The 123071-nt window shown below is 45.1% G+C and overlaps 2 protein-coding genes across 2 annotated transcripts; one reads left to right on the forward strand and one right to left on the reverse strand.

The window, feature by feature from the left end:
- Positions 1-4108: 4108 nt before the first annotated feature.
- On the reverse strand, positions 4109-5221 carry LOC144605202 (chymotrypsinogen A-like). The gene has a single exon (XM_078420297.1). The coding sequence runs from the start codon at positions 5219-5221 to the stop codon at positions 4109-4111; it is 1113 nt and encodes a 370-aa protein (XP_078276423.1).
- Positions 5222-21963: 16742 nt separating this feature from the next.
- LOC144605203 (tyrosine-protein phosphatase non-receptor type 22-like) lies at positions 21964-120298 on the forward strand. Its single transcript, XM_078420298.1, has 21 exons — positions 21964-22094; positions 31481-31589; positions 38721-38797; positions 43385-43480; positions 45778-45816; positions 47081-47152; positions 49671-49730; positions 54410-54552; positions 60689-60755; positions 63291-63368; positions 67661-67753; positions 74639-74718; positions 90169-91013; positions 97530-97601; positions 98997-99109; positions 100709-100736; positions 103773-103811; positions 104517-104605; positions 113928-113958; positions 115141-115221; positions 119838-120298. The coding sequence occupies exons 1-21, from the start codon at positions 22005-22007 to the stop codon at positions 119897-119899; spliced, it is 2364 nt and encodes a 787-aa protein (XP_078276424.1). The 5' UTR covers positions 21964-22004; the 3' UTR covers positions 119900-120298.
- Positions 120299-123071: the final 2773 nt, after the last annotated feature.

Consider the following 123071-nt stretch of genomic DNA (forward strand, 5'->3'; position numbering starts at 1 on the left):
AAATACCCTCTGCCACATATCTGCCAATTTTAACACCCCATGCATTTGTGGTTGCAATCAACTTGTTAAATGGTAGATAATCACAAAATGCTGGAGTAACTCAACGGGACAGGCAGCATCTCCCTGGAGAGAAGGAATGGGTGACGTTTCGGGTCGAGACCTTTTTTCAGACTGGTTAGGGATAAGGAAAACGAGAGATATAGATGGTGTTGTGGAGAGATAAAGAACAATGAATGAAAGATATGCAAAAAAGTAATGATGATAAAGGTAACGGGCCATTGTTAGCTGTTTGTAGGGTGAAAATGAGAAGCCGACACATCGCAAAGTATCGTCGTCGCTCCGGGGCCGAGGGGAACATTCTGCCCTGGCGGAGGCCCAACTAACGGACGGGGAGATGCCCGCCTACCGGACTGCCATCTCTGGCCTCCGCCTTGAGGATGTTCCCCTCGGCCCCGGAGCGACGACGATACTTTGCGATGTGTCGGCAGGTCAGCCGCGCCCCATCGTCCCGGCCGCGTGGCGCAGGAGGGTTTTCGACGTGGTCCACGGGCTGGCTCACCCATCCATCCGGACAACGATCTCGTTGGTAGCTGCGCGGTTCATGTGGCATGGTCTGCGCAAGCAGGTTGGCCAATGGGCCCGCACCTGCATTCCGTGCCAGACGTCAAAAATTCAACGCCACGTCCGGGCGCCACTCCAAGGGATCGGTCTACCCTGCCGCCGTTTCGACCACCTGCACGTGGACATTGTGGGCCCGCTCCCGCCGTCCCGGGGCATCACCCACCTCTTCACGGTGGTGGACCGCTTCACGCGGTGGCCGGAGGCCATACCACTGGCTGATACGTCGACAGCCACATGCGCTCGTGCGTTGGCCGCGCACTGGATTGCTCGCTTTGGTGTGCCGGTGGTCATCTCATCGGACCGGGGGCCACAGTTCACCTCCGAGCTGTGGTCGGCCATGGCCCACCTGTTGGGCGTGCGGCTGCACCACACCACGGCCTATCACCCGCAGGCAAACGGCTTGGTGGAGAGGTTCCACCGGCAGCTGAAGGCAGCGCTGAAGGTGCGACTCGCCGGCCCCGACTGGATGGACGAGCTACCATGGGTTTTGCTGGGCATCCGGACTGCCCCCAAGGAAGACCTGGCTTCATCCTCAGCGGAGCTCGTCTACGGGTCTCCGCTCACGGTGCCCGGGGAGTTCGTGCCCTCGTTGCCGGGGCGAGAGGAACCACCCTCATCCACCCTACATCGCCTCCGAGAGCGAGTTGGAAAGCTCGCACCCGTGCCGACGTCCCGCCATGGGACATTCCGCCCTTACGTGCCATCGGCCCTCCAGGACTGCGCCTTTGTGTTCCTGCGCCGTGACGCCCACCAGGCGCCACTCCAGAGGCCGTATGAAGGCCCGTACCGGGTGCTGGAGCACGGGCAGACCACCTTTGTTTTGGACATGGGGGGCCGGCCGGAGGCCGTGTCAATTGACCGCCTGAAGCCGGCCCACTTAGACATCGACCAACCGGTGCGGGTGGCCCAGCCTCGCCCACGAGGTCGCCCCCCTTTGCGGGTCCCACCGCCTGTCTCTCCAACTGTGCCTCCGCCGGCCCCTCTGTCGACCGATTACCGTACGCGGTCCGGTCGGGTTGTGCGACCACCAGTGCGTTTCGTGCCTCCGGATCTGGGGGGGGGGTACTGTGGCGGCTCCCAAGGGTCGGGCCATACTACTACCGACCCCTCGGCACGGGAATGGACCAGTCCCGGGAGGCGGTCCTGGACTCAGGTATATAAGGGCAAGGTTTGGGCGCCAAGCCATTCCGGCAGACTAGACCCGTCTGAGACCCACGAACCAATAAATATACCTTCCCAAAATACCTGGCTCCTTGCCTTTATCAACACGCTACAAGCTAGTGCAACTTGGGTGGGGGAGGGATAGAGAGAGGGGGAATGCCAGGGCTACCTGAAGTAAGAGAAAACAATATTCATACCACTGGGCTGCAATAGTAGAGCAGGCTTGAAAGGTAAAGTGACCTACTCCTGTGTCAATGGACTCAATGAATGAGGTGGCAGGGTGAGTGACTTGGACAGGTTGGGTGAGTGGGCAGATGCATGGCAGATGCAGTATAAATGGAGAAATGTGAGGTTATTTTATCCACTTTGGTGCCAAAAACAAGAAGGCAGATTATAATCTGAATGGTGTCAGATTAGGAAAAGGGGAGGTGCAACGAGACCTGGGTGTCCTTGTACATCAGTCACTGAAAGTAAGCATGCAGGTACAGCAGGCAGCGAAGAAAGCAGGGTTTAAGTATAGGAGCAAGGAGGTCCTACTGCAGTTGTACAGGGCCCTGGTGAGACACCTGGAGTACTGTGTGCAGTTTTTGTCTCCTAATTTGAGGAAGGACATTCCTGCTATTGAGGGAGTGCAGCGTAGGTTCACCAGGTTAATTCCTGGGATGGCGGGACTGACATATGATGAAAGAATGGATCGACTGGGCTTATTTTCATTGGAAATTAAAAGGATGAGGGAATCTTATAGAAACATATAATATTCTTAAGGGATTGGACAGGCTAGATGCAGGAAAAAATGTTCCCGATGTTGGGGGAGTCCAGAACTAGGGGTCACAGTGTAAGAATAAGGGGTAGGCCATTTAGGACTGAGATGAGGAAATACCTTTTCACCCAGAGAGTTGTGGATCTGTGGAATTCTCTGCCACAGAGGGCAGTGGAGGCCAATTCACTGGATGCATTCAAGAGAGAGCTAGATTTAGCTCTTAGGGCTAACGGAATCAAGAGAAATGGGGAGAAGGCAGGAACGGGGTACTGATTTTGGATGATCAGCCATAATCACATTGAATGGTGGTGCTGGCTCGAAGGGACAAATGGCCTACTCCTACATTTTCTATGTTTCTAAATGTGTATGTATATCTATCTCACTTATCCTGACTGTTAATTCCAATTTCAATTTGTATCATACGTACATTTTTAAACCGTTCCCTGTACATCAAGTACAGTTCATTAATATTCATCAAGGAGTGGTGATGATCTTAAATCTATGAGAATCCTGCATTTCTTTCATCAGTTCAAAAGAAACACTACCTGTTTCATATGCTGGGTCTATTTTGCACCTTGGTCTCCACTGTCATTTAAATATCACTAACAGGCTCAACAACTCTCATAGTAAGTTATACCTTTAAATCTTACTGCAGTACAAGATTGGATAAATGCCTCGAATCTTCATTACAGACCAATGTGCCCCACCCCCCTCCCCATTGGTATGCCCCATGTTGCCATTATAGACCATAGACAATAGGAGCAGGAGGAGGCCATTCGGCCCTTCGAGTCAGCACCGCCATTCAATGTGATCATGGCTGATCATTCTCAATCAGTACTCTGTTCCTGCCTTCTCCCCATACCCCCTGACTCCTCTATCCTTAAGAGCTCTATCCAGCTCTCTCTTGAATGCATTCAGAGAATTGGCCTCCACTGCCTTCTGAGGCAGAGAATTCCACAGATTCACAACTCTCTGACTGATTGAGCAAAGGAACGAAGTGCTGGAGGAACTCAGCGGGTCAGGCAGCATATGTGAAGGGAAATGGACAATGTTTCGAGTTGGTACCCTTCTTCAGACTGATCCTACAGTCCATTCCCCCCTGACGGATGCTGCTTGACCCAGAGAGCTCAACCAGCAGTTTGCTTTTTGCTCAAGATCCCAGTAGCTGCTGACCTCTCGTCTCTCCATATCCTTGCTTTTCCCATGTGGTTGTGCAATCCAAACGACACGTTGCGATTCAGTGAGATATAATTGACGGTCATTCACATGGACTTATTCTCCCTAAATGGATGCCAACTGTCAGGCTTCCTCTTGAATCTAGTTGATATTTAGCTTCAATCTATTGGTTCATTTCCAAAGACCAAAAAAGTCCAAGGACATTTGCAAATATGCTTTTCCATTCCAATAAATATTTAATATTCAAATCTAATCAGGAAAAAAACCCTACTATTATTGATAGAGATACATCTGAGTCAGGTTTGGACATAATGGCAGAGGCCTGTAAAGGTTGTGATGCCGCCCGGAGTCTCTGGGCCTCTCTTCCTTCTCCCGCTGCTAGTTTCTGCCTCATGTTGCGAGCACAAGGACCAAGAGGAGGCGGAGATGGGCCATTGCTATCCCGGTGAGCGGGGAACAGCAGACGTGCCCTGAATCTGTCAGTGTGTAGCTGGCCGTGGTCACCGTTTCTTTGGTCGTCGTGGTGGCCTGGGCGCAGGTGAGGTTGGTGGGGTTGGTGAAGGTGTAGTTGCCTGCGGGTTGGGTCTGGTTGGTCCTGGTGGCCACCGATGCGTTGGGCTGTTGCAGGGCGCTCGCCGCGCCGTACTCGGTGAAGTTGAACTTCTTGCCGTAGCGGGCGGTGACCTCCTCGATCCAGGTGAGGTAGGACTTGGTCATGGTGAAGACGCCGGGCCAGCGGTCGGAGCAGTCGCTCACCCAGCTCACCACCCCGATCAGGAAGAACTGGCTGCCCCCCTTGACCTTGCAGGTCACCGGGCCGCCGGAGTCCAGGTGGCAGGCCACGGCCTGGCTCTTGCCCGACTCCATGCACATCATGGTGGGCTGCAGCTTGCCGCTGAAGATGGTCTCGTTGCAGTCCTTGAAGGAGATGAAGGAGACGGGCGCTTCCTGGAGGAGGTCGGTGGTCTCCTCGCCGGACTTCATCCAGCCGGTGATGCAGCAGGGGGACCAGGTGTTGCCGAAGAAGATCTCTCCGTTGGGGAAGCAGACGGGCAAGACGTGCTCGCCGAAGTTGAAGCGCTCCACCATGCGGACCAGGGCGATGTCGTTCTCGCCCGTCTGCTCGTCGAACTCCTCGTGTTTGACGATGTCGTGCGGGGTGGTGTAGCGGACCCACTGCTCAGGCCTCATCTGGCGGCTCAGGCCGCTCACCACCACGATCTCCTGCAGGTTCTGCGGTACCGGTGGGATGAAGCAATGGGCCGCAGTCACCACCCAGTACTCACTGATGATCGCCCCGCCACAGAAGTGCTTGTTCTCGGTCGCCAGCTCCAGGCTCACCTGCCACGGCCACCCGGCCGGCTGGCTGGCTGCTAGCACCGGGGCTCCTCCTCCTCCTCCCCCTCCTCCCGCCTTCCTCACCCCGCACTTGGGGCTGTCGGCCAACGCGACCACCGCCACCACCACCGCGACCACCAGCCAAGTGAGAGGGACTGTTGGCATCGCGCCGTCAGGGGCTGCCCTTCAGCACATTCTTGTCGGGCCAGGCGCCGGGGCCGGGGCCGGGGCGAGGGTGGGGCCTGGCCGGCTGGAGGGTGGAGGGGGAGGGAGACGGAGACGGACAAAGCCTTGGACGAGCCTCCCATGACCTGGACCATGGTGTTTGTGAAGTCACAGCTCTCCAATGCACTGCCTGGGTCACGTATATCCCCGGGCGTCACCGGCCACTGTGCCGTCACCCCCCCCCCCCCCCCACCACCTCACCTTCACCCCCCCTTCACCTCCCCACCTCACCTTCACCCCCCCTTCACCTCCCCCCCTCACCTTCACCCCCTTCACCTCCTCACCTCCCCTTCATCCCCCCCACCCCTTCAACCCAACCTCCCCTTCAACCCAACTTCACCCTCACCTTCACCCCATCTCCCCTTCACCTCCCCACCTCACCTTCACCCCCTCACCTCCCCTTCAACCCCCCTCACCTCCCCTTAACCCCCCCCCACCCCTTCAACCCAACCTCCCTTTCAACCCAACCTCCCCTTCACTCCCATCTCCCCGCCTCCACTTCACCCCTCCCACCTCACCTTCACCCCCTCACCTCCCCTTAACCCACCCCCCCACCCCTTCAACCCAACCTCCCCTTCACCCCCACCTCCCCTTCACCCCATCTCCCCGCCTCCACTTCACCCCTCCCACCTCACTTTCACCCCCCACCTCACCTTCACCACCACCTCACCTTCACCCCCCTCTTCACCCCCCCACCTCCCCTTCACTCCCCACCTCCCTTTCACCGCCCTCACCTTCCCTTCACTTGCCAAACCTTGTCCCGCCCCCACCTTTCTCCCAGCTTTCTTCCCCCATCCCACTACAATCAGTCTGAAAAAGGGTCCCGACCCAAAACGTCACCTATCCATGTTCTCCAGAGATACTGTCTGACCTGCTGAGTTACTACAGCACTTTGTGCCTTTTTTTGTAAACCAGCATCTGCAGTTCCGTATGTCTGCACTGCATTCCATATGTGGCCTCACCAACATGTTGTACAACTGAAACAACGTCCCCACTTCTACACTCAGTAGCTTCTATACTCATACCTTAATAATAATGTTTGGATTGTGTCTTCAGAGGGGATGAGATTGGAGTTGGTAAGCGGAATGGAGAAGTCAAGATGGTTGATATTGTACTGCAATAACAATGTTGGAGTGTTTTCCAGATCTGCTGCTTGATCTGCTGAGTTACACCAGCACATTGTGTCATTTTCTATACTCAGTACCCTGACTGATGAAGGCCAATGTACCGGAAGATGTATTGACCACATTATCTACCTGTTACACCATTTTCAGGGAATTATGCCTGGATTCTTCTGCTCTACTACACTCCCCCAGGGCCTTACCACTCCCTGGTTTGACTTCCCAATATGCAACACCGCATACGTGTCTGCATTAAATTGCATTAGCCATTCCTTACCCCACCTGCCCAACAGATACTTGTCCTCCAATGTTTGACAACCATCTTCTCTGCCTATGATACCACCTACTCCAGTGTCATCAGCAAACTTACTAATCATGCCATATACATTCTTATCAAAATCATTGATATAAATCACAAACAGTATTGGGCCCAGCACCAATCAACTTGTCACAGGCCTCCAGTCCAAAAATCTCCCTTCCACCACCACCCATTGGTTCCTTTGATGAAGTCAATTCTGTATCCAGTTTGCTAGCTCTCCCTGAATCCCATTCAATTTATGGATAAAGACAGGGCAAGTTAAAATTATGAATTGGTGTAAAGCCAACTTTGATTGCACGAGACAGGAACTTGCTCAAGCAGGCAAAGGAATATCCAGAAAATGTGATGTATTTAAAACTGTGATAAGAGTTCAGGGCATGCATGTTCCTGTGAAAGTGAAGGGCAAGGCAGATGGGCGTAAGGGAGCTTAGATGACAAGAGATATTGAGGTGCTGACTTTGACATACCAGTAAAAAGGAGGCAATGGGACAGGTTACTGTAGTCTTGTAAGGGATAAAATATATGTGCATTGGATCATTGATTAGGGATAGACAGCATAGTTTTGTACATGGGAGATGATGTCACAAATCTGATTGAGTCTTTTGAAGATGTAACAAAAAAGGTTGTTGAGGGCAGAGCCCTGAACGTTGTCTATATGGACTTCTTCAGCAAGGCATTTAATAAAGTTCCCCATGGTGACCTGTTCTGGACGTTAGACCACATGAGATCCATGGAGAGCTAGCCGACTAGAGAGAAGATTGACTTAATGGAAGGAAGCAGAGGGTGATGGCGGAAGGTTGATTTTCAGACTGAAGGTCTCTAACTAATGGTGTGCCTGAGGGATCAGTGTTGGGCCCATTGTTGTTTGTGGTTTATATCAACGATTTGGATGAGAATGGAAAAGGCATGATTAGTAAGTTTGCAGATTACACTAAAGTGGGTGTGGTATTGTAGATAGGGCACTCTTTTAGAAAGCAGGTGAGGAGGAACTTCTTTAGTCAAAGGGTAGTTCATCTATGGAACTTATTGCCACAGAGGGCTGTGGTGGCCAAGTCAGTGGATATTTTTAAGGCAGAGATAGACAGATTCTTGATTAGAACAGGTGTCAAGGGTTATGGGGAGAAGGCAGGAGAATGGGATTAGGAAGCAGCCATGATTGAATGGCGGAGTAGACTCAATGGGCCGAATGGCCTAATTCTACTCCAATAATTTGTGAACTTGTGGTAAGGATGGCAATGTAATGGAACCATGGATGACCAAGGAGGTTGTAAACTTGGTCAGGTAGAAAAGGAAACGTTTGTCAGGTTTAAGAAGGTGGCATTATAAGGAATATAAAGCGAGTAGGAAAGAACTGAAGTGGGTGATTAGAAGGGCCAAAAGGGGCCATGAAATGATGAAATATCATTGGCGAGACAGATTAAGGAAAATCTCAAGGCATATAAGAGAGTGACCAGAGAGAAGGTAAAGGAGCAAATCTATGCTTGGAGTCGGAATTTGTTGGTGCAGTACTAAACAAGTACTTTACATCTGTATTCAACGAGGAGAAGGACTTGGAGGACAGTGTGGAGAATACAAATACGAAAGGGCTGTTTGAGAGGGAGAATAAGGTGGTGCTGAAGCTCTTGAAGAACATTAAGGTGGATGGGTCACAGGGCCTGATGGGATCTATCCCAGGTTATTGAGGGAGGTAAGGGACCAGATAGTGGGGGCTATGACGAGGATCTTTGTTTCTTGTCTAGGCACAGGAGGCATGGTTCCAGAGGATTGGAGAGTGACCAATGTTATACCTTTGTTCAAGAAAGGAAGTGTAGAAATTCCAGAGAACTATAAGTCAGTGAGATTCACGTCAGTAGTAAGGAAACTATTTGAGATAGGATTTACTCACATTTGGATCGCAATGGGTTAATTATGGCTTTGTATGTGGCGGGCTGCGTTTCCCTAGCGTGATTGAGTTTTTTGAGAAGGTGACAAAGGAGATGATGAAGGTGGGGTGGTGGAATGTGAATACATAGGTTTTACTAAGGCTCTTGATAAGGTCCCTCATGGTAGGCTGATCAGGAAGATGAAGAGGTACGGGATTCATAATGTCTAGGTCCTATGGATTCACAACTGGCTTATTCATGGAAGTCAGAGGGTTGTGGTAGAAGGTTGATATTCTGGCTGGAGGTTTGTGACCAGTGAAGTTTCACAGGGATCTGTGCTGGGACCTCTGCTGTTTTGTGATATATAAAAATGATCTGGACATAAATGTAAATGGGTTGGTGAGTAAGTTTGCTGATGACACCAAAATTGAAGGAGTCACAGACTGTGAGAAATGCTGTCAGAAGGTACAGCGGGTTTATAGATCAGGTGCATTAATGGGCAGGAAAATGGCAGATGGAGTTTAACCTGAGCAAGTGTAAAGTGTTGCACTTTGGGTGGTTGAATGTAAGGGGAGAGTATACAGTTAATGGCATGACCCTGAACAGCATTGATGTGCACAGGGATCTTGAAGTCTAAGTTCATAGCTCACTAAAGGCGGCACAATTAGATAGTGTGGTAAAGAAGGCATATGGTATGCTTGCCTTCGGGGCAATGATGCGGCTCTGTAGGACTTTGTTTAGGCCGCATTTGGAGCATTGCGTGTAGTTCTGGTCATCCCATTACAGGAAATATGTGGAGGCTTTTGAGAGGTTGCAGAGGAGGTTTACCAGAATACTGCTTGGATGAGAAGGTTTCAGCTACAGGGAGAGGTTGGATAGACTTGGATTATGTTATCTGGAACGTTGGAGGTTGAGGAGAGACTTGATAGAAGTGGACAAAATTATGAGAGGCCTAGATAGGGTAGACAGATCCCTTTTCCCAAGTTAGAAATGTCCAACACTAGAGGCCACAGCTATAAGGTGAGAGGGGGAAGAGTAATGGTGATGTGCAGGGCAAAGTTTTTACACTGAGAGTGGTGGAGGCCTGGAACGCATTGCCAGGTGTGCTAGTAGAAGCAGATATGATAGTGGTGTTTAAGAGGTTTTTAGATAGGCACAAGGAATAGAGGGATATGGATCATGGGCAGACAGTTGAGATCAGTTAAACTAGGCCTCATGTTCAGCACAAATATCGTGGATCAAAGAGCCCGTTACTGTGCTGCGATGTTCTATGTCTAGGTTCAAGTTTAGTTTAGTTTAGAGAGACAGCGTGGAAACAGGACTTTCGGCCCACCGGGTCCGCGCCGACCAGCGATCCCTGCACATTAACACTATCCTACACACACTAGGGACAATTTTTACATTTTACATTTACCAAGCCAATTAACCTACGTCTTTGGAGTGTGAGAGGAAACCGAAGATTTCGGAGAAAACCCACGCTGGTCACGGGGAGAACGTACAAACTCCGTACAGACGGCGCCCATAGTCAGGATCGAACCCGGGTCTCATAGCGCTGCATTCACTGTAAGACAGCAACTCTACCGCTGCGCCACTGTGCTGCCCCTAAGTTGTACTGGACTTTGGTGAGGCCACTGTTGGAGTATTGCATTCAATTTTGGTCACCCTGCTGCAGGATTATTGTTGTTAAAAGCTGGAAAGAGCGCAGATAAGATTTACTCAGCTGTTACCTGGGCTTGAGGGCCTGAGGTAGAGGGAGAGGTTGGGGAGGCTAGAACTTCATTCCTTGGAGCGCAAGAAGATGTGGGGTGATCTTATAGAGGTGTATAAGATAATGAGGGAAATAGATAGGTAGATGCACAGAGTAGAAGAATCAAGAACCAGAGGGCATCGGTTTAAGGTGAGAGGGGAAAGATTTAATTGGAACCTGAAGGGCAACTTTTTCACACAGAGGGTGTATGGAACGAGTTCCGAGAGGGTATAGTTGAGGCAGGTTCTACAACAAAATTTAAAAGACATTTGGGCAGATACATGATAGGTAAAGTTCAGAGGGAAGACACAAAATGCTGGAGTAACTCAGCAGGCCAGGCAGCCTCTCTGGAGAGAAGGAATGAGTGACGTTTCGGGTTGAGACGCAAATCTGTCTAAAGAAGGGTCTCGACCCGAAACATCACCCATTCCTTCTCTCCAGAGATGCTGCCTGTCCCGCTAAGTTACTCCAGCATTTTGTGTCTACCTTCAATTTAAACCAGCATCTGCAGTTCTTTCCTGCAAAGTTTAGAGGGATATGGGCCTAATGTGGGAAAATGGGTCGAGATTGGAAAATGGGACAAGGATGCCATTTTAATTGGCATGAACAAGTTGGGCCAAAGTGAGCATTTCTGTGCTGTATAACTATGATTCTAACTATATGCTCTTCCAATTATTGGTAAATTTCTCAGTTACAGAATATTAAAGAATTTCTAGAAGAGCAGGCAAGGTGGCACAGCGGTAGAGTTGCTGCCTTACAACGAATGCAGCACCGGAGACCTGAGTTTGATCCCGACTACGGGTGCTGTCTGTACGGAGTTTGTACATTCTCCCCGTGACCGCGTGGGTTTTCTCCGAGATCTTCGGTTTCCTGCCACACCCCAAAGACGTACAGATTAATTGGCTTGGTAAATACAAAAATTGTCCCTAGTGGGCGGGGATCACTGGTCGGCGCGGGCTCGATGGGCCGAAGGACCTGTATCCGCACTGTATCTCTAAACTAAACTAAATTAAGCAGACATGTTGGAGGATAACTTGCTAATTCCTGCATTTAACCATATGTGTGCAGTCACTGGAAGTTGCAATTCAATACCCAGGCTAGTAATAATGAACAAGGACCATTATGCTATGATTTTTGTACTGCAGAATTGATGCGATTTTTCAGCCAGAAGATGGTGCCATTGTTCAACACCACCCTGTTAAATTTTGTTGGCGAACCTCTCCAGCCTCCAGTGTTGTGATGGATGAGGTGAACGGATGGAGGGTTAAATTAATTTTAGTTTAGTTTTTTTTGTTTTAGAGATACGGCGCGGAACGAGGCCCTTCCGCACCAACCAGCGATCCCCGCAAACTAGCACTATCCGACACACACTAGGGACAATTTACACTGAGACCAAGCCAATTAACCTACAAACCTGTACGTCTTTGGAGTGTGGGAGAAAACCGAAGATCTCGGAGAAAACCCACGTGGTCACGGGGAGAACGTACAAACTCCGTACAGACAGCACCCATAATTGGGATCGAACCCGGGTCTCCAACCCTACAAACGCTGTAAGGCAGCAACTCCACTGCTGCACCACCGTGCCGCCTCATTATAATAATAAATATACAACTTGAAATATTAATAGTAATACAGACGTTGGCTATCTGGTCTGTGCTAGCCTTTATGCTTCACAAGAGGCTCTTCCCACCCTTCCATTATCTCCTTTCACACCTTTCTCCATAAAGTGTTCATTTAGTTTCCCGTCAAATACATCTACAATAATTAACTCAAATACTGTATGAAGTATGCATAAACATTCTCACTAATTCACGAATGGAGCTATAACCACCTTATAATATTGGCCCTTAGTTTATTTGACTCAGAACTTGGAGAAAAGAACTTGGAACAGGACATCACCATAGGTCCTTCAACCCACAATGTCCCTGCCAGACAGGAAACCAAGTTAAGCTAATCTGCTCTGCCTGCACATGATCCACATCTTCCATTCTGTATATAACCATGCGCCTGTCCACTAAAAGCCACTGTTCTATCTGCCTCCACCACCACCCTTGGCACCACCACCCCTTCACCACTCCACAGGCATTCACCACTCTCTGTGTAATAAACTTGTTCCTCACACCCACTCCAAACTTTGTCCCTCTCCCCCGAAAGCTTTGCCCTCCAGTCAATGGTATCTCCACCCTGGCCAAAAAGTCCCTGAATGTCTACCCTGTTTATACCTCCCATAATGGTATATACTTCAATCAGCTCCCTTGAATCTCCAATGTTCCAGAGAAAACAATCGGTTTGCCCGACTTCTCCTTATAGCTAATGCTCACTAATCAGGCAGCATTCTGGTCAACCTCTTCTTCACTCTCTCCAAAGCCTCCACATCCTTCTTGTAAAGGGGTGACCAGAACTGCTTCATATCTTGCAGTACACTTTGACAGCCTCCCTCAATGCCTTGGTGTCATCTGCAAACTTACTAACCAACCCATCTACATTTGTGTGTAAGAAAGAACTGCAGATGCTGGTTTAAACTGAAGATGGACACAAAAAGCTAGAGTAACTCAGCTGGACAAGCAGCAAGTCTGGAGAGAAAGAATGTGTGACGTTTCGGGTCGAGACCCTTCTTCAGAAGTCCATAGAAGTTCTTCAGAGATAATGGACATACATTTATGTCCATTATCTCATATTCCACTTTGTTAGCTTACAATCCCACAGTACTGAGTTCTCCATTAAACATTGAGTTCTCCAATTTTGGGTGATTAACCAACAAACAAAACCCCCTCCCCTCCCCCCTTTTCCCCCATCTCTTTCCTGGGCCATTTTTGGATGCACACCCATTCTCCTACATCCCTCTCCTTCCACCTACATTCCTTCATTTGGCTTCACATTTCACACCTCTTCTATCCTTATGTCATATCTCACACTTCTTGACTTTTCATCTCTCGCCTTTGTTCAACCATCTGCCAACCAACCTCCCCTCCCCCTCACCTGCGGACATAGCACGGAAACAGGCCCTTTGTCTCAACTTGCCCCATGCCAACCAAGATGCTTCATCTGTGCAAGTCCCAACTGCTCACATTTGGCCCATATCCCTCCAAACCATTTGCATCCATGTATCAGTCCAAATTAAACCTGACCCGTATCCACCTACCACTCGCCAGCTTTTGTCCTGCCTCCACATCGCTTCCAGCTTTCTCACCCCCCCCCCCCCCACTACAATCAGTCTGAAGAAGGGTCCAAAGCTGAAACGCCTCTCTGGAGATGCTGCCTAACCCACTGTTTTATATGTATGTACATATATATATATATATATATATATATATATATACACACACAACACAAACAGCAGAGGTCCCAGCATAAATCCTGGCAGAACACCACTAGTCAGTGGCATCCAGCCACAATAACACCTTAACGCCCATACACCACAACCCTGGTTCCTACACTCCATTTAAGCTTATTGGGATTACTGGGAATTTTATTATAATTCTATAGAACATCTAAGAAAGTAAACTAAAATAGTGTTGAGTACTAATAGAGAATAATATCCAATTGTCCAGAAAGACTGCTTGCCCAACATCACCAAGGTTCCCACTATACTGCATTGTCAGTTATTTTCGCATATTGCAGATAGGTCTGTCCTAATTAAGAAAATATATATTCACGATAAAGGTAGTGCAATGAAGGCTTGTTTCCAGAGTCGATAGATTATGGTATCTCTAAGCTAAACAAGACCCTTTCCTTTTATGGGTAAGCCAATTCTGAACCCAAATGACAAAGTCACCGTGACTCCCATGCACCTAAAACGTTTGGATCATGAGGGACCTAATTAAAAGCCTTACGAAAATCCAATAGACAACATCCACTGCGCTATCGTCATTGTTCACCACCATCACCTCTTCAAAAGACTCAATCACATTTGTAAGATCTGACCTGCCATGGACAAAGCCATGCTGACTGTCTCTAATCAGCCCATTCTCTTCCAAATGTGAGTAAAATCCTTATCCAAGAATCCCCTCCAATAGCGTCCCTGCTACTGAAATGTGAGGCTCACTGGCCTCTAGTTTCCTGCATTGTCTCTACTTCCCTTTTTAAATAAAGAAAGATCATTGGCTGCTTTCCAGTCCTCTGGAACGTCACCTCTGGCTAGACAAGATACAAGGCCCCTGCTATGTCCTCTCTTGCCTCCCTCAATAACCTGGGATAGATCCCATCAGGCCATGATGATTTATCCACCCCTAATGTTCTTCAAGAGAACCAACACCACCTCCTTTTTGATTGTAAACTGTCCTAGCATATTAGTATTCCCCATACTGATCTTACTGTCCTCAATGTCCTTCTCCTTCGTGAATACAGGTGCAAAGTACTAATTTGCTACTTTGCCTAAATACTTTGACTCCAAGCATAAATTCCATTCTTTGCTCTTTTCCCTGATTACCCGTTTGTTTTTAATATACATCCAAAAAGCCGGGATATTCTTTAATCCAATTAGTTTATGGCATTTCATGGCCCCTTTTGGCCCTTCTTGAGTTTGGTTTAGTTTAATTTAGTTTAGAGATACAGCGTGGAAACAGGCCCTTTGGCCCACCGAGTCCGCATCGACCAGCGACCCCCGCACACCTACACTATGGTGCACGCACTAGGGACAATTTTACATTTATATCAAGCCAATTAACCTACAAACCTGTACAGCTTTGGAGTGTGGGAGGAAACCAATGATCTGAGATGTGGGTCACGGGGAGAACGAACAAACTTCGTACAGGCAGCGCCCGTAGTCGGGATCAAACCTGGGACTCTGGCACTGTAAGGCAATAGCTCTACCGCCTAAATTAATTCCTGCCTGCTCTATATTGCTCAAAGGCTGTATCAGAAATATAAATATTTGCCTCATATTTAATCCTTTAAACTCAACATCATTTCTCAGGTCATCAAGCATTCAATTTTACAGAGAAAATTATGTTCATTTCTTCATGAAATAATCTCATGCTTCTGTTTCATTTGGTTCCATCGTTCCGCAAGGTCAGATCGTTCAGCAAGATCGTTCAAATTACTGTCATGATTGAGGGTGTTTAATTCGGTTTAGTGTGGAAACAGGCCCTTCTGCCCACCAAGTCCACGCCAACCAGGGACAATTTACATTTTTATATAAAAACAATTAACCTACAAACCTGTAGGTCTTTGGTGTGTGGGAGGAAACCGAAGAACTCAGAGAAAACCCAAGAGGTCATGGGGAGAACGTACAAACTCTGTACAGACAGCACCCTTAGTCGGGATCGAACCTGGGTCCCTGGCGCTGAAAGCACTGTAAGGTACCGCTACGCCATTATGCCGCCGTGTTAGCACTGAATTTGGCTGACAATAATGGCAGAAATATCCATTTCATCCTACCATAGAATGGAGCAATGGGATTAAAAAGCTGCTTTGCCTTTCTCTTTATAAGAAGAACAATGCACCTCTGACTTGAATAGCCCGTTCTCATTTTACAGGATTGTTGGCAGTGCATCTTGAGATAGCTCCGGCAGTGACTAGCTCTCACTGCACAATAACTATGTCATCTGGTTACAATTCACTTACAGGAAAAAAAACAGAAAGGAGAAAGAGAAAGAAGGGAAAAAAAACCAATTGGTAGATTGCATCAGATGTTTTAATCTCACCCTTTGTTGCTCTAAACCCATCAATCAGCAAAGGGCCCGTGAGAAAAACCTCTGAAGAAAATGACAGTAGAGTTATGTGCAATTTTTGATCGCCCACTAACTCTGGTGCAGTTTTAAGTCCACAGGGTCTAGGTTGCATTCTCTGGGATAAGGTTTTACTCACATTTGGAAGAGAATAGACTAAAGGGTGTATGCTGATATCAGAACGATTTCCTTCAGTAATGTAATTCGAAGGGTAAAGAAATGGCCATTTCCTGTTAGCAAGACTCATGAAGCTAATGCATAGTGAAAGTGCATGTCTTGACCCGAAACGTCACCCATTCCTTCTCTCCCGAGATGCTGCCTGACCCGCTGAGTTACTCCAGCATTTTGTGTGTATCTTAAATTTGAACCAGCATCTGCAGTTATTTTCCTACACATAATGAATGGTCTTAACCACAATGTCAATGTCTGCCGGCAAACATGATGATGGTATGGAGCGGTGTTACATTACATACACTCTTTTGCCCTAGTGCATTCGTTAGTGGTAGATTGATCTAATCTTCAAACCATCATTCAAATCCAGGATGGAACCCTGATTTCTGAAACTGTGAACCAGCAACCCTTCTATCTGCCCCCCCACCCCCCACACACCCCCACACCCCCCACACCCCACACACCCCCCCACCCCACACCCCACACACCCCACACACCCCCCACACACCACACCCCACACACCCCACACACCCCCCACCCCACACACCCCACACAGCCCCCCCACCCCACACACCCCCCACCCCCCACACCCCACACCCCACACCCCACACACCCCACCCCCACACACCTTTTACCCACGCACATATACCCTTAGAAACAAGTATTAATTGCCCATTCCTATTGCTGTGAGGCCATTATATCACATGTGACAGGAGTCATAAGTAGGTTAGACAAGGGAAGGGAAGCAGATTGTGTAGGATAAAGCCGATTAAACAGTAGACAGACACAAAACGCCAGAGAAAGGGAATAGGTGACGTTTCGGGTCGAGTCTGAAGAAGGGTCTCAACCCGAAAAGTCTCCTATTCCTTTTCTCCAGAGATGCTGCCTGAGTTACTCCAGCGTATTGTATGTATCTGAGGAAAGCAGATTGTCTGTTCTGGAGGACCTCAGTGAACTGGTAGAAGTCTATCATAATCCACATAGTAATTCTGACCCAGAACAGGAGACGAGTTCAGGAGTTGCAAAGCAAGTTTAGATCGTAACCCTAATTTATTCACTTCTATCCTATGCAAAATGCAGTTCTGACCATACCATGAGATATATCATTTGTGCAGGCAACGTGTGTAAACACTTTGACACAACAAATTGCTGTGATGTTAAAATCATTGCCTGACCAGTTGAAGGCAACAATTTAAACATTCACTTTCAGTAGAGAATTGAATAAATATTTGGAAGGTAAAGTAATTGCATGGATATGTGGGGCACGCACAGGAAGTGAGACAAAATGGTTTCGTTTTTCAGAGACTTCCCTGACTTCAGAATATTCCAAAGCACTCTACAGCCAATGAAATGTTTTTGACACTTAGAAATATGACATCTAATTTGAACACACTGAGATCATATCAACTTCCATTTTCTGTAGTTGTATGAAAAATAAACTACAGTTGATTACATTTTACATGCAGATACAAAGCATAATCCTCTTCATTGATTCTTGTCATCCTTTGCTGTGATGTTATGCCATCCCAAATCTTATACTTCCGCAAATCACATCTACAAGGATGTGGAGATTCCAATAGTGGGATGATTTAGTTTAGTTTAGAGATACAGCGTGGAACAGGCCCTTCGGCCCACCGGGTTCTCGCCGACCAGCAATCCCCGCACATTTACACTATCCTACACACACTAGGGACAATTTTACATTTACCAAGCCAATTAATCTACATACCTGTACGTCTTTGGAGTGCGGGAGGAAACCGAAGATCTCGGAGAAAACCCATGCAGGTCACGCGGAGAACGTACAAACTCCGTACAGACAACGCCCACAGTCGGAATCGAACCCGGGTCTCCGGCGCTGCATTCGAGGTAAGGCAGCAACTCTACCGCATGGATGTGGAGACGATGTTCCCAGTAGTGGGAGAGTCTAGCACCACGAGGGTGGTGAATCTGTGGAATTCATTGCCACAGACAGTGGTGGAAGCCAAGTCATTGGTTATTTCTAAAATGGAATTGATAGGTTCCTGAATAGTAAGGGATTAAAAGAATCCCGGAAGAAGTGGATAAGACAGGTGTGGAGGGATTATGGGCCAAACGTGTGCAGGTGGGACTAGTGTAACTGTGGCATGTTAGCGAGTGTGAGCAAGTTGGGCCAAAGGGCCTGTTTCTACGCTGTATCGCTCTATGAGTAAATCAGGAGAATGACGTTGAGATGGAAAAATAAATTAGCCATGATCGAATGGCAGAGCAGACTCAATGGGCCGAATGGTCTATGTTTTATGGAAAGATCTGAATAATAGTACATACATAAAGGACAATGATATCAATGTAGAGCCACAGTAACAGCAATTGTGAGATGACAAATCCATTGTGCAATTGTTGAAGACAAATCCAACTTGGCAGGGTGAGGGGGCAAAGCACCATCCTTCACATGAGACATGGTGTATGAGATATTTTGTGTATCTTTCCACGTGGACAAAAACAAATGCTTGTGGTTGCCTATGCCGAAATTGTGGAACAGTCATGCTGCAGGGAGTGCATATATTACACAGTGACCCGGATTCACTTCTAATGGAAGATAGACACAAAAAGCTGGAGTAACTCAATGGGTCAAACAGCATCTCTGGAGAAAAGGAATAGGTGACATTTCGGGTCACAAGTTCACAAATTATAGAAGTAGAATTAGGCCATTTGGCCCATCGAGTCCACTCCGCCATTCAATCATGGCTGATCTCTGCCTCTTAATCCCATTTTCCTGCCTTCTCCCCATAACCCTTGACACCCGTTCTAATCAAGAATTTGTTTCTTTCTGCCTTAAAAATATCCACTGACTTGGCCTCCACTGCCCTCTGTGGCAATGAGTTCCACACATTAACTACCCTCTGAACAAAGAAGTTCCTCCTCATCTCCTTTCTAAAAGAGCACCTTTTAATTCTGAGGCGATGACCTCTGGTCCTAGACTCTCCCACCAGTGGAAACATCCTTCTACTCGGCCAAGCAGAGCTGGTCCTCACCCTCAACAACTTCTCCTTTGACTCCTCCCACTTCCTCCAAGTCCAGGGCGTAGCTATGGGCACCCGCATGGGCCCCCAGCTATGCCTGCCTCTTTGTAGGGTACGTTGAACAATCCCTGTTACAGGCGTACACTGGCCCTATCCCCAAACTCCATCTCCGTTACATTGATGACTGCATCGGTGCTACCTCCTGCACCCATGCAGAACTCATGGACTTCATCAACTTCACCACCAATTTTCATCCTGCACTCAAATTTACTTGGACCATCTCCGACACCTCCCTCCCCTTTCTTGATCTCACCGTCTCCATCTCAAGAAATAGACTATTGACTGACGTCCATTACAAACCCACTGACTCCCACAACTATCTTGACTACACTTCTTCCCACCCTGCTTCCTGCAAAGATTCTATCCCCTACTCCCAATTCCCCCGTCTACGCCGCATCTGCGCCCAAGATGAGGTGTTCCATACTAGAACATCCGAGATGTCCTCATTCTTTGGGGAACGGGGGTTCCCCTCTCCCTTCATAGATGAGGCCCTCACTCGTGCCTCCTCATTACCCTGCAGATGCGCCCTTGCTCCCCCTCCTCCTAGTCGCAACAGAGACAGAGTCCCCCTAGTCCTTACCTTCCACCCCATCAGCCATTACATACAATACATAATCCTCCGAAATTTCTGCCACCTCCAACGGGATCCCAATGCTAGTCACATCTTTCCATTTCCACCCCTTTCCGCCTTCCACAGAGACCGTCCCTCCACAACTCCCTGGTTAACTCACCCCTTCCCACCCAAACCACCCCCTCCCCAGGTACCTTCCCATGCAACCATTGAAGATGCAACACCTGTCGCTATACCTCCTCCCTCGACTCTGTCTAGGGACCCCGACAGTCCTTTCAAGTTTGGCAGAGGTTCACTTGCACCTCGTCCAACCTCATCTACTGTATCCATTGTTCAAGATGTGGACTCTTCTACATCAGTGAGACCAAACGCCGACTGGGCGATCGTTTCGCGAAACCCCTTCACTCAGCCCACGTGAACCAACCTGATCTCCCGGTTGCTGGACACTTATTCTCCTTCCCATTGCTACACAGACCTTTCTGTCCATGATCTCCTCCATTGTCAGAGTGAGGCTAAACGCAAATTGGAGGAACAGCATCTCATATTTCGCTTGGGCAGCTTTCAGCCCAGTGGTATGAATCTTGTTTTCTCTCACTTCAGGTGGTCCCAGCATTCCCTCTCTCTCTATCCCTCCCCCACCCAAGTCGCACTAGCTTCACATTTTCACCCTACATACAGCTTACAAAGGCCTGTTTCTTTTATCATCGTTACTTTTTTGCATACCTTTCATTCATTATTCTTTATCTCTCCACATCACCGTCTATATCTCTCGTTTCCCTTATCCCTAACCAGTCTGAAGAAGGGTCTCGACCCGAAATGTCACCCATTCCTTCTCTCCAGAGATGCTGCCTGTCCCGCTGAGTTACTCCAGCTTTTTGTGTCTATCCACTCTATCTCTGCCTTTCATTATTCCGTAAGTTTCAATGCGGTCCTCCCTCAACCTTCTAAATGCCAGTAGGAAGTCCAAAGCTCATCATATGCTAATGCACTCATTCCTGGAATCATTGTTTTAAACCTCCTCTGGACCCTCTCTAGACCCAGCACATCTTCCTCAGATGTGCTGGGTCTGGAGCCAGGTGCTGGGGGCCCAATGTTTCTCACAGTACTCCAAATGTGGCCAGACCAGTGCCTTATGGAGCCTCAGCATTCCATCTCTGGCTTTGTATTCCAGTCCTCCTGATCTAAATGCTTGCATTAAATTTGCCTTCTTCAGACTGAGAGTCAGGGGAAAGGGAATCGAGAGGTATAGACGGTGATATAGAGATACATAGAACAAATGAATGTGAGGGACATGCAGAAAAGTAACGATGATAAAGGGAGCAGGCCATTGTTAGCTGTGGGCTAGGTGAAAATGAGTTACAGACAATGAGACTCAACAAGACGGCTTTGAAGTTGGTACGACTTGGGTGGGGAAGGACGGAGGGAGAGGGGATGCAAGGGTTACTTGAAGTTAGAGAAATCAATATTCATACCACTGGGTTGTAAACTGCCCAAGTCCTTCTAATCTCCGGCACTGGGCAATGTCATAAACCACATGTTCATGGAAAACATCTGGGCATTCAATCCCAGCAACTTACACAACCCCTCAAGCACAAATACACAACGGGAGAATTGAACTGGCATGTCAAGCATTCAAATAGAAACAAAAATGTGGTCCAAACTTATATTATTAAAGTTATCTTAAAAGTCAACTCAAAAATTCCCCAGAAATATCCTGGTCTTGGCTGGATTTCTTTTCCTGAACCTGTTTGAGGAAGCACAAAGTGAAACCCAGGGAATAAAATGTCCGAAGAAGGGTTTCGACCCTCAACATCACCTATCCCCCTTTCCCCAGAGATGCTGCCTGACCCGCTGAGTTACTCCAGCATTTTGTGTCTATCTTCAGTTTAAACCAGCTTCTGCGGTTCCTTCCCACACGAATAAAAAGTTTAATTAGGTGTGGAATTTGCCTCTTTAACTCGGCGGAGCATGGTGCACCGCCCGGGGCGCTAGGATCCGGAGAGTGTGTGTATTATTTCCCCCCTCCTCCCTTCCCCCTCTGACCGCAGCGACCTCTGATTTCCCTGAAGACGTTGCATGTCTTCCATTAAAACCGCAGGCATGCAGCGTCGAGTCCTGCCCCGGCCAGCTGCGATCACAACACTCTGCTCTGTCATGTCCTGCGACGACCGGCAAGACCTGCCGGCAGCTGCCCAATTCTCAGCATGGACCAACGAACTGTCTTGCTGAAATTCCTCAGACAAGTTCAGGGCAAGAAACCCAGCAAGGAGCAGAATATCTCTGGGGAGTTCCTGGTAAGTTCATTGTTGAAACTACTTTGAAACCTACTTTTGGCCGCTGAACGAGGCAAGCGACTGACTGGGTCAAAGTCTCAGGATTGAACCCAAGGACAGGTTGATAGTTGGGGAACTTTGAATCTCTCTCTGGGGGGGGGGGTCTGGACCTGGGACTCTTGTGCTTAGCGGGTCTTCATCAACATGAGCACATCGGCGGGGTGTCAACGCGTAAAATTGGATGGCCAACTGCGTCCGGGGTTATTAGGGCGAATGAGCAAAGGTTTGCCCATTGGGATGAAGGAGAGGCAGAAAGGTAGATCGATCATTCCGGGGGTTGGGACCATGGCTGCTGAAGGTAACGCTGCCAGTTCTGGAGCCATTAAACACAGGGCTAATAGGGAGGCCGGGGTAGTCGCCCTGAAATTCTTGCCGATATTTATCCCACTGTCACACAATGCTCAGCGGGACAGTCAGCATCTCTGGAGAGAAGGAATGGGTGACGTTTCGGGTCGACACCCTTCTTCGGCTTTCGGGGTGATTGTGGTTTTGTTGTTTGTGGGATCCTGCTGTGTATAGTTTGGCTGCCACCTTTCCCACATTGCAGTTGTGAGTAGTGTCCACTTTCCAACATTACTTCATTGTAAGACACTTTACACACTCGAGTCTACTCCTTTTTTTCTGAATTTGTCTCCTGGATTTTGTGTGTGGGGGGTTCTTTCAGGACGATCTCACAGGGCATAAGGACACAAAGTTTAAATGGAATAAAAGTGCATTGCTCCTTCTGATTGTTCAGTAGAGTTTAGTTTATTGTCACGCGTACCGAGGTACAGTGAAAAGCTTTTGTTGCGTGCTAACCAATCAACAGGTAGACAGTGCATGATTACAATTGATCCATTTACAGTGTGTAGATACATGATAAGGGAATAACATTGAGTGCATAGTCAAAGTAAGAAATGCTGCTGTAGGAATAGAGATTTAAGAGTGTGGACCGATTATAATATGTGATTGTAGATCTGCTTCAGTGGCTAGCATGCAAATTGTCTAGCCCTAGATAGAGCTCTTGGGACTAACGGAATCAAGGGATATGGGGACAAAGCAGGAACGGGGTAGTGATTTTGGATGATCAGCCATGATCATATTGGATGGTAGTGCTGGCTTAAAGGGCCGAATGGCCTACTCCTGCACCTATTCTCCATGTTTCTAATCGCCTGGGTTGGGTACCATCTTGGAAGCCATCATCCATTATCTGCCTGGCAGATGACCTGGCAGGTTTGGGCAGGAGGGATGTGCCACCCATGTGGATGAACTGAGGGTGCAGAGACTGGCACCTCAGCAGCTGGGGTTGTTACCTGGAAGTGTGCAATTTCCCGGGAATGGCTGGGACACGGTTAGGAGTATGTCAGCATTTGTAAGGAAGCCCAGAGCATGTAATTATTTGTAGCGGATCATGGCCAGTAAGTTTCTGTTTGCAGGACCTTACCTGCAAAAGAACCTGCTATTCTTTTCATGGAGTCATAGAAACATAGAAAAATAGGTGCAGGAGGAGGCCATTCGGCCCCACGTGCCAGCACCGTCATTCAATATGATCATGGCTGATCATCCAAAATCAGTACCCCGTTCCTGCTTATTCCCCATATCCCTTGGTATCATTAGCCCTAAGAGCTAAATCTAACCCTCTCTTGAAAACATCCAGTGAATTGGCCTCCACTGCGTTCTGTGGCAGAGAATTCCATAGATTCACAACTGTCTGGGTGAAAAGGTTTTTCCTCATCTCAGTCCTAAATGGCCTCCCCCTTATTCTTAAACTGTGGCCCCTGATTCTTACTATCAGATTGTTTGTTATCAGGCTTCTGAATGGTCATCCCACAAATTCGTTCTGAGAATGTTTGGCCTTGTGTGCTTCTGAAGTAGTCCATTGTTTAAAAGTGGTAGTTGTGCAAAATGGCCGAAAAGAACCACATCCGTATTGAAAATGAAAATTAATCCTTTTCTCTGAGGTGAACAGATCTTTAATTTGGGTCAAGGTTATTCTAACCTGTTAAACAAGACATTTGGCAGGCAGTAATTTAGTTTGACAACATACCGATATATTACATGACATTCTAAAATAACCATCCTTAAGGGAATTGTAGATATTTTTGAAAGGTGCTGTTGTATTTTCTCCTGTGGATTCCTGCCCTGCATCAGGGGATTGTTGGATCCATTGTGGTATCAGGAGGAAAGGGAGGGTAGGTACACAAGATGCCTAAAGTTTAACATTTTGCTAATCACTTCATTGTATTTTGTAAAAATTCAGCAGCTCCCAACATTCAGTCAGTCTCCTTTTAAGCTTCACTGTGCAAATTCAATTCTGTTATTTGGGGGAAAAAGCAGGACCGGGATACTGATTTTAGATGATCAGCCATGATCACATTGAATGGCAGTGCTGGCTCGAAGGGCCGAATGGCCTACTCCTGCACCTATTTTTCTATGTTTGCTATGTTTCTATTCATCATCTTGTTCAGACTGAGAGTCAGGGGAAAGGGAAAGCAGGGATATAGACGGTGATACAGAGAGATATAGAACAAATGAATGAAAGATATGCAAAAGTTAATGATAGTTAAAGGAACAGGCCATTGTTAGGTGTGGCCTAGTTGAAAACTAGTTACCGACAATGAGACTCAATAAGACAGCTTTGAAGTTGGTACAACGACGTGGGTGGGTGGGGGAGGGACAGAGAGAGAGGGGATGCAAGGTATATCTGAAGTTGGAGAAATCAATATTCCTACAGCTGGGGTGTAAACTGCCCAAACGAAATATGAGGTGCTGTTCCTCCACTTTGCATTTGGCCTCAGTCTGACAATGGAGGAGACCCAGGACAGAAAGGTCAGGGTGGGAGTGGGAAAGGGAAATAAAGTGTTTGGCAACCGGGAGATCAGGTAAGTTCAGGCCGAAGGTGTTCAGCGAAATGATCGCCCAATTTACAATTGGTCTCGGCAATGTATAAGAGTCCACACCTTGAACAATGAATTTAGTAGATGAGGTTGGAGGAGGTGCAAGTGAACCTCTGACTAGTCTGAAAGGACTGTTAGGATCCCTGGACAGTCGAGGGAGGAGGTATAGGGACAGGTGTTGCATCTCCTGCGGTTGCAGGGGAATGTCCCTTTAATCTTAAGCAAAACAAAATACTAGAGGAACTCAGCAGGTCAGCATCTGTGGAGGGTAATGGACAGGCAACGTTTCGGGTCGGCAGCCTTCAGTCTGAAGAAAGCTCCCAACCCAAAATGTTGCCTGTCCATTCCCTGCATAGATGTTGCCTGGCCCACTGAATTACAAAAGCACCTTGTGTTTTTAATTAAAAAGATTAGTTCTATGATTTAGGATTACTTCATTGGTGATAAAATAATACTTTGCAAACCTCCAACCTCACCACCAGTATGATCCAGTAAACCCTCACATGCGGTGGAGAGTTAGACTAGCTCGAGTCTGCTTGGAGGGATGGCAAGTGCATTTTGGCCTCAGTCCTCCAAGTCTCTGTTCCCAATGAGCTTTCATCTTCTCTAAGTAACCTGGAGTTCCCACTTTAGAAATTGCCAAACAAAAAACCAGATAGTGAGGAATAAACCTGACTCTGCCTCAGAATATTCCTAGAAAGTTCACCACGGTACCTCCTGTCTCCCAGCACCACCCATGCCATGCGATACAGCTACTGGTGCCTCATGGTCAGACGGTAAGTGACCAGACTATCTGATAGTTAGTCAAGAATGATCCAGTGGTAGGACCTTTCATGTAATCCATGTCCAGGATGTTTAAATGAGTAAACAAAAATTCTTAAAAGAAAAGGAAACAAACATTTGTGGGGGTTTTTTAAACTTGGTATTTGCTTTCCGCATTGACCTGGAGTAGTCGTCTGTGCCAGAGATCACAGACCTGTGATTGAGTTTTGTTTTATTTAGTTTAGAGATACAGAGTGGAAACTGGCCTTTCCACTCATCGAGTCCACACCGACCATCAATCACCCGCTCACACTAGTTCTATGTTAACCCACTTTTGCATCCACTCCCGACATCTTAGGGGCGATTTACAGAGTCCAATTAACCTACAAACCCGCACATCTTTGGGAAGTCGGAGAAAACCCGAGCACTTACGTGTTCACAGAGAGAAGTCAAGTCAAGTCAAGTTTATTTGTCACATACACATACACGATGTGCAGTGAAATGAAAGTGGCAATGCCTGCGGATTGTGCAAAAAAAAAGTTACAATTACAGCATATAAATTAAAATTAATACAGAAAAGAAAATTTAGTCCCTGGAGTTATAATAGTTAACAGTCCTGATGGCCTGTGGGAAGAAACTCCGTCTCATCCTCTCCGTTTTCACAGCGTGACAGCGGAGGCGTTTGCCTGACCGTAGCAGCTGGAACAGTCCGTTGCTGGAGTGGTAGGGGTCCCTCATAATCTTGCTTGCTCTTGATCTGCACCTCCTGATGCAACTCCACATAGACTGCACCCGAGGTCAGGATCAAACCCGGGTCTCTGGCGCTGTGAGGCTCAACACTGTGCTGCCTTTGAATACTACTCTGCAGTATTAATTGAAAAAAATGTCCTGATATTTCGTATAAAATGATAAACCAGTGCTCTTCATGTAACTAAAAGATCCAATCTGGAAACATGGCCTTTCACTAGTTGTTTAAACAGCGTTTATCCTCGTGGCATTGTGAACAATGCCAACTGCTTCAGTGACTGCACCAACACTCACAGCAGGGTGAACTCAGTAATATGTCTTATTTACAGCAACAAGGAAGTCCAGGACCACATGGGGCACTGCTCCTCATTCTCAGGGTGCATGTGCCGTGAGGCTTGTCCTGGCTATTCTCTCCTGGTCTTGAAGGTGGACATGCACTGGTTTCTGCCTGCAGTTCACCCTTGTCTCGAGAGGCGCTGGCGGTCTCAGACTTATCCTGACAGCTCAGCTTTGGGCTTCATGAGGCGGTGCTGGTGGTCTCTGGATTAGCCTGGCGGCTCAGTCTGTGTGTGGGAACAGTCCCCCATTGCCCATGGGCAGGAAGAGGCACTGGCATCTCAGGCTTGCCCCAGCCACTCTGTCAGCCTCAGTCGAGGGACTCGCTGTCGGAGACCTCTTCCCAGAAGCCCAATCTTGACCACGTGGTGGTGCTGGTGGTCTCTGGGTTTTCCCAGTGGCTCGGCCTTCCTCAAACCTGTGACAGGGGAACACAGCTAGTAGGGAGGCACCACGTTTACCACCCACCCAGTCCTCAAGAAAAACATTGAATGATTACCACCCCAGTAACTTTAACATTGACCATAATGAGGTGCTTTGAAAGATTGATAATGGCCAGTCTTCCAGATCATCTAGATTTATTGCACCTCGCATAAAGGAAAAATAAGGCTGTGGAAGATGCCATCTCTCTTGCAGCGGTCCAACGCTGGATCACTTTGACAATGAGAATGACAATGAGCCAGGTCAGGATGTTCTTCATTAACTCCAACTCAAACTTCAACATTATAATACTGAATAAGCTAATCGGCAAACGTCTGGACCCAGGACTTAGACCTCGTTCTGCAAGTGGCTTCTGGACTTCTTGGTCATAACATTTTCTCTACCATAACCCTCAAAACTGCTGCCTCTCACAGTTGGTGTGCGGTCTTCTGCTCTACATCCTGTATACCCATGACTGTTTGGCTAAGTACAATGCCAACTCAATCTTTAAGTTCGCCGATGATACCATTTTTGTTGGCAGTTACTGATGAGACCAAGTACTGGATAGAGAAGGGCCAAATGGCATCCTCCTGCACCTATTTTTTATGGTTCTATGAGATCGAAAACCTAGTGTCATGGTGTTAAGAACCTAACTCTGTCTTTAACATCAGCAAAACTAAAGAGTTGTTTGTTGATCTAAGGAAGCGAGGGATGAAGACAACCAATCCTCATCAATAGAGCTGCTGTACAGAAAGTCAACAGTTCAAAATCTGAGGCAGCCATATCACCAACAACCTAAGATAGACACAAAAAGCTGGAGTAGCTCAGCGGGTCATGCAGCATCTCTGGAGAATGGAATAGATGACCTTTCGGGTCGAGACCCTTCTTCAGACTAACAACCTAATCTGGTACATTCACACTGAAGTGGCTGAGACGATTCGACATGTCCATGAGGATTCTCTTGAACTTCTACAGATGCGCTTTAGAAAATATTCTGACCAGATGCGTCTCAGCCTGATTTGGCAGCTGCTCTGCTCGAGACCACCTGAATGTGAAGAGGGTGGTGAACACAGCCCAGTCCATCAGGGGGTCATCATTTCCTTCCTTCCAGTCCATCTTCAAGGTGCATTGCATCAGGGAAGGCTAGAAAGTTTCGTCCAGCGTGCCTGATCTCCCTGGCCAGCCCTTTTTCTTTCTTCCTCCCCATCTGGAAGAAGATACAGCAGCTTGAAAGCATGAAATATACAGACTTTTCTTTCTGACTCCTGAACCAAATGTCTTTTTTGCACCCCGTTCTCTGATATGCTGCCACTATTGACACTACCTTATTTGCATTGATTGCGTTATTGTACTTTAATATTCATTTACACTACTCACATTTTGCACTACAACCTGCTGCTTTGCAGTCATCATTATATTTTATTATATCCTTGCACCCTGGTGTATATACAATATAATATCCTTTATTGTCATTGTACAAGTACAACGAGATTTTGAAGTACAACGAGATTTTGAAGTACAACGAGATTTTGAAGTACAACGAGATTTTGAAGTACAACGAGATTTTGAAGTACAACGAGATTTTGAAGTACAACGAGATTTTGAAGAGTGCAAAGCCGCTATGTCTGGACACGCTGCCATCTTATCAATAAACCAATGTAATAAACCAAATATGACAATAAACCAATCTAATCTAATCTTCCCTAACTGTTGAATTGGAATCAACTGGTTTGTTATGCTCCTCCTCTTTAGTGTCAGACTGAGTTAACATAAAGTCTAGACCAGGTTTCTAGCTGATCTGTCTGTAACTAAAGAAAGATGAATGAGGGCCGTTAGAAAAAGATACATTGCTGGAAACATGAGATGCAGAACACACAGCTGCTAGGAAACCAAAATGAAGGAAAATCTACAGGAAAAAGAGTTTGAGTTTAGTTTATTGTCACGTAAGCTTTTGTTGCGTGCTAACCAGTCAGCGGAAAGACAATACATGATTACAATCGAGCCATTCAGTGTATAAGAAAATAACTGCAGATGCTGGTACAAATCGAAGGTATTTATTCACAAAATGCTGGAGTAACTCAGCCGGTCAGGCAGCATCGCAGGAGAGAAGGAATGGGTGATGTTTCGGGTCGAGACCCTTCTTCAGTGTATAGATACATAAGGGAATAACATGATTAATGTAAAAGAAGATGTGGAATCATGGGTTAATGTAGAGCTCAAAGCAATACACTTACTACAGAAGGCTATCATCACAGATAACAATTAATATATCTAATAAGGCCAAAAGCGACTGCTGATGCTGGAATCTGGAACAACAAATGGAATGCTGCTTCAGTTGGTTGGTCCAGGGTTCTGTTACTATTTGTAAATCCAAAATGGATTTTGGGAGAAGCAGTTGACCGAGTGCATGCTGTGTACCTGGAACCTGGTATCGCAAAGAATGCTACAGGTGCAAGGGAAAGGAAGTGAGTTAGATATGAGAAAGATAAGTATCAAAGGCTGTGCAGATTGGGTGAGATAAAGTACAATGGGGAGCATGGGTTTGGCCACCTATCACAGATCTCTGGGGTCTTTTCACCCGTTGCTATTCTGTGGAATCTACACAATAACTGTTGCTTCACAGCGAGGATGGGTGAAGGGACGACAGGGCCAGTTGCAAATGGCTACAATGTCCTCCGTTTAGTTAGGTTTTTCTTTTTATTATTCAGCATTTCAGAGTGACCACTGTGAGAAATGAAGATTGTCCTTTGGTGGTGAAAAATGTAACTCAAACCTCAATGGAAAAAAATCACCAGGGGTTTGTTTGACAGGTCACAATTGAAGAAGAATGGCTGAGACAGATAAATATAAGTCTATAGGCCAGTTAGATGTACTTTGCTTGCTGGTGAAGGCTGAATTATTAGGCATTAATAATTGAACACTAGACCAAGTGGACTCGTTGGGCCCAAATCTCTCCTGCATTGGTGCAGCACCTCCCCTCCCTCCCTCCCTCCCTCCCTCCCTCCCCCTCCCCTCCCCTCCCCTCCCCTCCCTTCCCTTCCCTTCCCTTCCCTTCCCTTCCCTTCCCTCCCTCCCTCCCCTTCCCTCCCTCCCTCCCTCCCTCCCTCCCTCCCTCCCTCCCTCCCTCCCCCACCCCACCCCCCCAATCCATCCCCCTCAACCCCCTCTTATCCTTCCTCCTCCCCCCTCCCTCCCCTCTGCCTCCCTAGGAGATAGATTTAAACTTTAAAATGTGAATAACTTAAAAAATATAACACCGATTTCAATTAAACTTCTTCCATTAGCACCAAAGGGACAACGGTGAGTAAGGTGGGCCTAAAATTGTTGCGCTATCGGGTACCATTTTGGCTGTAGTTCAGGAACAAACAAACAAACAAATGAGAGTTTTAGAAAGATTCATCAATTGAAGAGGTAAGATGTAGATTCAATAAAATGTTACCAGGGAGGAGTGAAGGCAAGATATGAAGAAGAAGAATATGATAAATTGTTTCCACTGGTAAATGGGAAAGAAGATTAATTTAAGACGACCATCTTAGGAATAAAAAAACAACATTCAAAATAGGTTTCCCTCCTCGAATAATGTACAAATCATTGTTGATTTTGCAGAGTGTTGTGGACAGCCCAGTCCATCACTCAAACCAGCCACAACTCTCCCACCCTAGCTCTCTCTCATCCCCTCCCACTTCCCAGATCTCCCTCTATCTTCCTGTCTCCACCTCTATCCTTCCGTTGTCCCGCCCCCTTGACATCAGTCTGAAGAAGGGTCTCGACCCAAAACGTCACCAATTGGAAATTAATAGATAGAATAGGTTGAGAAAGATATGAAAGATAGGCACAAAATACGCATTAGGACAGGCAGCATCTTTGGAGAGAAGGAATGGGTGATGTTTCGGGTCGAAACCCTTCTTTAGATATGAGCCAAACGCAGGCAGGTGAGACTAGAATAGGTGGGACATGTTGGTCGACATGGGCAGGTTGGGTTGAATGGCTGCTTCCACACTATGACTATAACTCTATTAATTTATTTTTTAATTGGCATGCTAGATATTTTGAATGAGAAATCTTGAGAGGAGGGGAAGGGGGTTTGCAAATTAAGGAGACTAGAATGTAAGATTAGCATTCCAAAAAAGAAAGACTTTGTTCTTGCGTATTTATGCTGCAAAATTCTTAAATATGATTGTGATTTTTTTTCTCGTACTCTCGCAGAGACTGAAAAGACAGTCAGTGAAAAACAAACATGACAAAACCTACCCATCAGGCCATGCAGAGAAGCAAGAGAATGTCACGAGGAATCGCTATAAAGACATTCTACCCTGTAAGTCCATGTTTTCAGTTTCAAATTTCCTAATTCCTATTTTAGACCCTCTAAATTCTTGCAGGATTCTAGTGTGATTCCTTATCTCGGCAATCATTAGCAAGGTGTTTGCGTGGAAATACAGATCACTAATTGATAGGATTTAAAAGTTGTTATTGGATGACTAATACCACAAGGAGAACTAAATTGGAATTATTTTTCTATGATGTGAAATGTTGCATGTATTTTCTCTGGGGACTTAATTCCTGATTTAATTATTTTCCTTAGTTTGTAGAGATTATATTGTTCAACCAAAATAAATTTGTGGGCAGTCTAGTGTCACAGCTGACCGAGCATATGCCAGAGATCCGGCTTCAATCCTGACTTAGGTGCTGTTTGTGTGAACTTTGTATGTTCTCTCTGTGACCTCCCACATCCCAAACATATGCAAGTTTGTAGGTTAATTGTAGGTTCCCTTCACTGGCAAGACCTGATTCATTGTCCATGAAGAAGAGTCTCGACCCGAAACATCGCCCATTCCTTCTCTCCTGAGATGCTGCCAGACCTGTTGAGTTACTCCAGCATTTTGTGAATAAATACCTTCGATTTGTACCAGCATCTGCAGTTATTTTCTTATACAATGTCTATTCCTAATCATCCTTGAAGATGTGCTAACGAGTTACCTGCTTGAACAATTACAATTGGTCTGGTGAATTTAAGTGGATCACTAGAGGTTTCAGAGGACACCTTATAGTGAATCACTAGGCACTTTATTAATCAGTTTTGCTTCTTTGAAATTGCTTTAACGCAGTGTGCTTGCAATGTGTCAGTATCACAGTCCATTGCATGGAGTTAAGTTAAATCTACTTAAATTAGTGATCTTTAAATAGATCCACAGGGAGTCAAGGTCAAATGCAACAATCATTCATTGGTGACACTTGCAAGTGATGTTGGACTTCCAGGGAATTCTAGCAATTTTGAAAATATATATTTTGCTGCATTGGACGTGAAAGGAACCAACAGCTTCACTCCAGGTCGGGACTACATTGGTTGGCACCCTGCACCATCGAGGGCCTCACAGTTAATAGAGCTTCACTCCAGGTCGGGACTACATTGGCTGGCACCCTACATCATCGAGGGCCTCACGGTTAATAGAGCTTCACTCTAGGTCGGGACTTCCCTTGGCTGGCACTCTGCATCATTGATAGCCTCACAGTTCTGCCAGAACACTGGGCCTTAACATTCTTTAAAAGTGAGAAAATAAGAAATACATATCTCACGAGGCCAAGATCAGACATGATATTTGAGGAAACTTGAGACCTGGCAGATGAAAGATAGTGTCTCTTCGCGTGTTAGTCCCAGAAGAAGGTCGACTATCATCCATTATAACTAAAACATTGAAACATAGAAAATAGGTGCAGGAGGAGGCCATTTAGCCTTTTGAGCCAGCACCGCCATTCATTGTGATCATGGCTGATCATCTACAATCAGTAACCCGTGCCTGCCTTCTCCCCATATCCCTTGATTCCACTAACCCCTAGAGCTCTATCTAACTCTCTTTTAAATTCATCCAGTGAATTGGCCTCCACTGCCTTCTGTGGCAGAGAATTCCACAAGTTCACAACTCTGGGAGAAAAAGTTTCTTCTCACCTCAGTTTTAAATGGCCTCCCCTTTATTCTTAGACTGTGTCCCACACTTACTTGTATATGCCTTGATCTGATTGGATAGCACACAAAACAACATTTTTCACTGTTTATTAGTACACATGACAATAATAATAAACTAATAAACGATACTAGGACCACTGATAGACACAAAATGCTGGAGTAACTCAGCGGGACAGGCAGCATGTTTGGGTGGAAGGAATGGGTGACGTTTTGGGTCGAGACCCTTCTTCAGACGAGGACCACTCCTCCCTTCCATTGAAACTACTGAAGCCTGTCTATCGGACCACAGCGCTATCATTTTTGACGCATCTCTGCCTTTATCTCCCGCAAAATCTCATCTTCCTGTTCGCTACTCCCGCGACATAAATTCATTGACTGCCAGTAAATTCTCCGAGGCTCTCACAGCTGCCCCCAACATCTGCACTATTGAGGCCTCTCCCCCCCATCTCAGCACTGAGGATCTCGCCTCTTTATTTAATATCACTTGCTCTTCCATCCTGGATTCTATCGCTCCCCTTAAAATGAAAAAGCCTAAGCCCAAAGGTCGGCCGTGGCTCAATGACACCACCAAAGCCCTAAGAAGGGAGTGCAGAAAATCAGAAAGGAGATGGAAATGTGACAAGCTTCAAATTTCCTTCGAAATTCTGAGAAACAATCTTCTCAAATACCAGGAAGCAGTAAAGTCTGCTAGGGCACAATACTTCTCCGACCTTATTTCCAAAAACTCTCATAACTCCAAGGTCCTATTTAGAACAATTACCTCTGTCATATGTCCCGCCCCCAGTACCAGCTTAGTTGGGTCCCCTGCTAAGTGCGAAGAATTCGCTAAATTTTTCACCAACAAAGTTGAGAATATTAGAATGAACATTTCCCCTCCCACCCGTGACCTAGCTGTCTCACTAGTCTGTTCATCTAAATTGGACTGCTTCCAACCCGTCACTCTATCCTCCCTTGCAAAGCTTATCTCCGCTATGAAACCTGCAACCTGCCCCCTTGATCCTGCCCCCACTGCCCTTCTGAAGGATGTCATTGCAATAGCTGGTCCCAGCATCCTCTCTATTATCAACAGTTCTCTGGCCACTGGCACTGTTCCAACCAGTTTCAAGCACGCGGTGGTCCAGCCCCTACTGAAAAAACCTAACCTAGACCCCACCTTGCCTAGCAACTACAGACCCATTTCCAAACTGCCATTCCTGTCAAAAGTCCTTGAAAAGGCAATCCTTAACCAATTAGTGCCCTACCTGCACCAAAACACCATCCTGGAAAGTTTCCAGTCAGGTTTCAGAGCCCACCACAGCACAGAGTCTGCCTTGTTGAAGGTACACAACGACCTGCTTCTCGCCATCGACACCGGCGACTGTGCAATCCTGCTCCTTCTCGACCTCAGCGCAGCGTTCGATACAGTGGACCACACCATCCTTATTGACCGTCTCCGGTACGCGGTTGGCATTGATGGCACTGCCCTGAGCTGGTTCGCTTCGTACCTCAAAGATAGGAGTTTCGCCATCAACATAGGCAGTTATTCCTCTGCTCCAGCTAGCCTCTCCTGCGGAGTTCCACAAGGCTCAATCCTAGGCCCCATTCTCTTTTCTCTATACATGCTCCCCCTTGGCCAAATCATTCAAAGGCACGGCATTTCTTTCCACTGCTATGCCGATGACACTCAGCTTTACCTCCCCCTGAAACCCAACAACCAGTCAAATTTAAACAGCCTCTCACACTGCCTTGAGGACATAAAATGTTGGATGGCACAGAACTTCCTCCAATTAAATGAGAGCAAGTCTGAGGTCATCCTATTCGGCCCCCCCGACTCCATCAAATTGATAACAGGCAGTCTTGGAAGCCTATCCTGCCTAGTCAAACCGCATGTCAAAAACCTCGGCATGATATTTGACTCTGCATTAAAATTTGATAAGCAAGTCAACGCTGTGGTAAAAGCCAGCTTCTTCCAACTTCGAACCATAGCTAAAATCAAACCTTTCCTCAAATTCGACGACACAGAAAAAATCATTCACGCTTTCATTTCCTCCCGCCTAGACTACTGCAACTCCCTATACACTGGGATCAGCCAATCTTCCCTGTCCCGCCTGCAACTGGTCCAAAACGCCGCAGCGAGACTCCTGACGGGTACCCGTAAAAGGGACCACATCACCCCGATTCTGGCCTCTCTCCACTGGCTCCCTGTACGGTACAGAATCAACTTCAAGCTCCTCCTATTCACGTATAAAGCCCTAAATGGACACTCCCCCCCCTACATCAAAAATCTTCTAACCCCCCTCTCTAACTCCAGGTCCCTCAGATCGGCCGACTTGGGGCTATTCACTATCCCACGGTCTAGGCTTAAACTCAGGGGTGACCGCGCTTTTGCGGTTGCAGCTCCTAGACTGTGGAACAGCATCCCTCTCCCGATCAGAACTGCCCCCTCCATCGACTCCTTTAAGTCCAGGCTCAAAACATATTTCTACTCCCTAGCGTTTGAGGCTCATTGAGGAGGCGCTGTGAACTGTTTGCGTGCTACTGTATGTTTTCATTTTTTTTTCTATTGGAACCTAATCAAATGTACAGCACTTTGGTCAACGTGGGTTGTTTTTAAATGTGCTATACAAATAAAATTGACTTGACTTGACTTGACTTCCCCCCACACCATTATCCTGGCCGCAAACAATGATTCTTGCCCAGGAATGTCCTGCAAGTACTGTATGATCAATGTACTATATACTCTCAGGAAACTCTTGTAAATACATCCCAGTGAACTTTCTGCTGCAACACTACCCACTAGACTGGCCCCTGGAAAAATCACCTGGCACATTCGGTAAATTCCTGTGTACTTAACTCCTGAAAGATGCTCCCAATTCTGGTTAAGAAAACATCAATTTTTCCGTCATCCCAGAGCACCAACCACCATGATACAAGACAAAATACCGGCCCCTACATCATCATCTTGCTAAATTTCAATAAACGTTGCTACCAATATTCCCTTTATCCTCGGACGATAAGGGAATGGAATATGTTGCCACCCAACACACGTGTCTCTCCCGATGTTCAGTCATTTAAAAAGGGGATTGAGCAACTAGATCTCCTGAACTTGGTCACAAAGGCCCACTTCAAAATGTAATCACTACTCTACTCACTCCGACCTGCGCGAGATAACCACTTATGAGGTGTTTGTGCAGTAATCAACCAGAACCAGAACCAGAAAAGAACCAATTAGACTAAAATGCCAATACATTAATAAATCGATGAAGACAAAGAGCTGGTGGCAAAACATTATAAATCTAATGGCTCTGTGATTCTTCTGAAGTGCTTTCTTAGATCTGAGATTTCTATCTGCAAGCTTATGATGTAAATGAAGCATTTCAAATTTAGAATTAAATTAGAAACTGAAACACTTCTTGACGTACAGTTTGAACTCTATGGAAATGCTGCTATCTCTTCAGCCCTCACTCTTATTCTAAATATAAATTGCACCAAAATTATACCAGAAACCTACCTGAATTTAAACTGAACTTACTGAGTCTTGCTATCGCAGTGGATCTTGCCATTCATTCGTTCCATCCATGAAACAGTTTTCATCTTTATTAAGGTCCCAAGAAGAATTAGACTCAACCTGAATTTCATTCTGTGACTAAAGTACCTGGTTCGATAACACATGAGTGAATGTAGGTAGACACAAAATGTTGGAGTAACTCAGCGGGTCAGGCAGCATTTTGTGTCTACCTTCAATTTGAACCAGCATCTGCAGTTATTTTCGTACACACGAGTGAATGTATGTCTATAGCTTAGATCCTACATCTTTCAAATGTATATTTTAGAAAATATTGATGAAAATATTAAGAATGCACAATTGTAGTTGGTGAATTTCAAAAGTATGTTTTGAAAGGATACTAAAGAGAGTGCCCAAATAAAGGAGGATTAAGAGGAGGGATTATGTAAATTCCCTATATTTTCACTGGACTAGTTGGACTATCACTGATGTTTTCAAGATTCTAAAGAGTCTGGATAGAGTTGACTGAGGCTGTTTCACGCAATAATACTGGAAATAATCAGAAGGTAGAGAGAGAAACAAGTTAATGTTGAAGGAGGAACAAGAGGCCCTGTGAGCGTGTGGGCTTGCTCCAGTTTCCTCCCACATCCCAAAGATGTTCAGGAGAGACCTGGTTTATAATGAAGATGGACACAAAGTGCTTGAGTAGCTCAGAGGGTCGGGCAGCATCTCTGGAGAAGGAGAATGGGTAACGTATCGGGTGGGAATCTTGAATCTTCAGATCCTGATTCTGAAGAAGAGCTTCTACCCGGGAAGTCTCCTGATCTTTTTTCTCCAGAGGTGCTGCCTGACCGGCTCAGTTGCCCCAGCATTTTGTGTCTATCAAAGACGTGCAGGTTTGTTGGTTAATTAGTCCTCTGTAAACTCCCCCCTAGTGTGTAGCAACTGGGAATGAGAAAGTAGAATAACACAGAACAAGTGTGAATGGGTAATCGATGGTCAGCATGGCTTTGTCAGGCCGAAGGGCCTGTTGACATTCAATCTAAAGAGCAAGTAGGATAACATAGAACTAGTGTGAATGTGGTCGGCGTAGACTTGTTGGGCTGAAGGGCCTGTTTCATGCTGCATCTCTAAACTGAAGTAAAACTAAAAATGCTGGAATCTGGAGCAAGAAAAGGAGAGCTGTTGAAGCAACAGCAACAAAGAGGCATTGGTGATGGGACATGGACAGTCAGTGTTTCAGGTTGGGACGCTCCATTTGGATTGCATGAAACTTCTTGATGCAAAATATTTAAGGTCAATGTCTTGTTGAGTGGTGTTTTCCCCACCTCTTTTCTGGATCTGCTGTCTACTAATTAATTCGGATTGAATGATTGCTGCAATAAATCAACGACTCAATTATTGTATCATGTGAAATTCAGGCTGGCAGAAGGTGAATTAGAGGGACCTGGGCTTTTATTGCCTTTGTTAATTTCCTTATCCCCGTGACGATCAGTAATATGAAAAGTGATTGGAGCAGATTGCGGTTCAGGAGGGGCTCAATCATATCCCAACCTGCTCACCAAACTCTAGCTAGTTGTCTATTCTGATATCAGTTCCAACTGTGTAAGAAGGAACTGCAGAAGCCGGTTTACACCGAAGATAGACACAAAATGCTGGAGTAACTCAGCGGGACAGGCAGCATTTCTGGAGAGAAGGAATGGATGGCGTATCGGGTCGAGACCCTTCAGACTGAGAGTCGGGGAGGAGAGAGGGAAACTAGAGCTATGGAAGGGTGACATCTTGGACTGCGTGAAAAAAAGTAGTCTTTTGCCTTTTAACAGCCCTTTGTTGCTAAATAAACTGTTTTGGGTGGTCCTAATCATCACTAGTTGTTGATTTCAATTCTTAAGCTACCTTTTCTATGAAGCGCAGTTCCTTTTAACTAAATGGCAGAATGAGGAAATGGAAAATGCATGTTGTGTTTGCGTGTGTGTCTAATATTTGCATCCTGCTTTCAGTTGATCACAGCCGTGTGCCGCTGTCGCTGGCCATTGCCAACACTGATTCTGATTACATCAATGCAAGCTTCATCAAGGTATGCACTTTCTAAATGGAAACTGTGCCAAAAATAAGAATGGCCAGTGCATTTCAGTGGAAATAATCTTTGATCATACCTTCACATATCAAGTTTGAGAGAGAGAAAAGCGTTCTCACCGCGGGCTGGAGGCGGCAGAACTGCAGAAACCGGGGTGGGTCTCCTGTAATCGGGTAAACCGTGGAAGATGTTTGAGACCTCGGCTCAAATGTTTTGATGGAATATATCAGGAGATACCAATTGCAATTGCTGAAGGATTGGTAATTCGATAACATACGGTTAAGCTGAATGCCAAAAGAATCATTGGTAATGTCTTATACCTTATAACAACTCGATGGCCATTCTGCCCATTGGATTCATGCTCCCAGGGGAGCAATTGGTTGAGTCCCATTCCTCCTCTATCTATTACCCTGCAATTTATTCTCTTTCATACATGTCCATCTAAATTATTTTTTTGATTCCTTGCTGTAAACCACACTTGGGGACAACTTATATAGTAGCCAATTAACTTTCCTGCATGAATTTTAACATGATGGAGGAAACCAGAACACCCAGAGGATGCTTGTATGGACACATGGAGATGGTGCAAACCCTGCAAAGACATCATCCATGGATCAAAGTTAGTTTCATTGCGGTGCAAGGCCTTCGCTCCAACTGCTATACCACCATGTACAAAGCAGAAGCATCCACGTCGCGGGGCTAGAAACTGGAAGTGTCCTGAGCTAATTCTGCTGCTGCCATCGTCTATTGTACAAGTGATGGCTCCCACTGATTGTCGCCGGAAGCTTGTGTCCTTTTCAAGACGGACGATGACGGTGATGTAACATTTGAAACAAGGATGATGGACACAAAAGAAGACCATGCCGCCCATGAAACCACTGTGCCATTTGTGTGAGGATGCATAGCTTCGGCATTGAACTGTGATCTGGAATGCTTTGCATGAAATGGTGCAGAGGTGAAGTAGATTCAATTGTAGCGTTCAAAAAAGAATTGGATAGATAAGTTGAAAGCAAATAGTTGTTTGGAAGAGAACAGCAGGATGGGATTTCTTGCAAAGCTCCAGAGTTATAATGGGCTGAAAAGCCTCTGACTTGTACAGTATGACTCACATCAAAACAAGCCCTGTGAAAGGCGATAATTTGAAATGAAGAAGTAGATAGAATCAGAAATGTTGACAACACAAAAGTGTCAGATAACTATTGCAAAACAAAATGTACACAGAAATGATGGAGATAAAAGAACTTTGGGGAAACGTTAGTCAGAATAGCCATGTGTGAGACGAAAGGGCAAAAATCTAGAGAGAGAATCTATGTGAATTGAGATGATGGATAGGAAGTGATAGAAACATAGAAAATAGGTGCAGGAGTAGACCATTCGGCCCTTCGAGCCAGCACCACCATTCAATATGATCATGACTGATCATCCAAAATCAGTAGCCCCGTTCCAGTTTTTTCCCCATATCCCTTGATTCTGTTAGCCCTAAGAGCTAAATCTAACTCTCTCTTCAAAACATCCGGTGAATTGGCCTCCACTGCCCTCTGTGCAGAGAATTCCTCATCTCAGTCCTAAATGGCCTACCCCTTATTCTTGAACTGTAAACCCTGGTTCTGGACTCCCCCAACATCGGGAACATTTTTCCTGCATCTAGCCTGTCCAATTCCTTAAGAATTTTATATGTTTCAATACGATCCATATAAGATATAATATTACCAAATAGTAGAAAAGAATTACTACTAAATATAAGGATAAATAAGTAAAAATCATATGATAATTGAGGAAGATCTCAAGTAACCAAAATAAACAAATGAAGAGATGTAATCAGAATGGAGCAGACTGAGTATTTCCCAATTATGTACAAAATGTGGGAACTTTTACAATGAAAAATGCTAGAGGCAGTCAGGGGGCATGAACTGGAGAAATTATGTAAGTAAGCATGGCAAAATATTGAGAGAATAATGATCTCAACATAAATAATACTTAAAATAATTGAATGGTGTTATGGCATAATCAGGTTATTAGATTGGGGAAATGCCAACTATGATGGATTGGGGATGGAGCGAAAGAAGGTAAACTGGAGAAAAATCTTGACAAAATAGTCAACACCAGAATTTATAATTGGAAACGAGGAAATGGCAGAACAGTTAAACGAGTACTTTGGTTCTGTCTTCACTAAGGAAGACAATCTCCCAGAAATATTATGTTTCAACAATCTCCCATGAAGCTGGGTGGCAGTGTGAGCTGTGAGGAGGATGCTATGAGGCAGGATGACTTGGATAGGTTGTGTAAGTGGGCAGATGCATGGCAGATGCATTATAATGTGGATAAATGTGAGGTTATCCACTTTGGTGGCAAGAGCAGGAAGGCAGATTATTACCTGAATGGGGAGGATCTAGTGGGAGGGAGGAACTGAAGGGAATCCACATTCGTCAGGAAATGGTGTTAGGTAAACTGTTGGGACTGAAGGCAGATAAATCCCCAGGGCTGATGGTCTGCATCCCAGAGTACTCAAGGAGGAGGCCCTAGAAATCGTGGATGCATTGGTGATCATTTTCCAATTTTCTATAGACTCTGGATCAGTTCCTGTGGACTGGAGGGTAGCTAATGTAACTCTACTTTTTAAGAAAGGAGGGAGAGAGAAAACAAGGAACTATAGACCAGTTAGCCTTACATCAGTAACGGGGAAGATACTTGAGTCCATAATTAAAGATGTAATAGCAGCGCATTTGGAAAGCAGTGGCAGGATTGGATTTATGAAGGGGAAACCATGCTTCACTAATCTTCTGGAATGTTTTGAGGATGTAACAAGTAGAATGGATAAGGGAGAGCCAGTGGATGTGGTGTATCTGGACTTTCAAAAAGCCTTTGACAAGGTCCCCCACAAGAGATTAGTGTGCAAAATTAGAGCACATGGTATTGGGGGAAGGGTATTGACATGGATAGAGAACGGGTTGGCAGACAGGAAGCAAAGAGTAGGAATTAACGGGCCCTTTTCAGAATGGCAGGCAGTGACTAGTGGGGTGCCGCAAGGTTCGGTGTAGGGACCCCAGTTGTTTACAATATATATTAATGATTTAGACGAGGAAATTAAATATAACATCTCCAAGTTTGCGGATGACAGAAAGCTGGGGGGCAGTGTGAGCTGCGAGGAGGATGCTATAAGGCTGCAGCGTGACTTGGATAGGTTGGCTTAGTGGGCAGAAACATGGCAGATGCAGTATAATGTGGATAAATGTGAGGTCATCCACTTTGGTGGCAAGAACAGGAAGGCAGATTATTATCTGAATGGTGTCAAATTTGGAAATGGGGAGGAGCAACGAGACCTGGGTGTGCTTGTACATCAGTCACTGAAAGCAAGCATGCAGGTGCAGCAGGCAATGAAGAAAACTAATGGCATGTTGACCTTCATTGCGAGAGGATTTGAGTTGAGGAGCAAGGAGGTCCTACTGCAGTTGTACGGGGCTCTGGTGAGACCACACCTGGAGTATTGTATGCAGTTTTGGCATCCTAATTTGAGGAAGGATATTATTGCTATTGAGGGAGTGCAGCTTAGGTTCACCGGGTTAATTCCCAGGATGGCGGGACTGACAGATGATGAAAGAATGGGTCGACTGGGCTTGTATACACTGGAATTGAGAAGGATGAGAGGGGATCTTATAGAAACATGTAAAATTCTTAAAGGATTGGACAGGCTAGATGCAGGAAAAATGGTTCCAATGTTGAGGGAATCCAAAACCAGGGGTCACAGTTTAAGAATAAGTGGTAGGCCATTTAGGTCTGAGATGAGGAAAAACGTTTTCACCCAGAGAGTTGTGAATCTGTGGAATTCTCTGCCAATTCACTGGATGTTTTCAAGAGAGATTTAGATTTAGCTCTTAGGGTGAAAGGAATCAAGGGATATGGGGAAAAAGCAAGATTTTAGATTTTAGATGATCAGCCATGATCATATTGAATGGCGATGCTGGCTCGAAGGGCCGAATGGCCTACCCCTACACCTATTTTCTACGTTTCTATGTTTCTCAGCTATACCCTGAAGACTTTGTCTATTGCAGGTCCCAAACTAGTTTCTCAAGTCCCGGAAAGTTAATGGAGTTCACATTCACTTGATTCAGTGGCAAGATCGTTGTCCATTAAACCAAACTGACCTATGCAACTGAAATATTACAAACGTTACATGAGCATTACAAATCTAACAAGACGTTTCAGCGCCCGGTGCGACTCGGCCGCGGGGACTTCCATCCCCTTGCGGGGACTGTGCGGGTCGGTCGGGGACGAGCTGTCTGTCCGTGGGCGTGGGGAAGAGAGTGGAAGTTTTGTTGCCTCCATCACAGTGCGGGGGTGTTTGGAGTCACTGTGATGGACGTTTGTGTTGGGGTTATGTGTCTTGTGTTCTTTTTTGTGTGTGACTGCTATGTAGTTTCGTTCGGTACCTTGGTACCGAATGACAAATAAAGCTCTGTTGAACTGTTGAACTGTTGAAAACATTTTGAATTTTATATATTAGGTGACTTGAAGTTCATAGGGTAGAGCATATTTTCTGAAATATTAAATTGACAAAGGGTGACATTCAAAAACGTTTTTCTTTCCAAGGGTGTGTATGGACCACAAGCCTATATCGCAACGCAGGGCCCTTTACCTCACACCGTGCTGGACTTCTGGAGAATGCTGTGGGAGTATAATGTTATCGTAAGCTTTTTTTATTTCTTCAAACAAAGATTTGATATGAACCCTGCCTAGTACATTTGAGCCAAGTAAAATATCCTCTCTGAACAACTCTCAACCAAAGGAAAATATTGTGGATGGCGAGATCTGAATTAAAATCCAAACATTGAAACGGGTCGGCAGGTCATGCAGCATGTGGAGAATGAAACCCTATTAAGATCATTCACCTTTTATACTTATTAGCCATAAGTTAACGATGTAGCAAATTTTGAATGTGAGTTGCAATATTTAATTTATTTTTCATTTTTACTAATTCCCTTGGAGGTTCCCCAGTTTTAATTCAATGCAAATGACTGTGGGGGAAACCACATCAGTAAGTGGTAAGGGGCCAGTCATATTGGCTTGGATTGGAAATCACATTTGCTTCAAATTGGTTCAGGATGAGCGATTTCCTTCCCTGAAGAATACTTGAGAATCTTGGTTTTATGACAGTTTAACAACATTATTATTATTTTCACTATTTTCATCTTTTTAACGAACTCAATTCAATTTCACAAATTGCCACAGTGTGATTTTTAGACGAGAATTCTCAGGAGTACAGTCACCAACAGCCCAAACGTCACCCCTTCCTTCCCTCCAGAGATGCTGTCTGTCCCGCTGAGTTACTCCAGCTTTTTGCGTCTATTTTCGGTTTTAACCAACAGCTGCAGTTCCTTCCTGCCCAGCCCAAATGAAATGTTCTGTAAGAATATGAGGAAGGAGAATGAGAGCAGAACTACTCACATGGACTGATATGATGGACTGAATGTCAAGCTTCTGCACTGTAAGATTCTGATGTCAGCATAATAATTTCATCCCACTGCACTTCTGTAGGGTGTGTGTGTGTGAAACTTCCATAGTCCGTTCTTTTGTAAGATTCCTGGATGGATTATGACATCGGAACTCTTAAGCCAAGTGCACAAAATCAGACCATTCTCTGCTGTCTATGTGATCATTTTCACAGGGTGAATAATCATTATTTTTCAGAGTGACTAAATGACAAGGTGAGAAATCAGTTGAAGTTGTCCTAACCCAGGACATTAGTGGGTAGTGCCATGGAGTGCAAATGTTAGGAACTTGTATGAAATGAGAAGATAGATAGATTCTTGATTAGTACGGGCGTCGGGAGTTGTGGGGAGAAGGCAGGAGAATGGGGTTAGGAGAGAGAGATAGATCAGCCATGATTGAATGGTGGAGTACACTTAATGGGCCGAATGGCCTAATTCTGCTCCTATCACACAACCTTATGACCTTAAATCAATATGGAACACGTTCACCCACATTAAAGTATTGTGTCTGATTTCAGACATGGCACTTTTGCAAGAACGTGGGAGAGTTCAGTTGCAAGGATAAAAGAGTCAAGAGTGTTTTATTGTTACATGTCCCAGATAGAACAGTGAAATTCTTACTTGCAGCAGTGCTTATGGATAGAAAAGAGAAGCATGGATTATTATTCTTCAAACGAGGAAAACTATGAGAAGATTTAAAAGATTACAAAATCACAAAGGGTCTAGATTAGATGTGCAAACATTAACTGCTCCTTTTGGCAGAAGCATCAAAGGACATACTGTAGATTTAAGGTGATAGGCTAAAGAAACAAAAAAAGTCATTAGTAGTTAAATTCAGGAACATATTTTCTGAGAGATAAGTAGAAGCCTCTTGTGATTTTGTGACTATTGAAAATGAATTGGCTGGTTAAGTACTTGAAAGAAAAATAGTTACAGGACTCCAGGGAAAAAGATGATGATTGTGACTAATGGGATTACACAAGCAAAAGACAGTGTGGGATGAATGGCCTTGCCCACGATGTTATGATTCTATGTTTTGTTAAATTGGAACGACTTGTTTTCCCGTGATTCTGTCCCATGCTTCTGATGACGGTTCTTCACCATAATGGTCAAGGAAGGATCCTGAGCATAAATCTTCAAGCACTATGTTGTGACTTGATATTAAACAATCAAGCAATTAAAGTCATTCTTAACCGGTATATTTGAAACTGCTTTTCCTGCTTACTTACATGGGGACCATAGCCACTTTATGATGTTGCCATGCTTGGTGTTATAAATTGTAACTCTCTTTTGTGCTGTGATAAAGAAACTGGCATGACGCTTCATGAAAGGTGTAATTGATGAATCCCCTTTAGATGTTTCCTCCCATTAGAGAGATCAAAGGTAACCAGAAAATATTTCCTCATATAATTGCAAGATGTTACATGAATTAAGGTTGAAGCTCAACATTAGGGACTGTCTCCCTAACATGTTTGCATTCCTTCATTCTATCAGGTAGTTGTTATGGCTTGCCGTGAGTTCGAGATGGGACGGGTAAGTACACAATTGCTTTCATCAAAGGAATTGATATAGTCATTTGAAGAATTAAAAAGGATTTTTTTTTTTTTAACAAGGAAATTTGGCTTAGAATATAAAAACTAGGAGATTATGTTGCAAACTTTACAAAACATGAGTTCGAAGACACTTGGAGTATTGTGTGGTATAGGAATGACATGATTGCTCGGGAGAGAGTGCAGAAGAGATTCCCAAGGATATTACCTGGACTGCAGGGCTTTGGTTATAGGGATCGATTAGATAGACTGGGCATACCTTGATAGATTAGATAGGTTGGGCATACCTTGATAGATTAGATAGGCTGGGCAAACCTTGATAGATTAGATAGGCTGGGCATACCTTGATAGATTAGATAGGTTGGGCATACCTTGATAGATTAGATAGGCTGGGCATACCTTGATAGATTAGATAGGCTGGGCATACCTTGATAGATTAGATAGGCTGGGCATACCTTGATAGATTAGATAGGCTGGGCGAACCTTGATAGATTAGATAGGCTGGGCGTACCTTGATAGATTAGATAGGCTGGGCATACCTTGATAGATTAGATAGGCTGGGCATACCTTGATAGATTAGATAGGCTGGGCAAACCTTGATAGATTAGATAGGCTGGGCGTACCTTGATAGGTTAGATAGGCTGGGCATGGTTTCCTTGCAATGAAGGTGGCCAAGGAGTGTTGGAGGTATATTATAGAGGTATACCTGTTGGAGGTATATTATAAGGCATGGATAGATTTTTTTTTTACAATGGTAGGGATATCAAAAACAAAATGGCATAGGTCTAAGGCATAGGAGAGGAAAGAGTTTTAAAGGTGACCTGAAGGAGAGTTATTTCGCAAAAGTGGTGGATATCTAAAAAAAGCTGCCAGAGGAAGTGGTATAATCAGCCACAATCATTAAACTTTAAGAGCCATTGAGTCAGAGCCTTAATTCAGCAAGGCATGAAGGAAATTGATCTAATGCAGACAAATAAGATGAGTGCAGATGGCTAAGAAAGTTGATATGGACATGTTGGGGCAAATGAATTGTGTCTGTTCTTACAACTCTGACTCTATGAAATTAAGCTGTACCTTTCATGACTTACTGCCACCTCATCCGAGTACACACTTTGGGAAGGACATCAAAAATGTTTTTTAAAAACACTCCTAGAGTGTAGGAGAAATCATCTGGAGATACTAGAGAATTCAGTTTGGTCTCTTTCTGTGCTTTAGGATTCTGAGTTTTGTGTCTCCTTACCTTTCAGAAAAAGTGTGAGCGATATTGGGCCAACCAAGGAGAAGATCCATACTGTACTGGGCCTTTCAGTATTTCTTGTGTGAGTACTTTAACCATGCATCTACAAATAACTCTTCTCCCTATTTAGTGTAGCCTGTATAATCCTTTCAAATACATTTTTGCTGCACAAGTTTGGCTTTTAAAAGAACATGCTGTTTTAGTTAGAGATAGACACAAAATGTTGGAGTAACTCAGCGGGTTAGGCAGCACTTCTGGAGAAAATGGACAAGTGCCATTTTGGGTTGGAATCCTCTTCAGACTGAAGAAGGGTCCCGACCCGAAACGCCACTTGTCCATTTTCTCCAGAGATGCTGCCTGACCCGCTGAGCTACTCCAGCACTTTGTGTCCATCTTTGGTATAAACCAGCATCTGCAGTTACTTTTTATTACATGCTGTTTTTGCGTTCTTTTAAAATGTCCAGGGAAAAACAGTGAAAGTATCTTTCACGTTTGGATCATCAGCCGTTAAAAGTAACAAAGGAAACTGTTCATGTTGTGCTGGAATTTTTTAATTACAGAGTTTGAGTTGCCAATTCTGGTTCAATGCACTTTTGGTGGACTCTTCATATAGTTAATACTGCAAAATAGAATTAGAATAACAGAAGAATAAAAAGTGAGATGCTTTGTGGAAAGAGGAGGGATTAGGGTAAAATTAGACAAACGATCAAGTACCATGGGCTGGATGACTTCTTTCTGGAACAATATATAATTATTGTAACATGTTATTTATAGAACTGTAGAACCTGAGAATCCATTAGAGATATGGGTCAGCTATTGACTGAATAAATTCAGTTAGTAAATTAGAAGATAAAATCAATAACGTTAAATGTAACATAAGAACATGGGAACTCGGAGCAAGGTGAGGCTCTCTGGCCCTTTGATCATGCTCTGCCATAACCTTTGGATCATGGCTGATATACCACCTCAGTGCCATTTCCCTGCATTATCTCTCCATTTCCCTTAATTTCCCTTAATATGCAGAGATGTTTTGAATGAACTCCATGTCTAATCTTCCATAGCCACCCAAGATGTAGAATTACAACGATTTACCATCTCCCTCTTCATCCCAGCCATGAAGAGCCTAATCCTTATTCAGAGAGTGTAACTCCTGTCTCTTCACCCCTCAGAGTAGGTCAAGAGAAGATGTCCATAAGGGTCCTACATTTTCCATTGTTAGTCTTTTCGTTTTTACAATATCAATAGAAGCTCTCACATTATACTATCTTGCCTTTTTTAAAATCAGTTTCTTGGTGCGTTCCTGCTGAGTTTCAAAGTACACCCGATCCTCCAATCCTCCGTTAGTTTTATTAGCCTCTTCCTTTGATTCAACGCTATCCTCATTTATTCTCATCAGCCATGAATGAATCACTTTTCCTTTGAAGATTTGTATGTAACATAATTTTTTTTTGCAGTTTATGTACTATTTCCTTAAATAGAACACACTGCCGTTCCATCACCTGACCTTTAGCACATCTTGCCATTAATCACACACAAACATTTGCTCCTCAGGCCTTCACAGTTTTCTTTGTTAAGATTTAAAACCCTGATTTTGGATTAAACCATATCACTTTCAAACTCATTGCTAAATTCTATCATGTTATAATCACTTTCATGAAAGCCCCTTAACTACAAGATTATGAATTCGCCCTTGGTTATTGGACAAAGATGTAATATTGCCTTCTGGAATTAGTATTGGTTCATTATTGCCATGTTTTCCTAGATACAGTGGAAAATAATTGTGTACAAGTCAGGTAAATTATACCATGCATTATGTAGTGCGATAGAGAAAATAAACAAGAGTGCTGATGTATAGTGTTACCACGACAGAGAAAATGTAGATAAAAAAAATTGCAAAGGCCCCAATGAGGTAGTTTGGAAGATCAGGAATTCATCCTTAACATATGAGAGTATAAGAAAATAACTGCAGATGCTGGTACAAATCGAAGGTATTTATTCACAAAATGCTGGAGTCACTCAGCAGGTCAGGCAGCATCTCAGGAGAGAAGGAATGGGCGACGTTTCGGGTCGAGACCCTTCTTCAGACTGATGTCAGGGGGGCGGGACAAAGGAAGGATATAGGTGGAGACAGGAAGATAGAGGGAGATCTGGGAAGGGGGAGGGGAAGAGAGAACCTCTTTCCTAACCTCTTAAGCTCTACCTACAGGTGGCCATCCCAGGATGTTAAACTCTGATATCCATCTCACTTTACTGGCCATTTAGTTCTGGTTGAAAGAAACTGGTGACCCAACAATCTTGAGGTAGCGGGCATTGGTCAATCATGTGTAGGAAGGAACTGCAGATGCTGGTTTAAACAGAGGATAGACACAAAAAGCTGGAGTAACTCAGCGGGTCAGACAGCATCACTGGAGAGAAGGAATAGGTGACGTTTCGTGTCGAGATTCTTCTGAAGGAGGGTCGTGACCGGAAACGTCACCTATTCCTTCTCTCCAGAGGTGCTGTCTGACCCGCTGAGTTACTCCACCTTTTTGTGTCTATCATTGGTAAATCATTATCAACTTTGCAATGTCTCACTTTAGAATGTCTCTCTCATTCTCCAGGAAAAAGAAGTGGTCAAATCAGAATATATCATCAGAACATTGAAAGTTCATTACCACAATGTGAGTAAAATGATTAAAGATTTGCATCTAATTGTTACCATGAAAGATGTGCGTACTAATCACAGTCAGATCTACTTTAATAACTTCCTCTAACAATTGGCCCCTTAGTTCAACTATCTATCACTTTCAAAAACATTTAATATAACATTAATGTGGGTCCACTGATATAATAGTAAAGAAGCATCTAGTGTCTGCATATGTATCTTCCTCTACAAAATGGTAAACAGTAAAATACTATTTTGATAAAAATGTAACTCACTGAATAGAAAGATCTGAATGATAGGGTGCATGAAGGTTACCAATTTGGAAGAACAGAAGTAAGTATGATTGTCCGCCTTGAAGAAGCCAAGCTTAGGAGATGATTTGATTAGGGTGTTCAAAGTCATGAATAAATGATTAAATAAAGAGAAATTGTTTCCAATTGAAGAAAGTAATATATTTAAGTTGATATCAGAAGAAACTGAGATAACATGGCCAACATTTTGAGTTTTTGTCTGGAACGTGCTGCCAGGTGGTGGAAGCAAATTCAATTGTGACATTCAAATAAGTCGGCACAGTAGCACAGCGGTAGAGTTGCTGCCTTACAGCGCTTGCAGCACCGGAGTCCAGGGTTCGATCCCGACTACGGGAGCTGTCTGTATGAAGTTCGTACATTCTCCCCGTGACCTGCGTGGGTTTTCTCCGAGATCTTCGGTTTCCTCCCACATACCAAAGATGTACAGGTTTGTAGGTTAATTAGCATGGTAAATGTAAAAGTTGTCCCTAGTGTGTGTAGGATAGTGTTAATGTGCGGGGATCGCTGGTCGGCGGTGACCCGGAAGGCCGAAAGGCCTGTTTCCACGCTGTATCTCTAAACTAAAAAAAAACTAAAAGTAGGAGATGTTATCGAAAGAGGGCATGTGGACAGAGCAGGGGAGTGGCACCAGTTCTAGTTTAGTTTAGCTTAGTTCTTCCAAGAGCTGACACAAGAAAGATGAGTCAAATGGCCTCTTTCTATGCGCCATTATCCAATGATTCCTTCTACATTAGCACATGCTGCAGAAAGCTGCAGGGATATTTCAGTCTTTCATCTCGGATAGGAACTTAAGATTCCTATCAAGTGCACACCCAGAAGTTTATAATTAATGAAAATCAAAAAATAACGCGTTGGAAATCTACAAAAAAAATCTGAGAGTGCTGGAAACCCTCAGCAAGTTGGGCGACTACGGAAAGAAAATTAATTAATATTTTAGGACCGAGGCCTTTTGTCAGAACTAAAGTCCTCACTGAATACTAATAAACAAGGGCAGTTTGAGATTTAGGAGGAGGAGGTGTTAGTATTCTTGATATGCATAAATCATCTGGACCTGATGAGATCTATTCCAGGTTATTGAGAGAGACAATAGAGCAGTCTTGAACTACTATCTACCTTAATGGTAACCCTCGGACTATCTTTGATCGGACTTTACTCGTTGTACCTAGCACCAAACATTACTCCCTTATCCTGTAAATGGCTCGATTGTACTCAAGTATTGTCTTTCTACTGACTGGTTAGCACGCAACAAAAGCTTTTCACTGTACCTGTACACGTGACAATACACTAAACTGAACTGAGAATGCATGAGCCTTGACAAAGATCTCTGGGTCTTCTCTCGCCACAGGTGAGGTTGAGGAGGACTGGAGAGTAGCTAATGCTGTTCCTTCCTAAAGAAGAGAAGTAAAAGAAATCCATGGAATTAGAGAATGATGAGCCTCCCACGGGGTGGATGGATTCAAAACTGGTTCACTGATAGAAAACAGAGTGATGTGGAGGAAGGGCAATATTCATGCTGGATGCCTGTGATCATTAGAGTTCTGCAGGTTTATGCGCTAGAACCTCTGCTGTTTGTGATATATACAGTTGCTCCTCGACGTACGATGGGGTTTTTGTTCCGACGAACCCATCATAAATCAAAAATATCGTAAGTCGAAAACGCACATCGCTAGCCCAGGAAAAGATCACAATTCAAACTTCGAAGTGCGGTTTCTACTGAATGTATATCACTTTTGCACCATCGTAAAGTCTAAATATCGCACGCCGCCGAAGCATCGTAAGTCGAGGAGCATCTGTAATATAAATAATTTGGACGTAAATGTAGACGGGTTGGATAGTGAGTTTGCAGATGACACCAAGATTGCTGTGGGTGCAGACAGTGAGGAAGACTCAGAGTATCAGCTACAGAAATGAGTGGAGGAATGGCCGATGAAGTGTGAGGTGTTGCACTTTTGGAATTATAATGCAAGGAGAAAATATACGATTACTGGTGTGACCCTTAACTTCATTGAAAGAACAGGTGGGATCTTGGGGTCCAGATCCATAACCCCCTGAAAGTTCCAACACGAGTGGAAGGCGCATGGTTTGCTTGCCTTCATTGGTAGGGGCATCGAGTGTAAGAGTCAGGAAGTCACGATGCAGCTTAATAGGAGATTTGCATGCAATTCTGGTCACATTTGGAGTATTTCCGATCACCCCACTACAGGAAGGAGTTGGAGGCTTTGGAAAGGATACAGAAGAGGTTTACCAGAATGATGCCTGGACTAGGCAGTATTAGCTACAGGAAGAGTTTGGAAAGACACAGATTGTTTTCTCCAGAGAGTGCAGGAGACCTGATAGAAGTATATCAAATTCTGAGAGGCGTAGATAGGGTAGACAGTCAGAACCTTTTTACCAAGATGGATAAATCAAATACTGGAGAGCATAGTTTTAAGTTGAGAGGGGCAAGTTTAAAGGAGATGTGTTGTGGCAAGTTTCTTATGGAGAGGGTGGTGAGTGTCTGGAAGAGGTGGTGGTTGAGGCAGATTCGTTAGTGGCATTTAAGAGACGTTTGGATAGGCTTATGGATGCGCAGGGAATGAATGGAGTTTGGATTTTGTGCAGGCATAAGAGTTGGTCTTGGCATTCACGTTCGGCACAGACAGTGTGCTGTATTGTTCTATGAATGTTCCCAGCATTTTTTTTTTGTGTTTATTTCCGATTACACAGTATTCTGAATCGGAATAATAAAATATTCCGCTCAGGAATAATAAAATATACCAATTATTCGATCAGATCTTCCAATGATTAATCCTTTGTCTTCACCGAGCCTAAATCATGAAACTTGCCCCTTTCACCAGAAGGACTGCAGCAGAACATGAAGGTGACTCCTCAGCATCTTTCCAAGGGCAATTGGAGACTGGCAATGCACGAGTCTTGCCAGTGATAATCAGATCCATGAAATGTAAAAGAAATGGTCACCAACTGAAACACCCCATGCCAGAAACAAATTCCAAATGAAATCTAATTTCCAATGAGAGCCTAATTAATTAATGATGTTAATTAAAGGCAATCTCTCTGCATTTAGACTTTCCTGTTATTTGCCACTGCCTCAAAAAGATAACGGGTCTGTACAATGGAAGTTGGACACAAAATGCTGGAGTAACTCAGTGGGACAAGCAGCATCTCTGGAGAGAAGGAATGGATGACGTTTCAGGTCGAGAAGGAATGGGTGATCTTTCACCCGAACTGAGTTACTCCAGCCTCTTGTGTCTAGCTTCAGTTTAATCCAGCATCTACAGTTCTTTCCTACATATTAGATCTGTATAATGGGTTGTATCTCCACGTTCTACTGGATTTTTCCTTTCATCAGGTGGTAGTTAATAATGAGTCCATGATCTCTGGATTGTTGGACTGGTACCAGAACTACAACTTACTGGAGCAAGAAAGTGGTCTACTAATTGAAGTGTAAATAATTATTCTCGATCTCTGCATATCGAGGTGCAGAGTGTATATGCAGCTCCACTGACAACACTGTAAATGTTTGGTAACGTTTCATTGATGTTTTCAGTTATTTTGCATCCTAATACCATTTCATCACAATGTAGCTTTAGATCCCAGTCACCCATTGCACGAGTAATCAGATTGATGTGGCTGATTGAGCATCTGCATGTGGCTAATTGCACTTCTGATCAGAAGATAAAGACCAATAACAATCACTCTCTTGGTCATGTAGTTTCTACACTTGCTTTGTTCAGGATGTGATTATAAATTTTAATTTCACTTTCTGCCAGGTGGTGAGATAGTGAGATGAAAATCAAGAATGTGTAGGAGAGAACTGCAGATGCTGGTTTAAATCGAAGGTAGACACAAAATGCCTACACAAAATGTAACTCAGCGGGACAGGCAGCATCTCTGGAGAGAGGGAATGGGTGACTTTTCGGGTTAGGACCCTTTTTCAGACAGTTTTTTATTGATGAGTGTGTTTTATTTCATTAATTACAGACTGACAATATATATTTAAGCATATGTGCAATGTGCAGTACATTTACCTGTACTGCATGAGAGGTCATTTTGACTAATTAATGCCTGCAGTAAGTGGACATGACTATTGCCTCAGCTGGAGTTGATCAGCGTATTCTGTTGGACAAACCTTCTTGTGTTGCCACAGAAGGCTGTGGAGACCAAGTCATGGATATTTTTAAGGCAGAGATAGATGGATTCTTGATCAGTACGGGTGTCAGAGGTTACGGGGAGAAGGCAGGAGAATGGGGTTAGGAGGGAGAGATAGATCAGCCACGATTGAATGGCGGAGTAGACCTGATGGGCCGAATGGCCTAATTCTGCTCCTATCACCTATGACCTTCTGGCCTTAAACACTGACACGTTGTGGTTTTATCTGTGGCAGATCGCTCGGACTGTGTATCAACTTCACTACGCCAACTGGCCAGATCATGGAGTCCCATCGTCAATAGATCCCACCTTGGAACTGATCAAAGACATGCGGGATATTCAGCAGCACGATGATGTCCCCATGTGCATTCACTGCAGGTAAGCCAGCAATTACCAAGAGCCCAAAGATTGATTGAAATACCATTATGGGTACCTGCTTTCAAATACATGTCCAAGTCACCATTTTTATAATTGAATGTTGATCCCTAACATCTTGGAGTTTTGAAGGAGAAAAACCCAACAGAGAAAATGTACTCCGTTGGTGATTTTAATTCTCCGCTGTTGCTATTACACAATCTGATGAGCATATCATATCATATCATATCATATACATACAGCCGGATATATTCTATCACTTTTATTCCCATAGGGCTTTAATAAATAAACATTTATTAAAAGATGTTTTAATAAATGTTCAGTACCAATGCAGTTGAGGGAATATTTGACTTGTTCCTGTCTATCTTGTCCCACTTCTCTCAATTTCTCTTTGCCCACCAGACCATCCATTGCTCATTCTGTAGCCCTTTTCAAGTCAATGTCAACCATCTCCTTGAATCACTATGGTTCATGGTGTAAAATTGCTTCCACTTTAGAAGAAGGGAGTTCCCAGGGTTTGGACCCAATAACAATGAAAGAATACCCAGCAACTTTAGATAGTACCTCTCTTTCCCTCCCCCTTCCCAGTTCTCCCTCCATCTTCCTGTCTCCACCTATATCCTTCCTTTGTCCCGCCCCCCTGACATCAGTCTGAAGAAGGGTCCCGACCCGAAACGTCACCCATTCCTTCTCTCCTGAGATGCTGCCTGATCTGCTGAGTTACTCCAGCATTTTGTGAATAAAGGGCTAATTCATAATCTTGTAGTTAAGGGGCTTTCATGAAAGTGATTATAACATGATAGAATTTAGCAATGAGTTTGAAAGTGATATGGTTTAATCCAAAATTAGGGTTTTAAATCTTAACAAAGAAAACTGAAGGCCTGAGGAGCAAATGTTTGTGTGGTTAATGGCAAGATGTGCTGAAGGTCAGGTGATGGAACGGCGGTGTGTTCTATTTAAGGAAATAGTGTTCAGCATGTGTTCATACCAGGATTGTGTGCTGAGGGGAAATTTGGAGGTGATAATGTTTCCGAGTACGTGCGACGTCTCTGACAGCATGGTCGGGGGTAATAAAAAATGTAGCATGAATGAATTTTTTAAAATATTGCTCTCTCACACATGGTTTCGCAATGTACGGGTCATTCACCAGAAAAATGAGAGTATTAATGTGCAAGAAAATCCCTATGAATACACACCATTTGTGACATGCGGAATTTTGGACTGCGTGGGTGTGAGAAGGGGGGAGGAAGTGATTTAAAAATGGCCTGAAACAAGATTTTTTTTTTCTACATTATTCTGGACCCTTGAATGTTTCTTGGAGCTTCTCAATCTTTGGCCCTTCAACAACAGAAAGCAGAATAACAATGTCATCTATTTGGTGATCTTGAGAATGTCCTCCATTTGGTGATCTTGAGAATGTCCTCCATTTGGTGATCTTGAGAAATATTGAGAATGTAATGTGGAGTATTGTGTGCAGTTCCGGTCACTCCATGACTCGAGGGATGTGGAAATTTGAAGTGGGTGCAAAATCGGTTTACCAGAATGCTGCCTGGATTAGAGGGTATTAGTTGTAAGGAGAGTCTTGACAAACTGGATTTTTCCCTCTGGAACGTTACAGGTTGGTTTCGGGGCAGTGGTGTGACCCAATATAAGTGTATAAAATAGGGAGGCATAGATCGGGTAGACGGTCAGAACCTTCTTCCCAGGTGGAAATGTTAAAGACCAGAGGGCAGAGCTTTAAGGTGAGAGGGCCAAAATTTAAAGGAGATGTGCAGGGAAAGTTTTTTTTAACCGAGGGTGGTGGGTGCCTGGAAAGTGCTGCCGAGGGTGGTCATGGAGACAAATATGATAGTGGCTTTCAAGAGGCATTAAAGCAGTATGGTGGCGCAGTGGTAGAGCTACTGCCTTGCAGTGCCAGAGACCTGGGTTTAATCCTGACTACGGGTGCTGTCTGGAGTTTGTACGTTCTCCCGGTGGGTTTGTACGTTCTCCTCCTGCGTGGGTTTTCCCCGGGATCTTCGGTTTCCTCCCACACTCCAAAGGCGTACAGGTTTGTAGGTTAATTGGCTTGGTATTAATGTAAGGTTGTCCCTAGTGTGTATAGAGTGAAGTTAATGTGCGGGGATCGCTGGTTGGTGCGGACCCGGTGGTCCGAAGGGCATGTTTCTGCGCTGTATCTCTAAACTAAAGGCTAAACGACACAAAAAGCTGCAGTAACTCAGCGGGTCAGACAGCATCTCTGGAGAAAAGGAATAGGTGTCAATTCGGGTCGAGACCCTTCTTCAGACAAGGTTTTCAGATGGGCAAGTAGAATGGAGGGAATGGAGGGATGTGGGTCACATGCAGGCAGAGGAGATTAGTTTGACATGACTGCATGTTTGGCTTGGGTCATTTTGGGCCGAAGGGCCGGTTCCAATGCTGTACTGTTCTATGTTAACATTAGCTATTATTTCCATTTTCTTAGAATGAGGCAGAAAGTGTTTGGGGATTTTCCACAATCTCATCGTGGTCAAGTAGCTTCGTAGTCAAGTAGTAATGGCCTTTCCTCCTACAGTGTCTATGCTGGTTACTAAATACCCATCAATAAAAATGTAGTCTTCCAGTTCCTTGTCCCCCATGCCATAGAAACATAGAAAATAGGTGCAGGAGGAGGCCATTTGGCCCTTAGAGCCAGCACCACCATTCATTGTGATCATAGCTGATCATCCACAATCAGTAACCTGTGCCTGCCTTCTCCCCATATCCCTTGATTCCACTAGCCCCTAGAGCTCTATCCAACTCTCTTTTAAATTCATCCAGTGAATTGGCCTTCACTGCCTTCTGTGGCAGAGAATTCCACAAATTCACAACTCACTGGATGAAAAGTTTCTTCTCACCTCAGTTTTATGAGGCCATTAAATGGCATTTCATTGAAAGTGTTCATGTAAATACATCTTGTATTTTGTGAGACTGCCTGACTCCACCACACCCTTGGGCAATGCATTGCAGATTTTAACAATCCCCGAATGAAAATAATTTCCACAAATCCCTTCTTGGACGTGGATACTGCTGCAAAAACTACTTTTTCTATGTCCCTTATTATGTTATATACCTCAGGCAGGTACCCTACCCCTGACACTTCATCCTTCCACACTCCTAGGCAAAGAAACCAACATAGTCTCTCCTCACAGCTGAAACTCTCCATCCCAGGCAACATCCATAATATTTTACCTTTTGGAACATTTTCCCTTGTGGAATCTTGTCGGAAGCCGTGTTGAAGTCCATGCACACTACTCCAGTCCCACCATCCTTGTCAACATACTTCTTTGACAAAATGCATCAAATTAGTCAAACAGAGCATGCCTCAGCAAAGCCATGCTGTCTATCCTTGCCTCTCCAAGTACAACTCATTTCCTGTGCCTCAGAAATGTTTCCAATAATTCCCCTATCATTCTTTGATCCACTGACCTGCATTTACCTGACTTATCCCCGCTGTACATCTTGATTTCAGAGGTGCACAAGGTCTTGGAACAAAAGGGAAAACATTCAACCAATTAAACCCAAACTCTGTTCTTTTGTCATGACTCTGCATTTATTTTGCTTTGCAAACCAATCCAATGGGTAGTTGCTATTGGATGGGCTTTGTGTACGGCACATTCCTTGCAGGTGAGTATTGAGGACAAAAGAGAATTTGGAGTTCAAAAGGAATGAGGGAAATGTTTTTTTTTGAGGTGTAGTTTTGGAGGAACAGCAAAGAGGAAGGCAACACTCTTGGGAGTTGGGGAGGAGGAAGAGGAGGAGGAAGGGGGATGAGGAAAGTTGGAAGACGGGAAAGATTGGTAATCCATGTTGGCTCTTGGCGTTATCTTTCATGTTCCCCTTTGGTCTCACACCCTCCCTCTGTACACAATCTCTTCCTGTCGACCATCCTTTCAACTCTGTACATTTCTTCGAATCAAACATCTTTCATGCAAATTTTGTCTGATAACACTCACGGCCTTCACTTTGGGCCCTATTACCACATGTACGCAGCTATAAAATGCATATTGTTGTTGCAAAGACTAAAAATGAAAGATTAGACAATTCGCTTTGCCTTCTATTCCAATCTGTGCTGGCCACAGTTGCCTTTCTTGACAATGTGTTGAAATCCTGGAGTGTGACATGGACTTACAAGTAAAGAGGGTGTCTTGTTAGCATGGGCAACTTGGGCCAAAGGGCATTTCCATGTCTCCATGCTATATGACTCTACGAAATGCTAATACTAAAATCAAACTCAAACATGACTAACAGCCCAATTTGTTTACAGGATCGAAATATTGGGCTGTTAAAGATTTCAAATTTTGAGGGAATAATAATGTTCTTAGTTTAGTTTAGCGATACAGCATGGAAAAGGGCACTTCGGCTCACCAAGTCCGCATCGACCAACGATCCCCGCACATTAATACTATTCTAAACGCACTCGGAATGATTTTTACATTTATACCAAGTCAATTAACTTACAAACTGTATGTCTTTGGAGTGTGAGAGGAAAACGATGATCTCGGAGAAAACCCACGCATGTCACGGGGATAGGCACAATAAGCTGGAATAACTCAGTGGGACTGGCAGCATCTCTGGAGAGAAGGAATGGGTGACGTTTTGGGTCGAGACCCTTCTTCAGACTGGTTAGGGATAAGGGAAACGAAAGATATAGACGGTGATGTGGAGAGATAAAGAACAATGAATGAAAGACATGCAAAAAGTAACGATGATAAAGGAAACAGGCCATTGTAAGCTGTTTAATGGTTGAAAATGAGAAGCTAGTGTGACTTGGGTGGGGGAGGGATGGAGAGAGAGGGAATGCCAAGGCTACCTGAAGTGAGAGAAATCAATATTCATACCACTGGACTGTAAGCTGCCCAAGTGAAATATGAGATGCTGTTCCTCCAATTTGCGTTTAGCCTCACTCTGACAATGGAAGATACCGAGGACAGAAAGGTCAATGTGGGAATGGGAAGGGGAATTAAAGTGTCCAGCAACCGGGAGATCAGGTTGGTTCACACGGGCTAAGCGAAGGTGTTTCAGCGAAACGATCGCCCAGTCTGCGTTTGGTCTTGTTGATGTATAAGAGTCCACATCTTGAACAACGGATACAGTAGATGAGATTGGAGGAGATGCAAGTGAACCTCTGCCTCACCTGAAAGGACTGTCGGGGTCCCTGGACAGAGTCGAGGGAGGAGGTAAAGCAACAGGTGCTGCATCTACTGCGGTTGCAGGGGGAGGTACCTGGGGAGGGGGTGGTTTTGGTGGGAAGGGATGAGTTAACCAGGGAATTGTGGAAGGAACAGTCTCTGCGGAAGGCGGAAAGGGGTGGAGATGGGAAGATGTGACTAGTTGTGGGATCCCGTTGGAGTTGGCGGAAATTTTGGAGGATTGTGATGTAAACGATGGCTGATGGGGTGGAAGGTAAGGACTAGGGGGACTCTGTCTCTGTTGTGACGAGGGGGAGCAAGGGCGGAGCTGCGGGGTACCGAGGAGACACGAGTGAGGGCCACATCTATGATGGGAGAGGAGAACCCCCGTTCCCCAAAGAATGAGGATATCTCGGATGTCCTGGTATGGAACACCCCATCTTGGACGCAGATGCGGTGTAGACGGGGGATTTGGGATAAGGGGGTAGAGTCTTTGCAGGAAGCAGGGTGGGAATAAGTGTAGTCGAGATAGTTGTGGGAGTCATTAGGTTTGTAATAGATGTCAGTCAATTGTCCATTTCTGGTGCGATCAAGAAAGGGGAGGGAGGTGTCGGAGATTGTCCAAGTAAATTTGAGTGCAAGACGAAAATTGGTGGTGAAGTTGATGAAGTCCATGAGTTCTGCATGGGTGCAGGAGGTAGCACTAATGCAGTCATCAATATAACGGAAATAGAGTTCGGGGATAGGGCCAGTGTTCGCCTTTCGTCACGGGGAGAACACACAAACTCCGTACAGACAGCACCCGTAGTCAGGATCGAACTCGGGTCTCCGATGCTGCAAGCGCAGTAAGGCAGCAACTCTACCGCTGCGCCACCGTGCCGCTTTTCTTACTGACTGAGATTGGCTATCATGCTATCTCGATAAAGAATGCTTGATTTTTCATTACATTCTCTCCTGACGTCCACCTCTGACTCTCCTTTACATTGCAGTGCTGGTTGTGGACGGACGGGTGTGATATGTGCCATTGATTACACATGGAAGCTGCTCAGGGATGGGGTAATTTTCATTCTATTTACATTCACAATGTCTCATTTAAACAATTTCTGCATCGCAACAGGGAACTGAGAGGTCTAAAAATGCCCTCGCCTAAAATATCTTGCTGCTATTCTAGTGGCAATAGAAATATCTGAAGCATTTATTAAATTAGTAAACAGATTTATTAAAATAGTAGGTATAGATATTTCAAATGTGTTGCTGTTATCACACAGTCAGTTATATACTTGCCCTATGCTTTTTAACCAATGAATCAGGAACAGTACAATGACAAAAAAATTGTTATTTAGAATTAAAGGATGTTCTTTTAGGAAGGAGATGAGGAGAAATTTCTTTAGTCAGAGGGTGGTAAGTCTGTGGAATTCTTTGCCACAGAAGGCTGTAGAGACCAAGTCAGTGGATATATTTAAGGCAGAGATAAATAGATTCTTGATTAATATGGGTGCCAGAGGTTATGGGGAGAAGGCAGGAGAATGGGGCTAGGAGGGAGAGATAGATCAGCCATGATTGAATGGCGGAGTTGACTTGATTGGCCGAATGGCCTAATTCTCCTTCTATTCTTTATGACCTCATGGTAGCTCAAGCAGTGAATCACACTCAATTCTTCACCTCAATTCCATGGAATTATAAATATTCTCACCTGGTCATTGTGTTTTTGTTCTTTCCCTCCCCTCAAAGCAATAATAATATTTAACATCTTCTACTGTTTATGCACCAACATTGAACTTGTGACTCGCCTGAAGCAAGTTAATGCATAATGCAAAGATCTGCACCAGATGGGCACGGTCATTTTTACCATGGCAAATACACAATGGAGTTGGTTCTATAAAGACCCGAGCAGTTCATTCAGTGTTTGATGCTCGCTGGCTCGATCTTTGCAGGTAGTAAAAGTTGTTTGTATAGTTAGTGTATGTCGGAGGTTGAAGGGAGACTTGATAGAATTATATAAAATTGTGAGAGGTGTAGATGGGGCAGACAGTCAGAACCTTTTTCCCAGGGTGGACATGTCCAACACCAGAGGGCATGGCTATAAGGTGAGAGGGGAAAGCTTAATGAAGGTGTGCAACCTCTGACGTTCCAGAGAACACGATACAAGTCTACCCAGCCTCTCGCTGCAGCTAAAACCCTCTAATCCAGGCAGCATTTCTTAGAACTGAGATGAGGAAAAACTTTTTCTTAGAACTGAGATGAGGAAAAACCTTTTCAGTCAGAGAGTTGTGAATCTGTGGAATTCTCTGCCTCAGAAGGCAGTGGAGGCCAATTCTCTGAATGCATTCAAGAGAGAGCTAGATAGAGCTCTTAAGGATAGCGGAGTCGGGGGCTATGGTGAGAAGGCAGGAACGGGGTACTGATTGAGAATGATCAGCCATGATCACATTGAATGGCGGTGCTAGCTCGAAGGGCCGAATGGCCTCCTCCTGCACCTATTATCTATTGTCTATTGTCATTCTGGTGAACCTCCTCCGCATCCTCTCCAAAGCCTCGACATCTTTCCTGTGTTGGGGTGAGCAGAACTGCACACAATACTCCAAATACGGCCTCATCAAAGTCCTATAGAACTGCAGCATGACTTCCTGATGTTTATATTCAATGCCCCTTGCTATGAAAGCAAGCGCACCATATACCTCATTTACTACCTTATCTACTTGTGCTGCCACATCCTGTGAGCTCTGAACTTGAACTCCATCACCCCTCTGCACATCACTGCTGTAAAGGGTCCTGCCATTAACTGTATACTTTCCCCTTACATTCAACCCCCCAAAGTGCATCACTTCACACTTGCTTCGGTTAAACTCCATCTGCCATTTTGCTGCCCATTAATGCATCTGATCTATATCACGCTGTATCTTCTGATAACTTTTCTCACTGCCTGCAATTCTTCCAATTGTTGTGTTGTAAGCAAACTTACTCACCAACCCATCTACGTTTATTTCCAGGCCATTTAGACGTATATTACATTCAGCAGAGGTTTCCCCAACATCTTTTCCACATATAGTTTTCCAAAAAAGTCATGTCGGATATGGTCCACAGTTTACATCACTTAGGTTTGAATGATTTCCGAAGGGCAGTGCAGTAAAGTACCATTTTGTATCTCAAACAGCAAACGGGAAAGGTCCATTCACAAAGGAGAGATTGAAGGAAAAGACCATGGATAACAAATCAAACATAGGAAAGAACAGGCCATTCAGCCCACAATATCTGTACCAAACATGATAGCAAGCCCGTCTCTTATCTACCTGCTCATAATCCATATCCTTCCATTCTTGTATGTCTGGGGTCCATACGCTCCACAGCAAGGTTCTGCCAGGTAGGCTGCTCTGGAGGGTTAGTTTACGTGGAATCTGTAGGGAGAGCCAACTAACTGGTGACAGAATTGATTTCATGGTAGGAAGCAGAGTGTAGTGGTAATTAGGCTGTCAGATTGGAGACCTGTGACTATTGATGTGCCTCAGGATATCTTGCTGTTTGTCTTCTATATCAACAAATTGGGTTTTCTTTCTCGTGCGTCAAATTAAACATTTGTATTTATGTTTACAGATAATCCCAGACAATTTCAATATTTACAACCTGATTCAAGAAATGAGAACACAGAGACCATCAGTTGTGCAAACCAAGGTATGGGTGGTGCTTTGAAGAATGTCTAAAGACTGGGGGAACATGTAATGTTAGCAATCTCCAAAAGTACAATCCGACTAAAATATCCTGTCTTTTAATCAATAAGACTTTTTAATTTATTTTTTATTTGAATTTGCATATTTCATACTGTATGGATTCCACACTTTTAAGTATTGATAATCTCATAGAAAACCTTATAAATACTAATGCATATCAATCTGAAGAAGGGTCTCAACCTGAAACGTCACCCATTCGTTCTCTTCCGAGCTGCTGCCTGTCCCGCTGAGTTACTCCAGCATTTTGTGTCTATCTTCAATGCATATCTGGAGTTCCTTTGAACTTGCTCAGAATAAAAAGACGTACCTTTAGGAAGGAGATGAGGAGGAATTTCTTTAGTCAGAGGGTGGTAAATCTGTGGAATTATTTGCCATAAAAGGCTGTGGAGGCCGTCAATGGATATTTTTAAGGTGGAAATAGATAGATTCTTGATTAATACGGGTGTCAGGGGTTATGGGGAGAAGGCAGGAGAATGGGTTTAGAAGAGAGAGAGATAGATCAGATTGAACAGCATAGTAGACGATGGGCCGAAAGGCCTAATCTGCTCCTATCACTTGTGAGTAACATATTTAGATTTCAAAAACGTACTTGGCAAGATGACGCCATGCAGGGGATTTTGCAAACTTTAAAAACCCATAGTTATAAGAGGAAGTATGATTGGAATCGATTGAAAACCTGCTTTCTCATAGAAAACAGGGAGTTGGAATAAATGGGTCATTTTCAGATTGGAAGGAGGTAACCAACAATTGTAGGGACCAGCAAATGTTCACTATTTACATTGGCCTGGGGGAAGGAACAGTTTATAAGGTTTTCAAATGCGCCGATTATACAAAAATAGCTGTGATGAGGATACTGTGATTCTGCAAAAGGAAATAGATAGATTGAGCGAGTGGGCAAAACTCTGGGAAATGGCATTTACATTTGGGGAAAGTGGGAGGCTTGCACCAGTAAAAGAAATCAAAAGGCAGGTTATTATCTGAATAGAGCGAGAGACTGAACACGAGTAAAACACATAGGGATCGAGGTGTTCCAATGCACAGATCACAACATGTTAGTGGGCCTGTCCAGCAAGTAGTTAGGAAGGCAAACATCATTTTGGCCTTCATTGCAAAGGGTTTTTGTTGCAATTGTACAAGGTGTTGTTGAGGCCTCACCTGGAACACTGTGTAGAGTCCTAGTCGCCTTATATAAAAAGCAATAGGAGGCTGTACAAAAAAGATTCACCCGGCTAATTCTTGCGATGAGAGGGTTGGCATTCCAAGAGAAGCCTAAACATTTGAGCATGTGTTTCCTGGCCTTCCTCCATCTTATTGAAACGTTCAAGATCCTGAGGAGTCTTGACAGCATTGACATTTGAATGTTTTTTAAGAATAGGAGATTGTCAAACAAAGAGACATACCTATAAAATCAGGGCTAAGGTAAGTAGAAATTTCTTCTCACAGAGCGTGGTGGATCTCTGGCATTCTCTGCGCTGGCACAAGGTGGAAGCTGGATCATTAGAAGTACTGGATGGAGGTGCAGGTAGATATATTTGATGGATCAAGGAGAAGAAGAGGAGGAGGGGAAGATGAAGAAGTGGCACTAAAGGGGAACTGAGGCCAACATAGATCAGCTGCAATCAAATGTATTGGTTGGGGCAGGCTTGTGAAGGGCCTGATGGAATACTCCTGCTCATATTTCCTGGTGAATCTTGTGACATAAAATAGCAACATTCCAACCCAGGAGAGTCGCTGATGCATGCTGCAGGAGAAAGTTAATACATACTGAATACAGCTCTTAAGGATAGCTCTTAAGGATAGAGCTCTTAAGGATAGCGGAGTCAGGGGGTATGGGGAGAAAGCAGTAACGGGGTACTGATTGAGAATGATCAGCCATGATCACATTGAATGGCGGTGCTGGCTCGAAGGGCCGAATGGCCTACTCCTGCACCTATTGTCTATTGTCTATTGTCTACTGGCAGCTTCAGAAGTAGATTGTTTTTCATTCTGTTGAGGGCAGGTTTTGATCTTTAGCTCTGGCTGTCATAAGTAATAGGAGCAGAATTAGGCCATTCGGCCCATCAAGTCTACTCCGCCATCAATCATGGCTGATCTATCTCTCCATCCTAACCCCATTCGCCTGCCTTCTCCCCATAAGGCCTGAATAATCAAGAATCTATCTATCTCTGCCTTAAAATATATCCACTGACTTAACCTCCACAGCCTTCTGTGACAAAGAATTCCAGAAGATTCACCTCCCTCTGACTAAAGAAATGCCTTCTCATCTCCTTCATAAAGGACCGTCCTTTAATTCTGAGGCTATGACCTCTAGTCCTAGACTCTCCCACTAGTGGAAACATCCAGCGCAGAAGGAGAGGACTTTCATCAAAATCAGCACTAATCTGTTTTCATTCTATTTCCTGTGCTTTCTTTATTTCCTTATTACTTTCGCATCGTCCTTTCTGTGTTTGCCTTTTAATGCGTTATTTTCTCTCCCTCTCTGCTTCTTGCTCTCTCTGTCGGAAAACCTCCCAATTTGTTTCTGTTGAATTGGTTTTGAGTTTGGTCAACTGCCAGCTCTTTATGACATGTGGAAAGCGCTCAGTACTCGTCTGTCTGCTGGAGGTTTGTGCTTGTGGTGCGAATGAAACCTCCTTCTGACGTCTTTGTTAACATTTCCCTTCTCAGCTCATTGGTGGGACGTTTCAAAGATATTGCGAGGGGAAGTAGCACAGATATTGATGCTGGTGCCGTGTACCTTGATGGGTCAAACCCTGCTTTAAAAAGGCTTGTTGCATGAAACAAAACTTCAGTTTCTCGAGTTTTGAGCGAAACTGTTTAACTTGTGCACTTCCTGGCCTTATCTACAAAGAGATCTGGTTAAACAGTGCCACCACTGCAGACTTCAGCCGAGTAGGGCTTGGCTTGGCCTGCAAGAGTGGTCAGACCTTCCCCTCTGTGAAAACTCAGGAACTTTGACGGTTACTATCTGTTGAGTTGAATTAGATTCAACCACAGCAATCTTGGACATGGGAAGTGGTGAGGGGTGGGGTGGGGGGGGGGGGGTTGTGGGGGGAACATAAGAAATAGGAGCAGTAGGAGATTATAAGAGTCCTTAAGCTGCCTTTCCAAACAAGAATATAATGATTGATCTGATGCTTGCACCTGACCCCATACAGTCCAAAATGTGTCTTCCTCAATCCTACTTCTGATGAGTCAGCATCCACACTCTGATCTGAATGTCCTCCTGATTGCATTTTCTCTTTGTATGCTTCGTTGTCATCTTCCCCTTGCTAACAATGATCTATTCTCTATTTCCCTGGATCTTCGTCCCCTTTGGTCTCTTGTTTTCACACCTTACCCTTCCATATCACTGTGTTCCCCTCTCACTTGATTCTCAGTCTGAAGAAGGGTCTCGACACGAAACGTCACCCATTCCTTCTCTCCAGAGATGCTGCCTGACCTGCTGAGTTACTCCAGCATTTTGTGTCTGTCTTTGGCGTAAACCAGCATCTGCAGTTCCTTCATACACACTTTGCATATAGGGTTCCCAAGATTAACAACTCTCTGGGTGGGAAAAAAAATCCTACTAGAGTTAAATGGGCATTCCAGAGTCTGTTTCCCTTATCCCATTATCCCATCCTTGCCAAACCCCAAGGACTTCAATAAGATCACTTCAAATTTTTCGAGTGATGAAAGATCCAATCTACCCATTCTTTTCTCATAAGACAACATACCACAATAAGACAACACCATTCACCCCAGAGAGACACTAACTATATGCAGTATTCCAGATGTTGTGGCATCAAAGCACTGTGCAGCTGTAGCAAGTAAGCCATAGTACTCCTGGAAGGACTCCAGGTAGATCATGACTGATATGCACCTAGGCTCCATTTACTCACCTTAGATGTTTTCCTGGATTCCCTTAAGCAGAAAAAATCTCTGCCTTGAACCCAGTAGTGTAACCAGATGCATAGGAATATAGTGAGGTATGTATAGGAATAAGCAATTCATTCAGCAAAGATAGACACATAAAGCTGGGACAGGCAGCATCTCTGGAGAGAAGGAACGGGTGACGTTTCTGAAGACCTTTCTTCAGACGTAAGAATAAGGACCAGCTCTGCTAGGCGGAGGAGAGTGTTGGTAGTGGGAAATTGGCTCGTTCTGCAATCGAGGTTCTGTCTACTGAACAGATGGTAACTTGACCAAGAGCGTCCGCATCTAATTACTGAAAGTCTGTTGTCTTTTTCATTGCAGGAACAGTATGAGTTGGTCTACAGAGCAGTCAGCATTCTGTTTGAGAAGCAGTTAGAAGTCATAAACACCAATCCAGGATTCAGTATCGATGAGGTGATCTTCCTTTACTCTGTGTTTCGGTGATAAATGTTTTTGACATGTTCTTTTTCCCCAAATAAAGTCGGCTAATTCTTGGTGGATTGAATTACTTTGAATTGACGTCCGACCATCAATTAAATTTCTTGACAAGGTCTCTGAGCCCTTCATCAGCGCTGTATCACTGAACTTAAATTTGATAGTGGTCTATAATGCTCAGAAATCCTGCATTAATATCAGTTACTAAGTTGTTATTCATAGCATCTTAGCCACTCACCTGTTCTACCTTGTTAATGGCCATTGATTGAACAAACATAATGAAATAACTTAACTTGTATGGATGTAGCATTTTTAATGTAAAGTCTCGAGTCACGTAATAGGGCCATAATTTGACTTTGAGCCACATAAGAGGAAATTAAAAGAGGAAGGATAGATGGGTTTTCAGGAGAAGTGGGGAGATTTGGGGAAGGAATTCTGGACAGGGCTTCAGCCACCATAGGCACAGCCACCAAAAGAGGCCAAAAACAGGAAAGACTGAAAGGCTACAGGTGGAGTCGTGCAAACGTGTCTGAAGCAGATAGTATTAAACTCCAGAAATTAACCATCTACAGACCACGGACAGCGAGGCAAATCTTCAAGTTAAATGGTACTGTACCAAGAGACAAAGAATGTCAGAGAGCAGAGGGATAGTGGGTGAACAGGAACAGGTATCAGCTAGAAGATGGGCAGCCAGCAAGGATATGGATGATTTCAATTTTATGGAGAGTGAAATGGATGAGCACTCCCAGAAAACATTTAGAATAGTCTCTCTTTAATACTGTCTGTCCCATTGTACAATTAAGCCCTTCAAACCCATCTATATTCACACAGCATGGAAACAGGCCCTTCAGCCCAACTTGCCATTGTGCACCAAGGTGCCCCATCTACACAAGTCCCACATGCCTTTATTTCACCCATACCCCTCTAAACTTTTCCGATCCGTGTACCTGTCCAAATGTCTTTTAAATGTTGCTATAGTACGTGCCTCCTTTCTTATGCTGTTCATAGTTCAAAGTTGAGTCTTAATTTATCTTCTTAGAACGGCACACTCAAAGCTGAGTTTGCCGATGCAGGCAGTTTGAAAGAATTATCAAAGAGGCCAGTCCAACTTTATTCCAATAACATTTTCCCTTTCAAGCACCCATCCAACTCCCTTTTGAAAAATGTTATTTCATCTGCAAAATGTTTCACATCTCAACAACATGCTACATGAAGATATTTCTCCGTTTCATTTTTTCTGCTGACTAAATCAAATTTATTTCATCGAACTACTGACCGTACTAGCAGCGGAACTGGTTTCTCCTTAAGTACTCAGTCTAAGCACTCTCATAGCCTTGAATAATGTAAAAATGTATCCTTAGCTTTTCCTACTCCACTGCAAACTAATCCCATTGAGTTAGAATGCAGTTTATGTGATAATAGTTGTCAAAGTGAATTACAAAGCAAAGAATTGCTCAGTTAAAAAAGTTGTGCGAATTAATCGGAGAGATTTGTGGGGCTCATGATGGAGGGTGGACAGGCAAATGTGGAGCAGGGTAGACTTGTAGCAGGAAAGAACTGCAGATGCTGGTTTAGATTGAAGGTAGACACAAAATGCTGGAGTAACTCAGCGGGTCAGGCAGCATCTCTGGAGAGAAGGAATGGGTGACGTTTCGGGTCACACATTCCTTCTCTCCAGAAATGCTGCCTGAGTTACTCCAGCATTTTGTGTCTGCCTTAGACTTGTCTGTTTAGATGGTGGAGAAAGGATTTGCAGTGAAATGCTACATCCATTAATGGCCAGTCAGCAACTGTGTGAAGGAGCACCACTAACAATGTGCTAGTTTGGTTATTTATGGAATGCTCTGTAGTTGTCAACTTCCTCCTCTTCGGAGCTACTGTGGAACAGCACAGAAGGCCTGTGGTTTCTGCACTGTACGAGCCTGCGATGATTGGAAGCTCTGAACACAACCGGATGTGGTCAAACAGATGGTGAGAAAACAGCCAGCTCTGCTAGAGAAACAGCCACAAGCCCAAAGTGGGGCCTCTTATGTTTTAACCAAAAAAAAATTAAGTGACTCTCTCATTAAAAACTGTATTCAATATTGTCCTGCTGCTCGTCAAGGTTCAAGCTTGAACACTGGACTGTTGAGGGGAGGAGATGACTTCTGGCAGTGAATGGAAAAAAAAATGCAGATACTGGTATAAATCAAAGAATGCTGGAGTAACTCAGCGGGTCGGGCAGCATCTCGACCCGAAACGTCACCCATTCCTTCTCTCCAGAGATGCTGCCTGGCCCACTGAGTTACTCCAGCATTTTTTTGTCTACCTGCCAGTGAAGGAACACTTATTGGTTGCAGATACGGATGTCATTATCAGGAATCTCTAGAAGCTAAAGAATAAACTGTGGGACCTCGGGAAAAAAACAAAGACATTGAAACAGGTTTCCAATTTCATTTTTTGAGCATTTTCGGGGAAAAGAGGACAAAAGAGATGTAACTGATTGAAGAAAACTCCAATCAGGGAACGAGTGTGTTTGCTTCAATGATGATGTACAATGAAATGAATGAATTAATAGGTTTATTGGCCAAGTATGTACATATACAAGGAATGTGCCTTGGTGCTCCGCTCACAAATGACAAAACAAACATACAGTGAACAATTAAGAATAAAGCATAACCACATCAGAACAATAAGGATACAACATTACGGTCTAAACATGTGGGTGAAAATAAACCAGAGCAAAAAAGAGACAACAGACTTTGGTTATTGAGTAGAACTACCAATGGCAGTAGGTAGGATGGAGGCATGACAGTTGGTGGTGGGTCTTTTGGGAAAGCATTCTAAGAAATTTGGCAACCCTCGTGCTGAGATTTACTCCAGCCCAACACGTAGTGATGCTCATAGAATCACCAAGACATAGAAGCATACAGCATAGGAGTAGGCCCTTCATCTTAACTCGTCCATGCTGACCGAGATGCCCATCTATGCTAGTCCCATGTGCTTGCATTTGACGCATGTCACTTCGCAAGTTTGTTTGCATTTGACGCAAACTTTCCTATCCATGTACTTGTCCAAATGTCTTTTAATTGTTGCTGTTGTGGCTTCCTCAACCACTTCCTCTGGTCGCTCGTTCCCATATACCCACTACTTTGTGTAATCAAAAAGTTGACCTTCGGATTCCTATTACATTTTCCCTTCCCACCTTAAACATAAACCCTCTAATTCCTGACTCCCCAACACCGAGAAAAAAGACTATGTGAATTCACCCTATCTGTACACCTCATGATTATATACACCCCCATAAGATCATCAGTCTTCTACACTGCAAACAATGCAATCGGAGTCTGCCCAACTTCTCCTTATTACCCAGTTCCTGGAGTCCTGACAACATTCTTGTAAATCTTCTCTGTACTTACTCCAGCTTAATGAAGTAGGGTCTCGACCCGAAACGTCACCCATTCCCTCTCTCCTAGATGCTGCCTGACCTGCTGAGTTACTCCAGCATTTTGTGATACCAGCTTAATGACATCTTTCCTTTCGCAGGGTGACCAATACTCCCAAGTGCAGCCACACGTTTAGTAACTGTACAACTGGCCTCAAGGCACCAATCGCACAACTGTAATACCATGTCCCAATGTCTGTAGTCAGTGCCCTTACTAATACAGGTCAGCCTGCCAAAAGCCTCTTCACAACCCTGTTCACCTTTGACCCCACTTTCAAGGAACTAGGTCACTGTATTCCAATGTCCTGCTGTTCTATAACACTCCCCAAGCCCTTATCATTCACTGGAACAATGAATTGGTTACTGTAACTGGTTGCAGTAAAATGCAACACCTCACACTTATCTGTATTAAAATTTATTTGCCAGTCCTCTGCCCACTTACCAAACTGACCAGGATCCTACGATACCGTATGTCTTTGGAGTATCGTGGCAGATTCAATCTTGGCCGCAGCACGACTTTCCCACTCTGTCCCCATATCCTCTGACTGCCCTGTGGATAAAGAATCTGTCATGCCTGCCTTTATTGTAGCCAATGACTCTGCCTTCACACCACTCTGGGGCAAAGAATTCCAACACAGCCTTCTGTAGGGAAGAATTCTTCCACATCTGATCTGTAATGTCCAACCCTTTACTCTGAAAAATGTGCCTCCCAGTTCTTTATGTTTCATAGAAGATAGACACAAAATGCTGGAGTGGGACAGGCAGCATTTCTGGAGAGAAGGAATGGGTGACATTTGCACGTGACAGCTTGTTAGCTTGACGGTATTAGTCCGCCTTGTCACCCATGTAAGGTGGAGGTTGAGAGCCTCTCGACATCAGGTCACCTGATGTCACCCGATAAGGACCAAACTATATATGGATCGGACAGGGATAAAACTGCAACCAGTTTGGGCTCAGCTTGGGCCTAGAACAGCTACAGTAAGATCAGGCCACAGCTTTCTGACTTGTTTAGAACAATTCTTCATTCCAATCCCTTATATGAATATAAACATGTTCCTCTAAAGTGGTGGCAGTGCAGCTCTGACTATTTAACCTTTATTTTTTATACATTGGCTGCTCTAATGAGTATATCATAAGGACACACTGGTAGTAGGCCTACTTCTATGTGGTAAAATTATTTTGAGTAATATATAACATTGGCCACTATAAATTGCCTGTAATGTTAAGGTGAATAGTAGGATCTGGGGAGATGTTGATGGGAATGTGGGAGAATATACACCGAGCAGCCAAAACATTATGACCTGATGAGCCAAAACATTATGACCACCTGCCTAATATGCTGTTGGTCCTCCATGTGCAGCCCCATACGCAGCAGGGTGCGATGCACTGTGTATTGTGACACATTCCTCCCGTGACCACCATTAACATTTTCTGTGACTTGTGCCACAGTAGACCTTCTGTCGGTTCGGACCAGACGGGACAGCTTTCGTTGCTCTCGCGCATCGATGAGCCTTGGGCGCCCAACACCCTGTCGCCGGTTTGTGGTTTGTCCCTCCTCGGACCACTGTCAGTAGGTACTCACCACTGCTGACCGGGAACACCCCACAAGCCTTGCCGTTTCAGAGATGCTCTGACCCAGTCGTCTGGCCATAACAATTTGGCCCTTGTCAAAGTCGCTCAGGTCTTTACTCCTATCCATTTCTCCTGCATCCATCACATCAACTTTAAGAACTGACTGTTCACTTGCTGCCTAATATATCCCACCCCTTGACAGGTGCCATTGTAACAAGATAATCAATGTTATTTGCTTCGCCTGTCAGTGGTCATAATGTTTTGGCTCCTCGGTGTAATGGGATTTCTGTAGGCTCTGTGTACATGGATACTTCATGATCAGTGTGTGCTCAGTGGGCCAAAGGCCCAATCTCCATGTTGTATGTCTCTTCATAATATCAGCCACAATTGTGCTGAAAGCCCTGATCTGATCAGAGAGCTTTATACAATTTTACAAGGTGTCAAGCTGTCAAGTAAACAGTGAAAAGCTTTTGTTACTTGCTAACCTGTCAGCAGAAAGGCAATACCTGATTACAATCGAGCACTGGCTGCATCTTTGTCGAGGAATCCCTTTCATAGAATCCTAAGTACAGAGTGCTGCCTTTTATTCAACAGTGCATGTGTTGGCTTTGGAAAAGAAATATCCAGATTGTGAGACAAATATGATCTTTCCCCATAATCTCATCACATTTCCTTGTCAAACATCTATCCTATTCCACTTTATATGTCACCATTGAATCCACTTCTTCCCCTCTGTCTGATGTAATAACCCATTGCTGAAAAACAAAATCATCTCAATGGCTCCACCAGAGGTTTGCCAATTTTCGTAAATTCATGTCCTTAAATATTAACCAGTGGAAATAATTTCGCTTGAAAAACTCTTGTGGTTTAGAACAGCTTCCTCTTAATTTTACCCTAACCTTCTCTGCTCTAATGAAAGCAACCCCTAGCACCTCCATTCACTCCATGTAACTAAAGTCCCTTGTGCCTCGACAACATGTTATAAATTCTGCTCTGCATCTGTAATTAAGTTTATCTTTCATTATGGAACGCCACATAATTTGTGACATCCGTTATAGCGGCACGGTGGCGCAGCGGTAGAGTTGCTGCCTGACAGCATCGGAGACCCGGGTTCGATCCCGACTACGGGTGCTGTCTGTACGGAGTTTGCACATTATCCCCGTGACCGCATGGGCCTTCTCTGAGGTCTTCAGATTCCTCCCACATTCCCAAGACCCACAGGTTTGTAGGTTGATTGGCTTGGTATAAGTGTAAATTGTCCCTAGTGTGTAGGATAGTGTTAGTGTGCAGGGACTGCTGGTCGGTGCGGACTCGATGGGCCGAAGGCCTGTTTCCCCGCTGTATCTCTAAAATAAAAGTCAAATTAATGGTGTCATTGAAATCCAGGCCCAGGCTCTGTGATGTGAATATATTTAAATCCATTGCATTGTTATTACATTTATTTCCCTTGCCAGTCGAACACTGTGGCTGGTTATTATTTCACTTGGTTTCTCTGGACATGTCCCTGCTTGCAGCTTCAGCAGTACATCCTCCTTCCTATCTTCTGCAAAAGCCACTTCTGGAATAATCCAATAAAGTTTCACTTATCTTTGCAATGCAATGCATTATCTGGATTGCTATGGCAACAGCCCCTTGTGGTGAATCCCCTCTTGGCGATGGAGTTGACTGGGTTTTGTTTCCGTCTTTAGGGGGTTTTCATTGTTAAGTTTTAAATAACCCCATTTTTCCCAATTAAAGTTTAATCTTCCTTCTTCATGTTTCCACTTGCAGATGCCTTCAGAAACTTGGTTTGCAATAGATCCATCCTCCTGTTCAATGCTCAATGTCTTGAGGGTCATATTAACTCACAGTATTCTTTTGGTCCCCAGCAGATTGAAGAACTGCCTGTGACGTCAGAGAGTCCCGAGCCAGAAACCACCCAACCATCAACAAACTCACCTTGTTACAGGTACTATGTGTGGACCAGAACAATTTAGATTCTTAAGATAGTAGCTACTTATGTATATAAGATAACATCTACACAGAGTCCTATGGCCTTCTGACTGAACAAGTTCCTTTATTTTGATATATAAGGAACTGCAAACGCTGGAATCTTTCAAAGAACTCAAAGTATTGCATTACTCAGTGATTCAGGCAGCATCTCTAGAGGACAAGAAGAGGCAGCTTTTCGAGTGGGAGGCTTCTTCGGACTCTCCACCCCGTTCCCCTTTATGTAGAGGCCACCCTTGAATTTGTCTGTCTCTGCCTTAAAAACATCCACTGACTTGGCCTCCACAGCCCTCTGTGGCAATGAGTTCCACAGATTAACTACCCTGAGACTAAAGAAGTTCCTCCTCACCTCCTTTCTAAAAGAGTGCTCTTTAATTCTGAGGCTGTGACCTCTAGTCCTAAACTCTCCTGCCAGTGGAAACATCCTTTCCACATCCATTCTATCTGTGCCAGTATTAAACCAGCATCTGCAGTTCTTTCCTACACATTTTGTCCTGTCTAGGCCTAATCAATGTTACTCCAGCACATTGTTTTCAATTTCCTTTATTTCATTGATACATCCCTACTTCTTTTGCTCTGTCAGTATCACCTATGCCTTCAATTGTCAAGACTCTGAGATCTGAAATCCCTTCCTGATAATTCTCCCTCTTTTTCTTCTCCATTAAGAAGCAACTTGAAATCCAGTTCTCATGAGAGCTGTCAAAGGTAAATTATTCTTCATTTATCTCTTTGGCCAAGCTTCACGTTCACCTGCTCCAATATTTCAAGGGAATCAATGTCAGATAATAAAGTGGCTTCGCGTGTTTTTCATGTAATGAATGAATTTGCAAAATATTAGCAACTTTTGGCTGCTTTGTGGCGCAGCGGTAGAGTTGCTGCCTTCCAGCCAATGCGCAGCGGTAGAGTTGCTGCTTTACAGCGAATGCAGCTCCGGAGACTCAAGTTCGATCCTGACTACGGGCGCCGTCTGTACGGAGTTTGTACGTTCTCCCCGTGACCTGCGTGGGTTTTCTCCGAGATCTTCGGTTTCCTCCCACACTCCAAAGACGTACAGGTATGTAGGTTAATTGACTGGGTAAATGTAAAAATTGTCCCTAGTGTGTGTAGGATAGTGTTAATGTGCGGGGATCACTGGGCGGCGCGGACTCGGTGGGCCGAAGGGCCTGTTTCCGCGCTGTATCACTATATTCTGCATTTTTATGGTATCATCACACATACTGTTCCCCCAAAACACTGATTACACTGCGAGAGGCAAAGCGAACGGCGGGTTTTGCTTACTAAAATGGCGGACGTTATGCTCCTTTGTGCACCTATACACTTCAGTATAGGCGATTTCGACAGAGTGGTTCATCTTGCTCCTCTAGTATCTTTGGTCACAAGTGTCTTGCAGTCATTGCAAAGTTGTGTTGCCTGGTGGTTTGTATTAATGCTTTCAGCATCAGGAGACTTTCAGTCACCAACCTGATATCATTTGTCATGATTTCCCATTTATCATGGACTGCATGAAAGAAAATCTTTATTACTTTCTACTCCATGTGCTCTAGCAAGGCACTATCAACCCCACATGACTCACAAACAGCCACAATCAAACATCTAATGAAATATTCACTCAGAAGCTCCATGTCTGAATCACATCCACTAGTGGGAGGGTCTAGGACCAGAGGTCACAGCCTCAGAATTAAAGGACGTTCCTTTAGGAAGTAGATGAGGAGGAATTTCTTTAGTCAGAGGACGGTGAACCTGTGGATTTTTTTTGCCACAGAAGGTTGTGGAGGTCAAGTCAATGGATATTTCTAAGGCAGAGATAGATGAATTCTTGATCAGTATGGGGGTCAGGGGTTTTGGGAAGAAGGCAGGAGAATGGGATTGGGAGGGAGAGATAGATCAGCCATGAGTGAATGGCGGAGTAGACTTGATGGGCCGAATGGCCTAGCAATCCTATCGATTATGCCCTGATGACATCCACTCACACACGCAGATGTAAGTATTTGATGCAAATATGGAAAATAAAAGCTTCACTGTAGTCATCAAGAGTTTACGTGGAACACAGATATTTGACGTTGCCCAAACCACAGCTATGACAGAGGAGTCATGGTGATGCACTCTGCTACGCCCAACTCCATTATCTGCTTTAAACATATGAATGTAAACTTTCAATGATTGTTGCACAACTCCACCGGCCACATGACCTAAGATTTCAAAGGAGAAACAGGAAGCAGAGATGCTTGCAGCCCACACGCAAACACTCGATGTGGTTGAGTGTGCAGAATTAGCATGTCCGAACTCCTTAATCCTCCAAGGCAGACACAAAATGCTGGAGTCACTCAGCTGGTCAGGCAGCATCTCAGGAGAGAAGGAATGGGTGACGTTTCAGGTCGAGACCCTTCTTCAGACTGATGTCAGGGGAGGGGGGGGGTGACATTTCGGGTCGAGACCCTTCTTCAGACTGATGTCAGGGGTGGGGGCGGGACGCCCCCTCCCCTGACATCAGTCTGAAGAAGGGTCTCGACCTGAAGTGTCACCCATTCCTTCTCTCCCAAGATGCTGCCTGACCCGCTGAGTTACTCCAGCATTTCATGTCCACCTTCGATTTAAACCAGCATCTGCAGTTCTTTTTTTCCTACACCTCCTTAATGCTCCAAACAGGTTTCACACGAACCTTCTGCACAGGGCTTTGTGAAGCACTTACCTACGTCAACGTCGATAAAGACGGACAATTCCACTCGGATCCAATGTTATATTGAATGGCCGATGGCTCAGTTTTTACAATAGCCCAAGTTGAAACCTAACAATGTCCAGCTGCTGCAGTGTAAGCTCAGCTCGCTGCTGTGCAGCACAAATATCTTAATGTCTGCAGATGTTTGCTTTGTGATTGTTGTCTAACCGCTGGAGAGGACTGACCCATCAGGATGCTGAGCTTGTGTAGCATTTAGACAGTCACTGGCGATCTTGGGACTTGCTCTGTTGAGTAGGTCAGGGCTCTTCCGAGTGGTGCAAGCAGTGGAACTATGGTTTTCAACTCATTTCATTTGGCCCCAGGGCCATTACTGCTGTATGTACGTCTGTGGGTTTGCGTAACGTGATCAAACATCATGTCATCAAGGAACTGCTTTTGTCAGCCTTTGGCCACTGTTGGGTTCTTGTGTGTCTCAGGGGCAAATAACACTGCAAGATGCTGCAGATTTAAGCCATGATGAACACTGCTGGAAACCATTTGTTATCCTACAGAATGACTGTGCATGACCATTGATGCCCATTGGATTATTTAGTTTAGTTTAGAGATACAGCGTGGAAACAGGCCCTTCGGCCCACCTAGTCCACGCCAACCTTCAATCACTTTTTCACTCTAGTTCTTTTTATCCCACTTCCTCATCTATTCCCTACACATTAGTGCCAATTTTACAGATCCACAAACCAACAAGTCTTTGGGATGGAGGATGAAATTGGAGCTCCTGGGGGAAACTCACGGGAGCACCTGCAAACTCCACACAGACAGAAACTGAGGTCAAAATCAAACCGCTGTGAGGCAGCAGCTTTATCAGCAGCAGAACTGAGAGAATTCTCTCTCAATCAATGTACACTTGCAAATGAGCCCCAAAATGAGTGCTCTGCTATGTAATTTTTCAGTGAGGAACTGTGTTATATATAAATTCATTCACACACACACTCTTTATATTTATATATATATATATATATATATGTATATATATATATATATATACACTAATCAGCCAAAACATTATAACCTGATGAGCCAAAACATTATGGCCACCTGCCTAATATGCTGTTGGTCCTCCGTGTGCAGCCCCATACGCAGCAGGGTGTGATGCACTGTGTATTGTGACACATTCCTCCCGTGACCACCATTGAAGTTTTCTGTGACTTGTACCATCTGTCGGTTCGGACCAGACGGGATAGCCTTCGTTGCCCTCGCGCATCGATGAGCCTTGGGCGCCCAACACCCTGTCGCCGGTTTGTGGTTTGTCCCTCCTCAGTCCACTGTCGGTCGGTACTCACCACTGCTGACCGGGAGCACCCCACAAGCCTTGCCATTTCAGAGATGCTCTGACCCAGTCGTCTGGCCATAACAATTTGGCCCTTGTCAAAGATGCTCAGGTCTTCACTCCTGCCCATTTCTGCTGCATCCAACACATCAGCTTCAAGAACTGACTGTTCACTTGCTGCCTAATATATCCCACCCCTTGACAGGTGCCATTGTAACAAGATAATCAATGTTATTCACTTTGCCTATCAGTGGTCATAATGTTTTGGCTGATCGATGTGTGTATATATATATGTGTGTGTGTGTGTGTGTGTGTGTCGGGAACTGTTTTAAACCGACAACAGACACAAAAGGCTGGAGTGACTCATTGGGTCAGGCAACATCTTTGGAGAAAAGGAATAGGTGACGTTTTGGGTCGAGACCCTTGTTCAGACTGAATTAGTATATCACGTTACACACACACACACACACACATACTGTTATTTATAAATGTGTGTGTGTGGTTCATCAAAATGTCATCCACTCCTGTACAACTGTAACCCAACTGTAGTGGTAAAGATGGTACTGTCTGTGATCAGCGGGGGAAACCTTCAATGTTTCCAAGCCACTTGCTCACAGCATCTGTTCCTCTGTGGTATGGAGGGAGTGATATACACCAAACTCTCTTTATCATATCATATCATATATATACAGCCGGAAACAGGCCTTTTCGGCCCGCCAAGTCCGTGCCGCCCAGCGATCCCCGTACTCTAACACTATCCTACACCCACTAGGGACAATTTTTACATTTACCCAGCCAATTAACCTACATACCTGTACGTCTTTGGAGTGTGGGAGGAAACCGAAGATCTCGGAGAAAACCCACGCAGTTCACGGGGAGAACGTGCAAACTCCTTACAGTGCAGCACCCGTAGTCAGGATCGAACCTGAGTCTCCGGCACTGCATTCGCTGTAAAGTAGCAACTCTACCGCTGCGCTACCGTGCCGCCCTATAAATAAAGAACATCGTCTATCAAAGACAAAAAAAATCGTTAGAATATTGGAAACATCTTCAATTCATTCCGGTATGGCGAGTCCAGAAACTTGTTCGTTGTAGAAGAAGTTTATTGCGACAGCAATATTCGAATACAAAGGTTAAACAACAAGGTAAAGGACAACCATCAAAAACTCACTGTCTTCTTCGAACTACTCTTTTTGGGCGCCAAAAGCGCACATGACATCGCTGTCCAATCAGCGATGTCGCTCTCTGGACCAATCCCTACGGTCGCGCCTACACGTGACCTCTCCAGCCAATCTGAGGGTTCGACGACCGGGACCACTCTCTGTGGTCGCTACATGACCCCCCCCAGAACCCGAGGTACGGAACCTAGTAGGGAGCCGGATTTCGCGACCCGAACGAGTAGGGAGAGGAGCAGCCTGAACCACAGGAGCCTGGGATTCCGTGCTTGGTGGAACAGCCTGAGCGGGGGGTTCTGGACTGATCGGGACTGCTGGAGGCCGGCCTCTCCTAGGTGGTTGGCCGACCAGGACTGGTTGGTCTGGATCCAAGTGTGCAGGTTTCAGCCTGGACACCGAGACGAGCTCACTCCTGCCGCCCACGTCTAAGGTGAAGGTAGCCGTCCCCTTACGCAAAACCCGGAACGGCCCTTCGTAGACCTTCTGCAGCGGGGCACGATGGGAATCCTTTCGCAAAAACACAAACTCACAGTCCTTCAGGGAAAGTGGTTCGTGTACCCTGGGACACCCATGACGTGAAGTCGGAACTGGGGCCAGGGAACCCACCCGTGCCCGGAGCGAAGCTAAAACTGATGGGACTGGAGGCAGCTGGTCGGGGGGGTCCGGAAGCAAATCTCCGGGTATTCTAAGTGGCGAGCCATATACTAGCTCCGCGGACGAAGTACCGAGATCTTGCTTAGGAGCGGTCCGGATGCCCAGAAGGACCCAGGGGAGTTGGTCCACCCAGTCCGGGCCTTCAAGCCTCGCACTGAGGGACGCTTTAAGTTGACGGTGGAACCTCTCTACAAGTCCATTTGCCTGGGGGTGGTATGCAGTAGTGGGTTGTAACTTGGAACCGTACAGCTCTGCGAGCGCGGCCCAGAGGGACGAAGTGAACTGCGGTCCCCTGTCAGTGGTAATAACTGCCGGGACCCCGAAACGTGCTACCCAATGTAGGGCCAAAGTCCTGGCACAAGAGGCTGCCGAGATATCAGACAATGGGAAAGCCTCTGGCCACCGGGTGAACCGATCCACCACCGTGAGGAGATGGGTGTAGCCCCGGGAGGAAGGCAAGGGACCGACTAAATCCACGTAAATGTGGAAAAAACGAACTGCTGGGACCTCAAACTCCTGTACGGGGGGCTGGACATGGCGCTGGACTTTAGCGGTCTGGCAGGGAACGCAGGAACGTGCCCAAACTGCTACCTGTTGACGTAGGCCATGCCAGACAAACCGAGCTGCTACTAAAGCAGAGGTGGAGCGGATGGACGGGTGCCCGTGAATGGCATCGAAAACCCGGCGCTGAAGGGAGGGCGGCACTACCGGCCTGGGACGGGGAAGGGAAACATCACACCAGACTTTTATGCCTTCCGACCCGCAGGCTACCTGAGCCAACTTCAATCCCGAAGTGGTGGACTGGTATGCCGAGGCGGTATCCGCTAGAAGCTGTGCCTCCGCAAGCTCCTGGGGATCCACCTCGCAGTCCACCGCCGAAATGGGGGAACAAGCAGGTCTAGACAGGGCGTCAGCAACGGCATTAAGCTTACCCGCGACATGACGGACATCAGTGGTAAATTCGGAGATGGCAGTCAGGTGCCGCTGCTGGCGGGCCGACTATGGGTCAGACAATTTGAAAAATGCAAATGTTAATGGTTTGTGGTCCGTAAAGGCCACAAATGGGCGGCCCTCAAGGAAATACCTGAAATGACGAACAGCTAAATAGAGGGCCAGAAGCTCTCGGTCAAATGCGCTATACTTCAGCTCAGCCGAATTTAGTTGCCGGCTGAAAAACGCCAAGGGCTGCCAACGGCCACCGACCTGCTGCTCCAAGACCCCACCCACCGCCACGTCAGAGGCGTCAACCGTCAGGGCCGTGGGGGCGGAGGGGCTCGGGTGGACCAACATGGTGGCGTCTGCCAAGGCTGCCTTAGCTGCTCTAAAAGCCGACTCTGCGGCCGGGGACCATATCAACTCTACCGCTTTTCCCGCAAGGCACTGGAAGAGTGGGCGCATAACCCGCGCAGCTGCCGGAACGAACCTATGGTAGAAGTTAACCATACCTACGAACTCCTGCAACCCTTTCACTGTGGTGGGCCTGGGAAATGCCCGGATAGCCTCCACCTTCTCGGGCAAAGGGGTGGCACCGGCAGGGGTGATTCTGTGCCCTAAAAAATCAAGAGAAGGGAGGCCGAATTGACACTTGGAGGGTTGGATAATGAGCCCGTGGTCTTGGAGCCTCTGGAACACAGTCCGCAAGTGGACCTGGTGTTCCTGCACTGAGGGGCTGGCGACCAGGATGTCGTCCAAATAAATAAACACAAAGGGTAAACCCCGACCCACACGGTCCATCAGTCGCTGGAAAGCCTGTGCCGCGTTCTTTAAACCGAAAGGCATGCGCAACCATTCGAACAACCCGAACGGAGTGATCGTGGCAGTTTTTTGTATGTCCTCCGGCCGCACAGGAATTTGGTGGTATCCTCGCACCAAATCGATCTTGGAGAAAACCAAGACGCCCCTTCCTGCCCAGACGAAAAGTCCTGCAGGTGCGGTATGGGGTAGCGATCAGCCGTGGTGACAGCATTGAGACGCCGATAATCGCCACATGGTCTCCACCCCCCAGATGCTTTGGAGACCATATGCAACGGCGAGGCCCACGGGCTGTCGGACTGACGGACAATGCCCATTTCCTCCATTTTCCTGAATTCCGCCCGCGCCACCACCAGTTTGTCTGGCGGTAGTCTCCTGGCCCGAGCGAAAACGGGAGGGCCCTTGGTGCGAATGTGGTGTACCACGCCATGCTTGGCCGAAAGGGCGTCAAAACGCTGGATGAGCAGCTCTGGAAACTCCGCCAGGACCTCAGCATACGAGTCAGGGGCCGCGACAACGGCCTGGACAGTAGGGCTGAGCGGGGAGGCGATTGTCGGAGCGACGGGCTCCTCGCTGGCGGAGGGTCGGAGGCCGTTACCGCGGACATCAGGGACCAGTGAAAAGGCCCAGAGAAAATCTAGGATCGCTTGTCTGACGTCTGCTACGATGAATGGCCATTCGTACGTGCGGAGGCCTAACACAAGGGACATCTTCCGTGTACCGAAAGTGCGAATGGGGCTGCCATTAACCGCGATGAGGGTGGGACCTGTCTTACCCGATCTGGTCTCGAGGTCAGTCGGCGGCACTATACTGACAATGGCTCCCGTGTCCACCAAAAATTCTGTGTCCGTGAATCGATCTCGGACGTAGAAGCGTCGGTTCTGGCCAATCGCAACTGCCCCTATGTACGATCGGCCGAGGCATTTCCCGCGAAAGTACAAGGTGAGCGGCAGTTGCGGGATTCTCTACCCCATCGTAGGTGATAATAGCACCAGCCGCGCTTGTGCGGATCCTTTTGGCGGGCTTTTGGAGGACTGGCGGGAGACGCGGCGCCATCTTGATGTCGCTGTGGCGTGGTCACTGATGTCGAGACCTTGTTGATCGAACCACTTGCCTTCGATTTAGCCGCTATGAGCGCATCCGCTTTCTCTGCATATGCTTCGGGGTCCTTATAAGAACAATCCGTGAGCAGAAGTCTGACATCTTCGGGAAGCTTCTCTCGGAATGCCTGCTCGAACATGAGGCAATCCGTATACTCACTGGCTAGCATCATCATCTCGGCCATGAGAACGGACGGCAGTCGATCCCCGAGGTCCGGTAGGTGCAGAAGTTTTTTAGCGCGATCGTGCCTATGAAACCCGAAGGTTCGCAGTAACAATGTCTTCATTGCCTCGTACTTGTTTTCCGCAGGCGGATTAACGATGAACCGCATCACGCGTGTGGTCGTCTCCGGTGATAGAGCACTGACGAGATAGTAATACTTCGTCGCGTCGGCCGATATGTTCCTTAAATGAAATTGGGCTTCGGTGTGGACAAACCAAGATTGCGGTTGATGTGTCCAAAACGACAGAAGGTGAACGCTTACTGCGCTTAACTCCGGTGTGCCAGGCGCAGCATCCAACAACGGGGCGTCGTGTTCCTGCATGGTCGGTGATCGTCCAGATCACGTCGGGGTCACCAATATGGCGAGTCCGGAAACTTGTTCGTTGTAGAAGAAGTTTATTGCGACAGCAATATTCGAAAACAAAGGTTAAACAACAAGGTAAAGGACAACCATCAAAAACTCACTGTCTTCTTCGAAGACTTCTCTGAACTACTCTTTTTGGGCGCCAAAAGCGCACATGACATCGCTGTCCAATCAGCGATGTCGCTCTCTGGACCAATCCCTACGGTCGCGCCTACACGTGACCTCTCCAGCCAATCTGAGGGTTCGACGACCGGGACCACTCTCTATGGTCGCTACACCGGAAGGATTTCAACCCAGAAGTGATTTGGAGTTTACTGTAGTCTCAGACAATGCAGCCTTCGCCATGACAATAGAGTGCCAATTGTAGCTGGAGCAATAACATGCAACTCAGAGACACAAGGAACTGCAGAAGCTGGAATCTTTAGTAAAACACAAAGTGCTGGAGTAACTCAGTGGGTCAGGCAGCATCTGTGGAGATCCCCAGAATCTGTGTATCGGCATAAATTTAGGTCAGGATCCCACGACCTGAAATGTTGCATATACATTCCCTCCGCAGATGCTGCCTGACCCGCTGAGTTCTTAGCCCCTCTCGGTCATAGCTGACCATGAGTGATGCATCCTAGTTGGCTGCTTGCACCACATCTCGGCTAGAGCAGCGTCGCTTGTGGCTGAAGAGACCAATGTGGGAGTGACAGTCTCTGTCACAAAGGTCACATTTGTGTGTGGTCTCTGGTCTGTTGAAGTTGCTGCGCTCCTTTCTGCGTGCCCGCTTGTCTGCCGCTGCGTTCATCAGTTTCCCTTCCCCCGTTTTGAGATGTTGGTCCAGGGTACCTCTCCACCTCGTGCGGTCAGCTGCAAGGCTCTCCCAGGACTCCACATCGATGTCGAGCGCCTTCATATCTCTCTTGCAGACATCCTTGTAACGTAGCTGGGGGAGGCCGATGGTTCTCCTCCCAGATGTCAGCTCTCCATAGAGGATGTCTGTTGGAATACGGCCATCCTCCATGCGGTGGACATGGCCCAGCCACCGCAGCCTGAGCTGCCTGAGTAGAGTGTACATACTGGGAAGGCCAGCGCCAGACAGAAGCTCGGCGTTGGACACTCTGTCTTGCCAGGATATACCCAGGGTACGATGGATGCTGAGTAACTGAGTTACCCGCTGAGTTACTCCAGCACAAAATATTACTGAAGTACATGCATCTGTCCCATGGTTTCTCACTGAAGTACAAGTAGGGGAACTAGTCCATGAACACTCCCTGGAATAACATGACCTCATACTCAGTCTCACCTTCTTCCCTGTGCCAAATCACTGTAATGGTCAATTCCCTGATCCTCCCTCCTTCCATATCCCCAATGTTCCAGCCTCTGTAACTCTCCAGGGCTGAGAATGGCAGAGATTCCTTTCAATAAGCAGTTTCTAAATGCCCCCGTTTTAAATGTTCAGGAGGGAATTTCAGATGCTGGCTCAAACCGAAGATAGACACAAAAAGCTGGAGTAGCTCAGCGGGACAGGCAGCATGTCTGGAGAGAAGGAATGGGTGACGTTTCGGGTCGAGACCCTGAGTCACGCCAGCTTTTTATGTCTATCCTCTAATCTTGCAACCACGTTCCGTCGTTCAAGATTCTCCCACGGGTGGAGACTCCCACAATTGGAAACTTCCCCAACTCATGAGGTGGAAATGTTCAGTGAGGTACCAAAGGGTTATTTCATCGTGGGTAGAGGCACCAACAGCAAATGTTTCATTCACCCCCTCCCCTCGGAAAGCACAGTCAGTCTGGAAAAGTACTCAGATGAAGTACTTAATATTATGAAGCAAATACAATGGCATATTATAAAAAGACAATTATTAGCATTACTATTAGCAGATGTTATACAGGTTATTTCATCGTGGGTAGAGGCACCCACGTTATAGGTTAAACATCATTGTTTCATTTTCCGGCTATATGACATGTAAATTTATTAAGGGTTTGCAGCAGGAGATTTAGATTATACACTCACCAAGGATGTTTGAATAAGGCTTGTGGAATATTCATCTGCATTTTACTGAGTAGGCAGATTTTGGAAAAGTCACTGCAATGGCAACTTCCAGACTTATCCAATAAATTATTTTCTAATTGCCATTACTGCACGGAGAGTCGGAATGATCTTACGCAAACCCCAACAGAACAGATCTTCCAGTCGGATCTCCAGTTTAATTAGTTGTTTATTGAAGTAGTTGTACAAACAAGGAGATGAACATAACAGGCTGTACTTATTTCGCATACAAGTCGTAGCTGGCTGCTCTGACCCTGGTCTGGTCCCAGGTCTCCAGGTCTTTTCCAGGTTTGTTCCACTCCCAGTCCTTAATGCCCATATATATACACCACCCTGTTCATCTAACGACCGCCCCCAAGTGCCCAAAATAATAAGGCAAGCTATATCTAGACAAAATAATATAAAATGCCGACAGTAGCTAGTCTAAACATAAATGGCTCCTACAGTCACATTCAGATTATGTGAGCAATGTGTAGTCAAGTCAAGTCAAGTCAATTTTATTTGTATAGCACATTTAAAAACAACCCACGTTGACCAAAGTGCTGTACATCAGTTCAGGTACGAAGAACGAACATACAATGGCACATAAACATAACAGCACATACATAAACAGTTCACAGCGCCCCCTCAGAGGGCCTCAAACGCTAGGGAGTAGAAATAGGTTTTGAGCCTGGACTTAAAGGAGTCGATGGAGGGGGCAGTTCTGATGGGGAGAGGGATGCTGTGTAGATGAAGGGTTTATCTGGAATTTTGTGTCGTGCCCAGGTATTGTTAGAGATTTAGAAGAATTAGTATCGGTACACACAGCTTTTCAGGAGTAAAGAATAATATCACCAAAGACCTACGACAGACATGGATATGGCCAGTGTTACCATTTCAGGAGGAAATAATAAACTGCAGGAGGATCTTACTGTATCAGGCAGCATCTCTGGAGGCAAAGGGATGGTCGTTATTTCAGGATGACACCCTGCATCAGGATTGAGAGTGTAGAGGTGAGATGGTCAGTGTATAGAAGTGAGATAGAGGAGATGTGATGGAGGCTGGTGGGCGAGAAATGGAAACATAAGAAGAGAAAAAAATAGGCAGATGGACCCGGGTGGAGAGAGACGGGAAAAGGGTAGAGACAGAGGCTGATAGGTGGAACCAGAGAAGGGAGAGAGGGTGGGCAGATGAAATCAAATGGGGGGAGGTTTAGGAAAGATGAATCAAGGGAGAATAAACACTGGTGGGTAGGCATGTGGGGAATTGACAGATGAAACCGGTAGGGGAGGGTGATGTCCCTTGACTCATCTTTGACCTTTGAAATAGCTAACAAATATGTGTGTCAATGATTCATAAGATATAATGTTTTCCCACATTCATTTCATCCCCCATACTGTTTGGTCTTCTACAATGTAGTGGAAAGTTCAGTGCATATTCTGAAGGGAGTCTCAAAGAGACAGGTTTTCTATGATCACTTAGGAATCATAGGATGACTAACTTCTTGTTTAAATGTCACATGATACATTCTACTCCAGGAGTCACTCCACCAGATTTGTTAATCCACCTAAGATTTCAACAACTTAAGTTTGGTGCAGCCAACTTCAGAGGAGAGGATCGAGAGGTGGCAGTTAAAAGAATATCCCAAACACCCTCATGAGGAAGAGGCAGAGAAAAGTAATTCAGACATAATAAAACTTCAGTGTTTTGCTACTGATGAGCAACTGTAGAATGGAAGAATAGTCACAACCCAAAATGCCATCTGTGCATTCCCTCCACAAATGCTCCCTGACCAGCTGAGTTCCTCCAGCACTTTGCTCAACATTACAGCATCTGCAGTTCCTTGTGCCTCCATAATTCGTGGAAGTCAGATTTTGTGTGGTAGGACAAATCTGTAGTCAAAAATGATATTTATTAAAAGATGAAGCTCAAAAGTCAGAGGGATCCACACAAACAATACAATATATCTTTATTGTCATTGTACAGGGGTACAACGAGATTGGGAATGCGCCTCCCATACGATGCAATAAATCAATTAGCTAGTCAGTATTAATTTAAACAACCCAATGAAACAAATTAGAACAGTTTTAAAACAGAATAAAGTGCAAGTAGATCTGTGCCGGTTCACTGTGCGATGTGACCATCCGGTTCAGCAGGACTGGTTCATGGCAGCTATGGCCCTGGGGATGAAGCTGTTCCTGAGTCTGGAGGTGCGGGCATAGAAGGCCTTGTAGCGTCTGCCCGATGGTAGAAGTTCGAACAGACTGTTGCAGGGGTGTGAGGAGTCTTTGTGGATGCTGGTGGCTTTTCTGAGGCATCGTGTGTTGTAGATGCCCTCCAAGGGCCTGCTCCAACCGAATGATTGCAGCCGGAGGGAAGTGTATTGATGAATTTCTTCCCGAAGTGGATATAGAACCAACTGGTGACCAAGAAACAGAAGCTAGCAATGAGTTCAGTCAAGATATCTTGCATTCTTCAGATCCAGTAGCAACTAGAACGCCTGAAATGCAAATATAGATAAAGCCCCGACATCTCAGAAATCCATTTGACAGACTGAAAATATAGGTGTTATATATTTGCGAAAAGGTGATTCACACATTTTTGTGGAGAAACCACAGTGGTATGTTTGTGCTTGGGAGTGTAATTAGTGAATACACAAGCAACGTTACTTGCTGAGATCTGCAGTAAGGTACAAACCTTTGTTCTGAAGCTCCTAATCTCTCTGAGAAATCTGTAGAGTTATAATTTACTGGCTATTCAAGATTGGTTCGCAGACCAGCCAAATATAGCACACTTTACATCCGCCGCAAGTAAGCACGGGCAGGTGGGAGGCACTCGTGGGTGGGGGAGAATCTAGACAGTGGGCTAAATGGAACTTAGTACAGCTCAACAGCATTTTGCATGACATGCTGCTGTTGGTTGTAAAGGAAAATAGCCTGCTGCCACCTAGAGGCATGTGGAAACTGCATAGACAGGTCAAGAAGCAACTCCCTAACCAATCTCTGGATAGAAGGAATGGGTGATGTTTCGGGTCGAGACCCTTCTTCAGACTGAATCAGGGGAGAGGGAGATACAGGGATAAGGAAGTGTAAGGTGTGAAAACGAGACAAAGGGAATGGAGATCAAGAAAAATGTAGAATAGATCGTTGATAGCTCGGAGAGATAAAATGTAAATGAGGACAGTCAGACTAGTCGGAGAACTGGGATGGGGGGAGGGATGGAGAGAGAGGGAAGGCAAGGGTTACTTGAAGTTAGAGAAGTCAATGTTTATACCGCTGGGGTGTAAGCTGGCCAAGCGAAATATATGGGGTTGTTCCTCCAATTTGCACTGGGCCTCACTCAGTCTGACACTTCCTTACCTCTGTATTTCCATCTCCCCTGACTCAGTCTGAAGAAGGGTCTCGACCCAAAGTGTCACCCATTCCTTCTATCCAGAGATGCTGCGTGTCCCACTGAATTACTCCAGCATCCATGCCACAGAGCTTGAACCAATCAGTATACAGTGGAATGAAGGAACACAATATTGGCAGATCAGATTGTTAAAGGAAAACATGGGGGAGCTGGAGGGGGGGGGGGGGGGGGGGGAGGAAGAGAGAAAGACTAGACTGCGACACAATCTGGACTGAAATCTTCAACAACTAAAATGTTGTGTCATACTTCCAATACTTAAATTTTATTGACAATAAAAAAATAGCTAAATTTACTTTCAGTGAAGTTGGCTCAGACTAAATAACATCATTGTTATAAAAGAATATTTAGGCTTAAAATGCACTGGCTTAATTTTCTGCAGCAAATTCAGTTTATATCTGTGATGTAGAGATAGCAACGTTATGCCACTTAACCCTTTCCTGGGCAAAAATATGCGGTTTTCATGAAACTAATGTTAGTAAGGTGCAATTCATGTTATGTCCAATTTTGACATTTATCCATTCATTATAATGCAATTGAATTTTCCCATCAGTAATGAAGAATAGCTTTATTTTCACCGTTATTTACTTCAATTACCATTCACAACAATTCAGTGAAGGGATAAGATCTGATACAACTCAATTCAGAACCTTAGTTGCTACGGGTGACTAAAAGTGCTGTATATTTACTTAACTGCACTTTCTTATCTTTGCAGGCCAGCAAAAGAGGAAATAAGTTTACAATTCATGGTACAGGACTTGCTGATAGTGGATCAATACAACCAGTCAGGATTCCACTCCATTAGATACAGCCGGTCTCATGGATTAATAACAGACTTGGACAGTAACCCCAGCAAAAATGAAGATCTTTCTCAACATACGTGCGTGGCAGGATGTCCTACTGAGAGAGGACCAGAAGGACAGATGAGCCTGGGCCTTGACAGAAACATTAAAAGGACATCATGGGGTGAATTATCCCACAACTCAGAGAGACTATCGCACAACGCAATACAATCAGCAAACAAGCTATGCTTGACCAGGGCCAAGTCAAACCCATTCACCATCACAAGTCACGATCTGGTCGATCCAAAGGCATCATTCGACATCAAGCAAAACAACAACATGGGTTCCTTAGAATTGCTGAGTTTCTTTTCCAATGGCTCGCCCTCAACCAAATGCAATAGTTTACCACCAGCAGGGAGAACCTGGAATCCCTGTCAGTGGGAATCTGCTCAAGAAGATAAGACAAATGTTCACGAAAACCCAGGGAGCCAATCCTTCTCGCATCTCAGTTCCCAGGCAATGTTTCCTACCACCTATCTCACTGAAGATCCTTATTTTTCCCCTCCTGGCTCAGCACAGGGACAACTACTGGAGGACAACATGTTCTCCTGTCGGGACTCACCCTGCCAACACCTAGATAATCTGATCTCGGCTAGGAGCTGTTCTGAGAATGAGTACAGTGAGCTTCCAGCCTGCCCAAGATCCTTCCAACACATTCGAGCAGAGTCCATGGAGGAAGGATGGGATCATCACACCCCAGAAGTTATGAAAGAAATGAGTAAGTATTGACAATGCTGTGAAGTTCGATGCAGAGAAAGTGACCATGAAGCTGGTTGGGAATTAAACCAATATCCTTAGGGAAGGATCTCCTGGTTGCTGGACACTTTAATTCCCCTTCCCATTCCCACACTGACCTTTCTGTCCTTGGTCTCCTCCATTGTCAGAGTGAGGCTAAACGTAAATTGGAGGAACAGTATCTCATATTTTGCTTGGGCAGCTTACAGCCCAGTGGTATGAATATTGATTTCTCCAACTTCAAGTAACCCTTGCATTCCCTCTGTCTCCATCCCTCCCCCACCCAAGTTGCACCAGCTTCTCACTCTCACACAACAAACAGCAAACAATGGCCTGTTTCCTTTATCATCGTTACTTTTTTGCATATCGTTCATTCATGGTTCTCTTCACTTCACCGTCTATATCTCTTGTTTCCATTTCCCATGACTTTCAGGCTTCTTCTTTCGTACGTCAACTACAACAATCAAACGTGGCAATTGGTGCTTCAGAGTATCGTAGTTGTCGCTTTGCTGTAAATTCTGCCAGTTCCGTAGAACTACCCAGGGTGGACGACGAAGACGTGAAGCAGCTCCCATCCCACTTTCAGGCTGAAGAAGGGTCTCGACCCGAAACGTAACCCATTCCTTCTCTCCAGAGATGCTGCCTGTCCCGCTGAGTTTAGATTTTAGATTTAGAGATTTAGAGATACAGCGCAGAAACAGGCCCTTCGGCCCGCTGGGTCCGTGCCGCCCAGCGATCCCCGCACACTAACACTATCCTACACACACTAGGGACAATTTTTACTTTTGCCCAGCCAATTAACCTCCATACCTGTACGTCTTTGGAGTGTGGGAGGAAACCGAAGATCTCGGAGAAAACCCACGCAGGTCACGGGGAGAACGTACAATCTCCGTACAGACAGCGGCCGTAGTCAGGATCGAACCTGAGTCTCCGGCGCTGCATTCGCTGTAAGGCAGCAACTCTACCGCTGCGCCACCGTGACCGTCCAGATTTTTGTGTATATCCTGAGGGCTGGTGATCTAACATCCTTTTCCAGAGAGGCTGAGTTATTTGACTCATAACTGCTTTCTGAATTATCTTAACAAACTAATTACTTGTACCAAGTTAGCGCAACATTGTGGGAACAGGTTTCTGAATGTAGATTGTAAATTAATGCAATGTGTCTATTGTGGCAGAGCTGCTTGCTTCATGTTCAGGACCACAGATCGTACGGCTTAGATCTATTTGCTTATCACCAAAGGAAATTGTGGGAGCCCTGGTTGAAATTTACGAGTTGTCCTTAAATACAGGAGAGGTGCAGGAAGACTGGAGGGTGGCAAATGTTGTGCCTCTTTTCTAGCAGGGCTGCAGGGAAAATGTTGGGAACTATAGGCCGGTGAGCTTAACATCTGTAGTTGGTAAGTTACTGGAGAGTATTCTGAGGGATAGGATATACAGGCATTTAGACGGACAAAGTCTGATGAGGGATAGTCAGCATGGTTTTATACATGGGAGGTCGTGTCTCACAAATTTGATTGAATCTTTTGAAGACGTGACCAAAAAGGTTGATGATGGCAGAGCTGTAGATGTGTACATGGACTTCAGTAAGGCATTCGACAAGGTTCCGCATAGTAGGCTGCTCTGCATGGGATCCAAGGAGAGATAGCTGAATGGGTAGCAAATTGGCTCCATGGAAGGAAGCAGAGGGTGATGGTGGAAGGTTGCTTCTCAGACTGGAGGCCTGTGACTAGTGGTGTGCCTCAGGGTTTGGTGCTGGGCCCGTTACTGTTTGTCATCTACATCAATGATTTGGATGAGAACAGACAGGGCAAGATTAGCAAGTTTGCTGATGATACAAATGTTAGTGGTTTTGCAGAAAGTGCAGATGGTTGTGAAAGATTGCAGCAGGATCTGGATCGATTGGCCAGGTGGGTGGAGGAATGGTTGATGGAATTTAATACAAAGAAGTGTGGTGTTGCATTTTGGAACGTCGAACAAGGTCAGGAACTACACAGTGAATGGTAGGCCTCTGGGTAGTGTTGTAGAGCAGAGGGATCTAGGATTACATGTGCATGGTTCCTTGAAGGTCGAGTTGCAGGTAGATAAGGTGGTCAAAAAGGCTTTTGGCACTTTGGCCTTCATCAGTCAGAGTATTGTGTATAGAAGTTAAGAGGTCATGTTGCAGTTGTATAAGACGTTGGTGAGACCGCATTTAGAATATTGTTCAGTTCTGGGCACCATGTTATTGGAAAGATATTATTTCCATGTTATAAGAAAGAGTCCCTTGCCCAGAATAGGGGAATCGAGGACCATAGGACATAGGTTCAAGGTGAAGGGGAAAAGATTTAATAGGAATCCAAGGGGTAACTTTTTCACACAAAGGGTGCATGGAACAAGCTGCCAGAGGAGTTAGTTGAGGCTGGGACTATCCCATTGTTTAAAAAACAGTTAGACAGGTACATCGATAGGACAGGTTTGGAGGGATATGGACCAAGCACGGGCAAATGGGACTAATGTAGCTGGGACATTGTTGGCCGGTGTCGGTGAGTTGGGCCGAAGGGCCTGTTTCCACACTGTATCACTCTATGACTCTATTACCAACTTGAACCCATCTGACTCTGACAATGCAGAATGTGTCGTTCATAATCACTTGCAACAAAGAAATGAACTGATGATTGTTCAGATTGACGTTTTACATCCAGCTCCTCAAAGGAACCTGCAAACGGAAGAACTAATTCACCCCTAAATCCTATTTCAGCCTTCAATTAGACCACAGCTAATTTGATGAGGACTGCACTGTCATGTTGCTGTCTTTTGGCCGAGACGCTAACGTGAGGCTTTACCCATCCTCTGGGTAGGTGTAAACTGGAAACAAGAATTATTCACTCTGTTGGCCACTCAATCTACTGACGCTGAAGAAGGGTCTTGACCTGAAAGGTCACCCTTTCCTTCTCTCCAGAGATGCTGCCTGACCCGCTGAGTTACTCCAGCATTTTGTACCAGCATCTGCTGTTATTTTCCTACACAACTCACCCATCTTTTCAGTATGTTGTGTGAACAGGTCAATGTGGCATTTTCTCACTGGCTCTCCGACTGATCTCCAAACGTGTTGTGTAGAAAGGAACTGCAGATGCTTGTTTACGCCGAAGATGGACACAAACTACTGGAGTAAGTCAGCGGAACAGGCAACCTCTCTGGAGAGAAGGAATGGGTGATGTTTCGGGTTGGCTACGTTGTCCCTGAACCAGGAAATGGCTTTTGTCACCGAATAACAGCTTTTTGCAGTCCTCACATGTTCACTCTTTATGCTTTAAGACCTCTTGATATCATTCCTTCTTCATCGCACCAGATAGAAGTTGTTTTTTTCACAGGCTTTTTCGCATCCAACTGAAGACATATTCACAAAACCACTGGAAATGAATACCCACAGAATGTTTTTTAAATGACCAGAAAAATGTTCTCGGGGGGAATTATAGGGTTTCAGAAAAATATAAGAACAAATGGTGGACATAGAAACTCATCATATGAAAAAATAGCAAAATTAGCCTGTGATTCAATCCTCTTTAAATATCCCCAATAGTCCAGCAACACAACTCTCTGGGATAGAGAATTCCAAAGATTTGCTATTCTGTGCCAGAAGAAAAATGCCCATTTGCTTGAGCTCTAAATGACTGGCCTCATGCAATAATTGACCCTGTTTGAGATTCTCTCACACTAAAAGGGATGTTCCAGAGGAGGTTTATGAGAATGATCCCAGGAATGATTGGGTTAACATCTGATAAGCTTTTGAAGGCTCATCTTCTCCTTCGAACCTTCCATTTCCTCCAAATCCAAGGCACTCACATGGGCCCCAGCTATGCCTGCCTCTTTGTAGGGTACGTTGAACAATCCCTGTTCCAGGCATACACTGACCCTATCCCTGAACTCTTATCTCCGATACAATGATGACTACATCGGTCTACCTCCTGCACCCATGCAGAACTCATGGACTTCATTAACTTCACCACCAATTTCCATCCTGCACTCAAATTCACTTGGACCATCTCAGACCACTTCCCTTTCCTTTCTTGATCTCACCGTCTCCATCGCAGGAGACAAATGTCAATTACAAACCCACTGACTCCCACAACTATCCCGACTACACTTCATCCCACCATGCCTCCTGCAAAGACTCTATCCCCTACTCCCTATTCCTCTGTCTACGTCGTATCTGCGCCCAAGTTGAGGTGTTCCACATCAGGACATCCGAGATGTCCTCATTCTGTGGGGAACGGGGGTTCCCCTCACCCATCATAGATGAGGCCCTCATTCGTGTCTCCTAGGTACCCCGCAGCTCCGCCCTTGCTCCCCCTCCCCCTCGTCCTTACCTTTCACCCCATCAGCCGTCGTATACAACACATAATCCTCACACATTTTTGCCACCTTCAACGGGATCCCACCACTAGTCACATCTTTGCATTTTTACCCCTTTCTGCCTTCTGCAGAGACTGTTCCCTCCACAACTCCCTGGTTAACTCAACCCTTCCCACCCAAACCACCCCCTCCCCAGGTACCAACTTCTGCAGAAGATGCAACACTTGACCCTATACCTCCTCCCTCGACTCTGTCCAGGAACCCCGACAGTCCTTTCAGGTTAGGCAGAGCTTCATTTGCTCCTCCTCCATCCTCATCTACTGTATCCGTTGGTCAAGATGTGGACTCTTCTACATCAGCGAGACCAAACGTAGACTGGGCGATCGTTTCGCTGAACACCTTCACTCAGTCCGCATGAACCTACCTGATCTCCCGGTTGCTAAACACTTTAATTCCCCGTCCCATTCCCACACTGACCTTTCCACCCTCGGCCTCCTCTATTGTCGGAGTGAGGCCAAACGTAAATTGGAGGAACAGCATCTCATATTTCGCTTGGGCAGCTTACAGCCCAGGGGTATATTGATTAAATCTTGATTTCTCTCATTTCAAGACACCCCTGCATTCCCTCTCTCTCCATCCCTCCTCCACCCAAATCACACCAACTTTTCATTCTCACCCAGAAAACAGCTAACATTGCCCTGTTTCCTTTATCATTGTTACTTTTTGCTTATCTTTCATTCATTTGTTCTATATCTCTACATCATCGTCTATATCTCTCATTTCCCTTTCCTGTGACGTCACCCATTCCTTCTCTCCAGAGATGCTGCCTGTCCTGCTGAGTTACTCCAGCATTTTGTGCCTATCTTGAGCTTTTGAAGGCACTGGGTCTGTACTCGCTGGAGTTTAGAAGGATGAGGGGGGACCTCATTGAAACTTACCCAATAGTGAAAGGCCTGGATAGAGTGCATGTGGAGAGGGCGTTTCCACTAGTGGAAGAGTCTAGGACTAGGGGTCGCAGCTTCAGAATAAAAGGACGTACCATTAGAAAGGAGATGGGGATGAATTTCTTTAGTCAGAGGGTGGTGAATCTGTGGAATTCATTGCCACAGATGGCTGTGGAGGCCAAGACAATGGATATTGAATGGCAGTGGATGATGGGCCGAATGGCCTTATTCTGCTCCTGGAACATGACAATAATAGACAATAGGTGTAGGAGTAGGCCATTTGGCCCTTCGAGCCAGCACCACCATTCAATGTGATCATGGCTGATCATTCTCAATCAGTACTCCGTTCCTGCCTTCTCCCCATACCCCCTGACTCTGCTATCCTTAAGAGCTCTATCTAGTTCTCTCTTGAATGCATTCAGAGACTTGGCCTCCACTGCCTTCTGAGGCAGTGAATTCCACAGATGTACAACTCGCTGACTGAGAAGGTTTTTCCTCATCTCCGTTCTAAATGGCCTACCCCTTACTCTTAAACTGTGGCCCCTTGTTCTGGATCCCCCAACATTGGGAACATGTTTCCTGCCTCTAACGTGTCCAACCCCTTAATAATTTTATACGTTTCGATAAGATCCCCTCTCATCCTTCTAAATTCCAGTGTATACAAGCCTGGTCGCTCCAGTCTTTCAACATACGACAGTCAGTTGAAAGATTATGAATTTATGAACTTACCTGATCATTGTCACATTGGCTTTTGTGTGAGTTCTGTTGTGCACAAATTGGCTGCTGCAGTGTCGTACATCACAATAGTGACTACACTTCAGAAAATACGTCATAAACGTTTGTTTTGTTTTCTTTCAATATCTGTTCTCACGCACTGCTGAACAAGCAAAGGAAAATATACATTCTGACATAAGTTGCATCAGTGCACAACTGCAGCGGCAATGGCAGTGCATTCACAGGACTGGTGGGAGGGGGAGACTTGTTTGTGCTTTGATTGAGTATTTATGTTCAATGTTCTTCTCTGAGTGGGAAAGTTCAACTCGATAACTCCTGCAAGAAGTAGTTTTTGTTGTGAGACGGAGCTCAAAACAGCCAACAACCTTCCTTGGTAAATTGTCAGTACAATTATATTTAATCTGTGCAGTTTGCAGAGACCTGGGTTTTTTTTTTGTTGGTTAAGTGGTGACAAAAAGTGAATTTCTTCCTTTATTTCATTTTCATAGCTTCTGAAGAAGAAAGCCCTCCTCCTCTGCCTGAGCGAACTCCTGAATCATACATTGTGCCAGAAAATCCCAGTAAGTGTATCAACTATCTTTCTGAAAGAAGATGACAGTGGATCTCTGATCTATCGTAAAGTTCACATTAAGTAGATCACTGATCTGTCCTCTTGATCTCAACAAGGCTTGTATTCACTGGAGTTTAGAAGGATGAGGGGGGATCTTATAGAGACATATAAAATTATAAAAGGACTGGACAAGCTAGATGCAGGAAAAATGTTCCCAATGTTGGGGGAGTCCAGAACCAGGGGCCACAGTCTTAGAATAAAGGGGAGGCCATTTAAAACTGAGGTGAGAAGGAACTTTTTCACCCAGAGAGTTGTGAATTTGTGAAATTCTCTGCCACAGAGGGCAGTGGAGGCCAAATCACTGGATGGATTTAAGAGAGAGTTAGATAGAGCTCTGGGGGCTAGTGGAACCAAGGGATATGGGGAGAAGGCAGGCACGGGTTACTGAGTGTGGATGATCAGCCATGATCACAATGAATGGTGGTGCTGGCTCGAAGGGCCGAATGGCCTCCTCCTGCACCTATTTTCTATGTTTCTATGTTTCTACTAAGACCTTGATCTATCTCAAGAATTCTGATGATGGGTGGAAGCAGAGGGTGATGGTGGAAGGTTGGTGTTTTGGACTGGAGGCCTGTGACTATGGTGTACCTCATGGTTCAGTACTGGGTCCATTGTGTTTTGTCATCTATATCATTGTTTTGGATGAGAACCTACAAGGCATGATTGGTACATTTGCAGATGACACTAAAGTGGGTGGCATTGTAGATAGCAAAGATGGTTGTCAAAAAATTGCAGCAGGATCGTGATCAGTTGAGCAGGTGGGCTGAGGAATGGTTAATGGTTTAATACAGAGAAGTGTAAGGTGTTGCATTCTGGGAAGTCAAACAGGGCAGGACCTACACAGTGAATGGTAGGGCTCTGAGGAGGCCTGGATCCCTCTGCTCTACTGCCCTGGGGGGACAGGATGGAGTCGAGGTAGGTGAAAATTAATTCGGTGGGACATGAACAGGCAGAAACAATGGGTCTGCCAGGACAGTTCTGTTTGTGGATGGGACATGTTGGTTAGCATGGGCAAGTTGGGGCGAAGGGCCTGTTTCCACGCTGAATGACTCTATGACTATATGAGCTCTCATGAAGATCCAGGTTGCAACTCAGAATAGGAGCAATTGTGCAGAACGACTGAGCCATAAGGGGCACAATTTGAATGAAATAAATTCAAGAATAATTGGACATCTCACCCCATTGCGAAAAGGTCTCACAACTCAAACTGTCTGTGAAATAATCATTTAATAAACCATTGCCATCTCCCACAATAAACGCATACTTTCATCCATCAACGTTCGTCAATCACATTTTAGTGTTGTACACATAGGGTAAAAAGTTCATCTTTCATTCTTTAATGTAGATCCTGTACCAGTTGCCCCAGCCGCTCTGAAAATTGGGACATCTTTGGAGTGGAGTGGTTGCACTCAAGCAGAGGGCTTCACACAATCTGTTAATGTGAAGACACGGAGTAAGGTAATGGTTTCCAATGGTTCCAGGTTCACAACAGCTTCTTCCCCACAGCCATTTGGCTATTAAACACTACAACCTCAAATAGCACTATTTAATAAGAATTATTATTATTATTGTGATCTATATATATGTGTATTTGTGAGTGTCTGTAAATATACACACACTGAGGCTTTTTTTACTCTCGTTTATTCTATTGTTTTCAGTGTACTATGTTTACAAATTATGTCGTGCTGATGCAAGTTTGACACACACATTAGAAGGAATTGGTGACGTTACGGGTCGAGATGTCTGAACAAGGGCCTCGACCCGAAACATCACCCATTCCTTCTCTCCAGAGATGCTGCCTGTCCCCCTGAGTTACTCCAGCTTTTTGTATCATGCTTCTACTCTAATTCTGCGGGTTCTGAGGTGGCTGATGAGAGCAGCCATGGGACCTGGAAACAGACGGAGTTGACATTGCCTGACGGGGTGGGTGGCTGGGTGGTTCATGAAGTAGCGCACTCCTGCCACTGTGCAGGGCCAAGCCATTAGACTTACCATCCCAAATCCTCTACCTCTGAATGGTAATGGGCCAGAGATTCTTTGAAGTCAGTTTTAACGTTGCATTTTATCTGGAGGCTTTGATTATGTTCTTGAATCTTTCCTTCTGTCTGCCTGGTAAACTCTTCTAGTGACAGAGCTCAGAACTGGATGTCTATTTTGGAAATCTGGTGTTAGGCACACGGTCTGCCCAAGATAGCCAACGACGTAACTTGGGCATCAATATTGGGGACGTTGGGCTGGGAGAGGATGCTGGCCTTGGTTCACTGATCCTTCCAATGAATTAGGAAGGTTTTGTGGAGACAATATCTTTCCACGCCTGCTGGCATTAGTGCAGGTCTTAGTAGCATTCAGGAAAACAGGGACCACTGCTGTGTAATGTGTTTGGTACCAGATCCGAAGTATTTATCATCAAGTGTCATGGGTTAACATATGATGAGCGTTTAATGGAACTGGGCCTGTACTCGCTGCAGTTTAGAAGGATGAGGGGGGACCTCATTGAAACTTAGCGAATAGTGAAAGGCCTGGATAGAGTGGATGTGGAGAGGGTGCTTCCACTCGTGGTAGAGTCTAAGACCAGAGGTCATAACCTCTGAATTAAAGGGCGTTCCTTTCGGAAGGAGATTAGTCAGAGGGTGGTGAATCTGTGGAATTCATTGCCACAGAAGGCTGTGGAGGCCAAGTCAATGGATATTTTTGAGGCAGATATAGATTGTTGATCAGTACGGGTGTCAGGGGTTATGAGGAGCAGGCAGGAGAATGGGGTTGAGAAGGAGAGATAGATCAGCCAGTATTGGATGGCAGAGTAGACTTGATGGGCTGAATGGCCTAATTCTGCTCCTATCACTTATGAACTTATGAAGTATCCATTTCCTCGATTGACAAACTCTCTGCCGGTGCACTAAAGGTGAATTTTATTGTCAATATTTGCTTTCACCACACCTGATATCTGTCTGGGATCTACCTGTAGGAAACTAACTCTGCTGGTTCCATCAAAACTCAATTTCTTTAACTGCAAACTGAATAAGCAAAGTTGACCCATTTCTTTTTTTTTTGTTGCAGAGTTTGAAATTGAGGGGCTTTAGGCAGGGTAAGTTGATGCAAATCTATCATGGTTCAAATGAAAAATAATCAAGCAATTCCGCACTTTCTCTGCCTCATCTTCATCCCAAGCTATGAAATTGCCAATGTGGTCATATTTAAAAACGGTTCTTATAATGTTATTCTGCATGTAACTCAAGTGGTCATTAACCATATTTGTAGCGATTAGCCTTGACAGTAACATTGGCAACTAATAATAAAGCCTGTAACTCGAATCGCTATATACCACATCAATCAATGGAGCAGCTAATAACTATAATTCTAGTAACTATTTGGTCATGCCTGCAACTCTGGTACAAATTATAGCTCCCAATAATTCTAATAATTATCAACCATACCATCAATGTCACTCTGTGGTTATTGTCATGGGACCTTCTGCACTGAGACAGTCAGTCTGAGAGATTATTACTGTAGATGTTACCTTACTCTTAGCAACGAAGAGCTGGGATTTGGTGAGTGAGTGAGTGAGTGTGTGTTTGTATGGTGGAGGGGGAAGGGAGGTGAGGGAAAATGGTGGAGATGAGCAGTTTTGTTCCCTCCTTCAAGGGATCTGGAGCTCTCTGGCAATACTGGCATATATTATGCTATTGATCCCTCACTGCCCCTGAACTGCGATGGCAGAAAAGAGCCAACAACATTGATGAATCATGTGTTGAACAGGCTGGGAAAAGGTAGCTAATATCCCCCAGGAAAAACATTAGTGAGCCAGATGAGTTTTAAAACAAAATCGATGTTTTAATAGCATAGTGGTATGTGCTTCCTTTAACTTCTAGGTTTTACTTAATTATTTGAAGTTAGATTTCCCAAGCTGCCACAGTGGGATTTAAAATTTGGGAATTTCCAAATCACTTGTCCAGAACTATTTTCTGCACATCCTATAACTTACTCTGGTTAAATGCAACCTAATTGTGCAGCGGTAGAGTTGCTGCCTTACAGCGAATGCAGCGCCGGAGACCCGGGTTCGATCCCGACTACGGGTGCCGTCTGTACGGAGTTTGTACGTTCTCCCCGTGACCTGCGTGGGTTTCCTCCGAGATCTTCGGTTTCCTCCCACACTCCAAAGATGTACAGGTTTGTAGGTTAATTGGCTTGGTGTATGTGTAAATTGTCCCTAGTGTGTGTAAGATGGTGTGAATGTGCGGGGATCGCTGGTCGGTGCAGACTCATTGGGCCGAAGGGCCTGTTTCCACGCTGTATCTTTAAACTAATCTCTGATCCATCACCAGTGGGTACATTGTGACAAAACCTAATTTAAAAATCTTTGTGCAAGACACTGCAAATTTGCCTGCGTTGGACATATGAAGTTTCACACAAAGAATACAATCACATTCAGAGAAAAAGCATGCCACGTCACTGCAATGTTGACACGCTGTGGATGTGGCATGTACTCCTGACAGGATAAACTGCAGCAACTTGCCAAGCTTTCTTCCACACCATATCCTGAAATTGCAACCGGCCCCATCAAAAAGGTCAGAGACCCCAAAGGCTTGGCACAACATAAGTTGTAGCTCAAGCACCTTCATTTTAACTTGGTCGTACATCACACTCTCCTGCAACAATGCTGCTTCAAGACCATCCATCTTCCTGTCTAACAACAGATTGTAGAACCTTCACCACCCTACAGCCTTCAATGGTTCAAGGCCAACGATTGCCACATTTTCAAAGGACTAGTGCAACAAACAATAAATCTAGCCAGGCTAGCAATTACCGCATGAGCAGATATTAATTTGTAAAAATATTACATCTCATGCTTGAGGAATGTTAAGGACATTTGTTGCTTTGTTGAGTGAACTTGGGAATTTTTGACTCACTGCTACTGCTCAATGCACAGGAACACAATGTTTGTGCCGAACATCACGTTAAACTGATCTCATCTGCCAGTATATGATCCATGTCCCCTTATTCCCTCTATTTCCATGCACCTATCTAAAAGACTCTTAAACAGCACTATAAAATCTGCCTCCCCCACCACCCCTGACATTCCAGGTCCCCACCATCTCTGTATTAAAAAAATGCCCCTCACATCCCCATTAAACTTTTCTCCTCCCAGTTTATCATTATGGCCTCCAGTGCTGGACATTTCCATCCTGGGTAAAAGCTTCTGACTGTCTATCCTATCTATTCCCTTCATAATTTTATATACTTACTAGACCAATTGGATCCGTTGGGCCCAAACCTCTCCTGCATTGGTGCAGCACCCTCTCCCAACCCTTCACCCCTCTCCCCTCTCCCCCTCCCCTCCCCTGTCCCCTCACCCCCCCCTCCCCCTCCCCTCTTCCCCCCTCCTCTCCCCCCTTCCCTCCCCCTCCCTCCCTCCTTCCTCCACTCCCCCTCCCTCCACCCCCTCCTCCCTCCCTTGGAGATAGATTCAAACTTTAAAATGTGAATAACCTTTAAAATATAACACCGATTTCAATGAAACTTCTTCCATTAGCACCAAAGGGACGCCGGTGAGTAAGGTGGGCCAAAAATTGTTGTGCTATCATGTACCGTTTTGGCTGTAGTTCAGGAACAAACAAACAAACAAACGAGTTTTAGTATATAGATAACAAGACTCAAATTAACCTCCAACTTCTAGAGAAAACAATCCAAGTCTATCCAACCTCTTTCTGTAGCTGAAACCCTCTAATCTAGGCAGCATTCTGTAAAACTTCCTCTGCACATTCTCCAAAGCCTCCACATCTTTCTCGTAATGGGGTGACCAGAACTGCACGCAATATTTGAAATGCAGCCTGACCAAAGTCCTATCGAGCTGCATCATGATTTCCTGACTCTTATATTCAAAGTCCCTAGCAATGAAGGTAAGCAAACTATATGCCTGCTTTACCACTCTATCAACTTGTGCTCCACCTTCAGTGAGCTGTGCACTTGTACTCCAAGATCCCTCTGCACATCAGTGCTGATAATGGTCTTGCAATTAACTGTGAAGTGTGTCCCTGCTGCAAGATTAACCTGAATGCATTGCAGCATTAATTAATGCTGCTATTTTACATTTGTTAATTTCCTCAAAAACCTTTTCCCACAGAGAGGAAGACTGAATCGTTATTACTTCCAATTTCACTGAGTGAGTATCATTTACTCTTAGAATGTCTGCTTCACCCCACACCTATTTTTGTATGCATGTTTGCACTAAATTAAGGTGGTCAATGTGCAATAACTGTGATGCAGTCTCACTGTCAGTGATTCACCTGTGGCCACTCCACATCCTTGTGCCTCCTGGGTTTCCCTCTGTATTTACTTATAACTTTCTGCAACCATTGCCATGGTATGTTGTCCTGAGCTTCTCAATGAGCCTTCCCACTGATCACTATACTGACTATCCACGTTAGGGTTGCCAACTGTTCCGTATTAGCCGGGACTTCACGTATATTGGCCTAAATTGGCTTGTCCCGTACGGGACTGCCCTTGTCCCGTATTAGGCCTGGGGGGGCTGTAGGCCCGGACAATGTAAGCCCAGGGGCCACTATAGGCCCGGACAGTGTAGGCCCGGAGGCCGCCTAACAGAGGTTGCGTAGCAACCCACCCCCCCAGCCCGAGTGGACGCCATTGGTGGAGTGAGAGAGGTCACGTGGGGCGCGGGGTGAGGTCACATGAGGCGTGGGGTGGTGACGTCACTTTTTGTCCCGTATTTGGGAGTGAGGAAGTTGGCAACCCTAATCCACGTGTTCCCTCTAATTCCTGGTGAATCTTTGGTGTCTGCTGGGATTCTTACTGAAGCCTTTCTGCACCTTGTTTCTTCAATGTGAGTTTTATTTAAATCTGTCCACAGGTTTGCCGCAGTCTGATACTGCTTCCTCTCCTGAGATGCATAATCCCAGATCATCACCTGATCCCGACAAGGTGTTTGCGAGGAGCAAGGTAAGAAAGATTCCTTCTCTTCAGTGAAGACATTCAAGGCCTTTCCAGGAGGTACCCTGTTATCAATCGATATAGTCAATAGTCATTTATTTGTCACATTCAAATAAATGTGCAGTGAAATGAAAAATTACCCGCAGTTCAACAATAAGACCAATAAGAATAATCAATAAAAATGCAATAACACATACAATCATAACCAACACCAAACAAAAGAAACATCCATCACAGTGAGTCTCCTCCAGTCACCTCCTCACTGTGATGGAAGGCCAGAATGTCTTTTTCTCTTCCCTGCCGTCTTCTCCCGCGGTCAGGCTGTTGGAGTTGCCACGTCGGGGCGGTCGGGGCTCCCGACATTGAAGCCCCCGCCGGGCAGAGAAAATCCCGCGGTGAAAGGTCCGCGGCGGGCCGACCCAACCCCGCGATTCGGGGCGGGCGAAGATGCTGCCGCTGCCGGAGCTCCCGATGTCGGCCCCCACCCAGGGGCCTGTGGGCTTCCGACGTCTAGGCGGCCCGCGCCGAAGTAGTCTCCGGAGACGAGTCGCAGCCACTCCCGCAGCATCCGAAGGTGGCCAGCGCCGCAGGTGGTGAGTCCAGGCCGTGGGCTCCGAACCAGAGCCCTAGGTGTCCCAGCCGGAGGCCGTCAGCTCCAGGTGCATGGCCGGTGGTAGGCCGCAGCGGGAACGGAGATACGACACAGAAAACAAAGGTCGGGTCTCCGTCCGGGAGAGACAATGTTACAGTTCCCACCCACCCCAACCCCCCCCACCCCCCCATATAACACACAACCACAAACACTACATCATATTTAAACTACAATTCAGACAAAAACAACAAAAAACACAAAAGACAAACGGACTGCAGGCAAGCCGCAGCTGCGAGGGCAGCGCTGGCTCCAATGTGAGCCACGCAACTGGGCAAACGCAAGCAGTGGGACGGGGCATTTGGTCTGTATGGATAAGTTGGGTTAAGTTGGGACAAGTTTCGTGCTGTACGACTCCATGATAATATTTTATTTACAGCAAAGAAAAATGTAACATTTTACTTTCCAACTCTTTATATGGTTTTGCTTAAGTTCATAAGGAAATGGCGGAAGAGTTGAATAGGTACTTCAGATCTGTCTTCACTAAGGAAGACACAAACAATCTCCCAGATGTACTAGTGGACAGACGATCAAGGGAGACAGAGGAACTGAAAGAAATTTGCATTAAACGAGAAATAGTATTGGGTAGACTGATGGGACTGATGGCTGATAAATTCCCAGGGCCTGATGGCCTGCATCCCAGGGTACTCAAGGAGGTGGTTCAAGAAATCGTCGACGAATTGGTGATCATTTTCCAATGTTCAATAGATTCAGGATCAGTTCCTGTGGATTGGAGGACAGCTAATGTTATCCCACTTTTCAAGAAAGGAGCGAGAGATAAAACGGGGAATTATAGACCAGTTAGCCTGACATCGGTGGTGGGGAAGATGCTGGAGTCAATTATTAAAGAGGTAATAATGGTGCATTTGGATAGCAGTAAAAGGATAAGTCGAAGTCAGCATGGATTAATGAAGGGGAAATCCTGCTTGACTAATCTTCTGGAATTTTTTGAGGATGTGACAAGTAAAACGGATGAAGGAGAGCCAATGGATGTAGTGTATCTAGACCTTCAGAAAACCTTTGATAAGGTACCACGCGGGAGGTTGGTGAGCAAAATTAGAGCACATGGTATTGGGAGTAGGGTGTTGACTGGATAGAGAATTGGTTGGCAGACAGGAAGCAAAGTGTAGGAATAAACGGGCCCTTTTCAGAATGGCAGGCAGTGGCGAGTGGAGTGCCGCAAGACTCAGTACTGGGGCCGCAAATATTTACAATATATATTAATGATTTGGATGATGGAATTAGAAGTAACACTAGCAAATTTGCAGATAAATGTGAGGTTATCCACTTTGGCGGCAAAAATAAGGAAGCAGATTATTATCTCAATGGTATCAGGTTAGGTAAAGGGGAAGTGCAACGAGACCTTGGTGTCCTTGTGCACCAGTTACTGAAAGTAAGCATGCAGGTACAGCAGGCAGTGAAGAAAGCTAATGCCAAAGAGTTCAAATCCAGAGGAGAAGTGACAGTGTATGCTTTGGCATCAATGCAGCATTTGGCCGAATATGACTTTGAAGAGCCCTGCTAACTCTGAAGCAATGGGGTTCAAATGCCAATGTTTGGAGTCATACTTCCTACAATGCTGCTCGGAGGTCAACCTTCAACCCCCAGGATATCCATGCAGGAATTCCTAGGGCACTACTGCTGCATCCATGATCATTCCTTCCATTATAAGAGGATGCTCATTGATGATTTATCCATGCTCACATTTGTTCGCTACTCAGAGAATAATGCAGTTTGTGCTTTCAGGCAGAAAGACCTTGACAATCTCGACCTTGACAATATACATGCATGAAAATTGGAAAGCAGTGTTTATACCACACCGCTACCATGTAAAGACCATATCTAAGTAGAGAGGGGGGGGAATGGTGTCCGTTATTGCCGATTATCCATTATAACCAAGTAAGGTATTATCGATTTATTCACAAAATGCTGGAGTAACTCAGCAGGTCAGGCAGCGTCTCGGGAGAGAAGGAATGGGTGACGTTTCGGGTCGAGACCCTTCTTCAGACTGATGTCAGGGGGGCGGGACAAAGGAAGGATATAGGTGGAGACAGGAAGATAGAGGGAGATCTGGGAAGGAGGAGGGGAAGGGAGGGACAGAGGAACTATCTAAAGTTGGAGAAGTCGATGTTCATACCACTGGGCTGCAAGCTGCCCAGGCGAAATATGAGGTGCTGTTCCTCCAATTTGCGGTGGGCCTCACTATGGCACTGGAGGAGGCCCATGACAGAAAGGTCAGACTGGGAATGGGAGGGGGAGTTGAAGTGCTCGGCCACCGGGAGATCAGTTTGGTTAATGCGGACCGAGCGCAGGTGTTCAGCGAAGCGATCGCCGAGCCTGCGCTTGGTTTCGCCGATGTAAATGAGTTGACATCTAGAGCAGCGGATGCAATAGATGAGGTTGGAGGAGGTGCAGGTGAAACTTTGTCTCACCTGGAAAGACTGTTTGGGTCCTTGGATGGAGTTGAGGGGGGAGGTAAAGGGTCAGGTGTTGCATCTCGTGCGGTTGCAGGGGAAAGTGCCCGGGGATGGGGTGGTTTGGGTAGGAAGGGACGAGTGGACCAGGGAGTCACGGAGGGAACGGTATTATCGCTGTATGTCGTTGAAACGAAGAACTGCAGATGATGGTTAATACACAAAAGAACACAAAGTGCTGGAGTAACTCTGCAGGGGAGGCAGCATGACTGGAGAACACGGATAAATGTCTTTGGGACCCTTCTGCAGACTGATTCAGTCTACTCCAGCGCTTTGTGTCATTTGACCTTGAATCTAGGCGGCGATGGTCTGCACCTGCGAGCCCTTCTTCACCGGTTCACGCGGTTGTTGTTGCGCCTCACACTGTAGCCCTGGGGACAGCCCTTTCTTCAGGCCCCGACCAACGACAAGATGCGCCCAGTCGCCATGGGGCTTCCTCTCCTCCTTACCAAGATGGAGTAAGTCGGTGACTCCGGGGGAGAAGAAGGAGGAGGTAGTGGTGGAGGGGAGGGAGGGGTGTGTGGTGGAGAGGACAGAGCGACAGGAGGAGGAGGTGGCGGCCAAGTGGACATGATGAGGGATGGAGTGGTGGAAGGAAGGTGCACCCTGCGAGATGGGCCAGGGGCCTCAGAAGCCTGTGCTCTCAGTGGTCGGGGAGGCAGTATACCACTATAGCCAAAATCTGTTATAAAAGAGTTGTTCAAACAATGGTTTACTGTATATATAAATTAGTTGAACGTAGATGTAGACTGGGCAGTTAGTAAGTTTGCAGACACTGAGATTGTGAGAACTGTGAGAATGGCTGTCTTAGGTAAACGGCGGTATATAGATCAGCTACAGAATGGGCAGAGAAATAGACAATAGACTGCAGGAGACCTGCAGGAGGAGGCCATTCGGCCCTTCGAGCCAGCACCGCCATTCAATGTGATCATGGCTGATCGTTCTCAATCAGTATCCCGTTCCTGCCTTCTCCCCATACCCCCTGACTCCGCTATCCTTAAGAGCTCTATCTAGCTCTCTCTTGAATACATTCAGAGAATTGGCCTCCACTGCCTTCTGAGGCAGATAATTCCACAGATTCACAACTCTCTGACTGAAAAAGTTTTTCCTCATCTCAGTTCTAAATGTCCTACCCCTTATTCTTAAACTGTGGCCCCTGGTTCTGGACTCCCCCAACATTGGGAACATGTTTCCTGCCTCTAATGTATCCAAACCCTTAATAATCTTATATGTTTCGATAAGATCCCCTCTCATCCTTCTAAATTCCAGTATATACAAGCCTAGTCACTCCAGTCTTTCAACATATGACAGTCCCGCCATTCCGGGAATTAACCTAGTAAACCTATGCTGCACGCCCTCAATAGCAAGAATATCCTTCCTCAAATTTGGAGACCAAAACTGCACACAGTACTCCAGGTGCGGTCTCACTAGGGCACTGTACAACTGCAGAAGGACCTCTTTGCTCCTATACTCAACTCCTCTTGTTATGAAGGCCAACATTCCATTGGGTTTCTTCACTGCCTGCTGTACCTGCATGCTTCCTTTCAGTGACTAATGCACTAGGACACCCAGATCTCGTTGTACGTCCTCTTTTCCTAACTTGACACCATTCAGATAATACTCTGCCTTCCTATTCTTACCACCAAAATGGCAGATAGAGTTTAATCCAAGCAAGTGTGAGGTGTGGCACTTTAAGAGGTGAAATGTAAGGGGAAATACACAATTAATGGCATGACACTTATCAACATTGAGTACCTTCATAAGTCGGGACATTGAGTATGAATCATAAAGTCAAGATGCAGCTTTGTAGGACTTTTGTTTGGCCACATTTGGACTATTGCGTGCAGTTCTGGTTGCCCATTACGGGAAGGATATGGAGGCTTTGGAAAAGGGTGTAGAGGAGATTTACCAGAATGAAGTACAGATTAGCGGGTATTAATTACAGGGATTGGTTGGACAGACTTGGATTGTTTAGTCTGGAACGCCAGAGGTTGCAGAGAAACCGGGCAGAAGTGTATACAATTATGAGAGGCGTAGATCGGATAGACTCCCCAAACCTTTGTCCAAAGATGGACAAATCAAATACCAGAGGGCATAGCTTTAAGGTAAGAGGGGCAAAGTTTAAAAGATATGTGGGGGCAACTGTTTTGCACAAAGGATGGTGAGAGCCTGGAACGTACTGACAGGGATGGTGGTTGAGGTGTCTACGATAGTGTTATTTAAGAGAAATTTGGATAGGCATATGGATAGGCAGGGAATGGAAGGATATGGATCCTGTGCAGCCAGATAAGAGTTGGGCTGGGCATCATGTACAGCACGGACAAAGTGGGCAGAAGGGCCTGTTCTAGTGCTGTACTGTTCTGTGTTCTTTGCTCCAACTGGAATATTGTACACATGCCAAGACATCCTATGAATGGATATTTGTGACAAATGAGTACTGGTTTACTTCTGGGGTAAGACAAATGAGGTGAAAGGGGCAAGATTTAATATTTATGCTGGGAGGCCAAGATTTAATATGAACCTGAGGAGCATTTTTTTTCACTCAGTTGAAGTGATGGGTCAAAGGAACCAGCTGCCAGAGGAGGTGGTTGAGGCAGATACTATATGGACATTTAAAAGACACTTGGACAGGTACATGGATAGAAATATGGGACAAACGCAGACAAATGGGATGGGGCACCTTGGTCAGCATGGACGGGTTGGGCTGAAGGGCATGACTCTATGACTCTAAAAGAATACGGTGACTGGGCCTATATGGTGTTGAATTTAGGAAAATGAGAATTGATCTTATTGAAATGTACAAAATTCTTATGGACCATTTCAGAGATTATGTAAAGTTGATGTTTCTAAGTCAGTAACTAAGGCAAACACTTGGAAAATATGGGAAAACCTATTCATGACATCTAGAGTTTAGAGAGAGTCACGGAGTCGTACAGCGTGGAAACAGGCCCTTCGTCCCAACTTTCCCATGCTGACCAACATGCCCCATCTACACTAGTCCCACCTGCCTACATTTGGCCCACATCCCTCTAAACCAATCCAATCCAAGCAGCATTCCAAATGTTTTTTAAACATTGCGGTAGTACCTGCTTCAACTACCTCCTTCCATACGCCCACCACCTTTTGTGAAAACAAATATTGGCCCTCTTGAGTGGTTGGCTAGGTGAGGGAAGGAATGGTAGATGGAATTTAATACAGAGAAATGTGAGGTGTTGCATTTTGAAAAGTCTAACATGGGTAGGACCTACACAGTGAATGGTGGGGCCGTTGGAAATGTTGTAGAGCAGAGGGATCTAGGACTGCAGGTACATAGTTCATGCTGCCAGAGGGGGTAGTTCATGTAGAGACGATCGCAATGTTTATCGAAGCAATTAGACAGGTGCATGGATATGACAGGTTTAGAGGGATATGGGCCAAACGCAGGCAAGGGGGACTAGTGTAGATGGAACATGTTGGTAGGTGTGGGCAAGTAGGGCTGAAGGGCCTGATTCCACACTGTATGACTCTATAAGTGTGAAGTCCTCGGCACATTAAGTAGCCACATTCAGCGTATTAAGTTATGTTGCAGTTGTATAAGGCATTGGTGAGGCCATATTTAGCGTATTGTTTTCAGTTTTGGGCACCATGTTAAAGAAAGATGTTGTCGAGTTGGAAAGGGTGCAAAGAAGATTTACGAGGATGTTTCCAGGACTCAAGGGCTGGAGCTATAGGGAGAGTTTGAGCTGGGATGCTATTTCTTGGAGTGCAGGAAGGTGAGGGATAATCTTATAGAGGTGTACCAAATCATGAGACTAATAGATCGGGAATCGAGAACTAGAGGACATTTATTCACAAACTGCTGGAGTAACTCAGCAGGTCAGGCAGCATCTCGGGAGAGAAGGAATGGATGATGTTTCGGGTCGAGACCCTTCTTCAGTCTGAAGAAGGGTCTCGACCCGAAACATCATCCATTCCTTCTCTCCCAAGATGCTGCCTGACCTGCTGAGTTACTCCAGCATTTTGTGAATAAATACCTTCGATTTGTACCAGCATTTGCAGTTATTTTCTTACGAGAACTAGAGGACACACTTTTAAAGTGAGGGGAGGAAATTCTATTTCTTACATTATCATAACACAGTGCATGTAAATAGATTTTTTCAAAACTTACTTTCTCTACTCTCTGGTTGATAAACCATGCATCTTGTATGCATGCCTTCAGATTACTGACACTTGATATCCATAAACTCAACTTGAACACAATTGCTTTTATGCCCCGATAGCTTTGTACTTCTTATTGTATGGGCTGAAAGCTATTCAATTCCAGCAGGTGGCGCTGAAGCATAAGGATTACAATCATTTTGAAGAGCTGCCGGAACGGGGGTCCATTCAGCCATTGGACCTATTGCTGCTCCAGATGGCGGATTTGTACTGCATCGGCATTTTCTACACCTCTCCTCATATCCTTACCCAGCAAACACCTATCACCCATTCCATTTGACTTAAGGTGCAAGGAGTGTAGGAAGGAACTGCAGATGCTGGCTTACACTGAAAACAGACACAAAAAGCTGGAATAACTCAGCTTTAGGCAGCATCCAGAGGCAACATCTCAGCTTTGCCTCTTTAACTCAGCTTTAGGCAGCATCCTGAGGCAACATCTCTGGAGAGAAGAAATGGGTGATGTTTTGGGTTGAGACCTTCAGACTGAGAGTCAGGGGACAGGGAATGAAAAGGTACAAAGGACAAATTAAAGAAATGCAAAAAGGCTGATCAAACCCAGCAACGATGATCACGAGGTTAATTCCCGGAATGGTGGGACTGTCGTACGTTGAAAGACTGGAGCAACTGGGCCTGTCTGTATCCTCTGGAATTTAAAAGGATGAGAGGGGATCTTATTGAAACATATAAGATTATTAAGGGATTGGACGCACTAGAGGCAGGAAAATGTTCCCGATGTTGGGGGAGTCCCGAAACAGGAGCCACAGTTTAAGACTAAGGGGTAGGCCATTTAGAACTGAGACGAGGAAAAACTTTTTCACTCAGAGAGTTGTGAAGCTGTGGAACTTTCTGCCTCACAAGGCAGTCGAGGCCAATTCTCTGGATGATTTCAAGAGAGAGTTAGATAGAGCTCTTAATGACAGTGGAGTCAAGGAATATGGGGAGAGGGCAGGAACGGGGTACTGATTGTGCACGATCAGCCATGATCACGGTGAATGGCGGTGCTGGCTCATAGGGTCGAATGGCCTACTCCTGCACCTATTGTCTATTGTCTCATGGTCCATTGTTGGGTGTGGGAAGATGATAATGAGTAATACAAACAGTAAACACAGCAGGACAACAATGAAACAAGTACGATGACTGGAGGAGGGTTGGGAGGGAAAGAGGCGATGTAAGGGTTACTTGAAATGAGAGAAATCAATAGTCTTGCCGCTGGGGTGTTAGCTGCCCAAGCAAAGTACGAGGTGCTGTTCCTCCAATTTGCATTCACCTATTTTCTCCAGAGATTCTGCTTGCCCCTCTGAGTTACTCCAGATTTTTGGGTCTATCTTAGGTGCAAGGAGTTCCATATTTCCACCTTAAGTGTGAAATTCTACTTCCGATTTCCTGAATAGTTTATTCTGGAATCCTTTCCCATACCACAGAGGAGGTAGTTGATGGTTTTGTTCTGATTGCAGGCCTATCCCACTCTAACGACCTTGATCATATCAGTCCTGTAAATTAGTGAGGTCAAACATGCTGCTCAGTTCTGCATTACATCTGCCTATCCAACAGCCTTTTTTAAAGCCATGTACAAGCACTGCAAAATCTCCTCAAGATATGCCTATTTTGAAGACGTCTCCTCATCTCGCCGACAGTTGTGTGAGATCCTCTCTCATTGCTCCCCTCCGTGATCGTCTTGCCTGTCCCCTTTTCCAGCTTTATTCTCTCCCCCATAATCAGTCTGAAGAAGGGTCTGAACCCGAAACATCACCTAATCATCTCCAGAGATACTGCCTGACCTGCAGTTATTCCAGCACTTGGTGTCCTTTTTTGTACTCAGTTACCTCAGATATTTCAACCAACAACTAACATTCGGTTCTTGCTTCCATGAAAGAATCTCCATTTGGAAGTTGTCCCTTCATTTCCCAGGTCTGTTTCCTGGGGACAGTATTCAAAATGGTAATAGAGTTGTAATAATTCAGATTGTGCCAACCTAAGTTGTAATTCACTCTCTCTGTATCTTCATCTGCAGAGTATGAAAATTCTACGAAGTATGAAGAAAAGTGAGTGGATTGTCTTTTCTGGAATTACATTAAAATATTTAGATGTTATAATGTGTAATTAATAAGGTCATGTGAAATCACTGCAAGGAAGAGGCACATCAGCCTTTCTCTATCCAGGTGCATTACCTTTTTAAAGCAACTAAACATTTACTCCGGCTCCCTTCTGTTTATCTGTGGTTCTGCTATTTTTATTTTTCAAATTCTTGCCAGCGAGATGAAAAGATTGTGTGAAAGGACTGAAAGTACCTCAAAAAAGTGATTCCTTTGTTGTGAGTTATTGATTCTCCAGTTCACTGTGCGGGAGTTCAGCAACAGCAGGATCTCACCAACATCAGACAAAATGTGTAGGAAGGAACTGCAGATGCTGGTTTAAACCAAAGATAGACACAAAATGCTGGAGCAACTCAGTGGGACAGGGAGAGTCTGAAGGGTCTCGACCTGAAACATCACCCATTCCTTCTCTCCAGTGATGCTGCCTGTCCCGCTGAGTTGCTCCAGCATTTTGTGTCTATCTCACCAACATCAGTCTTCCCACAGTGGCTGGTTGAACCACTGTGTGTTTCTAGCGCTTTGTTTTTTTTAATTTGAGCTGCTTGCTTTTTTTAATTTGAGCTGACAGACAAGCTATCAACAGCTAGGACAACAGCTATGTAAGAAAATAACTGCAGATGCTGGTACAAATCGAAGGTATTTATTCACAAAATGCTGGAGTAACTCAGCAGGTCAGGCAGCATCTCAGGAGAGAAGGAATGGGTGACGTTTCGGGTCGAGACCCTTCTTCAGTCTGAAGAAGGGTCTCGACCCGAAACGTCACCCATTCCTTCTCTCCTGAGATGCTGCCTGACCTGCTGAGTTACTCCAGCATTTTGTGAATAAAGGACAACAGCTATGGTTCCTGCTTTTTCCCCATCTCCTTTGATTCCTTTCACCCCAAGAGCTAAATCTAACTCTCTCTTGATACCGCTGGGTTGTAAGCTGCCCAAGCGAAATATGAGGTGTGGTACCTCCAATTTGAATTTGGGCTCACTCTGACAATGGAGGAGGTCCAAGACAGAAAGATCAGTGTGGGAATGGGAAGGGGAGTTAAAGTGTTTGGCAACTGGGAGATCAGGTAGCCAAGCCGCTAGTGGACATAGTTAATGTACCATTGCACATCTCTCTCTCTGTCTTGTGTGCCCACAGCAATAAGTGGTGGCTCTACGCTATCCAGGACTTCTGTGCCTGAGCCAAGCCCAGAACAGAGTCGCTTCTTTCCGAAATTTGGTGAGTTACTTGCTCTCAACAGAAGCTGTTACTTAGTGCCCACCACCACGACCACGAGATCGACCCATCTGTTTATGAAAGCAATTGGTTCGAATAGCTTGGATGCGCATGATCAATACTTCAATTGAAAAGCTGAATGGACCTACAATTTCCAAAAGTTGAAAAAAGAAAATTCAAAAAGTATTCATGGAAGCATTAAGTATTTTAAATCAATAATTTGTCCCCGTCTTTATTCACTCTTTGAGAAGTTAAGGGCTCAGCAGATCGTGCAGTGAAGGTTGGCACAAGGAACTGCAGATGCTGATTTACAAAAAAAGACACAAAGTGCTGGACTAACTCTGTGAAGGTGTTCTCTTGGTGTTGTTGGCCAAGCAGTTTCAGGATTAGACTCAGGAATGATGGAATAACATTTAGCAAATTTCCAAACTGGGATGGCATGTGACTTTTTTTTAGAGATACAGTACAGAAACAGGCCCTTCGGCCCACCGAGTCGGCGCCACCCAGCGATCCCCGCACATTAACACTATCTTACACACACTAGGGACAATTTTTACATTTACCCAGTCAATTAACCTACATACCTGTACGTCTTTGGAGTGTGGGAGGAAACCGAAGATCTCAGAGAAAATCCACGCAGGTCACGGGGAGTACGTACAAACTCCGTACAGATGGCGCCCGTAGTCAGGATCGAACCTGAGTCTCCGGCGCTGCATTCGCTGTAAGGCAGCAACTCTACCGCTGCGCCACCGTGCCGCCCTATCTTGGAAGCAAAGCTCAGGACTCTGTTCACCTGCTGGCAGTGAAGGTTTATAGTTTGCAGTGTTGCCAAAGAAGCTCTGTTGGGTTGTTGCGTTGCATCCAGTGGATAGTGCACAATACAGTCACAATATGGATGAGGAAGGAAATCAACATCAGAGAAATCAGGGCAGCACCGCAGAGCAGCGGTAGAGTTGCAGCCGTACAGCGCTAAAGACCTAGATTCGATCCTGACTACAGGTGCTGTCTGTACAGAGTGTCTACGTTCTTCCTGTGTCCGCATGGGTTTCCCCCAGGTGCTCCGGTTTCCTCCCACATTCCAAAAAACATGCAAGTTTGCAGGTTCATTGCCTTCTGTAAATTGCCCCTTATGTGTAAGATAGAACTAGTGTATGGATGATCATTGGTCTGGTGGATTTGGAGGGCCTGTTTCCAAGCTGTATCTCTAAACTAAATTGATATTGAGTCCCAGGCAAATGTAGGACTAGACTTTGAATCATAGAGTCACGGAGCGTGGCAACAGTCCCTTTGACCCAACCTGCCCAGACCGACCAACATTCTCCATCTACACTAGTTCCTTCTGCCTGCCTTTGACACATATCCTTCTAAACCTCTCCTTTCCATGTACCTGTCCAAATGTTTTTTAAACATTGTGATAGTCCCTGCCTCAACTACCTGCTCCAGCAGTTTGTTCCATACACCTACCACCCTTTGTGTAAAAAAGTTGCCCCTCAGGTTCCTTTTCTGAAATAAGAATGATCATAGTAAGCGTAAATAAGCGTATTTTTTCTAGATGTGAAAGCTGGTATTCTCGCAAACTTTAACCTTTATTTTAAGCAGAAAAGTCCTCTTCCATACACAGCCCACTGAGTTATAGAATATTTGACTGTTCTTCCAAAGTCTGGAAATTAGGCTGAGCTCCCTCACTGAAAACTTGAATATTATAGAATTTCCATTCTGGGAAAATAATTGTAAAGTTGTAATTGCTTTTCCTTCTTACTGTGCAAGAAGCTGAATTGCCTTGAGATGTAAAACTATATTCATTGTTGGAGTGTGTTTGTCCGTAAAGGTAAAGCAGACAGCAATTAAACAGTACAAAGTTATTCATTGCCCGAGTTCTGATGATTGATAGAGCGTTTTCTGAAATGCAGAAATGCAGGGCATTTCAGCCATCGTATTGATTAGTTTGGTTATCAGACAACCAATGGCAGGAGCACGGAAATGTACCCAAACCCCATCCCAATGGCCTGCATCCTCCTTCTTCACAACCAACCTACAAAACTCACCTCAAAACTCCTCACTATCAACAACCATATAATTATCCCAAATCTCACTACATATTCATCATGTCCTTTGTTCATGTCATTGGAGCTGAATTAGGCCATTCGGCACAACGATTCTACTCTGTCATTCAATCATGGTTGATCAATCTTTTCCTCTCAACCCTGTTTCCCTGCATTCTCCTTGTAACGTTTGGAACCCTTACTAATCAAGAATCTGTCAATCTCTGCATTTTAAAAATACCCAAAGACTTGGCCTCCATAGCCATCTGTGGCAATTGATTCCACTGATTCACCACCCTCTAGCTAAAGAAATTCTACCACATCTCCTTTCTAAAGGTATGTCCTTTTATTCTGAGGCTGTGCCCTCTGGTCCTAGACTCTCTCACTAGTGCAAACATCCTCTCCACATCCACTCTATGCAGGCCTTTCACTATTCAATAAGCTTCAATGAGGCCCCCCCCCCCTAATCCTAAACTCCAGCGAGTACAGCCCCAGTGGCATCAAACGCTCATCATACATCAACCCAATGATCCCCTGGATCATTCTCGTAAACCTCCTCTGGACCCGCTAGAATGCCAGCACATCGTTCCTCAGATTATGGGGCCCAGAACTGCTCACAATACTCCAAATACTGCACCTGCACTCCCAAGTCCCTTTGCTCCTCCGATTTCTGAGTCCACTCTCCATTTAGAATGTGGTCTGATCCTTTATTCCTTCTACCAAAATACATGACTACATTAATTGCTGCACTGTATTCCATCTGTCAAGTCGTTGCCTTCTCTCCCAACCTGTCCAAGTCCTTCTGCAGAGTCCCTGCTTTCTCTACACTATGTGCCCCTGCATCTATCTTCGTATCATCTGCAAACTTGGCCACAAAGCCATCAATTCCTTCATCCAAATCATTGACATTTCAGTGTGAAGAGCAGCAGCCCCAGTACCGACCCATGCGGAACACCACTAGCCTCTGGCAGCCAGCCAGAAAAAAAAACCTCTTCACTTCTGCCATTCAGCCAATCTTCTATCTAATACCATGGGCCTCTCACCCTCTTTAGCAGCCTTACATGCGGCACTTTATCAAACGCCTTCTGAAAATCCAAGTGAACATCCACTGACTCTCCTTTGTCTATCCTGCTATTTACTTCCTCAAAGAATTCCAACAGATTCGTCAGGCAAGATCTCCCCTTCACAAAACTATGCTGACTTCTGCCTATTTTATCATGTGCTTCTAAGTACTGTGAAACCCCATCCTTTATAATGGACTTTAAACTCTTACCAACCACTGAAGTCAGGCGAACCGGCCTATATTTTCCCCTGCTTTGCTTCACTCCCATCTTGAAGGGCAGAGTAATATTTGCAATTTTCCAGTCCTCTCAAACCACTCCTGACTCTAGTGATGCTTGAAAGATCACCACGAATACCTCCACAATCTCTAGAGCTACCTCTTTGAGAACCCTGGGGTGTAGTCCATTTGATCCAGGTGACATCCACCTTCAGTCTTTTCAGCTAACCAGGCACCTTCTCCTTAGTAATAGCAACTATCATTCAGATCCAGGCAGTATCTCTGATAGAGTGAGGACATAGTTGCATGTTGATAGGCAATCTGAATAATAGGTTAGGAGAGTAAATTGGAGAGGAAGTAATCACAAAGGAACATTAAAAACGCTGTTTAATGCAGAGCTCTGGGATATGCCTAGCAGATCAGGTTGTGTTAATGAAAATAGAAAAAGCGAGTTAATGTTCCATTTAAATAATCTTAAATTTAGATCAGAGAATTCTTTAATCTAGAGAAATGGCCAGTTCTGAAATTTAAAAAAGTCAAATGTAGAAACATAGAACTGCAGATGCTGGTAAAGAATACAAAGTGCTGGGGTAACTCAGCAGGTCAGACAGCATCTCTGGAGAACATGGATAGGTGACTTTTCAGGTTGTGACTCTTCTTTTGAAAGTCAATTAATACTTTGAGACTGATCTGTGATTTTTTTTTTCTTTACATTATTGGATTCCTAACACAAAGTCTCTGACCTATATTTTAACAGAATCTCTTGGCACTCAAAAGGAAACTGATCGATATGTTGCTCAGAAAGCTGTATGAACATGGAACTGACTGGCACATGAAGTGGTTGAAGTGTTTTTCAAAAAATCATTTAAAATGACGCTAGATTAATAAGGGGAAAAATAAATAGATAGGGTGAAAGAAAACATAGTGGAAGAAAATGAATGTAATGCATGGAATTGTTAGTCCAAACATCCATTTTTATGCCAAGAGTTTTTTGTAATTCTATCCTTCCTTCTTACTTTGACTTTGGTAAGATGCTCCATGCAAGCTAACCAAAATTACAGTCTTCACTGATCTGTCTAGGAATTAATTCAAAAGGATGTTCTTTACCCAGAGGCATGAATGAGTATCTTGAGGCCAATTATATGGTTGCGTCTAAGGTGAAACAAGATAAACACGAGGAACAGAAAAATAAAACTTGGATATATGCTATTGGGTTTGCAGGTGGGGTGAAGCTCTGATGGAGCTTAAACATTGGTGAATTTCTCTGTTGTAACGTTCCACGTATTCATTCATTTCAGGGTTTAAGGGTCGATTTGCGAAACAGAAAGGATCACGAAATCCTTCTCCAGACTTGGTCTGACACAATCCTCTGTGGATTCCTCTAGAAATCGAATGGGGTGATGCTCTGTTGTCAAATCTGAGATCGCCTTCTGAGTTGCTCCTCAAGAAAGGAACCCCACTTCCCATGGGATGAGAAATTCCTCCTTGCCAGGAAAAGGAGAATTCCCGTTCTCTCTCATGACAAACGAAGCACAACTGAATACCTGACCTCACGGATGCCATTAGCATGCGACTGAATGGAAGAATAGATTCTGTGACACTTTGATAAAGGATTCTGCTTCGGGTCGACTTGTTGAAGCACCGTTTCACATCTCAAGAACCGCAGGGCTACAGTCAAATGTATTTACATATTGTAATCCTTTGAAAATGTTGTTACACCCTTTAAAATATAAAGCAACATTTTTCTCTTTCTTCTTCTGGAGTGGGCATACCCAATTACAAAAAAAATAATTAATTGCACGCTGACTCAGGTGTGTCCAATGTGGAACATTGAGAGTGTGAGTTTGGAAACGGAATAATTTTCAACTGGCTAGGATTATTTTTCAGTAGTTGTGGATGAATCTGTGGGGACATCAGTAAAGAATTGACTGAGATTTGTATATTCTCAATCATCGGTCTTATTTTATTTACCACACAGAAAAAATCAACAGAGGGTACACGTGACTATGGGCAGGATGAGTTCAGTGCAATTTGTGAAGCATAGGGATCCAGTAATTACAATCAGAGAGAATCTAGAGGGGTTGTTGAGAAATGGGATGGGGAGTGGTGGTGGGGGAAGGTTGGGTTAAGTAGTTTGGACAGAACCTTTTCAATACAGGGCGAGGGGTGGGGAGAGAACAGAGTAGACCCTTTGCAGCTTGGGAAAAGATGAGGGGTTAACATTAGGCAGTGTCCAGGTAATGAGATATAAACCCAATTCTTGAAATGTAAACTTGTATTCTGATTCAGAATGTCTTTCAAAAAAGAGGCAATCTCCTGTTTTTATATCTGACCCTGCAAAGGTAATATAAATATATAAATTCAAATCAATACACAAGATTTGCATGATTCCTGTTGGTTTTGATGTGATGGCCTGTTTGTCACCTGCAGCAGAAATAGAACATGATGAGTAGAAGGCACAAGGATGCTACAAAAAAAGACACAAAGTGTTGGGAGTAACTCAGCAGGATAGGCAGCATCTCTGGAGAACATGAATAGGTGACGACTCTGGTTTGAGACTCAGATAAATACACAAAAATAAATTAGATATAAATTACACACAGCACTTCTGAAAGAAGGAAGTCTGTGCAAAAAGAAAAATGTGCGAAACTCACTGGAATTAAACTAAATTTACTGGAATTTAGAAGGATGAGAGGGGATCTAAAAGAAACATAAAATTCTTAAAGGATTGGACAGGCTAGATGCATGAAAAATGGTCCCGATGTTGGGGGAGTCCAGAACCAGGGGGTCACAGTTTAAGAATAAGGGGCCATTTAGGATTTAGATGAGGAAAAACCTTTTCACCCAGAGTTGTGAATCTGTGGAATTCTCTGCCACAGAAGGCAGTGGAGGCCAATTCACTGGATGTTTTCAAGTGAGTTAGATTTAGTTCAGGGCTAAAGGAATCAAGGGATATGGGGAAAAAGCAGGAACAGGGCACCGAATTTAGATGATCAGCCATGATCATGTTGAATGGCTCGAAGGGACGAATGGCCTACTCCTGCACCTATTTCTTTTTTCTAACTCAACTGGAAACAAAACCAAGCCACGACAGTCCGTAGTGTTTTGTTGTCCAGGTAGGATTACGGTTGTGCAGGTTTGTTCAAGCACCTGATTGCTGTAGGGAAGTAGCTGTTTCTCAATCTTCTAGTTTGGGACTTCAGGCTTCTGCCCGATGGTAGCAGCAGGAGAAGGATGAGTCCAGATGGTGGGGATCCTTGATGATAGCAGAAAAGAGGAGCTCACTCTCTTGCATTCCATCTGTTATTTACTTCCAACCTATTATTACCAAAGGCAAATTATCTAATCTTGGCAGAGAAATAAATTGTAAGCAAAGAAAATAAAAAATAATTATGTTACTAGATATAAGAATAGAGGTAATAAACTTAACAGGCTGGATAGTGTAAGAAAATAACTGCAGATGCTGGTACAAATCGAAGGTATTTATTCACAAAATGCTGGAGTAACTCAGCGGGTCAGGCAGCATCTCAGGAGAGAAGGAATGGGTGATGTTTCGGATCGAGACATCACCCATTCCTTCTCTCCTGAGATGCTGCCTGACCCGCTGAGTTACTCCAGCATTTTGTGAACAGACTGGATGATAACTGGGCTTGCCGGGGATAATGTTACTATTCCTTTGTTTGGCCATGTCACACAATATTCTGAGCATGTTTCCATAATGTGAAACCTGCTGAATTTTGTTGCTACCACAGTATCAAGTGACTGCATAGCTTCATCTTAAAGAAAATTAAAAATGACTATAAATCACATAATGCTTCATCCTTAAATGGGGTTTAAACCCATGAAATAAAAACGAGTGTTCTAGATTGAAAACAGGTAGAGATTAGACCCTTGGTTTCAATAGCTAATTCTCCATTCTTGTGCTCTCTAGGAATTAACTAGACTGTAGAACAATTAAAAATAAATCATTACAATTAATTCCAGATTTTAAAAGTTAAATGAGGGTTAATTGTGGTTTTAATCTCAACATTCCCAGCAATAATAGAACACATATTTCTAAATGTGTAGGAAAGAACTGCGGATGCTGGTTTAAAGTCTGAAGAAGGGTCTTCACCAGAAACATCGCCCATTCCTTCTCTCCAGAGATGTTGCCTGACCCACTGAGCTACTCCTGCATTTTGTCTCTACATATTTTTCAATAGTCCTATGGAAAACAGGGCCTTCCGGTTCTTCCTTGCTCTTTAGTTCTTTCTTGAACAGAGCAAGGCCCTGGGGCTTCCATGCAGGGCTCTCGGGCTTCCTTGAATAGGGATCACAACCAGTTTCCCTCAACTAACACTCCTCTCTGTCTGAAGAAGGGTGTCGACCCGAAACGTCACCCATTCTTTCTCTCCAGAGATGCTGCCTGTCCCGCTGAGATACTCCAGCTTTTTGCGCCTACCCCTCTCTGTCTGACAGAACTTGCTCTTACCTTTAACAATTTTTCTTTGGATTCCTCTCACTTTCTTCAAGTCAAAGATGTAGCCATGGGC

This window comes from Rhinoraja longicauda, chromosome 24 (assembly GCF_053455715.1).
Source record: "Rhinoraja longicauda isolate Sanriku21f chromosome 24, sRhiLon1.1, whole genome shotgun sequence".
Classification (NCBI taxonomy): domain Eukaryota; kingdom Metazoa; phylum Chordata; class Chondrichthyes; order Rajiformes; family Arhynchobatidae; genus Rhinoraja; species Rhinoraja longicauda.

Coding starts and splice junctions, on each gene's coding strand:
- LOC144605202 (XM_078420297.1), bottom strand. CDS start 5,221: ATGCCAACAGTCCCTCTCACTTGGCTGGTGGTCGCGGTGGTGGTGGCG.
- LOC144605203 (XM_078420298.1), top strand. CDS start 22,005: ATGGACCAACGAACTGTCTTGCTGAAATTCCTCAGACAAGTTCAGGGC. Junction 31,590..38,720: donor CTATAAAGACATTCTACCCT/GTAAGTCCATGT, acceptor TCCTGCTTTCAG/TTGATCACAGCCGTGTGCCG. Junction 38,798..43,384: donor TCAATGCAAGCTTCATCAAG/GTATGCACTTTC, acceptor TTTCTTTCCAAG/GGTGTGTATGGACCACAAGC.